At 34.3% G+C, this 121,896-nt stretch overlaps 1 long non-coding RNA gene and 1 pseudogene across 2 annotated transcripts; one reads left to right on the plus strand and one right to left on the minus strand.

Moving 5' to 3' along the window:
* Nucleotides 1-41,153: 41,153 nt before the first annotated feature.
* Nucleotides 41,154-43,204, plus strand: LOC112923660 (large ribosomal subunit protein eL13 pseudogene; annotated as a pseudogene).
* A 13,456-nt stretch (nt 43,205-56,660) lies between these two features.
* Nucleotides 56,661-120,969, minus strand: LOC140596122 (uncharacterized). 2 transcript variants are annotated; one of them, XR_011998133.1, is made up of 5 exons: nt 120,882-120,969; nt 117,357-117,482; nt 70,042-70,124; nt 68,759-68,810; nt 56,661-56,684 (listed from the first exon to the last, which is right to left on the minus strand). It is a non-coding gene; the product is annotated as an uncharacterized lncRNA (long non-coding RNA). The 2 variants fall into 2 exon arrangements; XR_011998132.1 differs by lacking the exon at nt 56,661-56,684 and adding an exon at nt 59,921-60,112.
* Nucleotides 120,970-121,896: the final 927 nt, after the last annotated feature.

The following is a 121,896-nucleotide window of genomic DNA, read 5'->3' on the forward strand; positions in this document are numbered from 1 at the left end:
ACAGAATGTTTTTATTCCTCCCCAAATTTCCCTCATGTCTCTTTATGAGTTTGCATTTTCTTGAACCTTATAAAAAATGGAATTATATAGTCTGTTTCTGGCATCTTTTATTCCACATAAAAATTTCTACAGTAACCAATTTTCCTGCATCAATCAATAGTTGGGTTGTTTAGTTCTTAAATTACTGAGTAATATTTCATTATGAGTGTATTATATTTATTTGATCTTTTCTGCATTACTGGGTAATTAAATTGTCTTCAAGTTTTCTGTCATAAAAGTGATATAGACATTGGCATTCAGATTTCTGTGTGGATATATATTTTCACTTATTTTGACTGAATATACAGCTTAGAATACCTGGGTTGTGTTTTAGGTGAATTTTTAATTTATAAGACTATACCAGTGATGTGTGGGTGGCATGGCTGGTTTATCATCTGACTCATGATTTCAGCTCCAGTCCTGATCTCAGGGTCATGAGATTGAGCCCAGTGTCTGGCTCTGCATTCAGCGTGGTCTGCTTAAAACTCTCTCTCCCTCTGCCCTCCCCCTCATTTTCTCTCTCTCTCAAATAAATAAATTTTTAAAGAATTTTAAAAAGAACGTGCTAAATTGTTCTAAAATAGTTGTATCATTTAAAATACTCAACAGAAATGTATGAGAGTTTGTCTTTCTAAATCCTTCCCAGGGGGGATCCCTGGGTGGCCCAGCAGTTTGGCGCCTGCCTTTGGCCCAGGGCGCCGGCCTGGAGTCCTGGGATCAGGTCCCGCGTCGGGCTCCCCGCGTAGGGCCTGCTTCTCCCTCTGCCTGTGTCCCTGCCACTCTCTCTCTCGATCTCTTTCTCTCTCTCTCTCTGTCTATCATGAATAAATAAATCTTTAAAAAAAATAAATAAAAATAAATCCTTACCAGGGCTTAATACTATGAAACTTTTTAATTTTAATGGTCATCGGCTGGTTGGTATTTGTCATAATTTTCATTTATTTGATAGCTAATGATGTTGAGCATTTTTTGATGTGCTTATTGACTATATATATATATATGTGTATATATATATATGCATGAGTTAAACCATTGATCATGTACTGTGATGGTAGAAGTAAGAGTCTAAAACTCAAGAAGGTGCCAGCTCCCTCTGTACCATTTTCTCCCATGGAATGATGCATCATTTGAATGCTAAGTGGATCAGCACAGATGTGGATGTGGAGGTCATCTCATTGTTGTGAAAACCCTGCCCAAAAGACCCTGTTAGGTATATGGACCCTGGAGTAGAGCAGGGACAGGGGAAGGAGTGGGAAAGCTTTGGGTACTGAGTCAGAGTGGGGAAAAGTGTCTTCAAGGTTTCCTCCCTCCTATCCTCCACAAGGAGGTCTCAGAATGGGCACCTGAAGAAGCTCTCTGCCTAAGATCTCAGATAAAAAGATCTAGGAATGATATCACCATCAAGGCTGGGAACGTAAACATGTGAAAAGCTCGACTAGCCAAGGGGATCTGAGTCCATGTACAGCTTCCTTCAGAGACTGGGAATGCACTGACTGTGCACCAAATCTGGTGTAGAAAGGGCAGCTTTCTTCTGTGAGGCCGGCCAGGTAACTGCCTATGGTCATGCCAAAAAAATCACATATAGGTTTTTGAACAGGAGCTGGACTCCTTTAATATGCTTTACTCACAGCTCAATAGGCTCCTGTTCGGTATCTTTGAGCCATCCACCTCTTTCATGTGTCACTTGGGGCTACTGCAGGTAATTTGTTGGTACTATCACTCTAGCTTCTATCATGCTATTAATTAAAATGTCAATCTCCTTTTATCTAGTACAACAGGTATTCTGTACTGTTTCAATTTAACAGCCTGTGCGGGTCTGGGCATTTCTATTGGCTCCTATTTAGCATGTCCAATTAATACTTGCCAAAAGGTAAACTTAAGCATCTTTTGTTTTATAATACTTGTTAAGGAGTGTGTTCCCTAGTCAGGTATTGTATTGTATTCAAGTGAAGGAGATGCAACCACTTCACATAAAGTCTGTTCAAACAATCTCCCCAATCCCATCAATTGTTACAGCCCGTATCCTCCCAATTTGACTGTAGCCCATATTAGGTTCTCACCAACAGGTTTTGGAGTCACAGTGCTTTGGGGTCTCATGTTGTGGATCCCCAAGCAATTTATTCTCCACTCCCTGGACATTTTATCCATACACATGCAAATGGTCTGGGATCCAGTCAAGAAATCCTGTCCCTTTTCTCAATCCTTATCCTAATTAATTTACTGATCTATTGCCCCCAGCAATTAGAGGTCAAGTTGCTCATTGCTCTCTTTGCCTTCTAGCTTTTTGAAGTCTTTCAATGTAGGGTGTATACGGTGGATTCAGTTAGTGTCTTTCATATTCAGGGACCATCAGGGGATCCCATTGATCCAGGACACCCCTAATCGTGTTACATCAGACTTTTGTTTCAACCCCATCGATGTCCACTGTCCACGTTATTCGTTATTCATTCCATTTCTTAACAACCGTTTAATGATTCCCACCCTGATGGGGAAAAAAAAAAAAAAAAAAACAACTCAGGACTATCCACTTTGGCTTTCCTCATTCTCTTAAAAATCATTTTACCTTTCTTAGCATCTACAGTAAACCAAAGGGGAAAAAGAGACAACAATCATGCTGTGGCTTCTTAAATCATGGCTGGATTTTGCTGTGGTTAAGTTACATAATGTTATGAGTTGCATTATATCTCCCCCAAAACTCATATGTTTAAATCTTAACACCCAATACCTCAGAAGGTGATCTTATTGGAGATAGGGTCTTTATAGAAGTAACCAAGTTAAAATGAGGTCGTTATTGTGGATCTTAATCCAATATGACTGATGACCTTAAAAGGGAGGAAATCTGGATACAGAGACACACATAGAGGGAAGATTATATGAAGACAGAAAGGTAGAAAATGGCCATCTACAAGCCAAGGAGAGAGATCTGGAATAGATCATTCCTTCACAGACCTCAAAAGGAACCAGCCCTACTAAAACTTTGATTTTGGACTTCTAGCCTCTTGAATTGTGAGACAATAAATTTCTTTTGTTCAAAGGCAAGGAGTCTGTGGTAGTTTATTATAATACCCTTGCAAACTAATGCGCATAGAGTCTCCATGCAAAGGGATATCCTTAATCACAGGGTTTTCCATGATCTGAATAAAGATCCTAAGTAGGTGAATATTTTGATCATCATAAAGTCAATCCAGCATATATAACATGTTAGCTATTTCATCTGGAAACTTCCACTTGACTTTTTTTTTAATATTTTATTTATTTATTTGAAAGAGAGAGAGAGAGAGAGAGAGAGAGAGAGAGAGAGAGAGAGCACACGCAAGGTGAAGGGTAGAGGGAGAAGCAGACTCCCAGTTTAGTAGGGAGCCCAACACAGGGCTCCATCCTGGAACACTGGAATCATGCCCTGAACCCAAGGCAGTTGCTGAGCCAATTGAGCCACGCAGGCACCCTCCACTTGACCTTTAAAGAATCTAAGGCAAATTTCCCTTCTCAAGATTAATCTCAAGATTAAAAAACAAAAACAAACAAACAAACGAAACAACTTATATAAGTTATCTACTCTTTCACGCTACTGTCACCTAGGGAACAACGTGCTATATGTTTGGATCATGTATAGACATCTATGATTTTCCAATAGTAATTTGTGTGTTCACATCAACCCGAACATGTATTTCCATTTGGCAGCATTCAAAACCAATGAAACTGCTCTAGAGTTAGTCACTCTTAAAATCCATTTTAATGATGTTCTTCAAGAAGCTGATAACATTTACTTACTCACACAATAAGACAGCTTTATAATAGTATAAAGTTTCCTGGTTTCTCCTAGCCCCACCACCTGGGATATCTTCTTGTGACAAGAGGTCATAGAGATGCCAGGTGATGTTCCCATTTAATTTCCCCCTTTGATGGGAGCTCTGAAGCTTAGTGGCCATAGTTTGGGCTGATGGAAATCTGAGCTCAGCACAGTGCCAGGATTTGCCCTGATAATGTCCTTTAGTTTCTTTTTTTAGCTATTAGAGATAACAATAATCAAGGCAATATATGTTAAGCTTGTATCTTATTTAACGTTTTCTTATGCATCTAATGAGCCAACTCCTCAGGAATTGGGTGTGCATTCCTAAAGTCCATTGGTTACTTTTATCTTCGTTAACTGACATCAGTGGAGTTATCGTCTTATGCCTGACAATGGTGACTTGGTAGCCATCCAGGTATCACGTTCATCATTCCTACCCTCATCTTCCTTTTTCCAAAACAGTGTTTTTATCTTGTTTCAATGAATCAGTGATGCTTTTTATTTTTTTTTCAGTTTTTGTCTTTGCTTTATGTTTGATAATTTACAATACTGTGCCTTCAATACCACTAATCTTTTTCTAAAAGGTCTAATCTATAATTAATCTCATTCAGTGTATTTTTCTTCTCAGACATTAGAGATTTTATCTCATGAATTTCAATTTGGGTCTTTTATAACTTCTCTTTGCTAAACATGCTCAGTTTCATCCAACTTCTTGAAAATTTTGTTCTTATAAAAACTTACATTTATTTTCTAATAATTCTAACAATGTCAATTGTTTCTGAATCTATTTCATTTGATTGAAAGAATAAAATAATGGGTCATATTTTCTTGTTTCATTATGCCTAATGATTTCTTATTGGATGTAAGCCATTGTAGTTTTTCTTTGTTGATTGCTAAATATCTTTGTATTCATATAAATATTCTTGAACTTTGAACTAGTGTTTACACAAGTTACTTGGGAATTCTGAAGGGAAAATATTGGCTCGCCCCACAAATATTCATGCCCTAATCTCCCTAATCTGTGAATATATTATTTTATACAGCAGAAGGGACTTTGCAAGTGTGATTGAGTTAAGGATCTTGTGATGGTGAGGATGTCCTGGCTTATCCTGGTAGCCCGATATCATGATGATCAGTGTCTTTATAAGAAAGAGGGAGGAAGATCAAATTTCAAAGTAGAAGGAGATGTTACTAAGGATGCAAAACCACATATATGTGTACTTGCCAACATTTCAAAACCCTTTGTATAAAGAGATATATTTTATGTGGTATGTGTCTTTTTCTGTCTGCCTTATTTCACTTAGCATTATACCCTCTAGGATTATCCACACTGTTGCAAATGGAAAGACCTCATGTGTGTGTATGTATTCATATATCTCATTTTCTTTATTCATTTATCTATTGATAGACAATTAAATTGTTTCCATATCTTGACCATTGTAAATAATTCTGCAATGAACATGGGTGTGTATATATTTCTGAATTAGTGTTTTCATTTTCTTTGGATAGATACCCAGCAGTAAAATTGTTGGATCACATCAAAATTTTTATTTTTTTAAGGAATCTCCATACTGTTTTCTATAGTATCTGCACTAATTTACATTCCCCCCAACAGGACATGAGGGTTCCCTTTTTCTTCACATCCTCATCAACACTTGCTATTTATTGTCTTTTTAGTAACAGTCATTCCCATAGGTATGAGATAACATTTTGTAGTTTTGATTTGTATTTCCCTGATGATTAGTGATGTTGAGCATCCTTTCATGTGCCTATTGGCCACCTGTATGTCTTTTTAGGAAGAAGGTCTATTCAGATTCTCTGCCCATTTTTAGTTAGACTATTTTTTGTTTTGTTCTGTAATTGAGATGTATGAACTCTCTCTATATTTTGGATATTAACTTTTGGCCAGACGTAAGATTTGCAAATATCTTCTGCTCTTCAGTAGGTTTTTTTTTTTCTCTTGCTGATGGTTTCCTTCACTGTGTAAAAAGTTTTGTTTCATTTAGTCCCATCTGTTTCTTTTTGCTTTTGTTTTCTTACCCTTGGTGTCAGATTCCCTCCTCCCCGACAAAAAAACAAACAAACAAACAAAAAAAAAAACAAAACAAACAAACAAACAAAAAAAAACATTGCTAAGACCAATGTTAAGGATCTTACCATCTACATTTTCTTCTAAGCGTTATACGGTTTCAGGTCTTGCATTCAAGTTCCTTAATCCATTTTGATTTACTTTTTGTCCATGGTCTAAGAGAGTTGTCTAATTCCATTCTCTTGTATGTACCTATGAAGTTCTCCAAATACCATTAGTTGAAGAGACTCTCTTCTCCCCATTGTATATTCTTTCCTCCTTCACCACAAATCAGTACATTATATATGTGTGGATTTATTTCTGAACTTTCTATTCTGTTCCATTTATCTATGTGTCTGTTTTTATGGCAATACCATATGTGGAATCTAAAAAAATTAAACAAACAAAACAAACCTAACTGAAAGGTATAGAGAACAGATTAGTGATTGCCAGAGAAAAGGGGTTTAGGAGGATATCCAAAATGGGTAAAGGGTATTAAGACAAACTTTTGAGTTAAAATAATTAAATCATGGTAATATAATGTACAGCATGGGGAATGTAGTCAATAATATGATATCAGCGTTTTTCTTCTTAAAGATTTATCATTCATTTTAGAGACAGAGAACACATGAGTGGGGGAGGGTCAGAGAGAGAGAGAGAAACAGAAAATCCAGCAGACTCCCCACTAAGCACAAATCCTGTCACAGGGCTCAATCTCACAACCCTGAGATCATGACGCTGAGATTATGACCTGAACCAAAATCAAGAGTCCGATGCTTAACTGATTGAGCCACCCAGGTACCCCAATATTCTATTAACTTTCTAAGGTGACACACGGTAGCTAGACTAATTGTTGTGACCATTCCACAATGCATACAAATGTTGAATCACTATGCTGTACATCTTAAACTAATATAACATTGCATGTCAATTACACATTAACACATTTTTAGAAAGATATAGCAACCAAATTTTTATTTATTTATTTTAAAAATTTTATGTATTTATTTGAGAAAGTGAGCATGAACAGAGGGAAGGGCAGAGGGAGAGGGTCAAGCAGACTCCCCATCAAGTATGGAATTGGACACCAGGCTCAATCCCAGGACCCTGAGATCATGACCTGAGCTGAAGTCAGATGCTTAAATGACTGAGCCACGCAGGCATTCCACAACCAAATTTTTAAAATGCCCACTTCATGAAGGATACAATATGCATTTCAAAAAGAAGGAAATATTTAAAATTTGTCCCAAAATAAGCCCTGCTATGCCTCAAGGTTAACAAAACTCCGAAATTCCAGTAGAGTCAGGATGCAGCCTTGCTAAGGTACTCTCCCTGCAAAAGTGGTTGCCATTCTGAAATTCAAGACTCTTCTGTGTAGTACGGTCCATGGAATCAGGGAAATAAATTCTTCTCCTTCTTCTTCTTCTTCTTCTTCTTCTTCTTCTTCTTCTTCTTCTTCTTCTTCTTCTTCTTCTTCTTCTTCTTTCTCCTTCTCCTTCTCCTTCTCCTTCTCCTTCTCCTTCCTTCTCCTTCTCCTCCTTTCTCCTTCTCTTTCTCCTTCTCCTTCTCCTTCTTCTTCTTTCTAAGGCCAGTTTAGAGCCGGGAAAAACTGACTGAAAGGAACTATGAGTGGACACACTTTACTACCAGTTTTGCGAGGTGCAGCTTTCTGAACTATAGATGTAACACTGCGCCTAATGACTCTAATCATCTTTACTCCAACTCATGATGCTTAGTCCTCCTCTCCTACTCACACTGACCATCTGCCCTGTCTGTATTAGCAGCATCTTCGTGGGATTTGCTAATGTTTCTGGAACTCAATTATTATGAATAACTACATGAGAATATTTTCTGCTTCTTTCTTTTTTCATAAATTGATCATTATTATTTTCAGATGTTTTGCTGCCTTTACTGGAGCAGGGTTCAAAAAAACAGCTGACTCTGAACTTGAGGTAGGAAACCAAAGGACTCATGATGTTACTTTGAGGGAAATTTCTTTCTAGTGTCACTTTTACCATTTACCTATTTATTATGTCTTCCTGTGTCAGCCGTGAACAGGCCCTGCTGTGACTGCCTGCTGTGCAGCTTAGATGACTGGCAGCACCAGCTGCTGCCCCTCTAGACCCACAGTGGCATTCACCCTAAGCCTGCATAGTCCTGGGTTATTCCCAGCCAGTAATTTTGCACAGCTGCAGGACTAGCATTGACTCATTCTGATGGGTCAGGAGACTTGAATAATGGGCAACTTTGGCTCTGGTCTCTGTATTAGCCTAGCTGAAATTTTCAGAATTATGCTGAAATTTGAGACTCTTTCTATCCAATTCTCATACTTTCATCCTTTTCCATTACACATGTCAGACTGCTTTAGAGTCTGAAGGCTATCTTACATACTCCTTCTTTACCCTTTATTCTCCACAGGAGTTTCCTGAAATAGAGCTCCCGCAATCCTACCCCCTCATGGCATCTGTTTCTTAGAGGATCCAAACCAAAGCTCTGCTGCACACACCTGTAACAGTGGTAGTGCTATTAAAATTTATATCACTTGTGTAAAATCCACTCTTCTTTTGAAAGGTCAACCATTTAACATGGCTGCCAAATAAAAATAAAGCTTTAAGCTATTATAATTTAATCATTTAAAACATTTCAGATGTTTTAAAAATAAAAATTACAAAACAGAGAACTTAGTAGGGAAGATAAAATATGTTAGAAAAGAAATAAAGCCAAAACACTAATATAACATTTTATTTATTTTCAACACTTTATCATGTTGTAAATAAGGAAAATGTTATAAAATTGCCATTAATTGGCTGACCCCTGAAATTTGTTATCTACATGGTTTCAAAACTATAGATTGGATAAAAATGGTCGACAATAAGATCAAAATGCCTCCTACACATATTGATTACCTGGGGAATGTGCAGCTACAAACAACACCATGTATTCTAGAGACAAATGCTTCCTACATAAACTGATGAAGGCAATATCATTTCTGCTTTCTTTCTAAGTCCAATTATACTTTCTCTAAGTTTCAAATATTCCACTTTATTAACCATTTTGTGTTCTGTTCTATAGGTAAGCCCTGCTGGAATCAGATTATTCCATAGTTCTATACTAAATAGAGTTGCTTTGTTTTTTTTAATTTCTCCTTTGGAGTTTCCATAAAAATGACATTCCTCTTCTTAATACAATTGCTTTGTAAAATAAGATTAATTTTATTAAGTGTATATTTACTGTTAAAGGAGGTGAGGCTATCACAAAATAAAAATTTATTTTGTAATATTTACTCATTTTCCCTTATAATTCCATTTGCTATACAAAGTGTTATTAGAAAAAAAAACTATGACTATGTATGGAGAATGGTTGAAAACATTAAAAATATTCATTGAAAAAAATAAAAATAAAAATATTCGTTGATAAATTCAGTTTCCCAAATATTCCTCTATTCTATGCTTTTGTCCCTGCATCTATTTGTTTGAAATTTCTTACTTCTCTTATCCTCTCCAATTAATCCTCTGTGGCAGATCTTATTTTCTCGGATCACCACAAACCAATTCTCACATTCCATAGGCTGTTCTCACAATGAGATGTCATGTTTCTCCTGTGGAGAGATGGGTCTATTGCATTCCACTAATATCTGGGCAGGCCTGCGCCTACAGCTATAGTATATTTTATAACTTCCCAAAGTCATATCATGAGATGCAATACCATCCACCTGGCTGTCTTGAAATGCTCACTTTTGAATTCTAGCCACCGTGCTGAAGGTTAGGCAGGAAGAGCTTGCAAAAGCCACCTGAGAGAATCATCTTCATGTTGATTCTTCCAATTCCCAATCAAGCTGCTCCAGCTCAGGCCAAAAGCAGCCAAAATGAAGCTTCCTTGCTGAATACTTCCCAAATGGTAAGTTCAAGGTATTAATTATTGATGATTGTTTTTTTGCTGATAATTGTTAACTTTTGCTTTAAGGTACTGTTTTGAAGCGATCTCTTATGCAGCAATATGAGATGGAGCATCACTGTTTTAATCTGGTTGAGGTTACTGTAACAAAATACCACCAACTGGAATGCCTAATATACATAGAAATTCATTTCGGAGGTGCTTAGATGGCTCAATCAGTTAAGCATTGGACTCTTGATTGCAGCTCAAGTTATGATTTTGGGGTGGTGGGATCCTGTCCTGCGGCGGGGGGGGGGCTCTGTGCTCAATGGAGAGTCTGCTTAAGGGTTCTTTCTCTCCTCCCTCTGTGCCTCACCCTGCTCATGTGTGCTCTCTCTCCCTCTCTCAAATAAATAAATCTTAAAAAAAAAAAAAAAAAGGAATTTATTTCTCACAGATCTGGGGGCAGGATGCCTGTATATCTGGTTATAGTGAAAGTACTCTTCTAAGTTGCAAATTGCCAGCTTTTTGCTGTGTCCTCACATGGTGAAAGGATCAGAGATCTTTCTGTGACCTCCTTTATAAGGGTACTTAACTCATTCATGAGACTGTATCCTCATGACTTAATCACATCCCAAAGACCTCACTTTTTACTATCCTCACATAGGGCATTCAGTTTTCAACAAAATCAGTGGTGATGGGATACAAATGTTCAAGTTATAGGAATCACTCTTCAATATCCATCTCAACTATTTCCTCTTTTGTGAACATTTTGGTCAAATCTTCCAGGGGCCAGCAAGACATTTCTTCTTTGTATATTAAAACGTTACTTTCACATTATTTTTCACAATACTCATTCATTTGCCTAGCTCTCTTACGATACTAGCATGTCTTCCAAAGTGCATATGATGACTCCCATGGTTTTGCCATTCTAGTGCCTATCTTAGTGCAGGACCAAGGGGATTTGTGAGAATGTATATTAAATGAATAAACCTAAGAATATGTAAATGAAGACTGAGATGATTAAAACAATGAATGATTAACTAAATAGTTGTCTGATTTTGAATATATTAATGTATCTGAATGTCAATAGAAATATTTTCATTTGGTTTGCTTAATATTTTTTAATATTTACTTCTGCTTTAATATGTTGCTTTGGCCAATTTTATGCCCTCATATCCTGACTTAATATTAAAGTCTTAGAATTTCTAAAAAAATCTGAATGGCTTTAGTCATTGTCAAATTGTTTTCTAATTAAGAATGAGCATACAGAGGCAATAAGAACTCACCCAGGACTACGGAGTAGAAGTAGTGTAAGTAGTAAACTGGACCAATGATGATTTCTCCTTGCTCTTTGCCAATATAATTCCTTGCGTAAAATTTTATTGCAACACTCATATTTTCTTAGAGAATTTCTGTAATCTGCCTAGATCACAAAGGTAATTGGTGGCAAAATAAAACTATTTATATTTTAAAATTAGTGTTTGAAATCAGAATCTGGTCTAAATGTCAAACCAATATCTCATATATTCCAGTGCATTGTATATGGTTGTGCTTAATAACTTGTTTTAAACTCAAATCAAGAAAGCTCATCAAAACTTCATAATACAATATAATTACAATCTCACTTATTTAGGAAATTATAGTACTATTCTCTTTCTCTAACATTGTTTAACTGGTCATAGAAGCACTAGTAAGTCACACAATTTTTCTTATGAATATGGCGTTTCTTTGGTCTATAAGGCTAAATATGTACATCTCTTCAGAGTAGAAGTAAAAAGAGAAGCCATAAGTTTGTTCCCCAAGTTAAATTTAAAGTTTCACCTACATAAACTCATGCCTCATTTTATGACTATAGTATAAATGTTAGGCACAGTATTAAATAACAAGCCTTCTTGTGTCAGTAATGTGTTTTAAATATCTTTTTTTAAAATTTACTTAGCTAAAAATATCTGATGAATTTCATATATCTACAATTTATTTTCTAAATATATTTCAAAAACTAACTTGAGGTTGGCTTGAGTTGTATGTTCTGAATTTATTTCCCTGCTATGTATTTCACTTTATTGTTTAGCATATGATATTTAGAGAAAAACCTCCAATTTTGTTCTCCTGTATGGCTTTTATGCTCCAAATTACTTTTCATGGCATATAAAATGTCTTGTAACCTTTGCAAGTTTTGCTTGAGCCAAAAATTTATCATTATTCTCCCAGAGAGTATTTTATGCTTACCCTATCAGATTGTTTTAACTGTTGCTCTGTGCACTTTCTATCCTATTAAACATGAATCATGGTCTTCTCTACATAGTGATGACAAAATAATTTTAAACCCATATATTTAAAACATGTTTTGCCTATCATCTTGACCTTAAATGAATTCTAGAATGTTGAAAGCTGCTTTTGTGAAAATATTTGCACAAGCAACCTTGAAACAATATGAGAAACATTTATGAAACAAGAAAAAATAACCGTATTCCTATCACTCCAACAAGAAAAATGATTTTAATTTAGTCTATTCATTTCTAGTCTTTCTCCATATCCATAACTAAGTTTTATATAATGATTAAACTATACTTATTTTGAAGAAGTAAAATAAAATATTTATTGTGAAATTATATTTTATGCAATTGTTGCATAAAATCTTTTCTGTATATTAGTTCAGTAGATTTTAATATAAAAGGAAAATATTTCTTACAAGCCCTGATCTGTGGAATGTCTATGAAAAGCAAAGTGAAATTGAAAACAATATGAAATAACATGAAAATGACAATATACTTTCCTGAGATAACTGTGGTCATGACCATTTTTGGATATAACACAATATTGCATGTTATCACAAAAAAATAGATACATATAATAGCCAAAATCCATCCAGATCTATTTTAAGTTAATTTTTAAAGAATTGAAATTAAATAAAATAAAAATTCAATTTTCAGTCACACTGTTTATATTTCAAGTGCTCATAGTTTAATATGACTAGTGGCTTTCATGTTGGAGAGCCGAGATTATGTAACACTTCCATCGCTGTAAAAAATTCTACTGGATGGAGCTTTTGTTTAATAGAAATCTTGCATAAGCCCCTACCTCTTCTGATGGCAAATTAAGTCAGTAAGTCAATTTCCTTGAATATCAATAGTCTGTACATAGCTCTTTTTAACCTTCTAGTTTCCCAATTGAGCCCACAGAAACATTTGCTTGAGTACATTGATCTCCCCACTATTTTAAGAACCAGTCATGTTTACTTAACCATCATTGTACACACATCACTTGCAGTATTTCCCTATTGCAGAATAACTGTTAACTTAATTCATAATTAGGAAAGTAAATTAACTAAACCAAAAACAACAATTCCTTTGCCATGAGGCAAACCACCAAGAAATTTTGAATTATTGAAAGATAGAAAATTATTTTTTTTCCTATCTCCTGATTTACAAAGGGGAAAATTCTTCCCTTAATTCACATGCCTTAATTCTTTTTACCCCTTTATCCAGTACCTTTCTGGAGAAGAGAGTGATTTATGTATCGGTAAATTCGGGGAGGTAGGCATGACTCTCACCTGCCCTAATTCTTCATGGGAATCAGCCATGGAAGGGAGCAAGAGAACCAATATTTTCCATTTCCTGTTAAAGCCATCAATATTTTAGTTTGTACAAATCTTTTTCTCATTGGTTAGTTTCAGGAATGGAAACAACAGAATTAGCCAATCAATTATTGCCTACTGAATGTTATATTTTCTTGGCCTATCCCTAAGAGTAATATTCCATATAATATCAAAGACTGAGGAACCTTTCAAAAATTACCCTGCTGGCTTTTTATAAAAAAGGTATTTTTATAAAAAAAAATCACAAGCATATTAAACTATCCATGAGGAAATTCAAAGGATCTGGAATAGCTAAGTGCTTCTGAAAAAGTACAAAGCTGGAAATATTGCCTGGTTCTGACACAGCTATAAAAATATAGTTCAGTGGAACAGAAGAGAGACAAAAAATGGTGCATAAATAAATGCATTAAATGATCTTTTGAAAAAGGTACTGAATTTATTCAATGATGAAATGATAGTCTCTTCGATAAATGACACAGGAAAATGATGTCTATCCATATGGAAAAACAAAACCACAAACCTTAGACCCGTGTTTCATAAAACTTCTTCATTTTCATTTTCCCCTCACAGTAATTTTTTTAAAATTTATTCTTTCCTAATCAACCTAAAACTGTGAGAAATAAAGACCCTTTTTCTGACTCTGTAACTAAGTAGAAAGCTCAGAGTTTGCTAATATTATGTGATTTGGATGAATTCTATTCCCAAATAAGAATGCTATTTAGTTGCATTCTAAAGTCTCACCAAAAAGAAATCTGAATTTGATAGAGTCTTAAGCAGAAACTCTATCCAGAAATCTGTGTCTCAGGCCAAAGTCCCTTAGCCTTACAACCTGTTTGCTTAAATTATTTTAACTGTCTGAATCTAGAACACAAACCTTTGATCTCAGGCAATCAAATAAGGTTATTTAATGGAGACTTCTGGGGTTTTAGACTCAAAGCTGCTTGATGCAGCTGCTTGATATATACCTACTGAGAAGAAAATCACTAGCTGGTTATTGAGTGTGGAAAGAGATTGCTATCAAGGAAAGGCATACGATCCTGGGTAAGTAAATAAAAAGTTGACTAGAGACAGAGTAGTTCAGCAGAGTTTATTAATAAATCAGAAATGCCATCACATATTCAAGGGTATTTCAAAGGGAGAATTAATTTCAGGAGCAGTTCACCACATATACAGTAGTCCCCATTATGCACAGGGGATATGTTCCAAGATCCTCAGTGCATACCTGAAGTCACAGAGAGTACCAAACCCTGAATATACTGGTTTTTCCCCTTATACCTATGATAAGTTTCAATTTATAAACAAGACACAGTAAGAGAACAATAACTAATAATAAAATAGAATAATAACAATATAGTGTAATAAAAGTTATGTGAATGTGGTTTCTCTCTCTCTCGAAATATCTTCTTGTACCGTGTTCATCCTTCTTGTGACAATCTGCGATGATAGAATGCCTACGTGATGAGATGAAGTGAGGTGAATGAGGTAGGTATTAGGCTACTAATGACGTTCTGACAATATGAGAGAAGGAGGATCTTTTGCTCCCAGACATCAGCTGAATGTGTGTAACTGAAACCACACACACACACACACACACACACACACACACACACAAATGGAATAAGGGAGGACTACTGTATAATATAGACTGACTCACTGCCTGTGTGGTCAATGAAAGAGCACTTTGATGGTCAGCCTACTCCCTTTGCTGTAAGGTGTGAACCCTATGAATTTCTCTCAGCCAACCCAAACATGCTACTAGGTTGACTGATAGTAATTCATAAAATGAAAGTTGTGAATTCTGATGAACATAATTATAGATGATAATGAGACTAAATATACACAATGGGTAGAGCTGAAAGTCATGAGTGTACTTAAGAATTCATCTCTGGCCCAAGGAACATATTTGTTTTGGGTTTTTGTTGTTGTTGTTGTTGTTTTGATATTTTTTTCAGATTTTATTTTTTATTTATTTGACACAGAGAGAGAGAGAGAGCACGCACAAGCAGGAGTGGCAGGCACGGGGAGAGGGAGAAACAGGCTCCCAGTGGATCAGGGGGCCTGATGCAGGGCTTTATTCCAGAACTCTAGGATCATTACCTGGACCAAAAGCAGACCCTTAATCGAATGAGCCACCCAGATGCCCCCCAAGGAACATAATTGGATATTGATATACCATTGGACTCCATCTAATGACTTTATGGTATGTTCAGGCAAATGGATCTAGATGGTGTGATGATAAAAGATTCACATATAGGGTACTAAGTTAAAGAAGTCTCTAGGGAAGTTTAGAGAAAGAGTGAGGATACTTGTCGATTACATGCCCACCATAAAGACCCATTGCTGGTTTAGATGAGGACTGGAATGCTAATAACATGCTTCATTCAGATCTCTAAAATTAATGAAGTTGATTCATGAAATGACAAATGTGGGCTTGTTCAATGCTTGTATAGAGAGAGCAAACAACAAGCCTTTATCTTTTCACCAGATGAAGCCACTAATGTGCAAAGAACTGTACTCAGTATACACAGAAGGAAAAATACTTGAAGATGGCCTTGGCAAAATTCTTTCAGGTAATGGTTAATAAGTAGGTGACCTAGGAAGTCTTTACCTAAGAATGTTTTAGCAGATCTCTTTAGATGGTTGTCTTTAAATTGCTTATGGTAAATTAACTTGAATTTATTGGATGCAGCTAGCTGGAGAATGGAATTATACACATAGACTTTCTACCCACATGCCTAATGAAGTATAAAAACTAAGGAGGTCCAAATTAAATGATTTCCTCTTAGCTAATGTGATGCACACTTAGTCCTCTTACATTGATTGCTCCAAAATCAAAACATGTGCTAGTACAGAAAAAAAGATGCATTTCTTTTTCCTTCTTTTCTTTTTTTTTTTGAATCTACGTCTTATTGTTTGAGTGTCTTCCAAAGATTAATGTTGCTATATTTACATTTGATTTTTGCTTATAACCTTTCTTAATAACGATTTAAGTTTGGTGTTGGGTTAAATATACGATTGTGTGAGCCTGCTTTTCAATAAATTCTTAGTGATATTATCTTTTGAACTTTTTAAAATATTTATTTACTTGTTTGAGAGAGAGAGAGAGAGAGAGAGCAAGGAGAGGGACAGAAAGAGAGGGAGAGAGAAAATCCTGAGGCAGACTCCTCATTTAGTGCAGAGCCTGATTTGGGGCTCTATTCCAGGACCCTGAGATCATGACTTGAGTGAAAATCAAGACTTGGCCACTTAACGGACTGAGCCACCCAGTTGCCCCCTTTTGAACTTCTTATTTAAAGCACCCAAAACTTACTTAAAAACAAGTATTTCAGATTTTTCTCCCACATTATTCAACATAAAAATGGATTTAAGTCTGTGATCCATTTTGAGTTAGTTATTGTGAAAGATCTATTGTAAAAGATTATTGTGAGATCTATGTGTTTATATTTTCTTTCTTATTTTGCATACCGCTTGTTCAAGAATCATTTGTTGAAAAGAAGATCTTTTCTCCATTAAAATTGCCATTGTGTCTTAGTCAAGTTCAGGTAACTTATCTCATGAACATATTATGTGGACTTAAAAATAAAGAGCAGTTAGGTAAAGTTGATTGATGTTGTCATCCAAATATATTTAATATCTTGTTCTACTTCTTCTATCAATTCCCAGGGGATAGTTGTTGAAATTTCAAATACAATCTTGGATTTGTCTGTTTCTTGATTTAATTTTTCCTATATTTTTGAAGGCCTATCATTATCTGAATGCATTTTCATGATTGCTATACATATGTTTTCGATCAATTGGCCTTTATCACTAAGAAATATACACATCTTTAACTCTGGGACTTTGAATATTTTAATAAAGCCATGGCAGCTATCCTATGTTCATTCTCTGTATGGTACATTTGTTTTTCACCCTTTTGCTTTCAATTTTTATGTGTCTTTATGTTTAAAGAGAGTTATTTTTATAAGCAGTGTGCAATTGATATATTTTTAAAAATCAAGTTTAATGATATTTATCATTCATCTGTTTGCAGCTTGTCCCATCTTTTCTTTTTTGTCTACTATTCTTTCTTTCCTGATTCTTTTTGGATTAATTGGTATTTTGAGTTTTTTAGCTACATAACTCTACGCACTTATTTGCCTTTTCTCTAGATACAATTGCATCTTTAAAGTATCTATTTATGCTAAAAAATATTATGTCACATAAATTAAACCACAATTAATGCATTCCAGCATTAATTACACTTACTCTCTTTTGGCATATTTGCTCTTGTTGGTATATATTTCATTCATATATACATATATATATATAATAGACCTTGTATATATACATTCATATACATAACAGACCCTGCAATATATATTATTATTATTTTAACTGAAAAGAAGCAACATTATTTAACAAAATTAAATATGATTTAAAAATATTTTATGTTTACCTACTTCTTTATTCTTTCTGGTGCTCTTAATTCTTTTCTGTAGATTCAGGCTTCTATTCTTGGTATAAATTTCCATTAATCTGAAGTGCTCCCTTTATTTTTTCTTGTAGTTTGATTTTTCTGACATCAATTTCATTCTGATTTTGTTTATCTAAACATGTTTTTATTTTATATTTTTAAAACATTTTTACTAACTATGGAATTCTAGTTTGCTGTTTTTAAATTTATTTCAGCACTTTAAAGATATGTTTTATCATCTTCTGGCTTTATTTTCTTAGGGGAATCAGCTGACATTTTTCATGTTCCCTACTACAAAATGTACGTCTTTTCTCATGCTACTTTTAACTTTTGTTTTTAAATGTGTGTGTGTGTGTGTGTCTACCAGCTTTATTTTAATTAAAGTCAAACCTAAAAAGAAATGGAACAAATCGGAATTTCTTAGAAGTTAATAGCATAATTTGATCACTATGAGAGAGAGAGAGAGAATGTGTGTGTGTGTGTGTGTGTGTGTGTGTGTTGTGTGAGAGAGAGAGAGTGAGTTGAGAGCACTTGTATTATGGGAGTGGTTGATGAAAAGGAGAAATAACAGTAACCATCTTGAAGATGTAGACTTGACTGATTTATATAGGAATTAATACAACACGTAACTTAGAATATAACTTAGAAATGCAACAGAACTCCATATTCAATCTATTTTAAGAGCTTGATTTGAGTATTTCCACCTTGCATAACTGCATTTTCAGTAGACTTAGCCATTACATTTAAAATTCTTTCTTTAATAGAAATGTTACTGACATAAACTTAATATCAACAAATTGCTGAAATTGTTTCTCATACTGAACGAGTGTTGGAGAAAGCAAATGTGAAAGGTTTTGGTGTCAGTTACAACAGGTAATTTGATGTCAAATTCAGAGTGCAAAACATTTTTACACACTACTCAAGAAATCCCACAAAGAAAATAACAAATGAATGTAAGTTTTATCTTGCCTAACTCCTACTATTTTATTTAGGCTTAATTTTAGAAAACTTATTTTTTCCAAGATTGGAAGCTGTTTTTTTCTAAATATATATGTGAATTTTACAGTTAGAATACAATAAGCTTTCAACACAAGTATTCTAAAACATGATTGATGTTAACTATAATTATTACAGTTCTGTGTGTTAATTAAAAATAAATAGTAAATAGGTCATGTAAAAATAATGTGCATTATCTTTAAAATAAAAATTGCATTTGTTATCTCTTTTGTTCATTTATTTAAAAGTATTCTCATTTAAGAAATGAATTTAGGGGTGCCTGGGTGGCTCAGTGATTGAGGGTCTGTCTTTGGCTCAGGGCCTGATCCCAGGGTCCTGGTATTGAGTCCTGCATGGGGCTCCTTGTGGGGATCCTGCTTCTCCCTCTGCCGATGTCTCTGCCTCTCTCTCTGTCACTCATGAAAAAATAAATAAAATATTTTTAAAAATAAATTAATTTAAAAACTAAGTTATTAATATCTATAATTAACATTAAAGGCAACAGACTTTTACGGTAAGATGTATCATTGTTATTAATTAATTCATCTCTATCCCTAAATATACTCTATCTTGAATCTATAATCTTTTTTTTTTTAAGATTTTATTTATTTATTCATGAGAAACACAGAGAGAGAGAGAGAGAGGCAGAGACATAGGCAGAGAAAGAGAGAAACAGGCTCCATGCAGGGAGCCCAATGTGGGACTAGATCCCGGAATTCCAGGATCACGCCCTGGCCTGAAGGCAGGCGCTCAACCACTGAGCCACTCAGGCATCCCTTGAATCTATAATCTTAACTTTCAAAGTATAATATCTTGCTTTTAAAATACTGAAGATATCTTTACTTCATCTTGTTTTCTCTTAATCCACTTAAATCTAAAATTTCCTCTGTTATATATGTATAATTCCTTGTTGTTTATTTGATGGAGGCTTTGAGTCAACAGAAAATCCTTTTGAGTGTATTATTGAAATTTCTTCCTGATTTGGGAAACTGTAGGTGGAATAGTGACTGTCAGATCAATGATGTACTGTCATTTGTCAGAGCATTTAACAAATAATTATTGCATAACCACTATGAACTGGACTTCGTAGTTGTCATTTAAGAAGTTACCTTTACCACTATATTCATTCTTTCATTCAACAAATTTCAAGAACCCTCTATGTGAGGAACTGTCTTAAGGACTGGGTTTATCAGTACAGGAGTGAACAAGCTAGACAACTTCTGTCTTCATGGAGCAAATTCGAGTAACATAGATAGGTAGATATATAGATAGATTGGATAAATAGATAGATAGATTGATAAACTAGACAGGTAAAAATAGTGAAGATCTATGAATAAAAATTAAGCAGGCCAAGGATTGGAAAGGGACCATATATTTACTTAGATGGGGACATCAGGAAAGGTTTTTCAAAGGAGCTTCAGACATTTGGATATTTGGACTAAAAACTGTAAAGAGAAGCATAGAACTCTTTGAGGAAGAGCATGGAGATAAATAGGCCAAAAAGCATAGAGGTCTGACATGGGTGTGAGTAGACTGCATAGAGGGACTAGAAACTTGTAGAGAAAGTAGAAAGTGGTATCCAACATCATGTAATCTCATTCTTTGTCCTCAACTCAATCTCCAAAATCCCAACAGAATTTTTCTCCTTAAAGCTATAAAACCCCTAGAATTCTGTTCTCAGTGACTGTTTTCTTTATTTAAGTGGGGCTACTTCCAATGTGTTCTCACATGTGTGGAGAGAATTATCAACCATAGAAAGTGAGAGTGTTGGCTAGTAGCTTTGATTTAGCCGAACTAGGCTCTACCTTGTCGAATACCAGCTTTATTCCTGTTCAACCTCATGTACTTTAGCTAGAAGAATGTAAACATTCTATAACTTCTGCTTCATTATCATTTATTTTGCTGTTAATATTCTTGAAGTTTACTAATTATATTGACTTAAGATATTCTATTGCTAATAATCTAATAGAATATCTCCACATATACACAGCCACATAATTATACCTGTATAATTCATGTAGATTTCTAGAACAATGCTATAATCCAGGTGTTGATTTAGGCTAGTCTTTTAAAAGAGATCAGTTTAAGGTTCAAGGTGATCAGAAAGGAAGAATACAGGAGTTTAATTTGGGGGACTGAGAATAGTATTTATATAAGTATGCGGTAATTGAGATTACACAAAAACTAGTACAAATATTATTTATAATGCCAGAAAAGGGCCATTCTTCCCATGGCCTTCCTGATTTAGGACAAACAAAAGTCATCAGCTGGTTTTATCAAGTAAGACAGAATTTTACATGCCCTAGAATTGAAGCAGGGAGCTAGGGACTCAAGGGAGCTCCTGCGGCCCTGTCACTTTTATTTCATTCCTTTCAACACATATTTATTGATCTCCCATTCTGTGCTGAAGAACTTGAGTCAGTCAACATATTCAAGTTTCAGGTTAGCATGTATTAAGTCTTCTTACTAGTTCTCTGTAGTCAGTATTCCTATTAGCTAACCAGGGTTTTTTTTAAATTTTTATTTTATTATTATTATTTTTTAATTTTCTGTGGAGAATGATGGAATATTAGCTAGATATTTGATTCATTTTCCCCAGGGTATCTAAGTTCCAAAGTTTTACATTAACTATTTTAACATGGGATGGTATATTTTTAAGTGTACAGCTAAAGGCTTCATCATTAAATTTAAATGGTTGCAAAAATGTATGACTTTACTATTAATATTGACACAAAAATCCTGTATCTCATTATTTTATATGTGTTAATGAAATCTAAAGATCACAATGATTTCCATAATTATATATATATTTTTCTAAAAATTGTATTTGTTTATTCATGAGAGACACAAAGAGAGAGGCAGAGACATAGGCAGAGGGAGAAGGCTCGATCTCAGGACCCTGTAATCACAACCTTAGCTAAAGACAGATGCTCAGCCATTGAGCCACCTAGGTGCCCCCATAAGTATATCTTTTTTAAAAGTTTGAATAACTGATACCCTCTATAACAGTTGTAGATTTTCTTTTTTTCTTCTGAATTTATAATGTCTTTTTTACTTTCCCCAAATACTAATGCAAAAACATATTTTAGTTGAAATTTAAATATTTCAGTAAATTTAAAAAATTAATTTAAATTCCAGTTAGTTAACATACATTGTGATATTAGTTTCAGGTATTAATATAGTGATTCAAACTTCCATACAACACCAATGCTCATCAAAACAAATGCCCTCCTTAATACCCATCACCTATTTCACCCATTCCTCCCCATTAACTCCCCACCCATATCCCCTTTGGTAACCATCAGTTTGTTCTCTATAGTTAAGAGTGTGTTTCTTGGTTTGCCTGTCTCTCTCCCTTTTTCTTCCTTTTTCTCATTTTTTGTTTAAGTTTTTATTTAAATTCTAAAATAAAATTATAGTGTAATTATGGTAATACTGGTTTCAGGAGCAGAATTTAGTGATTCATCACTTACATACAACACCCAGTGCTCATCACCAGTGCCTTCCTTTATACCCATCACTCATTTAGCCCATCCCCTGTCCAGCTCCCTTCCAGCAAGTCTCAGTTTGTTCTCTATTGTTAAGAGTCTTTTATGGTTTGCCTACTTTTCTTTATTTTCCTTCCCTTATGTTCATCTGTTTTGTTTCTTAAAGTCTGCATGAATGATATATTTGTCTTTTTCTGAGCAACTTATTTAACATAGCATAATTCGTTTTCAAAATTTCAATGACCAGATTGTTTTATGTGTAGCATTCTCTTAGATAGTTACCTTACAAGATAATATTAATATATAGGTGATAACTAATATTATATTACAGAAGTTATAAAGTGTATTAAATTTAAAATGGTAACTAAATCATAATTATAACTTTTAAAATTTCTCTTAGAGTTACCTTTTCTAGATAGCTAAATATAAATATATAGGAAAATAAAATTGGACAATGAATTGACCATATAAAATTGAAAGAAAATATTTTAGCATTTTGTTGTGGGCTGTGAAAAAGCCGTTAATTTATAGCTAATTTAAAATGACCTAGGACTTAAGAAAAATTGTGTTATAAAGGAATAATAGATAGCTATATGGACATGTGATAATTATTATATATGAAAGAGTGATTTCATTCTTGAAAACTAAGTTCTGAGTTACATATTTGACAAAACTTAATAACACATCAATATCTGAAAGTGACCAATTAATGCTAATTAAATGAGGTTGCTTTCTTAAATTTTAAACTATTGTATCTTGAGTTGAATTTGATAACACTTGTACTACCCATATACATAAAAAGATATTCTATTCTTGAAAGTGTAATTTAAATGGCATTATGAAAATTACAAACAAAAATAAAGAGAAATATTGGGTTACTGGTAAATGAAGGAATTGCAAACTTTGAACTAACAGTATTTTAAAATGCATTGTTTATAGAGAAATCACCAAGTTAAGTTAAGCTAAACCTAATAACCACATGGTAAGAATGGATAAATGTTCCTGGAAGTAGCTGATACATGACAGGGAATAACATGCTTATTTCAAAGTTAAAAATGATATATTTGAGATAGTCAATAATGTTAAAGAAACATTCAATATGTTATGATCTATCTACATAGAGGTTTAAAAAGTCCCACTAAAGCCAAAATGGAGCCCAGGCATCTATTTCTTTTCTTTTATTGCAAACATGGAATATTTTTACTGTATTAAAGTTAGTAAATACAAGAGTACCATTTAACATCTTGTAACAATACATGGGCACTCTAATACCATCTGTGGTAAAGGGAAAATTTTTTTTAAAATATAAGATTTTTTTTTTAAGTAAGTTCCTTGCTTAATTTGAGCTTGAACTCACAAGAGTTGAGTGTTGTACCTACTGAGCCAGCCAGGCCCGCCTTAATGTAAGTAAGCATGGCCAGGAAAATAAGTAAAATGATGATATATTCCTTAGTTGTTTTGATAACAAAATAATTGATGTTAAACGGAATTTTAAAAACAATCTTATTAAAACTTTTGAGAATTATCTAATATAAGTCCTCCCATATAAAACCATATAGAGGCCACCTTTTCCCCCAGGTGTTACCAAGATGATTTTCAGCCAATCTGCCACTGTCTTTATTGACAAGCTGGTGTCAAATAAGCATAAACACTTGAGTCGCCAAAGTCCACCACAGATAAAATTTTGTTGTCCTCTAAACTTTATCAATGTACTCAACCGTGAGTCAACTTATTTTTTATTTAATCAGATGTGGGCCAAAATCACTTCTATAGTTCTAGTAAACTGATTTGCCGAGCCTACTGTTTTAAAAAGTATTTTTGAACTTCTTGATTTGATTTCTTCCTTTTCACATTGAAGACCTAGGATAATTGTTTCCAGACTAATGTTAATCCAACTCGTTGGTTACAGAAATCAAATCACGATTTTAAACTGCTTTGAAAATTATGCACTCACACGAACTGTAATGCTAATGTGGTTTTCTGAGAATTATCGAATACAATAAGTGGTGTGATACAATCTTGTGAAGTTTAATTCAGTTGCTCAGTGAAATAGTATAGATCGAGTTATCCATCCTTGACCTGCTGTTTTAATTGCAGTTACTTTTTTAGAGTTGACTCAATTTTAATACATATAATGTGGGACAGTTCTCATTCCTTTTATTGCTGATAAGGATATTGGTGATGATATGCACAGCTTATGTCCATTAGAACTAGAAACCAATAAAACAATGTGGTGAAAGATAAAACACAATTTATGTGTCCTTTTTTTGCTAGCCACTGTTAAAGGAAGAATATTTGTTTTTCCATGGAGCAGGATTAGTTGACTTAGATGCTACCTGAGACTATGGTGGCTGAGGTTGGGCCACAGGCTGTGGCTAACATTGGGCCGCAGATCTGGCCTTTGCTTTTTTTTTTTTTTTTTTTCTTTTCTCTGTGTACTTCACCTCTGTCTCCTTTTTCTTTCTTCATTTATTCTGATGATGCTTTAGTCCTATAGGTGATGCTTTTAGATATATTGGCACTCAGAACTGTGGAACTCACTGACCCTATCAGAGCTCATGATGTAATACATTTAAAAAGTCAGGGAACTAAACTTAATAGTTAGTGTGAGCATTCAACACTTTCACCAGGGCTGGAAATGAGCATAATATCATGTTGTTTCAAGGAAGCAGCTATTTGTTTATAAAGTATTGTGTATTTTTTATGTGGATTTACTTTCAGTCCTTATATGAGTTAATACACATCTAGTCTCCTTAAGAAGGGTGGGTGTGGATAAGATGTGCTAGCCTTGTATGCTACATACCCCTTTGGAGAAATCTCTTTCAAAATAAAGTGGATTTACTTCACATAACTCAACAAAACTTTACCAATGTATCTTTTGTACAAGACTGTCTCACACCATTTCTCTATTTTTCATCTCTCATACTATTAACTGTACTTTCATTCTTAGAACAAACTTTGATGGATTTTACAATTACACAGTGCATTCATTCTAAACCTACTTCTTCCTAGATTCTTTTCCTTTTCTTGGCCAATTCCTGGGAAAGATAATGAATTTTATGTTATTATCTTTACTTCTATACTTTAAATCCAGTTTCAAGCCAATTGCCTTGAAGACAATTCTAGCTTAGTATCAAGGCATTATGTAAAACTCAACATATGCCAGATCATCAATTTTATTTTTAAGTTGTCAAAATGTCCTATCTGAAACTTCAGAACCACTTTGAATAAGAGAACAATCTGGTCACATCCTCTGCTATCCCACTCAGATCAGGAACTTGACTCATGAATCTCTCATGTTACCTGGTCTAGTTCCACAGCAGTCCTGAGAGAGGAGTGTTTCCTTCCAAATTTTCACTCAAGGATGTCATTGCTACCATTTAACCCTGACCTCCATCATTTGATGTGCAATATCATGGTAATCACCTTCTAGAAAGCCCACATGACCCTGGGTCCTCTCTTTTTTCTCAAACACTGTGCAATATTTTATCCAACTTCCTAATGCACTAACTTTTATATTTGAATCTTGCTTATCACCATTTACACTGGAGTTTTTATTTTGAGAAATGAGTAGATCATGCCTAGTGGTCTTATAACAGTAAAAAGGCAAGGTTAAATGGAACTTGTGTGTCTATTATCTTCATTCATATATTCTCAGGGTCTAAGATAGGAAATAAAAAGAAATACTTCTTATGTTTAAGTATGTTTAAGTACATACTGTGTGTTAAGAAATATGCCAGATGTCTGGTGACTATATCCTTTCTTCAAGTTGACATTGACTAGAGAAAATATTTACATGTGTGGGTATCTTATTTGGTGGTACTTCTAAAGGATAAAGTGAAATCCAGAGTTCGCCTAGAGATAAGGTTGTTGGTGATGATTTAACGTTGTCCAATTTTATTTATGCTACTTTAAGTATTGTCCCTAGTGTAATTTGTGATGAGACTCTAGAGAAAAAGTAATGGGTCTCCTTGTTTTCACATGGCTGGATTATATAAATGTATGATGTATATAATATACAATCAAGCTCATACATTAAATTAAAGTAGAAATCATACTATAAGAATAACAATAATTAAAAGCTCAGATGGCTGTAGTAGGCACTGTTCTAAGTTGTTTATGTATTAGCTGATTTAATTTTTACAATAATCTTTTTAAAAGATTTTATTTATTTATTCATGAGAGACACAGAAAGAGAGACAGAGACACAGACAGAGGGAGAAGCAGGCTCCCTGTGAGGAGCCTGATGTGGGACTTGATCCCAGGACCCCGGGATCACATCCTGACTCAAAGGCAGATGCTCAACCACTGAGCCACCCAGGCATCCCTACAATAATCTTCTAAAGTGAATAACATTTCCAACATTTTTGAGATCAGAAAACTGAATTATAGGAAGGTTAAGTAATTTGCCCAGGGTCATACAGCAAGAAGCTGGTAGAACCATGATTTTACCATTAGCCAGCTGGCAGCAAATCCTCTACTCTCAATTTACTTGCTGTACTACCAGAGGGATGGGTGGGAGGAATAAAGGGATAATGCTCATCTAGTCTTTTACCAGAGATAGTGCAGGATTATGGTACATTATACTCATGATGTGCTCTATAGAAACATCAGCCAATTGCCTGAGGATAACCTCCTATGGGATTATGGAGTAACCACAGGAAAAAAATTAGTCATTCAGTTTTCAATTTCAAATGAAGAAATTTCAGACTAATGAGTGTTTCCAGAAGAAAAATAACCAATACAGAGGATGTTCAAACTATACACAAGGAATATTCACTGTTAGGTTTCAAGTATTATCTGCTGTTATTATGTGGTACCTATGAGATTTGCTATGGGTCACCTGGAGACTAAAAAGGAGTGATTGCTTAGCTTTGCAATATGTATAAATGAGATGAGGATTTTGGCTGTATGGATTGAAACATTTTAACACTTTAAGCAATAATTATTTATTCTATTTCTCCATTTGAGCCCTTCAAGAAATATTCAAAATAAGGATAATTTAAGAACCAGAGGGGTAACGTAAATGTATGCCAATAATTAATACCTGGGACACAAACATCTTTTTGTTGTTGTTGTTGCATCTAAGGTCAAGATGACAAATATGAATAATGAGACAATACAATGTTTTGATTTTTTTCTGTGTTGTTTTCTATTCATTAGCTCAAACTTTATTCATTTTACAAATAAATATTCATTAAATATTTTAAGTGTAAAGTATTTTGTTGGAAATTGTTACTAAATTGGATCTTACTATATAGATTAAAATTCATATGTTGAAGTTCTAATCCCCAATATGATGTTTTTGGAGGTTTGGCTTTTGGAAGGTAATCAAATAATGAGAGTGAAGCCATCATGAATGGGATTGGTGAATTTATAAGAAGAGAGACAAGTGAGATGATCACTTCCACTTGGCCATGTAAGGATATAGCAAGAAGGCAACCACCTGCAATCCAGCAAGAGGGCTCTTACCAGACACTCTGGAGTGCTGACAACTTGATCATGGACCAGCCAAGCTCCAGAACTGTGGGAAATAAATGTTTGTTGTTTTAAGTAGAGATTCCTTTACTAACTTATTTTAATTTAGTAATTTCAGAGATGCTTAAAAGAGCTAATAATTGAAGTTGTACTTCAGCATAGGGTTCATTAACTCAAACAAGAAGCGATAAAGGCAAATGTACTTCCTGTATCTGTTTTTTATCACTAAAACAGTTCACTCTGATTCTTAATTTTTGGAGGTAATGCTTAATGCAGTACATTATTTCTGATAAAAGTTCATTGATTTTTATGATGAAATAATAGAAATTAGAAATATCGGATGAGGATCTGCAAGACTGGATAAGACGAAGGTAAATTAAGGAAAGGACACAAAGAGAAAGAAGAATGATTCTAAAAAGAGCAAAACAAGTTTAAAGCATTATAGAAAATTACAAAATGAACAAAGAAACAAAAGTAAATGTGAACAAGGAAGAAAAAGAAAATTGAATAGAAGCAACGACAAAAGAGACAAGGAAATTAGCTTGTGGAATTTTTTTCTTTCAACTCTCAAGATTCAGGTTTTTAAAAAGTAAGCTCTAATTACCTATCTTTAACAGTTTCAGAACCTCCACTCTTCATTTTACCTAGGATTAAACACATACAACACACAGACAGTAGAACAGAATGCTATGTAGCACAGAGGATTCATTAGGATTTATTTATGGGCAGGAATACTTAAGAAACCTCATTCATGTAGCAAAATTAATTTTTAGACAAAATAATGAACATCTAATTTTATTTACTTTTGACCTTGAATACTCCATTAATGTGGGATTTAAATATCATATATTTTAAATTCTCTCTCTTTCTAGAGAATTTCTCTTGAGTATGAATTAATTTTATGGCAAATGAATTACAATTATTTGTTCTTGTCAATCTTTAAATATATAAATTTTTACACTCATCCAAGAATTGCTTCCACTGTAAAATAAGGGTGAAAAATGATATGCACAAAGAAAATTCTAAAACCTGCACAATACTTTATTATTATTTAGCATAAATATGCATTCATTTTTAAAGCGGGATATCTGATATTTCCAAAGGAATAGAAAAGGCAATATTTACAGCTCAACAAGCCAAGAGCAGTTCCTTTTTTGATCAGCAAGTATGAAAAACCTCATAATTTATGATTCATAGGACATTTAGTAGAATTCCCAGAAGTATTCTGCTTCTGTATTGGGGGAAATTCTAATCCCAGATTAACCACTTCTCTGTATTCTAATAACAAAAGTTAAAGAAAATATCCAAAAGAATTTTAAATGGGTCTGCAAATGAAGCTTACTAATATTTTTTTAGAATACAAAAATGTCCAGTGCCCATTAGGGACTAATTGAAATAGCTGGTATCCTAGTAAAAATTTTCAGTTATACAAAAAAAGCAGAAAATTTGACCCACTATTAACCAATTGAAACCAACCCAGAAATAATAGGGGTCATAGAAATAGTGGATAGAAGCATTAAAAGGATTATTACAACTGTATTTCATATGCTTAAGAAACTAAATACATAGTAAGTAGAGAAATGGAAGATATAAAAAGAATCTAAATAGAACTATTTCAAATTAAAACTGTAATGTCTGAATATACATGGGATTGAGTTAATAGCAAATTCGAAATTGCTAAAGAATAGTTGAGTAAATTTGTGAATACGAGCCTGAATCATACGTTAGCAAGAGAAACTTGCAAAATAAACAAACAGAAGGATGGGGGGAAATGAGTAGAGCATTCATGAGCTCTGGGAAAGTTTCAAGTGTCCTAATGTGTTGTAGTTGGAGAATTAAAAAGAGAAGGAAGAAAAGAAGCAATAGAAAGCATACTTGAGGGGCACCTGGGTGGTTCAGTGGTTGAGCATCTGCCTTTGGCTCAGGTTGTCATCTTGGCGTCCTGGGATCCAGTCCCACACCGGGCTCCCTGGAGGGAGCCTGCTTCTCCCTCTCCCTATGTCTCTGCCTCTGTCTCTCTGTGCTTCTCATGAATAATAAATAAAATCTTAAAAAAAAAAGAAATGGCTATTAATGTAAACTTCTGATATTTGAAAAATGTTTCCCTGATAATTCTGAAGTAATTATTTTTCAGATAGTAGTGACAATTATAAGTCCTAGTGCTGAAAGATTTATAAACATACAAATGGATTAGCAAAGCAAGTGACTTTAATTCCATTTATTCACTCCTTCAATTATTACTATTTGGCAATTATATGTCTTTTGCTTATGTGATTATAGTAGTGAAGAATAGGGAAATAAAGTTCTATTTTTATAAAAATTGTATTCCAATGAATGAGATAGAGAATAGAAAGAAAATAAATGATGATGATAGATGATACATAGCAATAAATAGGTGTATGCGATAGAGTGAGTGCAGGTGTGGTTAGGGAAGGGGGAGCTAATATTTCAGGTAGCGCTGTCAAGCAAAAACCTCTTTAAGAACATGAATTATTAAAAAGTCATGGAGCAAGTCACTGAGAAATTCCCTCCTCCTTTTGAGAACATCCATACTATAGGATGGATCTTCACCTAAAATCTTGAGACTATATGTGTTCTTGAATTCAGAATTTTTAAAAACATTTCTTTTTTGGAAATAACAGGTTCAGTGTTGCTATAAGCAGTACTTAAGCTATAGGAGTACCTCATGCTAGTGAATTAAGTGAAATCTCTAAATAGCTTTATGTCAGCTCAGGTCAGATTTTAATGCCGTGTAATTTGGGTCAGGACAGGCTTTTCACCAAAAATCATAGAAAAACTTGTATCTGTATGAGCTTACTGAATATAGCTGGAAACACCAGCCTTTCTATCTTTCTCAGCTAGTTGCTGATGAAGATATAATGTAGCACTGCCACTTTGGGACTGAAAAGAAAAGGATGTGTGTAAGTGATAGAGGAAAATAAAATATACAGTCAATTGATTCTACCTAGAACATAAAATAAGTATGATAGTTAACTGTTAAGGGTCTGAAACAGGAAACACTATGTTTTAAATTGGCTTCAACATTAATCAGTCATGAGACCTTGAACAATTGATCTAAATTATCTATAATTCAGTTTAAGTGCTTGAAATATGGGTATAATAATACCATTAAGAAAGGTTGTCAAAACTTGGAAAAAGATGAGGAACCTGGGTGGCTCAGTGGGTTAAACTGCTGCCTTTGGCTCAGGTCACAATCCCAGGGTCCTGGGAAGGAGTCCCACATCAGGCTCCCTACTCAGTGAGGAGTCTGTTTCTCCCTCTTCTTCTCCCCTGTTGCCCACTTGAGTGCTCTCTTTCTCAAACAAATAAAGAAAATCTTAAAAAAACAAAAACAAACAAACAAAAAAACTTGGAAATAAAACTAAAAGGTAAGTGTCCGGATGCCTGGGTGGCTCAGCAGTTGAGTGTCTTCCTTCATCTCACGGCTGATCCCAGGGTCCCAGGATCGAGTCCCATATCAGGCTCCTGCATGGAGCTTGTTTGTCCTGTCTCTGCCTCTCTCTCTGCCTTTCTCTGTGTCTGTCATGAATAAGTAAACAAAAACTAAAACAAACAAACAAACGATTAAAAATAAATAAATAAAAGGTAAGTGGTTATATAGGACCACAGGCCTATCTAAGGACTAATTATTTAGGAAATGTACTTTGTTCATTCCCTGCTCACTATTATTAAAACTCCCAGAACTAGTGAAATTACATGTCACTTGTAGACTTTTACCTAGTAGATAGGAATGTTGTGCCCAAGATTACGAATCGGAGAAACCACCAAGGAGCTGATACCGATGCATACACATGAAGGTTTATTTACAAGCTCGAACTTGGGTCCAAATGTACCCGACACAGCAGAGCAGGGACTTGGGCCCTGAGGTGGGTTCCAGCTTAGTTTTATGGGCTGGTCTAGGGGACCTCCAGAAGGGGGGGAGGAATTTCTCAAGTTCTGTTTACATTCTGATATGGGGCTTTCAAGGGCTTTGAGCTCTGTTCTCATTCTGATATGGGGCTTCCTGCCACTGGCTTGGACTCTGTTCTCATTCTAATAGGGGCTTTCTAGGGTGTTAAGCTGTAAGCTGGTTTTTATTTTATTTTATTTTATTTTATTTTTCCTGTAACTGAAATAATGTAAATTTCAGCTCTTATTCACAGGGGCCTGGGATGGCTGTACTTGTGCTAGCGCTGAACTTAAAGTAGAATGGCCTTAATTTTCTCATCCTCCACATGTGAATTATTTCTGTCCAGTAAAAAATATAACCTCAAAATTTATGGATCATTATCTTAATAAAATAATAATCACCATAATCAGTTTTATATCTAGTCTATCAATCTTATTCTAATATTTTGTTAAAATGACTATAAATGCCTAGATCTTCAAATGTATCTTGAACTTGCCTTGCCACATTATCCCAGTATAAATTCTAGGATGATTACAGTATGAATGAGTTGATTGAAATATTTTATACATAGAAAACTTATATTTGTATAAGAATTCTATTTTTAACATTTTGAAAATTACAGTATTAGCAGTATTAACATTGTAAGGCTGGTTCAAGAATTAAATGATATAATCTAGGCAAATGACAAGTACTCTGTAACTTTATGTTAGTTTCTTTCATTATCTTTATTGTTTTATTTTCTTTAGAAATGCTCTCATGCATTTGGTGTAGAAAAATGTAATTGCTGCCCAGATGCATCTGTGAAGTATGTTATTGAAGGATATTACCATTCATAAAACCTCTATATCTCAGCACAAATGCTCCAAGTGCTCTATTTAGCCTTTGGGGTGGGGAGAAGTCATAGAAAAGGGTTGAGAAGAAAGGAATTTTCTTCAAAGAAAGGAACTCAGAAACTATGTTTAATTTTGTCCATTTAGAAATCTCATAGCTTCCACCGTGAAGAATGCTGTCAAATTTCATTAATTTCTAGGAAACATTTTTTAATCATTTTTATATCCAGACAACTCAACTCTTAGAACAGGAAGCAGGAAAAAAACATTGATGTTTTACCATAGGCCCTTTCATCCATATAGTAACTCTCTGTGAAAGCGAATATGGGATCCCTGGGTGGTGCAGCGGTTTAGCGCCTGCCTTTGGCCCAGGGCGCGATCCTGGAGACCCGGGATCAAATCCCACCAACGTCGGGCTCCCTGCATGGAGCCTGCTTCTGCCTATGTCTCTGCCTCTCTCTCTCTCTCTCTCTGTGTGACTATCATAAATAAGTAAAAAAAAAATTTAAAAAAAAAGAAAGTTAATATGGTCTCCATTCTAAGGGTGAAGATACTGAGGCTCAAAGAGTTTTAATTATTTTCTCAATATCATAAAACCCATTTGTTAAAAAAAATAAAATAAAATAAAACCCATTTGTTAAAGAACCTGAATGTTAATTATTTGCCAGTCTCCAAAGCATTTTTTCTTTCATTGATATTTTACAACGTTTAAGAATGCAGAGAAACACTCAAAGTCTTTATTTCTTTGGCTGTAATTGCTGCTTTTGAAAATTAGAGAATTATACTTTACTTGTACTGGTATGAAAATTTTCTTGCATCAAGGCAGGAGTTTTCTTTTTTTTTTCTTCTTTGATATAGTATCATTTTTTTTCCCCATCAGATCAGCATTTCACACCTCATGCAGATAAGTGCTAACTACAATGTGCATGATCTATTTCATCTCCATGCACAACGCATTCTTTTTCTTTTTACTGATTTTGACTACTTTTAACTTAAAAATCCAGAAAATGCCTGTAGATTGTTACATGGATAGTTTTGTGGCTTCCCTAGTTATCCTACTAAATATTAGGATTTCAGATTACACATATATATATATTCCATAAATATTCCCACAGGAACTAATATTTGTTCTGAAATTGTTACTCTGGGAATTATGATTGCTATGTACTTGGAATGTTCTCATTAATTGAATGCATAAAACACCATAAACATTCAGGAATGCAAAATAACTAACAATTAAGTTAAAAACATTTTTTTTGAGCTCTTATTGAACTTGTATTCAAGTAAAATAGAAACTCTTAAGGCTTCAAAGCCCATGTCCCATTTACACTGTTATCTCATTTCAGTCACTTTCGGTCATCTTGTGGATGTCTTTTTTAGGGCATCAAAGCAGCTCAAGGGTTGAAAAGTATCTAGCTTTGACAAAGAAGGTAGCCCTCAGAGGGAGACAGATTCCTGTCTTATGGATATTGCTTACCAGCTATCTGACTTTAGTTTTGTCATTGTTTGTTAAATTTTCTTATTTTACAAGTCAAAATTCCTTTTTCCAGAAAACAGATAACAATCCAGTGAGTGGTTGTCAGCATTAAAATAAATTCTGCATATACGACACTTTAAGAACTCTCAAAACTGAATGAAAATTAATTCAATTAATAGCCATTTTATACACATTCAGTAATCTTTTTCTGATTCCTGTCAGTACTCATGGATAATATGAGCTGGGGCTGCTGGTTGTCAGATTAAAGCACATTTTCATTTCCGTCAGGTTTGTACTCAGAGAACACGTTTATGAATTGGGTAATTCAAACCCCAAATGGTAAATCATTTGATTTATAGAATGGCCGTACTTCATACAGCAACATTTCTATCTTTTCTTTTCTAGACAAGAGCACATGCAAGACACCTCCAGAGTACCACTCAATTCTTTTGTTTTCTAAGCCACGGTGTGACTGAAGACCTGAGTCAGTGGCTTTGTTATCATGAGATAATCCTGCAGTTGCATTTGAATTACTGCACACTATTGTAGTTAGTAATTGCCACTATGTAAATACAGATAATGCTTAGCTGCTTTTAAAGATAGCCTTGTATTTAAGCCTACCACAGCTCTGCAAATTAGCAATTCTCCAATGGGGGCCATAATCATAAACTCATAGTTTGCACATGCAATTTTAGAAAGCTTATTTTAAATTATCACTGCTTTGTTTTTGTTGTAGACTGCCAAATGAGTGAATGTTTTGGTTTTAGTCCTATTATTTAATTTTTAATTTCAAATAATGCTAGCATGGGAAATAAAACTTCCATGGGTTTATGATAAACCATAGCACATAATACCTAAAACTCTGAGTTCACAGTTGGACTATTTGGCTCAAATCTCATATTTTCTTCATATTGGCGCTATGACCTTGGACAAACTAACTAAACTTTTAGAGAGCCTCAACCTATAAAATGGGAATAATAAAACTAGCTACTTCATAAGTTAGGTTTTGTGAGTTAAAACATTGTAATTATATTGAACAATGCCTTAAAAGAATAAGTGCGTAATAAATATTATTTTATTAATCAAAAGAGGTTACAGATTTTTTAAAAAATGAGATATACCGTAAAAGCCTAATAACGGAAGCTGATAATCTAGATTCTAGTCTTGACCTTGATTTTGTATAAGATACTCAGGTTTTTTGAACCTCTCTATACTTGTTGACTTTATTTTTTTCCTTTGTAGAGTGTAGTGTATTCTAAATAAATACCCCTAATCTAGTCCAGTTTTACTAATTATCTTTTATTAATATTATCATTTTGAGTATAGTTAACACAAAATGCTACATTAGTTTCAGGTATGCAACAGAATAGAGAACTCAGAAATAAATTCACAATTATATAGTCAATTAACCTATGGCAAAGAAATTAAGAACATACAATGGGAAAAAAGCAGTCTCTTCAATAAATGTTGCTGGAAAAGCTGGACAGCTACATACACAAAATAAAACTGGACCACTTTCTAATACCATACATAAAAATAAACTCAAAATGGATTAAAGACCTAAATGTGAGATCTGACACCATAAAAATCCTAGAAGAGTACACAGAAGTCGTTTCTTTGATATTGGCTGTAGTATTATTTTTCTCGATATGTCTCCTAAGGCAAGGGAAACAAAAGTGAAGATGGACTATTGGTACTACATCAAAATAAATAGCTTTTTTCACAGTGAAAGAAACCATCAACAAAACAAACAGGCAACCTACTGAATGGGAGAAGATATTTGGAAATGATGTATCCAATAAGGAGTTAATATTCAAAAGATATGAGGAACATATCTTACATAATTCAACACCAAAAAACCCCAAATAAATCCAATTAAAAAATAGGCAGAGGACCTGAGTAGACTTTTTTTTCCAATGAAGACATATAAATGATCAACAGACAAGTGAAAAGATGCTCAATATATCACTAATTATCAGGGAAATGCAAATCAAAACCACAATGAGATATCACCTGACACCTCTCACAATGGCTAAAATAAAAAATAAATACAATACAAGAAATAACAAGTATTAACAAGGATCTATAGTCAAGAGAACTCTTGTAAACTGTTGGTGAAAATGCAAATTGATATAGCCACTGTGGAAAACAGTATGGAGGTTCCTCAAAAATTAAAACAAGAATACAATCCAATCCAATAATTCCACTAATGATATTTTCCCAAAGAAAATGAAAATACTAATTCAAAAAGATATACACACCCCATGTTTATTGCCAGATTAGTTATAATAATCAAGATATTAAAACAACCTAAGTGCCCATCAATAGGCAGACGGATAAGGAAGGTGTAGTGTAAATACAGAATGAAATATTACACAGTCATAAAAAGATGAAATTGTGCCATTTGTGACAATTGGAAAGTAATAAGCTGAGAGAAATAACTCAGACTGAGAAAGACCAAAAACATAAGGCTTCACTCATAAGTGGAATTTAATAATATTTATACTCATTGACTTTAAAAGCATGTTAAGGGCAGCCCGGGTGACCTAGCAGTTTAGCGCCGCCTTCAGCCCAGGGCTTAATCCTGGAGACCCGGGATCGTGTCCCACATCGGTCTCCCCGCATGGAGTCTGCTTCTCCCACTGCCTGTGTCTCTGCCTCTCTCTCTCTCTGTCTCTCATAAATAAATAAAATCTTTAAAAAAAAGCATGTTAATATGTACCCTACTTATCTCATGAGTTGGTTAAGATAGAGTAATATAACAAACATGAAACCTGTTAAAATTCTGAAAGTGTTATCTTCTATAATATTAAACAAGTGAAATAACGGAACTATCTTCAATGGTATATTTAAAAAATATATTTGAATGTATTTTCTAGAATAAAAAGTAAAATCATACTCAGAGAAATTTAAATAATAATGTTCTCCAACTTTAGTTGTGCATATAGTATATTCCAGACATTATACTATATACTTAACAATGTATTTTTCTCATTTAATCTATAACGTCAAGATACAATGTTGATGTTATAATATTGATAATGTAGAGTTTTTCTCATTTAATTTATAACATTATTGGTCTGCTATTTACATTTTACCAATGAGGAAACTGGGGCCTAGAAGATTTAAGTAATTACCAAGCTGGTAATGGATGAAATCTGAAATTCCAATTCAGTTGTGTTTTATGCCAGGGCTTAAGCTTTTACCACAGTGATGTGCTGTTTCTCCACTCTAGCTATACACTTCCTGCAGTGTTCTTCATTAAACTAGAGAAATATTCACAGAAACATAACAAAAACTGTATTGTTTTTCACATCATCCCCTGAAATGACAACAGCTGCTTTAAAGACTACTTGACAGTGGGTCAGGATGAGAATCTTTAGTCTTAAGAGGAACAAACACACCAGAAGTGTATCGGAATGGGGAAAACTAGTCTGACAAACATATGACTTGAATTTCTTAGTGGGGAGTTAAACAATAGGAGACAGAAAGCAGATGTAAATACCTGATTGAAAGCTATAGGAGCACAGTCATGTTAGGAAATACTGGTCCAAGACTCGGGAAGTGAAAGGTGCCTGACTCAAATGGGAATAGTAGAAAAAATAAATGAATGGTGTGTGAGAAGACGACTAGTGAGTGTTTGTTATTCAACACAGAATGAGAAGCTCTGTGGATAATGAGTTTACCGAGCACGTTTCAAAGTTCCTGCAGACTTATTTTGTGATTCATCTATTTTAAGCTCTGTGAGAGGCAAAGTAAAGCCTTGGTCCTTTTTACAATTATAATCCACTATTAACATTTTCTTATATTATTGTTAGAATTCATTTTGTTGTAAGTACAGTTCATTACCAATGTTAATACTGCAAAATGTGGAGTATTAACTCCACTCACTGTGCCAGTGATAGAGAGTAAAGGAGGGGACAGTTCATCCTTTTAAACACCTAATATCTGATAACCACTGGGAATATGGTAGTGAAGTGAATTTTCAGGGCACTTTCTTTAAGGAGGTTGTGTTTTAAGAGTAGGAATACTTAAAAATACTTAAATCATAAATAAGTAAATGAAATAGGTTTAAGTGTTGATAAGATGATATAATAGGGAATGATTTGGTGTTTCCATTTGGGCAGAGAAATAAGGAAATAAACTTGGTGAATATTTGTGGGAAAATAAGATAATCAGATGGAATAACATATTGAAAGGCCAAACTGAGAATGAGATTGACTACTACTACAGACCGAATATTGTGCTACCTCCCCCCAAATTCTTAAATTAAATCCTAATCCCCAAAATGATGATATTAGGAAATGGGGCCTGTTGGAGGTGATTTATTCATGAAGATAGAGCACTCTGGAATGGGATTAGTGCCCTCATGAGAAAGACTTTTTAGAGCTCCCATTCTCCTACAGCCATGTGGGGACATGGTAGGAAGACAGCCATCTCTGATCTGGGAAGCAGGCAGGCTTTTTACCAGGCACAGAATCTGCTGATGCTTTGAACTTGGACTTCCCAGCCTTCAAAACTATGGGAAATAAATTGCTGTTTAAGCTATCCATTCTATTGTTTTGTTATAGCAGTCTGAACAGACTAAGCTCATACCCAAAGGACATTGAGGAGACTGTTTGGAATGGATTGTGTTGACAAGATACAAGTTCAAAAAAGGAGGCAGGATAGATCATGTTGACCTTACCTGCTAGAATAAGAAATCTGGATATTATTCTAGTGAATGGCCAAATATTGATATGTGTCCTATGATTTATGCATAAGCATAGCCATGACATTTGGGTGAGTTGTTTGGACTATAGGAAGAAAATGTGTAGGTAAAAAGAAGAGTTAGGAGTTTGGTACAGAAGTCTGGTCAAGAGCTGATGACAACTTGGAGAAAGCTTATGAAGGTGAGCTTAGAGATAAAAATAATAAAAGATTTGGTGTTGGAATGCTTGAGGAGCTTAGAAGAAAACAGAATTTTGGCCTCGGCAGCAGAATGAATGATGAATCTATTTATTAAACAGATAAAGTTTGAAATTGGCATATTTTGGAAGGAAGATATGAATAATTGAGTTTTGGAAGTACTAAGTTTGATGTACTTAATTAGCTATCGCTGGAATGGTGCATGCTGATTGGAGACACTCAGATCCAGGCTAGAAAAAAAAAAGAGAACCAGAGGTCATGATATGATGTGAAAGTGTCATAATAGATATGTGGCCAATTTATTTAACATGCCTGGCTAGTTCAAGAATGGTTTTACAAATACAGTTACTTTGAAACAAGTTTTTCAAGGAATAAAAGTATTTAGTATATTTATAGAGCATTTATTATTTGACAAGCCCTTTACATATACTATTTCTGGTTCAGTAATCTAAATATTATGAGGAAATTGAGACATGATGATAATACATTATTTATCAAAAGCCATTAATAGCAAGAACTAGGGTTGGAACTTGCTTTTGTTTTGAGTTGACACCAATGCCCCTTCCCTCTCTACCATAGAAATCCTGGGTTTCGCCCAACACATAGAAAAATGCCAAGCACAGAGAATACAATAGGACAAATGTACAGAAGGAAATGGAGCACGATTTGACTGAAGAACAGAGCTTTCTGTGGGTTAAATTGTGCTATGTATAGTACTGGAGTGTTTCAGGAGGTTGGGGAGAAGTAAGGGCCAGGTGATACAAGTCCTCACATAAGGTTTGTCAAAGAGTTCAACCTTAGTCCTATACAAACGAAGAGGCCATTCAAGACTCTCAGATGGGGAGTGGAACCAACTAGCTGAGGTTTCATGAAGATCTAGTGTGTTGGTAGAATGGGAGGTAGCAATCCATTTTTCTTTTATTTAAATAACATAACTATATACTATAATAAAAGAGATGGATGATATAAATAGCCAAAATTCACAATTAATTGCTGATACCAAATAACATTAGAAATTCCCCAGTAGTTTACCCTTAAAATTTCTTAGAATGTGGTTTCTTTAGTTTTTAGGTCTATTTATAACAAAACAGGTAAGATTCAAAATATCGTTGTAAGATTTGTTATAAAGGTGCCTGGGTGGCTCAGCATTAAGTGTCTGCCTTTGGCTTAGTTCATGATCCCAGGGTCCTGGGATGGAGTCCTGCATCAGGCTCCCCAGAGGGAGCCTGCTTCTCCCTCTGCCTGTGTCTCTGCCTCTCTCTGTGTGTCTCTCATGAATAAACAAATAAAATCTTTAAAATGATTTATTATATTCTATAAGAATTGTGGTGTTTTATTATCATGTCATTAAAACATATCATAATTAAATAACATCATGAGATTATGTAGTTGACATAAGACAAATTTCCAGAAATCTGATATTTGTAAAGGAATGAAAATACGTTGTCTTTGGCAATCCTCTCCTTACATATCCCACTAATACAGATAACTTCATATAATTTATGTATGCTTAAAATATACAGATATTGTGATATTTTACAATTTTACAAAGCCTCTAAAGAGCACTAATCTCAACCATGCATATACCAACGGTGCGTACCAATAATTTGCTGAACAGCTTACTGCTTTCCAAGTTCTACGCACTGGAAATATAGAAAAAGAAACCATTTCTGTTTACACCAGAGAATGTGGCTTCACACTTGCACGTTCATTTTCAAACTCTGGAAGAAACATCTTTTTTCTTCAACAAAACTGCCTTTAGAAGGAAGCTAGGGAGGTTTAATGATTAAGATGACCGAAGGGGTCTTCCATTTTCTATGTTGCACTTAACTGGTTGAGGGTCTTAAACTGATTGCATTCCTGGTAGAGATAGAAAATAGCAAGAATAAAATAAAAGTATTCTAGTCTTATATATCTATTATTTGAAATATTATTTGTTACCTGACAAATTGAGTTGAATCTCTACTGTCTCAATGAGTACACATAATTCTCACATCCCTACTTGTTTTGCTTGCAAATGCACACGTGTGCACACACACACACATCGCAAAGAAGACAGACCATTTAATACGTTAAGGTACATCAGTGATGTAACTTTTTAATTATTATCCTAATTATTTTCTCATAGATTATAGCAGCTGAGGATCTATAAAAATGGAACAGCCACACATTTGATCAGTGTTGCTGTGCTTCCACTAGGTGTCAGCATTACTCTAGCACTTTGGGATGGTCCAGCGGCAAAATGCCATCCACCTCTGTTCTACTTAACCTGCTTCACAACGGAAATTTACGGGGAAAATTGGTAAAAATAATTACAAAAATGTATGGTTATCTAATGGCAATAGAAACATTATAAATTGGAGAGAGGGTTTTAAAAAATAAAATTTTGCAGACTGATTTACAAAGACAATGTCTTCAAGTAATACTCTAATATTCAGTTCTATTTGTTACAATGTATTGCATAAAATTTCACATATTTTCTGCATATGATCACCCGAAGCTTGAAAAATATCACTATTTTTAAAATGAACCATGTATCCCCATCTTTTCATGAGCAGAAGGGGGTAGCTTTAGGGATTCTCCGTCTTTGTGGTCAGCAAAATACTAAGGAAAGCCCATCAGTACAATCCAAAACATTGTCCCATTGCATTCTGCCCTTTATTGGTTTTACCGTATTCAGAACAATTATAAGCTTCTTTCAAACAAAAGTTATGGGAAGCTGTGGAGACAGCTTGAAAAGGGTTTACTATTTGTCTGTCCTTAGTTACTTACTGGCTTTGAGAAAGACCTGAAATGTCTGAAGTGACATTGTAGTAATGGTGATTTTTTTTTTTTTTCTGGCCAGGATGGAGAGGAGCATGATGCATAACCAAAATAAGTCTGAAATATTCCAGAAAATGCTTCACGATGCTCAAGTTTATTTTGCAGTTGAAAAAGAAATACACCCAAGGGATAAGAGGAAGAGACAGAGATAGGAACAGTATGGGAGGTCAGTATGACAGCGATTTGGAATGGGGTTTACACTAATTTTGGCCAAAAGAGTAATTTTTCTACTTAGATTTTCCCTTTTTTTCTAAAATAGTTTGTTCTAAGTGGTATAGATGTGAAAAAAGGCACTTTTGTAGCTGGAGAGTCAAACATATAGGGATTAAAAACATTTCTTTACAGTAGTAAAAATGCTTATAGGGCTGTCTTTTATATATTGCCTTCTTTTTGTTTCCTTCATGAACCATTTTACTCTTTTCCTAACAAAGTGTTTTTTCCTTTATTTTTAGTTTCTACCTCTTTTCCTTCTCTAATCCTCCCCCACTCCTAGCCCCCCCTTTTTTCTTTCTTGGTTTCTCCACACATGAGAAATTATTTTCATTTAATTTAGATGAATATATTTACTAATTTTGTGGTTTGTGTAATATTTTACTTATTTTTGCACGAGAGGTACACACAGAGAGAGGCAGAGACACAGGCAGAGGGAGAAGCAGGCTCCCCTCAGGGAGCCAGTTGCTGGACTCCATCTCAGGACCCTGGGATCAGACCTGAGCCAAATGCAGAGGACGCTCAACCACTGAGCCACCCAGGTGATCTCATTTTTGTTTTTTAAATAAAGAGTCACTGTCCCTTGGGGCCCACCCATAGGCAGCAGCAGAGGTAGAATGGTGTGATCCTGAACCCAGCTTACAGAAGGACTGGCGGCCACGTGTGGCCACTTGGTTCAACCAGCCCCTTGCACGTGCAGATGCAAGGCCAGGCAAGCCAAGGCAAGCCACATGGCCCTGCATCCCTCGTCCAGACCCATCCAGACCCTTCCAGCTCATCGTAAGGCGCCCTATGGTGAGGTATCACACCGATGTGCCACCTGGCCTGGGCTTCAGCTTGGAAGAGTTACAAGTGGCTGGCATCTACAAGAAGGTGGCATGGATCATTGGGATCTCAGTGGATCCAAGAAGGCAGAACAAGTCTACAGAATCCCTGGAGGATTCTGACATGGAGGGGCTGAAGAAGTACCTATACAGGTTCATCCTCTTCCTCAGGAAGCCCTTGGCCCCTGAAAAGGGAGACAGGTCTGCTGAAGAACTCAAATTGGCTACCCAGCTGGCAGGACAGGTCATGCCCATACAGAATGTCTATAAGAAGGAGAGAGTCAGAATCATTCCAGGGGAGAGCTTCCAGGGATTTGCCAGTCTTTGCATGGCCCATACCAACACTCAGCCTTTTGGAATCCGAGCAGAAAGGGTCATGGAAGCTGTGGAATAGGATATTGAAAAGAAAAAAAAAAGTGCCTTTGGCAACCTGTGAAAATAGATTAATTAATTAATCAATTAATTAAAGAACTATATAAGGAAGAAATACTATTTACATCTATTAGACCAAAGATTGAGCATTCATTAGCTTACTTATTTGTTTTATTATTATTTTTTAATGAATAAATAACTTTCTGGGAGAAACCATGCCTTGACAAACTACCACAGATTTCAGCCTATTTAGGCAAATTCAGTGTTCCAAACAATGATTTAGTTCAAAATACACAAAAATATTCTTGTTATAGGTAAAACTAAAATTTTGCCTTCAAGTACAAAGCATTTAAGTGTTAAGTTGACAATTGTTATCCTGCAACACCTACATTTCTGTTCTGATGTTATTCTTTTAATTATTCCTGCTTGCCCAGGATTCCTGTAGCAGGAATTTACGTATAATGATGCAAAATTTAAAATATGTTTTACAGCATAGATTGAAATGATATAAATCTCAGAACACAATAGACAAATGAATCTTAATTCTTTTATTGATAGTATTTTGTACATGACTTGTGACATGATATTCTACAGCAGTTAAATGCTATACACACACACACACACATATTTCCTCCCTTCTGGTGTCAATCATATGTAATCTATTGGTTTCCCATCACTGTACAGCATTTCTCATGAGATTATTAAAAGGGCATTTCATTTCTCTAGACTTGAAAATTTCTGAAGTGTCCAAATTTCCCTATGGCTACAAGATTTGTACTTGTTAGATGTATTAAATTTTTTTAGAGTTTAAATAGCATTTGTTATGAAACACTCTTAGCAAGACTAACAAGGAAGGTAACTTGGTTTACTAATTCACTTTGAATTCTGACATACTGCTTTCTCTTTCTAGGCATATATGTGCAGGAGATCAATTTTTTCGTTATGGATTTGGGAGTGTTAAGAGGTGGTACAGTGGGGTAGTTGCTTATAGGACAATAACAAGACATAATGACTGGAACAAGGAAAGCATCTTATCTTATAGGTCCAGAAAACCACATATGTGTGTATATTCTACAGTCAGAGTATAGTTGAATCATTTTGAGGAAAAAGATGCATGCAAACAACAAATAAAAAATAACAAAATTAGGCTGACCAATACCAGATATAGTCATGGAAAAAATATAATATTAGTAATGGCATGATATGAAAAAGCTAATGGCCCTGATTCTGTGAAATTCTACAGATTATTCCTATAAATGAGAGATTATCAGTAATGCCATGTAGGAATGAGTAGATAGGTAGATCCTTGAAGAATGTGCCTTATCCATGCTTGTAGACATACAGTAGGCACTCAAACTTGTTTGTATCATAAACCCACACACTTCTGTATCAGACCTTTTCTACTGGAAGTCTATAACTTTAACATACACTCCTGCAGACAGTATAAACTTGCCTTTATCCTTCTTAATGCACTTATTTTTTCTCCTACAAAATATATTTTTTCTTAACTGGGCAATGAATGGCAATTTTACCAATTCTGAATTCGCAAACATGAAGTTTCAGTGATATTCACTCATTCATTCTCTCACTCTACTATACATTCAATAGATATTAAGGACCCTATGTTGAGAAGAGTTCTAAGCCATCAGGGTCTAGACAGAAACAGAGACACCTGGTTCTTGTTCTTCCAATTTCAGTGAGAGGAGGCAGACAATATATGCAGGCTAGTAAATTTAAAAAAAATATGGAAAACACCATATAAATAAGATAGAAACTCTGATAGATTTCCTATAGAGACCAAATCACGAGTAACTCTGTAATACCATACACTCCACATGAGCAGAAATTTTGCTTCACTCTCCCCCCAGAGCCTAAGAGGCTTAATTTTTGGAAGGTAGCGAATATATGAAGAGCAAAGAGATAATTGAAAAGTAATTGTGAATAGTTGATGGTGCATTTGAGTGATTGCATGGAAATGAATACTAAATTTAGGATTTACTATATTCTACATAAATTCTCAAAATAATTAAATCAGATGTCATATTTGGCTAGATTAAAAGATCCAGTAGGGCAACTTCCAGACAGAAATTAAAAATAAACGGACGAAAATTATTTTTCCTCTCCCTATTTGAGATTACCTAATCTTACCTTTTATCAAATGTGACTACACAATCTTTTGGTTTTAGAAAAGGTACAATATCCTCATGGATGTTATCCCTAACCCTAGGTGAGATTAACCTTCCTAAAGTACGTAAAGACCTATTTTGCCAGGATCCCTATCATCATACTTTTAAGTTACCCCCTTATTATTTTTCTTCCCCACAGTTTACAAGCTGTGTAACACCAAAGGCTTTATTATCTTATACATAATAGTGTGCCCAGTGTTTGGTAGAATTACCGGCAGGTGATAGATATTTAATGCGTACTTCTTGGATAAATGACTGAATGATGGTTGCAAAATAGATAACACTGATTAAATCCAGTTCTTCAACTACTCCACATTGACTTCCATGCAACCTGAGTTCGCTAAAGAAAAATATAGAAAGTTGAAGATTTTTCTCAACTTAAGTTAATTAATACTGACACGTGGCATTCTTTTAGTCCTTTCACTCTTCCACTGTTTTAGAACATTCTTTATTGTCCTCCCTCTTCCAGTCCCCAACACTACCTCCCCAGTCTCCACCATTCACTATATGTCTTGGTTCCTGCTTCAGAGAGAAAATTGACTACATTAGAGGCAAATTGCTAGAAACTGCTCTAGTCTGCATCTTTGTCCACACTTTCTGCCATTTTTTATTCATATTCTCTATGCTTTACTAAATTGACTTTTTACGTAAGCACCTAACTCCTCGTTTCTACTCAAGGATAAAGTTCCAATAGTTCTCCTCCTGAATCAGAGATTTTTGTTCTGAATTTGATATTTTTCTAAATTGTATCTTTCCCAAACACTGTTAATATTCCCTTCAAAAAAAAAAAAAAAGAAAAAGAAGAAAAGAAAAACACATCTTCCCTAGAGTTTTCATCTTCCAGATACCACTTAATTTCCCTTTATAGCAAGATTCTCAATATAGAGTTGATGCCAGAGGACTGTGGCTAGAGTTCAGGAGGTTAATCTACATGGATAAGAAAGAAAAGAAATTGATCTTTATTTTAACTGGCTAAAGCATAATGTCCTTCAATTTTTCATTTTTCATCCACCACATAGCATTTGCTCCAAAGAAATACTTTTTATCATGTTAGATTACTGTAATATCACAGGATATCTTTTATCATCATCATCACTTTGAAATTAGAACACTAGCCTCTTCCTATATATGAACTATTTAAAGAGGAAGAACTTGTGCTTTAGAGTCATACTCTGAATATTTTGTTCATGTTCACTTTTTAAATTGCTTTCTTTCTTACCCCTTCAAACCTTTTCCAACCAGGCTTTTGCCCATACTGCTCTATAAAAATAGCTTTGTCAGAATCACTGATAACATGACTTTGGTAAATCCAGTAATCAAATCTGAGTCATCTTGAAAAAGTATTTGTCACATTTTGCTGTCTTATCTTTGAAGCACCGCCTTCTGTTCCAAGGCTACATTCTCCTGTCTTCCTCTTACCTCACTGTTCATTTAATTTTGAGTTTCCTTTGCAGGCTCATCTTCTTACGCAGGACCTGTTAATGTTGGAGTACTATAGTTATCAGTCCTCAAGCTTTTTTTCTTTTTCTTTAGTTGCTCCTCTCCTGTGTGATATCAGCAGGTGCATGAAATGAGATAGACTATGAATGATTCCTGAATGTAGAACTTTTTTGGCCCTCTCACCTGAACAAAAGATTGCTATTTCCAACTACCCCTTCAACATCTATCTCAAATGTCTAATAGATATCTCAACATTGAATATTGAATCTAGATCTCTCTCCTACCCCAACTCCAACCTCTAGAACCTCCTCCCACAGCCTGATTCATCTCAGTTTCAGTGACTCTGTCTTTTTAGTTGCTTGGCCAAAAATCTCAGTCATTCTTCATTCTTTATCATATTTCACAACTGATGAATTAGCAAATCCTGGCAGTTCTACATTGGAAGTATATTCCGTATCTAACCACTTCTGATTTTTTCAACACCTTTCATGCTGGTCCAAGTATACTTCTGTAGCCTAAATTATTCTAAGAGCTCCTAATAATCTCTCTATTTTCCCCCATGCTTCCCTTCAATATGTTCTAAAGGCAGAAGTCTAAGTAACTTTGTAAAGTAGAAAGTCAATTCATTTTAAAAAATATTTTATTTATTATTCATGAGAGACACAGGGAGAGAGAGAGGCAGAGACATAAGCAGAAGGAGAAGGCTCCCTCCAGGGAGCCTGATGTGGGACTCGATTCTAGGACCCCCCCGGTCACAACCTGAGCCGAAAGCAAATGCTCAACCACTGAGACACCCAAGTGTCCCAAAAGTTAATTCATCTCACTGCTCTCCTCTGAACTCTCCAATATTTTATCATGTCACTTGGGATCAAAGCAGAAGGCCAGTACATATGTTGGTTATCTGTTTGCATCTTTGACATCTATTAGCTTCCCCCTGCCTTACTCTACACAAGCCACCTTAAACTTCTCTCCTGAACATGAAGCTATATTCTCCTTCTCAGGGTGTTTGTATTTTCTGTCTCTTCTCCCTAGAATGCCATAATTCTATATCTAAGTGACTTGCGTACTCACCTTCAATATTTAGTAAATGTCATTTCTCAGTAAGGTCTTCCGTTCCCCATTTTTTTATGTTTTGACAACTGCCACCATCCCCATTTCTATTTTTATCTATTTATTTATCTCTGTGAAAATCATTGCCATATAACATATATTTTACTGATTGTGCTTATTGTCTGCCCCTTCCCTTGCTTCCAGAATTTAAGTTCAGTGACTGAAATGACTCTTGTCTATATCCACCCTCCCAGGGCCTAGAATGTCGTTTGGAAAGTAATAGTCATGCAACTTTTTTTTTGTTTGTTTGTTAACGAATGAAAGAATAAGTGAATGAATGAAATGAAATTTTACCAAATATCTCTTCATTTCTCTGTTTTATTTATCTACTTTCAGAGGATATAATGGCAAATTACAATAGCCCAATAAATACATGATGAGTGAATGAAGTAATGCTATATACTGTTTACCTCACAAATTATAGTTTTACTTTTTAAAAGATTACCATATACATTTGGACAGTCTTAGTCTCTATTCAGTGCGGGCATGGACATGTCATATATATCCCTTTATCTATAGTTTAAAACCAATTAAAAGTGTAACTTGTAATCAGAGTGCAGAAATGAAACAATATTTTCTAAGTATTAATCAAAACACGTTTTCACATATTAAATCTTATTTCAAAACCATCCTCTCATAGTTTTTGTGAGTTGTACCTCATTGATATTGTTTGATTACCTGAAGGTACAATTAAAATTATTCATTCACAAAAGTAACCTACAAACCAATATCTCTGATGAACACAGATGCAAAAATCCTCAACAAAATATTAGCAAACCTAATCCATCAATACCTTTTAAAAATCATTTAAAAATAAACAAATTATTCATTCCTCATTGATTTTTATTTTATTAAAGATAAAGATATTATTTAATCCTACTTTGACAAATTTATTAGAATTTATAGAAACTCTATGTAAATAAAAATATCTTAACTAATCAATTAAAAACAGTTCTTTTTTTAAAAAAAGATCTTATTTATTTATTCATGAGAGACACAGAGAGAGAGCGAGGCAGAGACACAGGCAGAGGGAGAAACAGGCTCCATGCAGGGAGCCCAACGTGGGACTCAGTCCTGGGTCTCCAGGATCACGCCCTGGGCTGAAGGTGGCGCTAAACCGCTGAGCAACCAGGGCTGCCTGAATAAAAAAGTTCTTAAAAATCCATATGATAATGATTGATTAGTCTAGGAAACATTATACTCTATCAGTCTATTGATAAATAGTATAAATAAATTAATAACCGTCCAATCTAGCATTTACCTGAGCAGGCTTGAAAACTATAATTTCAGTTTAGATGATTTTAAACTACTTTCAAGGACTATACAAATATTTTTCTTTATCATTTATTGAGTTATTGTTTTTCCTCCTAAAATAACCTCTTTTTGAAAACAGATAATGTTCTGTTTCTCATTACAGCACTGATGAAATGAACATATTAACCACAGACTGATTTTGACCTTTTATATCATTTTATAGTATAATTCTTTAGAAAAATATTAAACAACATCTAGCTAATTTTCTTTCTATTTAATTGGACAGATAGAAAATGTCACCATCTGTTTCCAGTAGTCAACATGAAATTATAATAATTCTATTTGGGATTTTTCTTATTATCAAGTTTGAGCTGAATTAGATAAACTTTTAAATATTTAAAATATCTTAAAATCTTTATTTTTAATAATAAATAACACATTTTTGAAGTTTATTATATGACATTGCCCTATCCAATTGTATGGATTTGGAAAAATCTCAATATCACATATAAACCCAAATCTCAACATCACATATAAACCCAAACCAGCTTCACACATAGATTAGATTTGTACAGGGAGATATGGATTGTGGCATAAAACCTAAATATTATAATGTCCCAATTCCATTAAACCAGATTTTTAGTGATTTCCCTTCTCACATTAAGCTTTCTTTTAAATACAGATGCTCCCAAAATACTAATACAATAAGTCACGGATACTTTATTGCAAATCATATTTCCTCTATTTCAAGAAAAAAAAGTCAAGAAATACACTAATTATGTTAGTATAAGAAGTTGATGAAGGGGGAGATAATAAAGACACTATAAAATGCAGGCACTGGCCTGCAAAATATTGCTGAAACTTTCAACTCTGTCTAGGAAAAGCTTAAAAGTAAGTTTCATTCCCATGTTATTAAGTGGCTACTGGGGAAAAATATCTTTTCCCAAAAAATGAAGAGGAGGAAATTCATTTCACAAGGCCAACATTACCCTGATACCAAAGCCAGATAGGGAGACTACAAGAGAATTGCAGGCCAATATCCCTGATGAATATATATGCAAAAATTCTCAACAATATTCTAGCAAATGAATTAAACAGCACATTGGAGGGATCATATACAATGATCAAGTAGGATTTATCCCTGGGTAAAGATGGGGGAACATACACAAATCAATAACTATGATATACCACACAAAGGACAAAAATAAGATAAAAATCCTATCATAGTGTTGTAGGGTCACAATTGAATGGTCAAGAATGAACTATTGAGACATTTTTCATGCAAAAGGTGCTTTTATTATAGCAAGAGGACAGGGTCTGTGGGCAGAAAGAGCCATACTTTGGCTGTTTGAAGCCAGTGGTTATATGGTTACTGCTCATGGGAGAGGGGGTGAGCAGCAGGTATTAGGACTGTCAAAAAGCTCAATATTAACTATCAGTGAGATGTACAGGCAGTCACTAAGACCCTTTACAAACAAAGCAACTAGATTGTATTTAATCCTTATTGAAAATATACAGGCTACAGGTCAGCCTTCTGCCCTAAAGGTGAACATTTTCCAGCTGCCCCTCATCCATAGGATAAAAATTATATGATAATCTCAATTGATACAAAAAAAGCATTTACAAAATTCAACATCATTTTATGACTAAAAAACCTTTCAGCATTTTTATAACTAAAATGCTATAAGGTAGACTGATTTTTATGATTTCTCTTTATGTAACAGAATATTAGGGAATGTTTCTTTGAAGAAACCTTTGGGTAAGATATCCCAATTGTGAGGGAGTCCAACATAGTCTCACTAATGTAACAACACTGAATCCAGTGCTCTTCTCAGTTGTGTGAACTTCCCATCCTGTAAGGCTTAAAATCTCCTTGGAAAAGATTATACTCACAAAAATTCGTCAACAAAATTAATTAAAACTTGAAAAAAATATACTTTTGAATGATTTTTTTTTTATAAAAGGCAGCCATAAAAAATGACGACAAATATATAAAACATGAGAACAGGAGTATTTAGAAAGAGAGCAAATTCTGTAAGGATCACATATTCTCAGTGAGCTTTGTTAATGAGATAGAATGGGAAGATGGCCTTGAATATATACTGTGAAGTTGAAAATAGCAACAAGTGGGTTGTAGTTAACTGGTAGGAAGATGATACAATGTCTACTTTTAGTCTATAGTAATATACAGAGGAAAAGATGTAAAAGAAGAGCAATAAGTATGAACTGTCACACTGAAGGCAAATTATGATGAACCTGCTTCTCCCTCTGCCTGTCTCTGCATTTCTCTCTGTGTCTCTCTTGAATAAATTAATAAATTTATTTATTTAAATTTATTTTATTTTATTAATAAAAAATAAAAAATATTATTTTAAAGCCAGGGTAATTAACATACAGTGTTACAACAGTTTCAGATGTACAATATAGTGATTCAGCAATTCTACACCACATTACTCAGTGCTCACCAAGATAAGTGTACTCTTAATCCCCTTCACCTATTTCAGTCATCCCCACTCTCCTTCTCTCTGGTAACCCACACTTTGTTTTCTATAGTTAAGAATGTGTTTTGTGGTTGGTATCTCTTATTTTGTTCATTTGTTTCTTAAATCCACAAGTGAATGAAATCATATGGTGTTTGTTCTTCTCTGACTTATTTTGCTTAGTATTGTACTCTCTAGATCTATGTTGTTGCAAATAGCAAGATTTCATTCTTTGTTATGACTGAGTAATATTCCATTGTATATATATATAAGCCACATCTTTATCCATTCACCTATCAATGGACATTTAGGTTACTTCCATAACTGGTTATTGTAAATAATATTGCAATAAACTTTGGATGTGGGGATGCCTGGGTGGCTCAGTGGTTTAGCACCTGCCTTTGGCCCAGGGCGTGACTCTTGAGTCCCAGGATCAAGTCCCACATCAGGCTCCCTGCAGGGAGCCTGCTTCTCCCTCTGCCTGTGTCTCTGCCTCTCTCTTACTCTGTGTCTCTCATGAATAAATAATAGAATCTTAAAAGAAAACATGGGGTGTGTATGTCTTTTTCATTAGTGTTTGTATATTCTTTGTGTAAATACCTAGTAGTGGAATTACTGGATCATATTTATTACTAGATAATACTATATTAGTAAGGTCCATTTTCACTTATTCTGTTCAAGAAACATAAACTAGATATAATGAACACCATCATTCCTCTGGAGATCAGAGATTTGTATCACAAAATAACTAAATATTTTTAAAACCATACAGCTGGCAAGGCTAAGAACTAAACTCAGATATTTTATTTCTCCAGAATTCATGATTTCTCCATGTTATGGAATTCTAAGATTTACTTTTTAAAATTAATCATGTAGGAAGATAACAGCCACCACATTCTAACAGGAATCATGGAATGCTATTAGCATTATTATCCCATGTTGTACATATACCTAAACTATTTTAGGAACTGTCGACATGCCAGGAACTGTTCTAATCTCTTTATGGATGCTATTATTATCTTCATTATAAAGATCATATGCAAATAAATTAAGAAATGCTAAATGGAAGCAGTTTCATCAGGGAAGCATCAATTATAGAATTCAAACACATGCAATTGAAGTCCAAACAAAAACTTCTGTCCTAAAAGAAGGGTGAGAAAATCTATCTTTTGGAGTTTCTTATTTTTAGTTCCTACAAGATTGAGATTAGAAAAAAGATATCTGAGTCTATTTTTTTAATAAAAAGGAGGTATTAGTTATTATTCAAATTCTATTTTATAACAGACCATGTAAGCAACTACAAAACATTTTAGAGGATTTATTGAGGTAGTACAGTGTACTTAAATACATATATTTAAGTATGAGAAAATCCAACTAAAAACAGTCGTCATGACTCATATTAGGAGCAATAAATGTTTACTATATGCAATGCATTGTATACTTATATACTTATATACTTATATATATTTGCTTACACATTTTTTAAAGAAGATCCCTTGAAACATTTTTTTCATATAACCTATGAGAAAATTTTGTCTCAGGGAAGTTCACTAATTTGCTCACGATGACAGAGCTAGCAATTGGCAGATTGTGGATTTGAACACAGGAGTTTTGGGTTGTAATTTCAAAATCAATACTTTTGCAAGTCAGTGATATAAAAGTAGTGCATATGTCACATTGAAATAAAATTATATTTTAATTTTGTACTTACACTTTCATATGTAATTGCTACCATTGTATATATAGTGAAAGACACTAAAGTGTAAAGCCATGTTTAGCATGTTTATAGCAGTGTCTGTTTATGGGCATTTCCATAAACATAAATTTTATGAATTATTAGTAACATCTTAGTTAAAAATGAACAAAAATATTCTTCATGATCAGAAAATAGGACATAATAATGGCGTATAGCGTAAACTTTCCTCTCTTTTTAAATGAAGATCCTTCATTTAAATTTTGGAGTGGAAAATTAATTCTTAACAAAAGATTTAAAACTTTTGTACGCATTTTCATTGCAACTGTGTGTCACTGCTTCCTCTAATTTCCAGTTCCTGCAACAGCCTGAATTCTACTCTATCTTACAGCTTCAGGGTCTGTAAACCAAGTCCTACCACTGCGGTATTGACACATACATTTGTTGCAGTTGTTTAATGTTGGTCTGATTTACAAGTCCGCTCTAGTAGTTGTAGTTTTATAAAGAGTTCATTTAAAGTTTACTTCTGTATAAATACCTTTAATGCACTTTTTATGTGCCTAACATTTTTCTTCCAAGACCGTTTTTCTTAGAAACAGGTTGTACTTTGTGGGTGAAATCAATTTCAGGACATACATACATTTTCCAAGTGCAAATTGTCTTTCATATATTACTGAAACTTTATTTCTCTTAATGACATAGATTTATCCCAACCACAGCACAGAACTTTTTACATTTGATTCAGATTTCTGTAAAGCATCTCAAATATAGGCTTTTAAAAATAAATTCAGAAGGTAATTGTTCTTAGACCCCATTCTGATTCCAGGTAATTAAATAGCAAGAAACAGAGGGCATGGATCACAGGTTTTTCTACTTAAGGAGTAGCAGTTAGCTGGGTGGTTAAAGAAACAGCCTGAGTGTCCATCCTTAGCGTCAATGCTTGCTTCTACACATGAGTGACTCTATATGTTTTTTTTACAAAGTCACTTAAGCTCTCTGCCTCTGGGTCACCCATCTGTAAAAGAAAATACAGTTATTTTCCACTTTCCAAAAAAGCTGTAGAGAGTGCAGTTAATTAGTATAGTCCACCAGATTTAGAAACTTCAAATAAAGTGTAGGTCTGAAAAATATTGTTGCTTTTGCATAATTTCTTTAGGTATCTCGGACACTACAGAAGCAAAATAGTTTTTTCTAAGCGAATTAAATCACCTCATACTTTAAGAGATACATGAAATTTAACAATATTTACTATCTAATAATAAAAATGACTAATACTTGCAAGGAAGGGTTCTAAGTTGGTCCATTTTTTCTTCCTTCCTTCCTTCCTTCCTTCCTTCCTTCCTTCCTTCCTTCCTTCCTTCCTTCCTTCTTTTCTTTCTTTCTCTCTCTATTTCTTTCTTTTCTTTCTTTCTTTCTTTCTTTCTTTCTTTCTTTCTTTCTTCTTTTCTTTTCTTTCTTTCTTTCTTTTTCTTTCTTTCTTTCTTTCTTTCTTTCTTTCTTTCTTTCTTTCTTTCTTTCTTTCTTCTTCTTTCTTTCTTTCTTTCTTTCTTTCTTTCTTTCTTTCTTTCCTTCTTTCTTCTTTCTTCTTCTTTTTCTTCTCTCTTCCTTCCTTCCTTCCTTCCTTCCTTCCTTCGTTCCTTCCTTCCTTCCTTTTCTTCCTTCTTTCTCTTGTTTTGCGATCTATGCTCCTGAAGCACTCAACTTCTATGAGTTTTCTTCACTATTGCCAGTAGCCACCTCTTTGGGTACTGCATATTTGTTACTCTAATTGCTCTAGTAACAGTATAACAGCTCTAGTAATAACCTATGTATCAGAAACTCCAGTTTCTCTTTTTTTGCAGAAACTATCTTTACCCTATTTCATTACTTTTGTCAAGTGGGAGCTGAGATCTTCCTATATGATTCATTTTCTCCACATCCTATAATGTGGTATAATTTGTAGAAACATTATCCAAGGAAATCCAATCTTGATATTGCATTCATTTGCCATCCAGATTTGTCTAAGGGCTGCAAACAAGCTGGGTGAATTAAAATCCTATTTCAGGATTGTTTAGAAGTAGAGCTGAGAGAAATAGCTTCTTCAGTTTTAATAATTAAATAGTGGGATTGCAGTAGTTAAGTTTCCCATAGCCACATGTGCTCCTCTCACCCTTGTTACATTTTCATTTCATTTTTCCTTATGATCATAGATCAAACTATAATAGAAGTGAATAGAACAAATGTATAGAAAGAAACAAGGTCAGGAGATAAAATCCTGATGGTATTCAAGTTTTTGAATATCAGGCAACTGTCTTTCCTGCAATTTATTTAGGTGAACCTCTAAGCCCCAGTCACACAGTCTAGCCTCAAACACACAGATTACATTTTTTTTGGCTTAAGGTATTTACTGCCTCGCTTCCATGGCTTAGGATAAAAAAGTACTGGCCAATAAACTATACTTCTGGGGATCAAACTTGTAAAATAAACTGGACATAAAAACATGTATGAAGGAAAACAGAACTAACTACCCTTTCTATTTTCCTATTTTCTCATCTTTTTTTTTTTTTTTAATACTCGAATAACTGTTTTTGAACAAGTGGCCTGATAACAATTCAGTTCAACTCTGGTCAACCCAGAAATAAGACCTGGGATGTCTATAGTATTCATAATGGGTAAAAGTATCTGAGGAAGAATAAAGAACTATCATGATATATCAGGCAGATTGCTTAATGGCAATTTAGGTAAATTCAGTCATTTAATCAATCCACATGGGTAGGGTAGGATTAGAACACGATGCCAGAATACTTGAACCAAATCTCATGCATAATCCCCCTCTTTTATTCTGAATATTCCATACTCTATTTATGATCCACCTGTTTCAGGATTAGATCTAAATATTATATTTAATCAACCCCCCCCCCCATTCAGACTACGGAATTTGCTCTACTTCTCACAGATTTGATAGGAAAATAATAAACAATCTTGAGGAACCTAATTAATTTTAATAAAAGGATACTTGTTCAAATGGTCACACTTTCTACACATCAGCAAACGCATGCTCCAGTTTAGGGCAGCTTTAGCAGATGCAGTACAAATGTTGCACAACCTGCTTCCTATCATTAAATGACGTTTTAAGTATTTGTCACCAGGAATATATCCAAGAAAAAGAGTTCAGTGGCTGGTGTGATGATAAAGTAGTCAAGGTTCCAGAGTTCTTTTTTCCAGTGATTGCAGCAATCATTGTAGAATATTTCTGACACTTTGACATGATAAAATTTCTCTTCTAGTCACGAGCATGCAAGGAGAATGATGGAAATCAAGTAAACATAGGTTCTCCTGAGGTTAGCTACTTCAGGACATCTGGGACAATCTGAACTCGGTTGTTGATATTTGTTAGATTAGCTGTTGTCAAAGAAAAGAAGGGTTTAAGGACATCAGTACATCCTTGTCCTTAGTCTTTCATTGTGCTATTTCTCCAGTAGTAGTCTTGATAGAAAACCAGTCAAAGATACCTTAACATCTAGTGATTACAGATATAGAATGTACACATCAACCTGGCTGCTGCCTAATTCTTAATTATTATTTATGCAAGCATTTACACAGGTTTTGCTGAATATCACATGTTCTAAGGTAAAATCATCTTTACTTTCTTGGGTAAACTATAGTTGGTTGGAGGCATAAAAGAACTGCAAAGTCAAAATTTCTCCAAGATTCCAGACTAGAATGTGTTTTTGAGATTTTATATATTTATTTGACAGAGAGAGAGGGAAAGTAAGGGGTGAGCAAGGGGAGGGGCAGAGACAGAGGAAGAAACAAACGTCCCTCTGAGCAGGGCACCTGATGCGGGGTTGGATCCCAGAACCCTGGGATCATGGCCTGAGGTGAAGGCAGACCTGTAACTGACTGAGCCACCCAGTGCCCAGCCTAGAATATTTTTACCTAGACTGTATATCCCTAGGCTTCCAATTGGAATTCCTGTTGGGCTTTTTATTGAAAGATCGTGTCAAAAAATGTTTCATAGAAGAAAATCACTTTCCTTACTATTTATCAACACTAATGATCTTTCTTTTCCTGATTAAGTAAATAGCACAAGTAGTGATTCACCCAGATTAAAAAATATATTTTTTATAAAGATAGAAGTTTTATAAGCCATAAAAATTGAAATAAACTAGAAAGAATTCTGCCATTTTCTTCACTATTCTCATAATCTCCTCATCAGCCAGTCCAACAATGCCATTAGCTCTATTTCCAAAATAGCTTCCAAATCTGTCCACACTGTTACTTCACAGTGATCCCCACCAGAGTTCAAGGCAGCATCTTCTCTCCTGACTGCTGTATAATCTCCTACCCAACCTCTATGCTTCTACTTTTGTCTTCCCATAACCATTTACAAAATACATGATCTTTTTACAAGGAAAATTAAATCTTTTGCTCTCCTGTTTAAAATCTTTTAATAGTTTCTCATGACATTTAGAAGAAAATCTAAATTTCTAACCATAGCACACAAGGTGCTATGTGGTCTTCTACCACCATTTTTTTAAACTTTTTTTTTTTTTAAGATTTTATTTATCTATTCATGAGAGACACAGAAAGATAGGTAGAGACACAGGTAGAGGGAGAAGCAGGCTCCGTGCAGGGAACCTGAAGAATGATTCAATCCCAGGACCCCGGGATCATGTCCTGAGCCAAAGACAGATGCCCAGACACTGAGCCACCCAGACATCCCTAACTTCTTTACTTCCCACTAAACTCCAGCTACATTGGCCTTCTTATTTGTCTTCCCAAACTCGCAACCATTTTGTTGCCCTGATGTCTTTTCTTACTGTTGCCATTGCCTAAAATCATCTCTGTTGGCTCCTTTGAAGGCTGCTATTTTAAGGTCGTAGGCCTGTGCCATCTCATCAGAAAAAGTTTCCCTGCTCACTCAGATATTCCTTCTCATGACAACTTTTTTGTTTGTTTATTTCTAGGTGCTTATCAGTAACAGATGAGATACCAATAATTGATTTCCTTATTTGTCTACAGTATAAGATCTGCAAGGCAAATTACAACTGTCAGCTGAGTGCCTATATCAATATCTTGGAACTAGAAGGTAGTCCATAAATGTTGTTGAAAAAATTAATTCCTATCCACATTTATTTGTCAAGTATGTAGTTACTTTACTTTTTCTTCACAGATGGTTTCTTACTTCACTTCCATTATTAGTACCAAACTTGTTCCTCCCAACACCAATTAAAATTGTTAGTGAGGAGGATACTACAAATCAACAATTAAAACACAGATAACCCAATTTAAAAATGAGCAAATGTTTTCAATAGACATTTTCTCCAAAGAAGATATATGAAAGATCAATAAGCACATGAAAAGATGTTCAGCTTCATTACTTATTAGATGAATGCAAATGAAAACCACAATGAGATACCATTTTATATACACTTGGAAAGCTGTAACCAAAAAGACATATAGTAATAAATGTTGGCAAGAATGATGAGAAATTGGAATCCTTGTAAACTGCTGCTGGTAAAGTATGCTATAGCCACAGTGGAAAACTATCCTTCCTCACAATGTTAAACATAGTTAACATGAGACTCAGCAAACCCACTCTTAGGTATAGATCAAAGAGAAATGAAAACATAGGTCAACGCTTGTACATGAATATTCAGAACAGCACTAGTCATAGTCTCCAAAAATAAAACAAAACAAATGACTATGGAATGATGAATGGATAAACAATAAATAAACAAAGAAAAGTCATGCAAAAGAATATTATTGAGCAATAAAAAAGAATGAGGTACTGATGCATGTTATAATATTGGATGAGCTTTGAAACCATTGTGCTAAGTGAAAGAAGCTAGTCATGAAAGACCACATTTTATGATTCCACTTATGTGACAGGTCCAGAATATGCAAAACCATAAAAACAGAAAGTAGACTAGTGGTTTCCAGGGGTGAAGGAAGGGTAAAATGGGCAGTGACTACTAACTGGTATGAAGTTTCTTTTTGTGATGATAATAATCTTTTAAAATTAGATATTAGTGATATTCACACAACTGTGAATATACTAAAATCTGAGTTGTACTTTAAAAGAGTAGATTATATGTCAATAATGCCATAAATAGTAAAGAATTTTTTAAAAGTAAAAGGGTGTAAAATCTATTTTGTTGTTTCGTTTTAAGCATAGCTAAAGCAATTTCATAATTCAAACAAAACTAAAAATTAACTTGTAAGACAAAATAAGCTAAGATCTTGACTTGATTATATGGTGATAGAAAAGTTAAAATAAGGAAAATGTGAAAATTTTGCAAACATTCCATTTATAAAGATTTCGATATTATCGTAACTAACCTGATTTTAAGGTCTATGACATTCCCTTTTTAATCTCATGAATTAACCTTATGGTAGATCCAAAAGTCTGCGACAACTTCATTTGGATCCCTTAGGTCATTGGATCTAGATAAATTTTTCTTCACTCCCCAGAAACACTTATCTTCTGAACACTTTGGCTCTTCTAGGACAATCAAAAACAAAGCAAAACAAGACAATTCTAATTCTTCCAAGGATCCTCCTACAAAGGTCTCTTTCTTATCTAAGAGAATAAAGGCAATTTTGTGATTTATAAACAGTACTGTGTAAGCAAATGAAGATCTCACCATAAAGACAAATTCTAGGGCAACCCCCGTTGCCCAGCAGTTTGGTGCCGCCTTCAGCCCGGAGTGTGATCCTGGAGACCAGGGATTGAGTCCCACGTGGGGCTTCCTGCCTGGAGCCTGCTTCTCTCTTCTCTCTCTGCCTGTGTCTCTGCCTCTCTCTCTCTCTCTCTCTCTCTGTGTCTGTCATAAATAAATAAATAAATAAAATCTTAAAAAAAAAAGACAAATTTTACTCTGTAATTATGATAAATAGTTAACATTATACCACAGTATCTGCCGTATGCTTATTTTGAACTTTGGAATAGTTTTTTTAAGAGTCTACTTGTATTATTTCACTTAATCTTCAAAAGAACTCAGTGAATTAGGCATTGCTGTAATCTCTATTTTAGAAATTGAGTAGCAGGCATGAAAAAGATAAATTATCCATTTGGGGAATATAAAAAAATAGTGAAAGGGAATAAAGGGGAAAGGAGAAAAAAATAAGTGGGAAATATCAGAAAGGGAAACAGAGCATGAAAGACTCCTAACTCTGGGAAACGAACTAGGGGTGGTGGAAGGGGAAGTGGGCGGGGGGTGAGGGTGACTGGGTGGTGGGCACTGAGGTGGGCACTTGACGGGATGAGCACGGGGTGTTATTCTGTACTTTGACAAATTGGACACCAATAAAAAATAAATTTATTAAGAAAACAGAACTCAGTGAATTAGGCATTGCTGTAATCTCTATTTTAGAAATTGAGTCACAGGCACGAAAAAGATAAATTATCCAAGACTACACAACTTCTAATGGCGGAGCAAGAGTGTTAACTCAAGACATCTGACTGCCTTATGCTGTAATCCTTCCCTTGTACATACAAGCAATAATTTTCCATGGAATAAATGTTAACAGTCATTCAGTGAGAATTATACACAAATACACATTGATTAGATGTGGGATATGGTCTTCACTGGTCTGATAGGCCTGGATGTTTCACTTTTGTTGATCAAAATGTGTTTTTTGTTTTACTGACTCCAATGTCTCTACTAGACTAGAAGAACTAAAAACAGACATTAGGTTTAGAGAAATTATTTTTTAAATATTATGCTTTTTTGTAAGTCATTCTTCACATAGAATGACCCAGACTCTTGCCAAAAGGTTACCAAAAGTACATCAGCATGAATGACCAAAAAACACAGAAAGGTGTTTCCATGCACATAACCTTTGTATAACTACTATAAATGATATTGGTGATAAATGAAAAACCTGAGTACGACACTTATGAATTTTTGAGGGAGGGTTTTCAATTGGGGAAAAAAGACCATCATGCTTGATTAATTTTTTAAATGTTTTCTTCAATTTCCATTTCTTGAAGGACACTATTTTTTACACTAATTGAAAGTCCAACTTGCTTGTTTAAAGTATTGCTTTACTTTAGTACTAGTACAAAAAAGTTGTACTTTACTGTTGTACCAGCTCCAATAACTGTAGCTTTTCCATTCTGACACCCTTCCCTTTCTGATATCTAGTAGAGGGTAGAAATCTCTTTTGCCTTTTGTAGTGCCCAACATGGGACTTGAACTCATGACCCTGAGATCAAGACCTGAGCTGAGATCAAGATTTGCATGCTCAATTGACTGAGACATCCAGGCAACCCCCCCCCCCCCCCGGCCCCAATTTTATATGGGAAATGCAACAGCCCTTGTAGAGATTAGAGGATTAGTCATTGTTTCTTGGTATTAAGGATGTATGTAAATTAACTCATAAATCATGCTCTGGAACTGGGATGACTTTAAAAATCACACTATCAGGAGCACCTGGGTGGCTCAGTAGTTGAGCTTCTGCCTTTGGTTCAGGTTGCAATCCTGGTGGTCCTGGGATCAAGTCCTACACGGGCTGCTTCTCCCTCTACCTATGTCTCTGCCGCTCTCTGTGTGTCTCTCATGAGTAAATAAACAAAATCTTTAAAAAATAATCATTCTATCAATATAACCTGATAAGTTAAAGCACAAATTTAATTTCTAATAAACTACCTTTGAGTGTTTCATTAATGGTTGTATTTATCATATTAAATCATAAAATATATATTTATCATATTAAATCATAAAATATATAGTTCCTCTTTTATTTCAGATAAAAAGCTCAATTTATTACTTATGATAAAATTAAAATGGGCTAAAATTGATGACATTTTATATAAACCTTAATTTGTTATTCAATGGATTAGAGAAAAAGATAACTTTATGGTTTTAATCAGTAAATTAGATATCCTTATAAAAATTCCTGAAAAATAAATATAATTTAGGGTGGTTTATGATAGGAATCAGAATTAAAACTAAAAAATAAAGTAATAAAATATTATAGAGTTGATTGAGCCATTTAATGAACTTCCATTTTGTATAATAAATTATTTAACAATAAATTTTTTGTTATTTATCAGAGAAATTTATTTCAAAGACAAATCCAGACTCACCAGAATTCACTTTCTTTTTTCTTCTTTTTTTTTTAAAGTAATGTCTACACCCAATATGGGGCTTGAACTAATGACCCCAAGATCAAGTCACATGATCTGCCAACCGAGCCAGCCAGGCATCCCTACAATTTTCTTTCTTACTATCTTTCTGACTGTTAGAGAAAGGCTCTTATAGTCTGTGCTCAATTATTTTCAAGCATTTGACCCCTTCTCAATTATAAAGGGAAATACTTTTTGTGGAATATTATCACTATGATGAGAGAGTATTTTCTCCTCTTCAGAGTTTCTTGTGTACTGTTCTTTTACTAACACTTTGTGGCAGGTTTTTATCTGCTAAATAAACTCCTCGATGTGGAAAGAAAACATAAGGAATCTGTTGAGAGACACCTTGTCTCAATGTCAGTGTAGTGCACACCATTAATTTGATAGGGAAGGTGTTTTGCCCTATTTTACTCTGATAAGTTTCAGAGTGTCAGTGACATACATCATGGTTTTCCATTAGGGAGATCAAAAGAAGGAAAGGCTACAGATTAGAAGTTTAGAGTTTTATCCCATAGATTGTCAAAAGTGCTTGAAAGTCCTTAAAATGAATGTTTTCGTTTAAGAGAAGCTGAATTAGAATTAACAAAGGAATTTATAAACTTCTTTTATAAGCTGAGAAAGTAGCAGCAAATCAATAATAACAACAATAAGAATGCAGGACAATTTTAATGAAAACATTAATTGTTTTACAATGATTAACACTGTTTCACAAAAATATGTTATGTAATTTTTAATAACAGAATATTATATTACAAAAGTTATAAGTAAGCAAATGCCTTACCTATACCATTACCTGTTTTAAGTATTCATTGCATTAAAAAACAGTTACATATGTATTTAATTTTTTCATATCCTTACTTCAACTTCTGATTTCTCTTGTTTAAATTCTTCTCATCATCACCAAATTGAGTAATCTATATGGACTGCAACTCTTTCTCATTTTCAGCTTAGGCCTCAGCTGATTAGTCTATGTTTCACTAGAGTGCAGTTCTTTCAAAAGTCAATCAATGGACATATAATTGTTGACCACTTTCGTAGATTCCACCCTCTTTATCTCTTTTTCCTACTCATAAATCCTGGAGTTTCCTAGGGTCCTTGCTTTATATCTGGTAATGCTTTACTGCTTGAATTGTCTTTGAAAAAAAAAATCTCTTTACTCTTAGTTTCTATTGCATGAAAAATGACAGAAAAAAAATTAAAGTTACCCCAAAGTACTCAGCAATCGAATAACTCCATTTGACTTTATCAGATGCCTTTATTTTGTTACATATTTCACTGTTGTTAATTTAGAAGACATAAACGGGCAGCCCGGGTAGCTCAGTGGTTAAGCTCCTGCCTTCAGTCCAGGGCGTGATCCTGGAGTCCCGGGATCAAGTCCCACGTGGAGCTCCCTGCATGGAGCCTGCTTCTCCCTCTGCCTGTATCTCTGCCTCTCTCTGTGTGTCTCTCATGAATAAATAAATAAAATCTTAAAAAAAAAAAAAAACTTAAAAAAAAGAAGACATAAACTAAAAAAAATCAAACCCATGTATAATCATCCCACAGTGAAAACCAACGTTAAGAATAATCTGATGTATAATCATCCAGTGTTAATGCAATAATAATGCCTTTCTAGGTGTATTTATCATATTGGATTTTAATTTTTAAACAATTGTTATTGTAATAGTAGAGATGAGATTCTACATGTTGGGGATTCGGTTTCTTGTATTTTTTTTTTTTTTTTTGGTTTCTTGTATTTTTGAATCTTTTGTATCATGTATCATACCTGGAACTCAACGCTAAGTATATATTTGATGAATAAATAAATGAAAAAAGAGTAAGTAGATTTCATCCATTTTTCAGGCTTTCACTAATATATAAATAAAAAATATTATATATATGGCCATGGCAAACTACTCACCTTGTATTCAAAGTGAGAAATCTGAAAATGTATTTCTAATTCCATAATTTCTCTTTTTTTATAATAAATTTATTTTTTATTGGTGTTCAATTTACCAACATACAGAATAACACCCAGTGCTCATCCCGTCAAGTGCCCCCCTCAGTGCCCATCACCCATTCACCCCCACCTCCGCCCTCCTCCCCTTCCACCACCCCTAGTTCGTTTCCCAGAGTTAGGAGTCTTTATGTTTCATTCAGTCTTCTAAGATAATAATTATCCTTCAATGATATTTCTGATACCTGGTATTTACTCTCCATATTTAAACTTTATTTCTTTTTTATCTAGATATGTATAATGGCACAAACAGATGTCATTTCTAGTTTCTTCCATCTTAAATCTCTCCTCTGCAATGCTCTCCTGTTTAAAATACGTAGATTTTAAAGTATATTTTCCCTTACTTTTATGTAACAGAAGCCTATGATACCTATTCACCAAGTGGTTTTTCCTTTTCTCTTGGAAATAACTAAACACTATATTCCCCACACTCTTGCTGAATATTTTTATGTGAAGAATTCTGTTCAATGAGATATTAAAGGAAATGGTGTACTCCAATCCTTAAGCTAGACTCTGAAAGACTGCATATAATCTATTTCTTCTCTCTCTATCTTATTCATAATTCTGGAAGAGAAGAAATGCAAGATCACAGAAAGACCATAATGAGGTACTCAGATCTGCTTGTCATCAATTTCAGAAGGGATGTTTGAAGTAGGAGTGGAGAGCAAATGACTGTTATTTGGACAGTGCCATGAGTGAGTAATAAACTTTAGTAGCCAGCACACAGTACTTAAAATTTCTATTTTCTAACTCTTCTCTTAGAGCTGTCAGGCAAGGAAGCACATTTTTCTGTCTCTGAAATTATTGTAGATGACAGTTTCAGCAAATGTTTTGCCATTGTATAACACGGATCATAAAGTTTCTAGCCTCTGGTATTTGTTTCTTAGGTACCCACTGCCGAAATGCTAAACTAATGCTAAGTGTTTTAGGCTTTAGTAAAAACAGCACCCTTAGCCTGATAGCTGTTTCTGTATTAGCCAGGATACTCCTGGATATGTTGACATAATAGATAAACTCACAATTCTTAATGACAACTCAATAAAATTTATTATTGACTCATGGCACTGCATGTCATTGCAAATGGCATGATTTCATTGATTTCATTCTCTGTTTCTTTCTCTCTCTGTCTCTCTGTCTCTCTCTCTGTCTCTATATGTAGAAAGAGACAGAGAGAGAGAGAAACTCAGCCATATATACATATATCTTCTTCATCCATTCATCACGTTAATGGATACTTAGGATCTTTCCATAATTTGGCTATTGTCGATAATGCTGCTATAAACACTCAGATGTATGTATCCCCTCAAATCAGGATTTATGTTTCCTTTGGGTAAACACCTATCAGTACAATTGTTGGATCATAAGATAGTTCTATTTTTAAGTTTTTGAGGAAACTCCATACTGCTTTCCAGAATGGCTGCGCCAGTTTGCATTCCCACCAACAATGCAAGAGGGTTCCCTTTTCCCCCACATACTCATGAATATCTGTTATTTGCTGTGTTGCTAATTTCAGCCATTTTGATAGGTGTGAGGTGGTATCTCATTGTAGTTTTAAAATTAGATTAATTTGAAATAATTTTAATTTCTAAGTAGCATTCTCCAATAAATAGAATCATGATTCCTAGAGAAAGTGCTAATTCCAGGGCTATGGCAGAAAAAGTCCATACATACATTTAGACTTTCTTTTTATGGCCAAAAGTCAGGATGCACTAAAAAAAAATATAAGAATATCTCAAAAATTCAAGGAAGCTAGCTTGAATGGGTTTACATCTACTAACAGAATAATTTGGGAATGAACTCAAATAATTTGGAAATCAACATTATTGTAATGGATTACGCTCCATCAAATAAAGATTCCTTGAGTCCTCCATACCAAATTAAAAAAAAGAAAAACATAGGAATGAAGGGAAATATCTTCCCTACAACAAAATATTAACAAAGGTAAAAGGAATAATCATCACTATGCAACACCCAAAACAATGAATTATGGAAGAATTGATGTTAAAACTAAAGGGCGAGATTTTGATGCTGAACAAGATATTCACTTTGTCTTAAAGTAGAACTTCATTCCTATTTCTTACTTGTTACACAATTAACAATAGAGTGATCTGAAAGTTACTACTTAAACAAATGATCAAATTTTACATCACTAATATGGGACAAACTGATATCTGCCTCTTGATATGTTGCACTAAAGAAGGAGAACTTAGATAATTACATTGTCCAAAATGCATGTTCTAAACTAAATGATAAAGACTAAAGGACATTAAGCAAATAAATGGCCTATGGTCTTCAAAATATCAAAGTTTTGAAAGACAAAAACTTATAGATGAATTAGCCCAGATTAAAGCAAACAAAAGAGACATGAAAAGAAAATGAAATGTGTGATCTTGGACCAGAAAAATTCTAAGAGGAAACTCTTGGGGAGATTTGGCAAAATATGAGTAAAGTTGTAGGTTGGATAATAGCATTGCAGCAATGTCAAAATTCCTGTTTTTATCATAGGATATATATTGACATATTTAAACAAAAAGTGTCCTGATGTTTGCAAGTTATTATCAAGTGGTTCTGAAAATAATCGTAAAATATACATATGTATCTATATGTACACATATGTGCATGGGCACATAATATGGGAGAAGAGAAAGAGCGATAGATTGAGAATAATTCACAGCAAAGTATTTACAAGTAAATCTTGAAGAGTATTCAGGAATTCTTTGTACTATGCTTGCTACTACTTTTCTCTAACTTAAAACTTATTTAAAATTATTTTGAAAGTTAAAAACTTCAGGGCACCTGGATGGCTCAGTAGTTGAGCATCTGACTTTGGCACGGGTCCTGGTCCCAGTGTCCTGGGTTTGAGTCCCACATCAGGCTCCCCACAGGGATCCTGCTTTTCCCTCTGCCTATGTCTCTGCCTCTGTCTGTGTCTCAAAAAAAAAAAAAAAAAAAATAAAAAAAATAAATAAAATCTTTTTTTTTTTTTTAATTTTTATTTATTTATGATAGTCACACAGAGAGAGAGAGAGAGAGGCAGAGACACAGGCAGAGGGAGAAGCAGGCTCCATGCACCGGGAGCCCGACGTGGGATTCGATCCCGGGTCTCCAGGATCGCGCCCTGGGCCAAAGGCAGGCGCCAAACCGCTGCGCCACCCAGGGATCCCAATAAAATCTTTTAAAGAAGTTAAAAACCTCATTAATTATTTCTCTCTTTAGTTCCAAGGTGTTATAATTTTGAGACTCAATTAGTGCAGTTTGATAATGACAGAAGAAATGCAAGGAATTTATGAGTTCAACAACAATAATAAAAACAACAACTACAAAAGAGGAATAACACTTTAAGCGAACAATTGGTAGAATAATTTAAGATAAATACTATTGATTGTTAAGCCACATTTATTACTGAAATGTTTTACTCATTTCTGGTGTCTATGAAGAATGAAAAGGAATTAAAAAATAGCAATAAGGTTTCATATAGTACAGAAGTGGAATTCAGTGAGATGGAGGATGTGTCTCTCAGGATTCCCAAAACCCTTTTATTGTTGTGCAGCTTGCCTAGAGGAAATTGCATCACACTAAAATTCATTAGGATGTCATTAATGAGGTCTGTGCACATTTCAGCCCAAATGAACTTTGACATCCGTCTACAGGCCCCAAAACTGGTTCTCTGATACTTTCATTAGAGGGGAACACTGTCTCCATGGATATGAAAATGTAACAAGCTAATTGCAAATATTAAGACTGTAGGGAAGAAAGAAATATAAAGACTGTTACAATTAAATAACAATTTCTAATATTATTTCAAAACCTCCCAGACTTCTGGTGTAAAAATAGATTTGATTAATTTAACAGTCTCTAAAACTAACTATAATTCAAACACAAATACCCATGTTTTGAATGTGCACTAGCAATTCCTAGGAATTGGAAATTAGTGTTATCATAGTCTTACTAATTATAAAAATATTAATTTCTCTGTCATAGTTACATACATTTGTCAATCATCTAATCTGCACATTTAAGTGGTAGTCTCTTCAGACTTGTAAACAATAATATTTAGATACTAAGTATAGATGTATTGATTGCAAGTGCTTTTAAATAATGAAAAGATTTATAATTAATGTCAAGTAGTGTATAAAATATTGACTAAAATATGAATAAAGTTCAGTTACAAAATGAATGCTTTTTTTTTCTCACTGAAATGTTACATGCTACCTTTTTTCCATATGTGATTCAAATTATATCACCACATCTGGCATTAAAAAGGTTCTATTTTTTCTAAGTTTTGACAATATATGACAATCCATGACAGCTTCTTATCTATCTATAAAAAACTCAACTTACAAGGCTGTCAATTGTTTTTCTCTTTGTGCTTGAAAACTGCATTAAGGGTAACCTGCAGAAGGAAAAGAAAAAAAAAAAAAACATAACACACCACATTTTTTTGTTTTAAATTTACTTTATAAACAACATTTGTATCTGTTATAGATCTGATTTCATTCTATTCTAGGTGAAAATACCTAACAGTCCTTAAAATATTTTTTTCCTAAAATATTCTCTGCATTCTGGCATCTGTTAGAAATAGAGGAAGTAAGAAAATTAATCAGTGAATATAATATTAAAACTCAAGGAAAGTGTAAAAAAATGATTATCAATTTTAGTAAAAATGGTATTACATATCAACAACTCTCTTTTGTATATATGTTTTCATTTTCATGATTCAGAAATTAGTGTTCATAGAGTCATCATTGCCACATAAAGTAATAAACTGTGGTGAAAAATTGACAATCATCATGCTAATTAAATCAATTAAATTGGATACCTCAATATTATATCCTCATTCATATTAAATAGTGGCTGAATTATTCAATTGGTTGTCAACATTAGTCAAGTCATTGAAGAAAGCTTGATTCTGACAATCTAGCTCAAAGTATCCCATCTGTGATGTGGACATACACTATTTTATTCCATGAAAACACCCTCTTCTATTTTCTGATACAGTGTTAGATACAGAACCTGATCAGCATGTGCTTGAGCATTGCAAAGTTAAGCTCACAATATTTTTTGTCATATGAATGATGGATAATGCCTAACACCAGCTGTCTTTTCAGCTGTGACTTGCCATCTAGCCTGTCAAATAGCTCAATCAAAAAATCAGTATGATATGCTACTCCTTTTACTGAGGGAAATGCCTCAAGTCATAAAGTTTCACAATACCCTTTGGTGATTTACATAAAACTGTTTTCATTCCACATTTCCTCTTCTCTTACTGATATTAGATAATGGGAGATTTATATAAGGCTAATTTTGATCATAATTAGATGCTTTTCACATTTTTCTTTTACCTATTTATTAGTAGACCCATTATACTATCTTGCAGAAGGCACTAAATTATCAAAGAGCCCTAATGACTATTGAGTTTAGATTTTTTGACTGATCTGTTTAGCTTTTGTATTCAAGTCTAAGAGATATGCAAAACAAATCAAAGCACTTTGTTTTCTTATTAATTCCAACTCCTGAGACAACTCTGTAAATATAAATGTAGAAGTCTCAAAATGGGGGTAATGAGATCCTCAACTCTCTGTGTAGTTAAGATGACCATTCTATTTACTGTGTAAATAACTTACTTTTCCAGGAACTTCATAAACAGGAATGATCTTCCTCTGGCACTTATTTTTTTACTTCATCTTTTTTAGGCAGTCCATTGGTACTGTGAGAAAAAATTAATGAGTGCCATACTTTATTGATGTACATGCTAAATGTTATGAACTATGAAGTATAGTTTTACTTCTGTTCCATTAACATAAACAGAGACATCATGGGACATCTGGGTGACACAGTTGGTTGACTGTCCAACTTCTGATCTCAGGGTGGTAAGATTGAGCCCTCCCTCAGTCTGGCTCTATGCTCAGCATGGAATCTGCTTGGGATTCTCTCTCCCTCTGTCCTCCTGCTGGTGCTCTCTCTCTCTCTCACTCTCTAAATGGGTAAATACGTCTTAAAAAAAATAGGGACATTGATAAGTAGAATTGGACTAAAAGTCAGCATTCTTGAAAGTGTTACCTCATAAGTTATACATGTGATCAATTGGTCACATTTTAAGAAATATTACTGATTCAGTTCACTCTTGAAATTTTTCAATTTTTTCTTATGATACACGATCATAACGGAAATTTGATAACTTGAAATTTGAAAACCACTTGCACTTAGGCTCTCTTATAAAAATATTAGAGATCTCAGTTGAAGTATCAGGTCAGATCTCTTTATTCACGTAACTCAATAAAATTCAATAAAATTCAAAATGTTCACTTTTGTTTTAGTTTAAGTTTTTCACATGAGTCCAACGCTCTCTTAATGCTTTTTTTCAGACCATATTTTATTTTATATTTTTAAAGACTATTCTTGTTTTAGAGCAGTTTTAGGTTTTCATCAAAATTGAGAGGAAGGTACAGAGATTTCCCAAATATCCCGTATCTTATACATGCATGACCTACCCCATTATCAGCTAGAATGGTAAGTGTTTTTTTGTGATGAATGAACCTACACCGACATACTAAGTCACCTAAAGTCCATAGTTTACCTTAGAGTTCACTTTCGATGTTGTACATTCTAAGGGTTTGGACAAATGCAAAATGGCATTCTGATATTATACAGAGTATTTTCACTGCCTTAAAAATCCAATGTGCTCTGTCTATTCATCACTCCTTATCATTTCAGCCCTGGTAGTCAGTGACCTTTTTGTTGTCTGCATAGTTTTGCCTTTTCCAGATAAAACATAGTTGAAATTATGTAGTATGTAGTTTTTTTCAAATTGGCTTTTTTTTTTTTCACTCAGTCATGTACATTAAAGATTTCTATATGTGTTTTCATGGCTTGATAGCTCATCTCTTTTCAGTACTGAGTAATATTCTATGGTCTGGAGGTACCACAGTTTATCCATCCAACTGCTGAAGAACAATGAGGATGCTTCCAACTTTGGACAATCGTGAACAAAACTACTGCAAAGATCCATGTGCAAGGTTTTGGGTGGTCATCTCACCTCCTTTGGCTTAAAACCAAGAAGTGTGATTATCAGATCATATGGCAAGAGTATATTTAGTTTTTTTTTTCTTTTTAAGATTTTATTTATTTATTTATGAGAGACACAGAGAGAGAGGCAGAGACACAGGCAGAGGGAGAAGCAGGCTCCATGCAGGGAGCCTGACATGGGATTTGATCCCGGGTCTCCAGGACCATGCCCTGGGCTGAAGGCAACGCTAAACCACTGAGCTACCTGGGCTGCCCTATATTTAGGTTTATAAGAAACTGCCAAACTATGACTGTAATATTTTGCATTTCCACCAGCAATGAATTCTTGTTGCTCCACATCCTGGCCAGAATTCAAAGCTGTCAGTTTCTAGATTCTGGCCAATCTAATAAGTGTATAGTGATACCTCATTGTTGTTTTGTTTGTTTTATTTTGCATTTCCTTAATAACATACAATATGAAGTGTCTTTTCGTGTTTATTTGCCTCCTATATTTCTTCTTTGGTGAGGTGTCTGTGAAGGTCTTTGGTCCATTTTTTAATCAGGTTGTTTGATTTTTATTATTGATACTTAAGAGTTCTTTGTATATTTTGCAAACAGCCTCTATCTGATGTGTCTTTTGCAAATATTTTCTCCCAGCCTGTGGCGTGCCTTTCGTTCTCTTGATACTGTCTTTGGCAGAGCAAAAGTTTTTAATTTTAATAAAGTCTGCTTATCAATTATTTCTTTCATGTGTTGTATCTTTGATGTTTTATCTAAAAAGATATCATCAATTTCTTAACTTTTTAATGTTCCTATCAATGTAAGTAGAATGAAGGTTAAAATATATCCCTTTCTTAATATGTGCAGTCATTAAATCATGCACTGACTTTCCTCATTCAATCAACATTCAACATGCTGTTTAAAGTACTAGATATTGATAAATCTTGCTATTATCTATGTGGATAGAATAGGAAATAGAAAAATTCACACGTCAAAGTTTCTTTGGTTTAGGCTTCAGATTTTGAAGTGAATTAAGGGGCTCTCTCAAATTTGTTCTAAAATACCATACCGGTTAAGATCTAATCGTCTAGAGCAATTAAATATTTTTGCATTTTTAAAGAAAGATTTTACTTATTTATTTGAGTGTGAGAGACAGCATGAGCAGGGGGATATGCAGAGGGAGAAGCAGACTCCCCACTGAGCAGGGAGCTGAACATAGGGCTCCCTAGATCTCAGGACCCTGGGATCCTACCCTGAGGTGAAGGCAGCCACTTAGCCAATTGAGCCACCCAGGCCCACCTTTTTTGCACTTTGTTTAATGCATAAAACCAATGATTTAGTGGAATGGCCTAAACAAAGTGTCTTTTTTTTTTTTTTCCTTTTTAGTTGTTCTCATTTCATTCTTACTGAATGACAGACATTTTAGTGGCTTGAAGGAGAAAATCTAATTCCCTCAGTCTTCCGTATTTCCACTAGCAAATTTGCTCTTCTACAGTTAGGAAAATATTGACCAGATTTATTATAATTATCCTGGAAAAAATTACACTTTTTAAGAGTCCTAAAGAAAAGTAGCAAAGGTAGTCGGGAATTAAATATTGGTCTTAGTCAATTTGTAGAGTTTTTAGAATAGACTGGAATGAGCCAGAAATGATTGCTCTCTAAATATATGTAGAGAGAATTCCACATGCTATGTGGCATTTTCTACCTCAGATCATTTGTTTTTCGACATCTGATAAAAGTGTACCAGAGAGAAAGGAAATTTTTGATGAACAGTTCTCCTACATTAGTCCATCTGGTCCTCTTAGTTTCTATCTTTCGGTTACATCAAATCACCGTAAAGCTGTATGCTTGAATAGTATTATATGGTTTCCAAAGTATAGGACTTAACCAAACTCTTTTATTGTATATAGCCATCATTTTAATAAGTAATGAGTACACACAATTTCTCAGTTTCTTTTTCCTTTACCTCCCCAGTACAAGAATATAAATAACACTTTGAGCTGTTCTTCTGCTTTCCCAGGGTAATTGACTAGTTAAGTGATTCCCATTGAGGCGGCTGAGCTGATGCTGCCCTACATTTATCTTAAGGCACTACTAAAGCTTCATTTTATTCCCAAGGGACATCCAATTTTGGGACACCAATATGAATGTTTGTTTTATACTAAAGATTCTGTAGGGAGGTAAGGAGATACATTCGTTCATTTGCCAATACTTACTGAAACTCCTTCAGGTGTTAGGAGATAAGTGAACAAAACAGGCTATATGCTTTCATGGAGAAGACAGACATTTTTATGGGGGAAGAAAGAGTGACAATAAACAAACAAACAAACAAATATTATATTGCAAAAAGTGATAATAAGTATGAAAAAGTAAAGTGAGAGAGAGCACAGAAGGTGGTGAAATTCCATATAGGACTATCAACGTGGTTTACAGTGTGGTTAAGAGCAATATAAACCATTGCAGAGGTGGGAGATGAGATCAGAAAGCAAGTTAGGGATAAAGGAGAGACAGAACAGGGACTGGACACTGGTCCCCACAATCCTGACTGTGAAAGCCAGCATTCCTTGATAGCTGAAACACTACACCTCCTGAGTTGCACGCTCTGCAAGAATGGAAGCAGGATGCTTACCAAAGGAGGGACTGATGAAGATTGTCATGAGCATGCTGTGAAGGCCCATGCACCCGTTGTGCCTTTCCACAATGTCAGCTTTATTCAATCATAAAACGAAGTTGTAAAGCAGGTTCAGGATTCCAAACTCAATGACAATTCACCATGTGATTAAACTTGGTTTCTTATACAGCACACGAAGCAGGACAGAAGACAAGACACCCAACAAACAGGATTACAGGAAGGTGCAGGAAGTCAGTCTGTGGTCCCACAGTTGAGATAAGGCCTTGGTCTGAAGTCCTGGTCAGCTCTCAGCACATACTGTTTCTTATGTTCAAGCAGTGAAGGATCTCAGTTCTGTTCCAGGATCAATCTGGCAGGGCTTTTAGTGATAGTTGCCTTTTTTAGGTGGTCTGACATAAATAAGTCAGGTCTGAGGAGTCTGACAGTTTGCTTCCAAAATCCTTCCCTTTTTAAAGGGATACTTGTCCACAGTGCCTGTGAACCCAACTTTCTGTGTCATCTACATGCTTAGATATCACTCCTCTCCTGCCTTAGCCTCTTTAAAAGTTTTCCCTGTATTTTGTTCACAGAGTCAGCCTGAAGGATAATTTCCTTTGTTGCTGCCTTTCTGTGCTGGAGCATAAACGCCAATAAAATTCTTGCCTAGAATATATCCTTGGCCCCAGTGTATTTCCATTGCTTGGAAGGCCCAGGAATCCAAGTTGGTAACAAAGTCATTTACAGAAGTCTGCCCCCCTTACCTGTGGTTTTACTTTCCAAAGTTTCAGTGCCCTGCTGTCATCCTTCACCCAGAAGCAGATGATCCTCCTTCTGACAATTGCCAGAAGGTCATTAGTAGCCTAACGCTGTGCTCCATCCTGTCACAAGGCATACCTCATCCACTTCATTTCATCCCATCACGGAGCATTTTATCTTCTCAAGTCACCCCAAGATGAAGAGTGATATAGTACAGTAAGATATTTTGAGAGTGAGAAACCACATTCATATAACTTTTATTGCAATATACTGTTATAATTGTTCTATTTATTATTTGTTATTATTGTTAATCCCTGTGATTTATAGGAAACATATATTTGGTCATTCAGATGACCAAATATATATTTCTCATATGTATTTGGTCTTTTGTCTACCATTTCTGGCTCACAGCTCTCAAAATCTATGGAATTTCCTAAGTGTCGAGCAATAAAGGTGTTTTCATTACGTCAATGGAGGTTACTCTGACCACTGGGGAGGGGTTGGAGGTTGAAGCAGACAATGGCCAATGACTTTGTTAATCATGACTGTACAATGAAGTCTCTGTAAAAACACAAAAGGACAGGATTTAGAATTTCCAGGTTGGTGAACACATCAACCCTGGGGAGATTGGAAGAGTGGTATGCCTGGAGAGGGCCTCCCCCCAATCTCCTCAATGGAAACTCCATGCCCTTTCCCTCAGTTTGTCCTATGTGTAGCTCTTCATCTGGCTATTGATTTGCCTCTTTTATCATATCTCTTAAAAAACTAGTAAGCGAATATAGTGTTTCCCTGAGTTCTGTGAGTTCCGTGAGCCACTCTAGCAAATTAAAACAACCTAAGGATGAGGCCTTCTAAACCTATAATCTCTAGCTGCTTGGTAGAAGTAAATAGCCTGGGACTGGCCTTTGAAGTAGAAATAGAGGGGTAATCTTTTAGATCTGAATCCTTAACCTGTGGAATCTCATGCTCTCTCCAAATAGATAGTATCAGAATGGAGTTCAATTCTCAGGCACTGTGCTCGTGTCCAAGAATTACTTGTTGTTTATGGGGGACCCCTATGTTGGAATTGGGTCCAGGAACCTTAAAAGAATCACTTACTGTGGCTAATTTACAAGTTAAACTTTATCATAAGTATGCAAATACAGGAAAAAATATATATTATATATATATATTTACATATATAATATGGCTCAGTACTAGCCAAACTACTAGTTTTTAGGCACCTACTGGGGATCTCAGAACTTACTCCCAACAGATAAGGGAGGTTATTGTATTAGCTTTTAGGATTTTAAGTATCTCAAATATCATTCAGTGTAAGAGGGATAACTATTTGAAATTTTAGTTTTTTAGTTTGAGGAGTGAAGATCCAAAAAAAAAAAAAAAAAAAAACAATAATAAAATTCCCTATAAGAGAGCTCTCATTTTTTCATTACATATATATACATATATGTGTATATATATATATATACATATATATATATTATTCTCAATGTTCTCCATTTTTTCTCTAGATCTTATTTCATTGAACAAATCCTCCCTACAAATCCTCTCTACTGTCCAAAACATTCTGTGCTGTTTTTAGCTAATATTTCCCATAAGCACAATGAAAGATTAAAACTAAGATCATAGAAATTATATGGTTCTTCAAGATTAGCTTTTGATTGTTTCCCTAAATCTCCTTTGTATTTCGAAATATTACATCATGTCATTTACTTTCCAAAACTGAGATATAAAACAAAACAAACAAATCAGTTAAAACTGGTATGTTTCTGTGAGGAGAGAGCATTTTTTTGGTGCACAGAATAAGATTTTTTTCTGTATTCTTATGCTCCTCCTCTCTGCCCCATTTTCTTAGAAAACGTAACTTTCTGGTAATGTAATGTCTTTACAGGGCTTATGTGTTTTTGTTCTTAGCCATTTGATAACTTTGGGGGAAGCAAATGAAATGATTACTAGCTTGCAGTTCTTAACATTTTAGTTTGGTGACTGACAAAAATATTAAATGGTCAAAGTTTTAATTAAGCTTTACTGATTCCATTGATCTTAATCTACATCAAACACAGATAGAATTGACCCGTGAAAGCACTCCGCCACTTCTATGTCGTATTTTCTAGGTCTAAATTACATAGTAGAAGTGAATGGATGTATATTTTGTTTACCTTCTAAAATATCATCACCTGTCAAAATATTTGTTTAATAATAAAATGCTAGAATAACATTCTTTGAAATTTTGAAAGACAGGGTTTCATGAATAAATAGCAGCTAGTGTATTTACCTTGTCTGGAAGAGAAGTAACAGAAGCGCTTTGTGTCAATCAATATGAAAATGTAATTTAATCCAATGAGACAAAAATCAATTTTCCCTTTTCAAAGTTTCAAAGTAGTTAAATATCACCTGTTCTGCTTAATTAGTTTTTGATATTTGTACAAACTCACCTTTAAACTTCATAACAATACAGCTTTTGTTTGAGCTTCAGATTTCTTTTCTCTCTCCTAATTGCATTCTGTTTTAGCTGGTTATAGAGAGGAAGAGAAAACCCTTTTTTTTGCAGAGAAAGCATGTTGTTTTCATGGTGGTGCATAGGCCTTTCAGGCTCCAATGATCAGAACAGCCTACTGCTGCAATCTCAACTGTTGTAGTTAGTAAATGAAGCTTTGCTTGAAAATCACAATTTACCACAAACCCACCATGCATTTTCAAAAAGGTTAAGAGGATATTTGGAAGTTGGATTGTTGCTAGTGTTTATGAAAGCAGAGGGGAAAGAGGAACTTCTACAACCAGCGATTGCCATATTTGAGTAATTTAAGAAACAAGATTTGAAATGGCCAGACCAAAAGCTTTATATATAATTAATTAAGTAGAGAAAGGAGACATAGGTTTGAGTGGGTATACCCAAATGTGTACCACATTGTATGATCTGGTACTTCTAGGTCACAATCAACTCCAACTTAGGAAGAATAACGCTAAGGCCCACTGTTATTGCCAAAGTTAGTTTGTATGACTCAGTAGAGAAATAGATGTGTGGATATGGGGAAGTACAACTCAAATTCCTCTTGAAGGAAGAATGTATTATCTAAGCTTCTCACAACCTTCAGCTATCAGAACTTTCAGGATGGTCTCAACTGCAGAGGGCAAGCTTGTTTAAGGTCATGTTCTTTCTGGAGTGACCAGAGTAATGATTGATAGAAGTTGAGGGGACACAGGAGTGAGAGGAAGAAGGATGTGCGAGCTTCATAATTCTCCATTCAATTCAGGACAGCTTAGATAGACCATTGAACTCTAGAGTTTCTCAGAAGTTGGCTGAGGTCATTGGACCTGCCCTATCTGGCTTTGCTTGTTTTCTTTTTTCTTTTCTCCATAGGTGTTGACCGCAAGGGTTTTGTTTCTGAGAAACATCCTGACACTAAACTCTGATTCACATTTGGCTTCCCTCAGAATATGACCTATCACAGCACTGTTGCCATAGATCACAGAAGATCACGGATTCTTAAGATATATATGCATCACTTATAGTTATTTTTTGGTGTTGTCAGTCAAAAGTTTTATATTTGGTCACAGAACATAGTAAAACAAAGTGACAATAATAGGTAGATTCCATGAAGATGTATTGCCATCTCTCTGGGACTATACTTTTTTTTTGCCTTTAAATTAATAAAAACCTATCTTAGAGAGACGTGGTTAGGGTTACAGAATTAAATAAAACTATATGGACACTAATTAAATAAGTATATACTTTTAGAGAGAGAAAGATAACAAAAGCACAGTTGCTAAGAAAATGGAATTTTGTGTTCGTCTGATTCTGTTTAAGAAACACCTGGCCCCTTGATGATAATGGGTCCTTGACAATTTGTTAACCTCAATTACCTCTTCCACAAAATTAGGATAATACGAAACCAAAAATATCAATGATTTGTGGAAATGAGTAAAACTGAATAATGTATATGAACTTATCATATGATATTTGGGTCATAGTATGTACTTAATACATAGTAGGTATTTTTTTAAATAAAAAAGAAAGGAATGTGATGTATAAGCCTTTTTAATATATTAACCCTACATGCTTAAAATGTGGGGTTTGTGACATATAAAAACCATGTTGATCAACAATTAGATAGCAGAAGTCTAAGGAATATGAAAGAGCATTTCTTTTCCATGACAAAAAATACATGTGTTGGAGAGAGGAATTCACCCCATTCTACAGGCTGATGTTTGTTGCTCCTGTCCCTTCCAAATTACCATCAAAGTGACTTCATCAAAAATACTAAATTTGGGAGAGAAATCTGTAGATAGACCAGAAACCAGCAAGGGTGCTCTGCTAGTTATTCTCCATTTGGCCTGTGCGCTCATTCTCTGACTTTATTTGCCTTGCTCTGCATGTAAGAGATTATATCCCAAGGACAGCATGAAAAGGATTTCCTGACCAGTTCAGGCAGTGGGGAGTTACTTACAGGTTATAGAAGACACAGAGGAGAGAGATTTTTATTAATTTTTTTCTCTCTTCCCATTTCTTTATAGCACCTCCAGCAATAGCTGTGTCATTCCCACACTGCACCCCTTCCTCCACAGTGTCCGTTCTCAATGATCTCCAGTGATCCGAGGTCTTCCCTGGGTCCATTCACCCATTTGCTGCTGCTGCTGCTTATTGATCACCTTACAATCTGCTGCTTGCTTCTTTAAGCCCCCCTCTACCTATAAGAGGGATCCCTCTTGTAATCCTTTTGTTTGCACTATCTGGGGTGAATTCTGGTTCAGATCAAACCATTTCCTGTTTATTTATATATGAATATTTGTTGCCATTTTGGGGTTGTACTATAGCACTTCAGATATGGTAATTAAACTAACATTGTTTTTCCTTTCATTCTTTGAGCCTACAATGACATTTATACATAACATTCAATAAATGACTGTATCCTAATAGATATATTCTCTCTTATTACATGTTGGTGTAATATCTTTTTCATATAAGAATAGTATAAAAAGATACACTATGAGTTTTTAGCTCTCTACTATATGTCTGTAGTCTTTGATTCTCTCAAACAGAATCTCATCTCTAAGAAAATTATATTTAGGTTTAATTTAAGTTAAAACATTTCATACAACAAATTGATTTCCAAAAATAATAATCAAATATTCCATCAATTCAAAGCTAAAAAATAACAGAATTTATCCCTTCTTTCAAAGTGTTCTTTTATTTGACTGAGAAATCTTGAGTGATAGTAGTTTTAATATTTTGGATATAAATGGAATTGGCTAGTTACCATAATACATATTTTTTCATTAAAGAATTCTAATCTGCTTCAATTTCTCAAATCTAAACAAATTGTAAAATTGGGCCTCCACACTTTTAAAATGATAAAAGAATGATTAATGACTTGTTTATCATTCTTACAGAAAATGTTTATAACATTATTACTAAGTAAAGATTCAAGAAAAAAAATTACTATGGTGACTCATGCTGGAAAGCAAAGATTCTAGATGCTAAAAATATACAATTTATTACAGCATTTAAAATTAAAACTACACCAAAGAAAACGATTTTCAGAGTCTCACATTCTTAGTGGGTTCAATATTGTTTTCCAGCTTGAGTTCACTATTGGAAGGCCTTAAAATCCAACTCAGTGAAAGACAGTCACAAAATTAGATATTTACTGACTAGAAATAATGTAGTACCTCATTCATAATAAATAAAATACTAAGAGTATTTATTTATCACATTTTCTGTTTAAATAATATTTTAAACAATGAGAAAATTTAAAAACATGAATGAGTACAACTTCTAGACAGTTTTCATAGTAGAGGTCACACATAATAACAAAATAATGTCACAAATCCATAGCTCTGACTGTAAAATGATGCCAAATTGTTCTTGTAAATAAATTTATTTATACAAAGAATACAAAATAATTGATTATTGATTAAATAATTGATATTGATTAAAATATCTTATATTACATTTCCTAGGTAGTTTATCTGTATAAATTCATGAATTCTATGAAAGCCTCATGAGTCTCTGTAACTAATTATGACTGATCATGAAAGATTGCTTGGTCTTTCGGTTTCATAAGATTAGAGGTATCAATTTGAGTTTGTCTCTAATTGAGAACAGGAGAGGACATCTTTACCTTGAGGGAGCAAGAGATCAGAGCACTGAGCTGAGGATGAGTGTTGACAGGTATCTTGGGATAGCAGAGGCCATGGAAGAGGTGAAATGGCAAAAATAGAAGCAATTGAATCCAGAGATTACCCCAGTCAGAAACCAAGTTTGCTTTCTGAGGTCATCGTAAACTGTCTCTGGGGATTCCCAGTTATACATTGGGGAATTCTCCAAGGAGGTTAATGTTGAAGCTCAGATATCATTTGATCTTAAGTTTACCCACACAATGATGAGAAATTTGGATATTTTCAATATTGATATATTTCATTAAATCTCATTATTATCTTGTTGCCTAGAATACAAAAATTACAATGTGGGCTTTTGTATTTTTTTGATAAAGTCAAAAATTTTCTTCAAGTACGGTAGAGAAATTTTGTGAATGTCAGTCTTGATGGAACTTTGTAAGACATGTAGAGACACAAGATGGGGAGACACAAGATTTTTTTTTTAAAAATAGTTTTTTTTAAAAAAATGAAATGGGCTCCTATTTCATTAGTAACTTCCTATGACGTATATTAGGTATTTCACATAAAGTACTGAGTTAATAATAGATATTTCCTTCTTGTAATAGAAGCACTCCTCTCACTTTTAACTGTATGATATTCACTTCATCATTTGCAAATAAAAATAACTACAGTAAATGTTATAGGTAACACACAAAATAAAGGGTAAGTAGCTATGACCTATATGACTTAGAGAAAATTATGAATTTAGGAAATTATGCAATTTTAGAATTTCTTTTACAGATCATTTGAAATATGCATAATAAAGCTTCTGCTACTTTATACATAACTTCTCAGTCTCTTTTAAATTTCAATATGGTCTTTGTACCAGAAAAAAAAAACAAAAGATAGTTTTCTTTACCTTCTCCCTCCAATCAATGAAAACTGTGGTTTCCTTTCTTCTCATGCTTATCTAAACATTATAGAAATCATCTTTACCTAATAAATATTAGTAAAGTTCTATTCAATGATAATCCCAGTTAAAAATAGTCATCCTTACGTACTGCCTAGAGTAATGGCAACAAAATACGTTACTGCATACATCTCCTATTGGAAACTAAATAGAAACGTATTAGCACTAATGACAGTAGATGATTTGGGGATTAAAATTCAGGGACTGAAAAGTAGAATCAGAGATTTTATTGACTGTGGTGGCTTTATAATGTCTCACTTTCATTATGTTGAGTAGCATTTCCCAAATTTCCTCTCTGAATGTTTCCACTTAAGACTGGCCACATAAGAGGCCTCTGTGCAAGATCTGGAGGGCTGAGATGGAGCAGCAGTTAATGTTATAGTATACACATGTGGTCACCAATCTACAGACTCATCTCCTTATCATGAGGCTACAGATAGGGCTGCAGTTGGTCTACCATTCTTGGATTATTCTTCAGCTTTTTCAGGATTGGGCCACTTAGCTCCCTGGAGAAGGTACCAGGTTCTTCTGCAGGATACTTATACCAATAGCATCAGAAGTGGCAAAAACTGGCATGCATTTCAGTGCATCCTGACGGGGTCCTGCTTGACTTACTTATCCTGCGTTATACGTATGCATCCTCTCCCCTAACTTGCCTTGTAGACTCCAGGCTCCAGTACCGTACATGGACACAGTAACCTTACAGAGAATGCCTGAATAGCTCCCACAGTTGTGTAAGATCAAAGCCCTTAACAAATCCCATATTATATCCATAAATACCTTCTAATGGTTTAGCTCCTCTTATAGAACCCTGATATACTAGCTCTTAATATAAGCCCCTAAAATGTTTATATGCCCTAAAGGTGCAGTGATAAAACATTTGTTATCTCTGAAAAATTTCAATTATTTGAAATGGTTTAATTTCAATTAAATATACTAAAATACATTTACTCGACAATGCTTTAGAATATATAGTTGAGTTAATGTTAAAATCCACTATAAATCTGTGTCATTTGTAAAACTGCATGGAAATAGCTTTCCCTTTAGGTTACCTTGCTTCTGGGCCTATTCACAATATCCAATTTTAACATGAAATGTGTAATTTGTTTTTGCATTATGTAGAGATAAGCTATAAAATTTATTTTCTTTATTTAAAGGGCCTTTTAAAGTCCTTTGAATTACAAATACATTTTCTTCATTGAGAGCTTTGAGAACATAATTAGACTCAGCTAAAGCACAGAAGACACATAGATTTGTTTTAAAGAATACGTATTGTACAAATTAGCACAATAGGCATAGTCACTCATAGGAATAACATTGGTAAAGTTTTATTTTGATTTCCTTATAAAGTATTAAATCTACAGAAATTTCATGCAGTTGTCAAAGGAAACCTAAAGCAAATCAGATAGCTCTTTTTCACATGGTTTAAAGATTGTAGATTATCTATAACAGTAGGTGGATCTGAAAATCCATCAGCCTGGTAGGAACACTTAAGAGAACAAAATAGTTAAAGAAACAATTATCATAAACTAAAAGGTTCATTTATCTTTTTACTCTAGTTGAAACTTCAGGTTTTAAATGATAATTACAAATGTGGGAGGAAAATGTTCTTGTTATAGGTTATGATAAATTGGAATTTCAGAGAAGTGAAATAATTTTGCTTGTATTTGGAATATGTGTTAAAATCATAGACTAGCAACACAATTGTACTACAAAATCAGAAGAAAAATTGGGACTAAATTCAGTAATATTAATATAAATACAGCATCTGTAACCTGAATGTCTTTCCTTGGTATGTTTGGACAGACCTAGCTTCAATTTTCCTTCAATGTGGTTACCTTTGAAATCTACCCATTTACCTGGCTCTCAGACAACTTGTTATATTATCCATCCCTTATGAAAAGGTATAAAGAATATTCCATTAGTCACCTTCTTTCATTTATCCATTATTTCAACTCTCTTCTTTCCCTTGCTAAGACGAGGGCACAGACACAGTTTTATGTGATGAATTAAAAAAGATCAAAATCACACCAAATCAATACATTACTAATCATACTTTTGTTAACAAGTTCTTGTCCTTAGTGAATTGTCAGTAAAAGACTTTTCAATTTGTGAAAGGCTTTTTCAGACACTGAAGGTGTCCTGCTTAGAGCCTCTGAAGTTCTGATCCATAAACACAAAACCATCTGCATACTGGAATTTTGTGGAAAGAACATGCATATGACTAATAGCTTTGAAAAGTAAATTAAACAAAATGACATAAAGGGAAGGAATGGGATTATTGCAAAAGGAATATTTTGACATAAAATATAAACTTACATACTTATTTAAATGAAATACATAAGAAGAAAAGCCTGTTAAATGTTTAAACATCATAGAAAAGCAATCTATTTTAAGTAACTCATCCATCTTTAGTTTGGGGCAATATTTACTGTCTGAATATGATAAGAAGGCCTAACACACTGCCAATGCCTACCTCAACATTAAATCATTCCATTTTATATTATTTTTCATCACCAGGTGACGACTTTGTCATGGTACAGCAACTCAGAGAGTTATCTCCTGGCACTTAGAACAAAATGTATTATTAGTGCTTAACTAATTTTATTATATCCTCAACCTTGTTTTGTTATGGACTGTAATTTGTTTCTTTCCCACTCTGTGTCCAGTGAGTGACTAAATTACTCTGAGAAATGTATATTATCTCAAGAAGTATTTCAAAATTTAATCAAATATTATTGAATGGAAAGACAAATGTTAGTAGGATTTAATGTAGCCAGAGTTTTGGCAGATTTGTTTTAAGTACACACATGTAACAGCAAGAGTGACATTTCCATATAGATGTAGATTTGCTTCAGTGAATCATAACAACCACCTCTTTAATCCCTGCATGCTGTTTTAAGATTAATTACAATAAATACAACCACTAAAAGATCTTATCCACAGATGCATCTGAAAGCATGTCCTCATTTAATGTAGTGCTATTCATTTTTCTGTTTTATGTATCTTCTTTAAACTGTTTGAAAAAAGATATGAACCTCCAGGTGATCCCCATTTCTGTCTTAAGAGACAGGACATAATTGCTTTTCACGTTTCCCTTCTATCACCTCTTATTTTAGCATTTAATCCTTCACTCATTAAAATAACTGCTTGAAGATGGCATTTCTTGTTGGAAAGTTGTAGATATGCTAAGTGGAGTGTGACAAATGAATTCTATAATTTGAAAACCTACTAGCTATCAGGTAGTAAGCAATGACTCTTGCCAGTTTTATTGACTATTAAAGAGACATGATATAGCACATGCTGTTATAGATACTCTATTTCCAAGTTAAAGCTTGTTATGCTAAATTCTATATTGGGCCCTTTGATACTGTCATTCTGAAGCCAAGTCTTACGTAGGTGGATAAAAGTCCTACTCTGAGAATTTTAGAAATGCCAATCTTTGTAGAATTTTTTTAAACTAGAGAACTTAAACATAAATACGTGGTAAAGCTTATTTTCACAAGTTGGTAAGATTTTATTTTTATTTATTCTGTAAGCAATGATGTACTCTCCCTCCAATTTATCTGATGATTTTCACCTTAAAGCAGTTCTCATATTGCAATACAGTCCTTTACATGGAAATATGTGGAGCCTTATATCAGGTCTTAACAAATGCCGTAACTGGAGGGTATGTAGTATATGATAGAAAGGTCTGGGGGTTGGACTATAAGACTTTTTTGTTTACTAATTTTATATCCATTCCTCTGAAAGTCTCATGTTTCTCACAAGTATGTTGTACAGTTATGGTGAAGGTCACCTTACATAAAATACATCACATACATTTCTGTTGTTGTTGTTGTTATTGTTTTAGAGAGAAGAGATAGAAAGAGTAGAGGGAAGGGCAGAGGGAGAAGGGGAGAGAGAATCTTAAGCAGCCTCCATGCCCAAGCCAGGAATTCAAGGTGAGGCTCGATTTTACGACCCTGAAATAATGGCTTGAGCCCGAATCAAGAGTCAGAGGCTTAACCCACTGACCCACCCAGGCATCCTGAAATACATCATGTATTTTGAATGGTGGGTGACAAATAATAGGCCCTTAATAAATATAAATCACTCTTCACAAGTACTTATATATCCAGATCTCAACCATGCTTATAAATGTTTCATGAAAGAAATAAGTATATATTTTTAATTCAAATCTCTCCCTCTTATAATCATTCCAGATCTGTGCTTGCTCACAACATTTACACAAAATTATAAGCTGGCTGATTTAAATAGAATAAAACCTAAAATTATTTTTAAAGAACTATTGGTAAATGATTCCTTTATAGAAGACACTACTACCATTAGTGTGAAATTTAATTATGTTCATACTTTCTCAAGATTACAAACACAAACTATTTTTCCCTTTTCCAATTAAAATATGACACTTATTTTCGGGTTATTATCTTTTTATTGCAATTAAGGTGAATTGCAGCTCCAATTACATGACATTCTTTTTTGAGGCATAAATAGTCAATATTTTGAAAATCATATTTGCAATTTCTGGATAAAATTATAGTCACTTAATAAAGTCAAGTGGATTCAACTATATTTATATTTAAAATAAAAGTCTGTCAACGGCATTAATGTATGCTAATTTTATAAAGTTTACGGTAATGATCTATTGGTACAACAATCATTTCATTAGACACTTTTGCCATGTAGGCTCTTCTAAGAAAATGAATTATTTAAAAGTTTATTGTCAGCAAATGGAATTTTCTCTAAAACCCATGAAACTCCTATGAGCACAATCAGTAAATGTGGTAAAAAGGGAATGTGGGAGTAAGAGAGAAAATGTGATGGGAATATAAAAGTAAAAAGACTATTTTTATCACTTTAAATAACTAGTGTTGAAAAAGAAGTAACATTTCCATAAAAGTATTTCCTTTTAAAAAAATTTTGTAGCATGGTAAGAATTAGGCAGAATTATATTATTTCAAAGTGATCTAAGTTTAATCTATCTTTATTAAAAAAAAAAGATTCAAACATTGTAAATTCATTAATAACCTATGGGAAAAGGCTTTTTTTTTTACATTAAAAGAAAGGCCAACTATATAATGACATTAACATTTTTTACAGATTTTTTTTTTTGTTTTCCACTTCATAGCATATACACAATCATTTCAAAAATATATATATATGAAGCTATTGTTCTTTTCAATAAATTTTGTTTATTCTAGGCCTCAAAAATTAAACTCCATTGTTTAAAATAATTTGTTAAATATACACTAACTATGTTAAATAGCAATTTTAGAATCTACAAATATTTTAGTTATATTTTAAAAGTATAATTTTATCAAACTACTTGGTTCCTTGAAAAGAAATATACTTCCAGTAAGACTTTCTTTGTTTAGTGAAATAGGTGAAGCTCATCATGACTTAATTGTAATTAATATGCTTATTTTGATGTCATTTTGACAATTGCTTCCAGCTGAATTCCAAAGACACTTAATTTTTCCTTTAAGACATGCAATCAATTCTTTTAAATCAATTCAAATAAAATAATGCAAAATAAGAGCCTGTTTATGAAATATAATATGTATAAAATACTCTTCAGCCACTCTGAAAAAGTTCCAACCCTTGGCTTGGAAGTTGCCTTTAAATTTCCGTAATAATATCTGTTGAAGCACTACCAAATTTCTAAGGTCTTTACATGTGTCAGATGTCAAATACATCCAAACTGCTTTCTAGAAATATAAAAGTTGATGATAAGCTGTAACAAAAATATTCCATGGAGTCAGAGAATTAATTGTGAAGATATAACATGTTTCAAATAAGTCATCTCAGAAAGAATATATAACCATATATTTACTATCATCCCATATTATTTCAGCTTTATTGGTACATATAACTTAAATCTTTTATTTTGTTCAGAAACTTGCTACACTAAATTTAAGTACTGAGATTAAAATAAAAGTAAAATAAATAAGTTTATAAACACAACACTAGGAATTGACTCCAAAAGAAGCATCCCTAACACTTTTTTAAAGATTTTATTCATTTATTTGAGAGAGAGAGAATGAGAACACCAGCAAGGAGAGGGTTTTGAGCTGGTGAGAAGACCATGAGAGGGTGAGAGGGACAGAGGGAGAAGCAAGGCTCTCTGCTGAGCAGGGTGCCCACTGAGGGATTCCATCCCAGGACTCTGGGATCATGACCTGAGACAAAGACAGACACTTAACTGATTGAGCCACCCAGGGGCCCCCTTAACTTTTAATTTTAAAGGGTCATCTATGTGGGAATGACATCCCTTATCTACTTTCCATATTATAATATTTTTACATTTTTGTTAAATTTTTACAAACAGCATTTTTATTCTTATTTTTCCTCTAATTTGCTCAATTTACATTAATATTACTAGGAATCAAGATTTACAATTATATTTACATTTAAAACCCATATTGATAATAGTGACAATGATATTTTATACTTACTGAGCCAGTACTATGGTCTGGGCACCATGCACCATTTATAACTTTGCATGCATTTGTATTTTAATCCCCACTGCTCTTATGGTGTAGATTCTGCTATTACTTCAAATTTATAGATTAAGTAACAACTGTGGGGATTTTAATAACTCAACCAGGTCAGATATTTACTAATCCTAACCATTTGACACCTACGTCCAAGTTCTTAAAGTCATTTTGGTATATTTTATTAAATAAGTTTATTATTCTCTGCTATTCAGCAAGATTGTATGACTTTAATTTTTAAACTTTATAAACTATTTTAAGTATACAAAAGTATACATGGAATAAATAATGAACACTCATATACCTATCAATAAGACTAAATCCTTACGGTAAATATAAAATTCACTGCTTCTACTACCCATGATATCACCCCTTTCCTCCTCATTCAAGAAGTATTTATTTATATGTACATATTCCTAAAAAAAATACATACAATTTTGTTTTGAGTATTAAAACAACAGATCTCATAAGGGAAAGACGGACTCTCAAGGAGAGACAATATCTCGAAGATATGGTCTATCAATATATGTTAGATATTTAAGAAATGTCTTACCCTATTGCCTCTCTTTATTCCTAAAGGGAAAATATTTTTCAGTTCTTTATATGACTTTTAATTATAAATTTGTAAAATATCTGTGATATTTTCTCTAGAAATTTCAGAGAAGGAAGGAAATATATATGTGTTCAAATTGTCATCCTGACCAGATTTTTCAATTATGGGAAGAAATAAATGTCATCATTTTTTTCTTTACTTCCAGCCTAGAGTTAAGTGTTGGTGTTGTCACTCTGCAATTGAATGAAATCTATCTAATATCTAATTAGAAGGTCTTATATTTAGAATCTCAGGGCAGTGGTCCTTCTTGACACACTGCTATTCCAGCATGGCAGGTGGCAAGTGCTTCCTTTTGGCAGCGTCTGCTTACATATTGGTGTTATCCAGGTCTTTTTTGAGCATGCTGTGGCAACTGTCTGTTACTACTTCTGTCTCCTAGAGCTAGCATTCTTCTCACAGTGCTATCACGCAGAGATTAATGCAAGAATGTAATTAGTCTACTCTATTTTATCAGTAGGAAATGAAAATAAAAAAGTGAGCCTCCATGAAAGCAAATTCACTTTTTTTTTTTTTTTTTTGCTAAGTAAGTTGATCTCTTGAAACATTTTCCATTTGTGTTTCTATAAACTGTTCCCTAGATGGCAAGGTTCTCCTTGAGAATGAGTTTGCACATGACTTGTGCTGATGCTGTCATTGGTAATGTCATTGCTGATGCAGGTAGCATTGCCCCATCTGTTATTAATCACAAATTCAAAAAGCAATATAAAAATTACTTCAAAATATTTCTAAATGACTGAAGGGAGAAAAGATAAACTCAAAACTCTAATAGATCATGCAGAAACTTGCTGGGAATTTCAGAGGCTGATTTACTCTCTAAACCAAACTATGAAAAAAAAAATTATGTATCTTAGGGACTATCAGCTGGATTGATGGAAAACAGAAAAATTTCCATGTGGTTCAACCATTCTGAGTACCTTAAATCATTCTAATTGGTCAAGAACTATACTGAGACCTGTGTCTTTCTGGTTTTGTGGTGTGATTTTGGTTTTTCCGTGGTATTAGCATCTCTCAGCAGGTCTGGCATTTCTATGCCCAGGATAACCACAGGGACGGGCTAGGCCTATAGCCTGCTATTGTGTCAAGTGTCAAAAATCCATAGATAGCAAAATTAAGACCACAAGATAGATAAAATAGTATGTAGTAAGAGTATTCAGTATATTGTGTGTGTATTGATATTTCATAAATTGGAAGCTCAAGCCAACGGTGGAATGAGGCTCAGAGGTGCATTGTTTTAGGACAGCTTACACGGTGAAAAGGCAGAGGCCATTTTTCATTACGGTAATTAGTTATAGCACAAGAATTTTCCAAGCCATGCTGCTATGGGAAAAAAGTGGTCACATCATGCCAATTTGGGCTTAAGTTTTATTCATGATTTTCAGAGAAAAAACAACTACCTAGGTTCAGTTTCACGTATGTTCATGAAACAAGATAGATTTAGTTTTGCTTACATGATTTATAGGGTTTTATCCACTTAGGAAATTTACAAGTTTGGTCTTCATTTTGTGTTTAATTTTAGCAATGCAGTATGCTTGTCTCACTTATTTTTAAAGATTTTATTTATTTATTCATGAGAGACACACAGAGAGAGGCAGAGAGGAGACATAGGCAGAGGGAGAAGCAGGCTCCCTGAGGGAAGCCTGATGTGGGACTCGATCCCAGGACCCCAGGATCATGACCTGAGCCAAAGGCAGACGCTCAACCACTGAGCCACCCAGACGTCCTGATTGTCTCACTTTTCTGATTTATGTTTTACTTTTCTTTGGTAACAGAACCTTACTGTGAAACTTAGCTTTCTTTCTTTGATTCTGGAAGCTTTCCTGGCTTCTTGATTTCCTTTCCCTTATGACTTATTGTCCCAAACTACTTTAATTTTAGGTGGGGTCATAATCATAAATGTATTTTTCAGGCCACCACAACTAGTTGTATTGCTACCTGTCTTATTTTTAGTATTGCCTCCCAAACATGTTATTTTCTACTATATTAAGCCTATTGGGTATAAGTCAAACACACACACACACACACACACACACATGAACACACACACACACAAAATCAAAGAAGTACAAAATCAAAAGGTGACAAAATGGAATTAAGGTTTTTACAGCTTCAAGGCCTGACTAGGAACTGGTACAGTTCCTAAAAATCTCAATTCTTGCTATTTCTGAATGAGAATCCCAGAATGCTTCTTAGGCAAGTAATGGGTTAGATCTCTTTTTGGTTATACTCATATTTAAGAATTTTAATTCCAGAGCCCATACCCACAGTCCTAATATTCCCTTCAAAGTTTGTCCAATATGTGACACAACATTTTCCCATTATTTATTTTCATATTTTTACATAGCCTACCTGGATGAGAATATATTTATGGTAAATCTGTTGCATATATCAACTTCAAAGTGTTAATTTCTTTTTCTTTTTAACGAATAATTCACACTTTGTTTTAATGAATAAGGCAAATGGTTTGTAGATAGAATCTAATCTCCAACATTTATAAACGTATCCTATATATATTCTACTTGGTCTCAACTATTAACAGAAGAAAAAGGGATAGGCATAAAATGCAATGATTTTGAAATTTTATTTTACATTGAGAGATGAGAAAAAAAAGTTTGTAAGCTGTCATTTATTCACTTATGCATGCTTTTGAAATATTTATTTAGGATCTATTATTTGTAAATCAGAAGTAAAATAAATCCAGAGGCCCAGCTTTCCAATTTTTAATCTAGCACTCTGATCAGAAAAGATCAGCTACTGTATTTACAGCCATTATTGGTTCTGATCTATTGGGAAAGGATTGTATTATGAATAGTTTTGGTTGCTAATAAGTATTCATCGTTCTGCAGCTTCATCTTTCTAAATTTGGCCCAAACTTGGTTTATAATTTCTACACACATCACTGTAAATATCATATAACCTGGAAATTTTAAAAATAAAAAAAAAAACATATTTGATTTTTTCTCAAAATTATCAACCATTATCAGTTTTTTGTTTCATCTGTTGGGCACATTTAATTAACAGAAATATTTATTATAAATATATTTTAACTGTTAATAATTCAAAAACAGAAAAAGTTCTTAAAGTTTCCATTTAAAGGTAAACTTAGCTTTGGCAGGTGATTTTAAACTCTGTCTAACCAATTAACCTTAGATACTGATAATTCAGTATAACATGAGGTATATATCTATGATTTATATATATTATTTTTCTATATTTTTAATGTGAAAAAGCAACAATAGTATTTACAATGAAACATATGTGAATGAATAGGCTTGATATATTTTAATGGAAAATGATTGGACTATTAGAAATGATTAGATTGTAGCTAATTACCTTAAAAAAATTTTTTTTGAGAGAAAGAGAGAAATAAAGAGGGATAAAGAATGTGAAAGCAGGGGAGGGGCAGAGGGAGTTAGAGAGAGAAAATCCTCAAGCTGACCTCAGACTCTCCCTGCTGGGTGCCGAGCCCCGGAGCTCAATCCTAGAACCCTTAGATCATGACCTGAGCCCGAATCCAGAGTCAGAAACTCAACTGATTGATTCACCCAGGCACGTCTAATTAATTTTCTATCTAACCTCAACAAGTATTTTTAGGAAGTGTCCTCTTTTAATCGTATCAGTATATATGTATTGTATATTGTGACAGCAACGTTCTAAAAACATCTCATCGAAAAAGTTTTCAGGAAAATATTTTAGATTAAAATTCTCTATTAGTCTATTCAATGAAAGATAATAGAATATTTCTGTGTTATAGCATTTCTAAATTAACCTAAGTAAGCAAATTTTATTGTTCTATTCTTAGGTCTTTGTATGACATGAGGAAAATATAATATCACCTTTATTTTCTCTAAATTGTTGTTAAAGTGTTTCTCATGTACACCAGAAACTCTAAATCTCTTTTGTTATAAAATCTGTTTTATAGTAGCACTAGGGAGGCTACTTTCATTTACACCTTAATTGAAAAACAATAGCGAAAAAACGTTAGCAAGATGATAAAAAGAAGCCTATTTATTTCACCTAAACTTAGGTGTCACTTGTTCATTCCTGCAAGATAGGAAAATAACAAGACTATCCAATTAATTACTCACGTAGATTGAAATTTTGCAGCCATCTCCTGGCAAAAATGAGAAATCTATTAATCAATGAAAATGAAATGAATCATAAGCTCCCCTGCCCCCATGCACAATTTTTAATTTTTGTCTGCTGTGGACTGGGATGTTTGTATAGATTTGAAGATGAATATGCTCATTTATTTAGTCAGATTTCATTCATTAAGTTGTTCCTTGTGTCTATGCTGTTATGATATCAAACTACTTGAAATAAAATCTTATTCAATGCTTAAGACAAGAGGCTTATTATCCCTAAAGGATGGCCTGAGTGTTGGAAGCCAATATGTGATGTGTTTATAATTCCTTTCTTTTCAGTATAATTGAGAAACTACTATTTATAATGCAGAGGGATTGTACTACTGCACATTATTAATCATGTTGAAAAATTTCTGGTGAAATTATAGTGATGTTTCCCATCAAATAAACTTTGTATGTGTGGGTAAAATAGTCTAGCTGTTTTGCTAAATAAAACTACCTATTAATTTCCTTCCAGTAGGAAAATATAATATTTGTAGGGCCACACTTATTGTAGATTGTCTTCTAAACTCCTGAATACTTTTTTTTTCTTTATCTTTGGGATAACCTGATCAAGTGTCTTTTATTCAGATCTGTAGAGAATTTTGTGCCTTAGTGTTACCATAACTTCAATATTGTGTTTAAAATAACTATATCTATATAATTCTAAATTCATTATGGAAATCATTGTGATTTAGGATGGAGAAAAACAGGAAAATACCAGATCCTTCAATAGTATTGAGGTAATATTATTGACCTAAGCAAACTGTATCAAAAGCCAAGTTGAGAAGATCATGGATAAATATTAGTTTTCATGAGATAAAAATTAACTAGGAGTATTAAATTGCTACTCTGTGATTTTATAAAATCTGTTAACATTGAGTAAATCCACAAGTATATTTTGGAGGTTTCCATCATATAAATCAGAAACTTTCCCTTGAGTCAGGCCTCTTAACAAAATGTGAAATTTAACAATAAAAAATGAAAAATATGTAAAGCCAGTTACTAGCCATTTCACTATATATCCTGGATAAATTGTTTTTATTGTGATAAACACAAAGGGCAAGGTGTTCAGCTCTACTTGATACTATCAACAACTGAAGAAGGTCTCTGAGCAAGTCATCATCTCTTACGTCCTCCACTACTTCACCTCCATTATGTGCCCAGGCAGATCTCAGTGGGATTCCTCTTATCATCATTCTTCTGATCACTTCATGTCCACCAACTCTCTTTGATATTCCCATCTTATTCTTATGGTTAAAAAAATTTTTCTTCTGTTCCAGCACTGGTAAGACTGCAACGCTAGGATGAATCTTCAGAAATTCAGAGTAAGCCCCTTTATACCTAGAATATTGCTTTATCCTTAGAGCTGTTTCTTATAATTGAAATGATATCCTCTGTTTCAAATTGCACAAGTGTTTCTAAAAGTTTTAGTTACTCTTTGGTGTTTTGTCTGTGGAGTATATAAATATTTCTGTCTATGATACCACAATATAACTCTTGTCTACCCCTCCATCCATCCATGTGTTCATCCATCTATTCACCGATCCATTGATCTACTATTTTAAAAATATTTATTGGATATCTACCGAGTGGAAGGCAATGTTCATGGTACAGGGACTACATAATTACACAAAGCAGATAAAGTTCTTGCCATCATAGTCTCACATTCAAGTGGCATAAGTAATAAACAAATTATGCAAGAAACAAGTGTTGGTGAGGATCTGAAGAGAAAGGAACCCTATTGCTGTTAATGGGAATGCAACTGGTGCAGCCACTGTGGAAAACAATATGGAAGTTCCTCAAAAATTTAAAAAGAGAACTACCCTACTCTCCAGCAATTGAACTACTAGGTATTTACCTAAAGAATATAAAAACTCTAATACAAAGGGATGCATATGCCCCTATGTTTATAGCAGCATTATTTACATTAGCTACATTAAGAAGGCAGCCCAAGTGCCCATCAAGAGTAGAATGGATAAAGAAGATTATTCAGTCATAAAAAAGAAAGAAATCCTGCCATTTGCAATGACATGGATAGAGCTAGAAAGTATAATACTAAATGAAATCAGCTTGCCAGAGAAAAACAAATATCATATGATTTCACTCAAATGCTGAATTTAAGAAGCAAAACAAATGAGCATATGGAAAAAAAGAATGGAAAAGGCAAAAAAAAAACCCCAAAACAACAACAACAACAACAACAACAACAACAACAAAAAACAGAATCTTAACTATAGAGAACAAACTGGTGTTTACCAGAGGGGAGGTGGGTGGGAAGATGGGTGAAATGGGTTATGGGATTAAGGAGTACACTTGTGATGACAGAGGGCAATATTTGGAATTTTTGGATCACTATATTGTACACCTGAAACTAATATAACTTTGTATGTCAGCTATCCTGGAATTAAAATTTACAAAAAAATTAAAAACCCAAATAAATTATATGTGCCATATAGTTACGTGATGCCTGTTGATAAGGCTAAGGGAGCTTAGGTGTGCCTGACTATTTCATAGAAGGTAACTAGCAAGAATCTCTATGACAAGGTGACATTGGAGCAAGTTAATTAAAAAAAAAAAATACAGATGTGAACATCTGTGGTGGCATCAGGAGGGTTTCCAGGAGTCAAAGAGGGAGGGCAGAGGCCTTGAAATAGGAACCTTCTTGGTGTTTTCCATGCCCAGAAAATAATCAAATATTACTGGAAGAGAATAAGCCACGGGAAAAAAAAATTGACAGTGAAGTCAGAGTGGTTGGACTGTGTGTTTACCTCTGTGTATATGTGTTTGAAAATTTTGAGAAGGGAGAATGTTTTTGGATAGTAAGATGAGTTGAATGTAGGGTAAAAGAGAAGGGAATCAAAGATAGCTTCAATTATTGTGAGTATATTTGTGTGTGTGTGTTTATGTGTATGAATGTGTGTGCCACAGTAACTAGTTAAAGCAGTACCCGCCAACTGAAGTAAAAGATTGTGATAGAATAGTTTTACAGAAAGGATATCTTCTGTCCTGGATTTATTAAGTTTGAGATAACTTCTAAAGGCAGAGTTCATGTTTGCAGGTTGACACACAGATTTGAGTTTAAAGGTAGAGTCTAGTTTGAAGATACAGAGTTTGAAATCTTAACATGTTAATGGTATTTGCAGACATAAACTCAAAAACAGTGTTGAGTACAAATTAAAAAAAAAAAGAATGGGCCCTCTAAGATGTAGAAGCCTACATCTTTGAAGTTGGTTAAGAATCTACAGAAAAAACTGAGTAGAAATCACACATTCTACAAGAAGAGAACCAAAATGAATAGTGTTTCAGAATTCACATGAAAATTTCTCAAGAAGGAGGATATGATGAACTTTTCAAACACTCCTCATAGTTCCAGTAAGATAAAAGCTAAAGGTTTTGCATTGGATTTGGCATATAGAAGCCACTTGTGACCTTGACAAGAAGTTTCCTTAAACTAGCAGGCAGGATGGCCTGACTAGAATAAATCTGAGTAATAATTGGAGGTGAAGAAATGGGAATAATGACTGTGATGATATTTATTTAAGTGTTCGGGTTTCAAGGAGAAATGAAAATGAGGTAGTTGCTTAGGGAGAAAGCAAAATCAAGAAGATAATTTTTTTAATCTTTTGAAGATGTTATAATGTCCTTTACTATTTATACCTATAGCATCAGAATTATAATCAAGAGGAAGAATATAGTTCCTAGTTCCTCATCTAGAAATATTCTCTCTAACCTAGACAGAGGTGATGTCCTGGGACCCCATATCACTGGCACTTGAAGGCTCTGATGCACCACATTTTCCAAGTGGTATATAGCAGTCCATAAGTTCACAGTGGAAAGAAACATCATGACTTCATGGCAGATGGCAAAGATGCTTCTAGACTTGATTTTACAAGATTGTTGAAGGCTCTCTGACACAGACTCCAGATCACAACAGTGGGAACAGTTCTTTGGTGTGCAAGAAGGGATGAAATTTAATTTACAAAGGAGGTTGTCATATAAGAGTTTACCCATCTTAACAATACTTAAAGAAATTTATGTGGAAGCAAATTCATTTACGTGTAAAAGGAATGTGTGAAATGTCTTTTTTAAATTGCTCCTATTTCCACTGATAAATAGGTAGCATATTTATCCATAGAGTTTAAGGGTAGGAGAAGAATTTCTGGAAGCTTGAAGAGATGAGAAAATTTGTGAAAAAGGCATCTTGGAAAGTGACAGAGCAGAGTAGAAAAACATGGTAGACAAATTGGAAAATACTCAGAAATTAGATATTTTTGGTCCCGAATATAAAGTGAGTGCAATCAGTGTGGGTTTCTGAGATTTTCAAATATATACACCCCCATCTAGAATTAGGTAAAATTAGGTAATACTTTGGAGTTAGCCAGAGTAGGAATTAAGGTAGGCAAAAGAATGGCAAAATTGATACTCATGACTTGTAATTGACCATTGTATAGGCTCAACTGAATGGAATTTTATACACTTTTATATTAAAAATGAATATGACATTATTTTTACTGGAGAAAATAGAATCTTTTTCCCTATGTTTAAATCCATAATAGCTGAGAAAAAGAGAAGAGAGAGAGAGAGAGAGGCAGAGGGATTCCTCTTTCCTTTGTTACCATTCTTATGTTGTAATATTTTCAGATCTAATTGAAGCAAAATCATTTTCCCCCTAAATGCATCTAAGACTAATTTGCCTAATTTCATTGATGCAATTGAAGGTTAATCCCATTGCTTTTCTTTTTACATTAGAGTAAAATTCTCTGGTCTCTTTAGTTTAAAATAAATTCATTTTATTGATTAAAATATCTACCTATTTGTAATGATTAATTTTGTCAACTTTGCTAGGCCAAGATACTCAGGTCTTTGGTCAAACACCAAGCACAACACTGTATGGTAACTATGTTGGAATTTAAAATACAAAACAAAATGACAACCAAATGTCTAGATGTTTCCATTAAGGTATTTTTTAGATAAGATTAACATTTGAATCAATAGACTTTGATTAAATCAATCAAAGGATATTGGTCAATATCCTTCCAATGTTGGTGAAGCGGCCAGGCCGGTCTTAGTTGACTAGCACAGTAATGATCTGTCACTGACATTCTCTAAGTTCTAGGTAATCACACACTGTCTTTCCTGGAAAGCTTTGTAGGCTTTTCAAACTGTCTTCTTCTGGGGACCCCTCACCTGTGTTTCACTTATGAGAACTTGTATTTCCACCAGATGGCCACTTAAAATTCTTCCCCTAACTCTCTTGATATGGTCCATGCCTCCTCATACAGGCAACTGAGAAAGATGTAAAAATAACTGCCCTCCAGCTTTTTTTCTTACTCCTGAGAGACAATTCTAATCATTCCTTCCTTGCTCCAACACACTCTAGAAGCTGTCCTTAGGAAGATGCCTCTCCAGATTCTGTCCTCAATTAAGTCCTCCTGGAACTAACCCTCTAGCTCTGTAAGCAGACATCAGCAGACAAACATCAAATTCTGTTTGCTCTTTTCATAAAGCTGTTTTGACTACACTAATTGTGAGACTGAAAATAATTCTCTCCCTTTCTCCATTGTGAGAGAAGAGGATCTATTACAGGGTTGTGAGAGTCACCAAGGAAATTCTACTATCTAATCTATTGAAGTTTTAATTTAAATCATTTTTTTTTTTACATGCACCACCTGAATGGGCCACCAAGAGTTACAAAACATAATTGTTAAGCCTAAGTGAAGCAAATGTTTTCTTTTTATAATTTGTTTTCTTTTGTGTACCTTTAGAATTATAAATTCTAAATCTAATGCAATAATATATAATTCTAAATATAAATATGCATCTGATTCTTTATTTTCCAAGTAAAAATACTAATTATAAGATATTGTTGTGTTGTTTTGTTTTGTTTCTCTCTACTTTTATTTTTTTTTCCATTCAAGAGAATATTGTCATTCATTGATTACACATAATAATGGATGATACACAAGCTTTAATCCCATCTATAATTTTATCTGATACCATAATTCATTTTTTAAAAGATTTATGTATTTATTTATTTATGATAGACATAGAGAGAGAGAGAGGCAGAGACACAGGAGGAGGGAGATGCAGGCTCCATGCCAGGAGCCTGATGTGGGACTCGATCCCGGGACTCCAGGATCGTGCCCTGGGCCAAAGGCAGGCGTTAAACCGCTAAGCCACCCAGGGATCCCCTGATACCATAATTCAATTTATATATATTGCATAGGATGTGCCAACAATCATAATAACCAAATAAGCTCCAGGCTGACCCTTTTAATGGTGAACTCCAGCAACACATTAGCTGTCAGTTCAACCACACCAAGGTATGTGGAGACAATGGCTTCTGTGCCCAAGCAGGTTGCAAATAAATTTCGAATGGAACCTGGCATCACCCTGAAGGAATTCTAACTTCACATTGTTGGGGTAGTTTACTAAGATGGCTTCAGAGTAGACTAACTTTACACAGCACATTTAAGAAAAGACCCATTTATTCAGCGTCATGATCAGACTATTACATTTGGCAATCAAGAGCATGGGTGCAAAAAAAAAAAAAATCTACATTAAAACCCTTTGTTGGGATGCTTTACACTTTCCACAGAACATAAACTAAAATAACTTGTTATACAATTTGTCACAAACACAGTCCTTGAGTTTTTTGCCCATACACATGAGTATTGTCTAGGACATGTCTTCTTTGTAGCAGCTAGGCCCTGCCACCACTGTGCTTGGTTGAGTTCACAGCTCTGTTGTAACCTGTAGCTTCCCTGTCACTTCTCTGGCTCTCCTCTCCTGCTAAGCTTTGTTTCCTGGCAGTAATTAAAACCTTCTGCCACTGCCATAGCTGCTGCTGCTGCTGCCAGAACGGCCATAGCCACTTTGGTTTTGTGGTTTGGCAAAGTATTTTCCTCCACCACCATAGGGGCCAGAGCTTCTGCCTCCAAAATTTCCTCTTTTCATGGGTCCAAAATTTGAGGATTGATTGTTGTAATTGCCAACATCATTACAGCTTCCGCCACCTCCAAAGTTGCTTCCTAGCACATCATTACCAAATCATTATAGCCATCCCCACTGCCACCATATCTACCACCACTCCGGCTGCCACCGAAGCCACCTCTACCACTGAAGTTCCCTCCATGACCAAAGTTGTCATTCCCACCAAAACCACCTCCACGACCACCACCAAAGTTTCCAGAACCACTTCGGCCTCTTTGGCTGGATGAAGCACTAGCCATGTCTTGCTTCGATAGGGCTTTCCTTACTTCACAGTTGTGGCCATTCACAGCATGGGATTTTTGAGTGACAATCTCGCCTACAGAGTCATTGTCATCAAATGTCACAAAAGCAAAACCTCTCTTTTTGCCACTGCCTCCGTCAGTTATGATCTCAATCACTTCAGTTTTCCCATACTGTTCAAAATAATCTTTTAGATGATGTTCTTCAGTGTCTTTTTAATGCCACCAACAAAAATCTTTTTCACAGTTAAGTGGCACCAGGTCTTTGAGAATCTTCTTGTGAGACAGCCCTCTTTGGTTCCACAACTCTTCCATCCACCTTGTGCGGCCTTGGATTCGTGGCTGCATCCACCTCCTCCACAGTGGAGGTGACAAACCCAAAGCCTCTGGAGGGCTTGGTGTTGGGGTCTCTCATTACCACACAGTCTGTAAGCGTCCCCCATTGCTCAAAATGGCTCCTCAGACTCTCATCAGTTGTTTAGAAGCTCCAACCTCTGATGAAGAGCTTCGCAGCTGCTCAGGCTCTTTGGGAGACTCTGACTTAGACATGATGGCTGTGGGAGGGGAGATTTTAATGTTGCTTACTCGGCGGTGCCCAGGGGCAGAAAGGAGTAATATAACAAATGTATCTTATCTCTACTTTTAAATTTGATCATTTCTGGTATAGGACTCCTCTCCTTTACCCCTGTAGGATTTAATTCTGTATTTTCATTAACCACTTGGAACACAAGTACATAAATACATAATGAACAAGCACACAATTTAACAAATGTGTGAGGATCCTGGCAGTTTATGCTGAAGGCCTGAAGCAGGGATGAACCCAGAAGTGACTTCGTAGCCTATTCACCCTGGGAGAATGAAATTGGGACTTGCGTATGAGAAAGTTTGCATGCAAATTGAATTTTTACCCATTAACAGGAAATATAAATTGAATTTCTGTTAGAACCTGAGATGTGTGTTTCTCTTTTTGAGTGTTAGAATATATTTTTTCCATTTTTTGGAAGCTTTCCTAAGAATTTTGAAAAGACTTGTAAGAAGGGATTTTGGTACCTACATTCACTGAAACCTATTTTTCTTATTTCTGTGCTGAGAATTTTATAGAAAATAATTCTCAGTTGGAAAAAAAATCACTAAAATATGTATTGTGAACATGATCATTTTTAAAAATCAGTTAGTGCCTCTCATAGCCTGTGCTTTTATGAGAATGTAGCCAGATGACTTATCTTGTGAGTTTCCCCAGAAACTAGCCTGTTTGTCAAAAAGTAGCAGGAGGGCAGGAATTAAATTTTTATTAGTGCTATTGTACAAGTTTATATGAGAAACATATACAAAATACATGTGTATTGATTTATTTTGCTTAAATTTAAAGCAAAATGTAAAAATGTTAAGGGAGATGCAGAATTTTAGTTTAGTGTTATAGCTCTCTTATTTGAATTTTTAATTGTATATTACAGAACTAGACACTTAAAATTAAAGAAATGATGGCATTTTATTCTACTGATACTATTTAGATAAAATGGAGTTTTGATGGAAGAAATATTAATATCTGAGATATGTTTTGATGGTTAAAAGCTTTAGCTAAGCTTATGACTAATTTCAGGCTATTTAAAGGGTTCTATAATTCAAGTATGTATTTGTGATAATGATTTAGTATGCACATTTAGTATTATCAATTATACATATATTATTAAAACTGCAAAACAGATCAAATGATGCAACTTGGAGGAATTAAAGACAACAATATATTTTTAGTTAAACTGTTAAACACATGATTTTTTTTTTTCTGGATAATTTCTTCTGACACCATTATTTTACTTGATGCCTATCTCTATTTCCATTTTCTGTGCTGTTTTCTTTGATCCAACAAATTTATGGAACACTCCTGCTTCAAATGGGATAAGTTAAGTCTATAGGGTAACCTTACAGAGTCAGAGAACTGAGAAGTTGAGTTCTAGAGAAAATATAAGGATAAGCAAAACTGTGTGAGAGATGAAACTCTCCAGTGGTGCTCAAATAAAGCAGGTGTACAATCAGCTGAACCTTGAATAAACTCTAAGGGGTTTATGTTCAGTGTTATTGAAATTAAACCTTAGATTATTGATTCTTACTGAAGCATTCAATATTTTATACATTTTTATTGAGAGTTTTCTCTGTGCTAGACACTGCATTATGCATTTGTAGGATTCAAAAACTAAAGCGTACATTGTTTCATAAAATTTTGTTAGTGATTAATCTAGTGGAGAATCCACAGTGGGGTACTACCTAGGACACATCACATGTATGATACATGATGGGGTTAGAGACACTATGAGTTAATAGTGATTGCATTGTAGTAATTACTGGATTACTGAGTTATAGATAATTTCTGAATCCAAAAGACATTTTATACTCATGTGTTTTTTTTCTTTTTTTGTTTTTTTTTTTTGTTTTTTAGTGATTAGCGGAAAATGTCCCTTCTTTGGGATTTTTGAAGTTGGGTACCAAGGTTAGTTGTTTTTATGTGTTCCCCATAGTGGCTAAAACTCTAAACAGATACTGGTCACCTGATTTTCCATAACATACAGAAAGTTCATGTGTAGAAAGAAAGGAAAATGAAATGGAGCTACAGAAAAATATAGAGATCACAAATAGATAGAAAACCCCTAAACCCAACAAATTCTGTAGCCCTAATTATAATTATCAAATTCCCAGTAAGTTTGCTCAACCAGACACTTTTTGCTCACCTCTCTTTTGCATTTCATGAAGTACCCTCATGTCCCAACCATAAATCTCCCTTACTCCTACTTCCTTCCCCCCCTTTTTTGTTTTGCATTAAGATTGATTTCAGTCATTTGCGATCAAAGTAGTACTTATCAATAGAGGACATAATATTTTTTTATACTAAAAAGAAATATTTTCTAAAAACAGAATGCCATAGTCTTATCCAGAGGAATCCTATCACTCAATTCCAATTTCTGCTCAGTTTTTGTATACATGTGCCATTTTTCTCAAAATAAAGATTCAAATAAATACATTGTAACTGAAAAGATAGTGGAATGCATCCAAATAATTTAAACAAAATAGCCTCCTAAAAGAAAAAGCTTGATTCTTGCATGCTTCATTTATTTTTGTGATAGAAAAAAGTATAAGTGACAAAGACAAAAATCTTGAGAATTATCCTTTAAATGTGTCGTAGGTTTTTAATTTCTCTTAGGGTGACTTGTGTATTTATTAATAATATAGTTATAATACTACTATGTATAATTATTTTGAGTCATTTTATTTTTACATTGTTATAATAGACTCCAAATCCCATTTGCTTCATGCTTTCAATTTTGATGGGAATATTAATATTTTACTTATTGTTTTGCTTTGCTTTTTTTCAGATTTATTTATTTATTTGATAGAGAGCAAAAGAGACTTCACATGAGCAGGGGGAGTTGTAGGGGGAGAGGGAGACAAGCAGACTCTGCATCAAGCCGGAGGTGGGGGAGTGCACACAGGGCTTAATCTTACAACCGGGAGGTCATGATCTGAGCCAAAATTATGAGTCAGAGTCTTAACTGACTGAGCCACCCAGGTGCCTTTTTTTTTCTTTTAATAAGAAAAAATCAAATTGTCCAGCCTAGAATCTTATGCCATCTCACAGGATGCAATCACTTTCTCTGTCTCTTTCTCAAGAATAACCCAGTTCTCTTTTTGTGTGATGATAAATCATCTTCTGAGGATCTCATTGTCAGTTTCAAATGGCTTAACAAAATATTTCTTCCCAGTATATGCAATGCTCTCATCAAGAGAAATTCTAATGAATAAAAAATATCCTTGCCCTATTAAAATATTTATCAGGGGATCCCTGGGTGGCGCAGCGGTTTGGCGCCTGCCTTTGGCCCAGGGCGCGATCCTGGAGACCCGGGATCGAATCCCACGTCGGGCTCCCGGTGCATGGAGCCTGCTTCTCCCTCTGCCTGTGTCTCTGCCTCTCTCTATCTCTCTGTGACTATCATAAATAAATAAAAATTAAAAAAAATATTTAAAAAAATAAAATATTTATCAGATGATAATATGCAAGAACCACTTTGAGTCTTGTGGGGTATTGCAGTCAATACTACTCAGGGTTACTGGTTACATGCTTTAGAATTCAACTCTAGCTGAAAGAAACAAAAAGTAGAATTATTTTAAAGGTATGAGAATGTGGATGGGTCACTAATAGGCTGGAGAAATCAGTTTTAAGTAGGGCTTCCTCTAGCACAAACTGTGGAAGTTAATAAATTAAGGAGTCAGTTAATGCATTTCACCCACTCCTGTGTATCAGCACTGCCAATGGGTGTAGCTGTCCTTGCTAAATACCTCTGAGTACTACACTTTACTCACTCTTTCCAAATGAGTCACTCATTCAGGAACCTAAGTTGTTGGCAGGAGAGGCTAGACTAACTATCAATGTCTTGTCTGGCAAAAAAAAAGGGGGGGGGGGATAATATCCAAAGGGAATAATAGAAAATTCCCAGAACTTGTGAGAATATTAAAATGCCCTATGGGCAAGAAGTGACAAATTTTGGGCCCATATTTACTCCACAAATTAAAGACATGGATAGCTAGTGATAATAGAGAATAAAATATGAAGCAGGAAGAATCTTACGGTATTTTTGCTCAAGTATTTTTAATTAAGTTTGTTTAAAACCCATCTGATTTGTTCCAATTAAAGAGCACATTAAATCAATTTGAGATGCACTTTTATTCACAAAATGTACAGCAATTATAAATAGCAGTATTAGTATTCAGGAGTACGAAAGAAAATAGTTACATTGCACTGTTCAGGAATGCATAAACTATGAAACTACCTATTTTGATAATAGGAAAATATATAAAATGTACATATCTTTTGACGGAGCACTTCGTTTTCAAGGCCTTATAATTAAATGAGTAGAGATTGCAGTATGCTTACTAATAAATGTGATCTCCTGATTGTCTTTTCTAATGCTTTCCTACCATGGTCACTCCTGACACTCTCCTGCAATCTTAAGTTATTCAAAACCAGCCTGCCAGCAATTCATATTTCCTCATGCTCCAGAATTTGAACACAATGCATGATTCCCACTGCGGCCTCCCCAGTAGAAGTCCATCATTTTTAGCCTTGAGCATTGAAGCAACCTCCTAACTAATCTCATTGCTTCTCTGTTTGTCCAGGTATTACTCTATCCTTAACTAGAAAGCCAAAATAACACGTTATTTAGATCATGCTACTAGTTTGTATTTTTAAGAAATCCCCCAATGCATTATTATTTCTTTCCCAATAAAAGGTAATTGCTAACTATGACCCCTAACATTCAGCATGACCTGACCCTCTGCTACCTCCTGATGTCACCCTCAAATGGTTTTTCACGTCTACTTCAATGTAGCACTTTGGCTTCATCCCCTTGGTATGCTGCCACTTTGGGACTTTGTACTTGCTGTTCTCTCTTTCTGGAATACTCTGCCAGATATTCTTGTGACTGGTTTCTGATTCATGTCTTCATCAAAATACTTTCTCAGAGAAACTTTTCCTGATCACTCTATTATTTCACACAGCAAACCCTGATAATCCGTATCTGCCTTTCTCAGTATTTAGCACAATACAAAACACTACATCTATACTATTCTGTTATTTGTGTTGGTTTTCACCAAGATTGCAAGTTCTATAAGGGTAAAGATTTTTGTTTGTTTTTATCACTATTATATCCTAATAACAAAGCATAGGAATAGAAAATTGGAAAAAAATCTCTAAAAGATAGATAACTGATTAAATTGGTTTTGATATATAAATCATGAAGTCACTAACATTCTTTTGGAAAGTGGTTTACTAAATAATTTTGTGTTACATTGGTTACACATTCTTTATAAAATGTTATTAAAGCATAAATAATTTCATATATTAAACTGTTAGCAGTGATTATTTTTTGGAGATTGATTGATAAAGATTTTATTTTTTTATTCATGAGAGACATAGAGAGATAGGCAGAGACATAGGCAGAGGAAGAAGCAGGCTCCATGGAGGGAGCGCAACGTGGGACTCCAGCCTGGACTCTGGAATCATGCCTTGAGCTAAAGGCAGACACTCAACCACTGAGCCACCCAGGTGTCCCTGGAGTCATATTTAAAGGCATTTTTTGTACTTTCCATATACTAAAAAATGTACTACAATGAACCTTAATCTTAACTGAATCTAAAAAACAAACAAACATGATTTTCAAAGAAAGTTAATTTAAGGTTAATATTTGATGAGAAAATGACCAAGATTTCTACAAAATGGAATGATACCAATTCTCTCAATTTGTTAGCCTAGTTGAATTCCAAGAATGGTCAATAAGAAGACATCCACATCCGACTAATATTCGATAAAGGAGGAAAGACTATCCACTTATCTACTGGAAGAAAGACAGTCTCTTCAATGAATGGTGCTGGGAAAATTGGACATCCACATGCAGAAGAATGAAACTAGACCAGTCTCTTTCACCATACACAAAAATACACTCAAAATGGATAAAAGATCTAAATGTGAGACAAGATTCCATCAAAATCCTAGAGGAGAACACAGGCAACACCCTTTTTGAACTTGGCCACAGTATCTTCTTGCAAGATACATCCATGAAAGCAAAAGAAACAAAATAAAAAATGAACTATTGGGACTTCATCAAGATAAGAAGCTTTTGCACAGCAAAGGATACAGTCAACAAAACTCAAAGACAACCTACAGAATCGGAGAAGATATTTGCAAATGACGTATCAGATAAAGGGCTAGTTTCCAAAATCTACAAAGAACTTATTAAACTCAACAGCAAAGAAACAAACAATCCAATCATGAAATGGGCAAAAGACATGAAGAGAAATCTCACAGAGGAAGACATAGTCATGGCCAACAAGCACATGAGAAAATGCTCCGCATCACTGGCCGTCAGGGAAATACAAATCAAAACCACAATGAGATCCCACCTCACCCCAGTGAGAATGGGGGAAATTAACAAGGCAGGAAACCACAAATGTTGGAGAGGATGCGGAGAAAAGGCAACCCTCTTGCACTGTTGGTGGGAATGTGAACTGGTGCAGCCACTCTGGAAAACTGTGTGGAGGTTCCTCAAAGAATTAAAAATAAACCTGCCCTACGACCCAGCAATTGCACTGTTGGGGATTTACCCCAAAGATACAGATGCAGTGAAACACTGGGACACCTGTACCCCGATGTTTCTAGCAGCAATGTCCACAATAGCCAAACTGTGGAAGGAGCCTCGGTGTTCATTGAAAGATGAATGGATAAGGAAGATGTGGTCTATGTATACAATGGAATATTACTCAGCCATTAGAAATGACAAATACCCACCATTTGCTTCAACGTGGATGGAACTGGAGGGTATTATGCTGAGTGAAATGAGTCAGTCGGAGAAGGACAAACATTATATGGTCTCATTCATTTGGGGAATATAAATAATAGTGAAAGGGAATAGAAGGGAAGGGAGAAGAAATGTGTGGGAAATATCAGAAAGGGAGACAGAACATAAAGACTCCTAACTCTGGGAAACCAACTAGGGGTGGGGGAAGGGGAGGCGGGTGGGGGGATGGGGTGACTGGGTGAAGGGCACTGAGGGGGGCACTTGACAGGATGAGCACTGAGTGTTATTCTGTATGTTGGCAAATTGAACACCAATAAAAAATAAGTTTACTATTAAAAAATAAAGAAGACATCCACATCCAGATATATTTAAGGGACCAAAGATAAAGAAAGGATCTTTAGTTTTACATTTCCCTGATAACTAGTGATGTTGAGCATCTTTTCATATGTCTGTTGGCCATTTGTCTTTCTTTTTTTGGAAAAAAAAAATGTCTACTCAAATTGCTGCCCACTTTTTAATTGGATCATTTGGGTCTTTTAGTTTTGAATTGTATAAGTTATTTATATATTTCTAATATTAACCCCTTATTGGATATATCATTTACAAATATTTTCTCCCATTCAGTAGATTGACTTTTTTTTATGATGGTTTCTTTTACTTATAAAAAAGCTTTTTATTTAGATGGAATCCCAATAGTTTATTTTTGCTTTTGTTTCCCTTGTCTGAGGAGACATATTTAAGAAAATATTGCTATTATTGATGTCAGAGAAATTATTATCTGTATTTTCTTTTAGGATTTTTATGACTTCAGATCTCACACTTAGGTCTTTAATCCATTTCGAGTTTATTTTTGTGTGTGGTGTTAGGAATTGGTCCAGTTTCATTCTTTTCCATGTAGCTGTCCAATTTTCCCAGTGCCATTTATTGAAGCAACTGTTTTCTCCATTGTATATTCTTGTCTCTATGGTGTAGCTTAATTGACCATATGAGCATGGATTTCTATCCAGGCTCTGTGTTCTGTTCCATTGATCTATGTCTATTTTTTTGTGCCACCACTATCCTGTTTTGATTAATAAGGCTTTGTAGTATATCTTGAAATCTGGAATTATGATACCTCCAGCTTTTTTTTATCTCTCAAAATTGCTTTGGCTTTGGGGTCTTTTGAGGTTCTTTACAAATGTTGGGGTTATTTCTTCTATTTCTGTGAAGATTGTGTTTATATTTTGATAGGGGTTGCATTGAATATGAAAATTGCAATCTCTGGATCTAATTTTAATTTTGATACAGATTAACAAACTGTTAGCAAAAAAAGATGTTCATGGGGAATTTGGGGGAAATTTTATACCCTGACTAGCTTTTCTGATGTTAGTAAGGAATTATTGTGGAATTAAGGAGTGTTATTAAAGAATTACTGTGATTTTTAAAAAGATTTTATTTATTTATTCATGGGAGACACAGAGAAAGAGGTAGGGACACAGGGGGAGAAGAAGGCTCCATGCAGGGAGCCCATTGTGGACTCTATCCTGGGGCAACAGGATCACGCCCTGGACCAAAGGCAGATGCTCAACTGCTGAGCCACCCTGGTGTCCCTATTGTGAAATTTTTTGATGGCAAAGGTATTTTTAAAATATTTCTGAAGATTATTTAGCTTTTGACATGGATATAAAATATTTATGTGAAAATATTTGAGATTAACTGAAAAATAATCCGAAGATGAAAGGGACATGGATGAGGATAGCGGATGGGAAGTGGATAGAGATGACACAAGATGGCTAAATCAATAAATATCAAATCCAAGTGATAAGTGCATGTAGATGTTGCTTTTTTATACATTTTAAACTTTTTCTAATAAAATGGTTTCTTAAAAAATATTTTCTAGACAGGAGGGTCTTTAGAGCATCCTGGAAAAAAGGAAAAAAAAGAAAAAGAAAAAAGGGGGTAATAGATAACTTAGAGAAAAATGAAAGTAGACTGTTAAAACCTTAACAGTAACAATGGAAGCATAAACAACAAAATAATATATTCAATAACTGAATACTGATTGCACAGTTAATTAAAAAAGGGAAAATATTTCCAGATGTACAGTAGCTTACTACTTTTGTTCCAGCAAAGTATCTCTGTAGGAAATTGAAAACTGAATTTAAGAGAAGAGAAAATTCATCCATGAAATCTGAGAAAAAAATCATGATCAAAGGAAACAGAAAGTGTTTGAAAAATCTAAACAATTAAAAAAATCTAAACAATTTAAAGGACTACTACCTAATACTAATAATTGTAGCATGAATAAATCAATATAAAATAAACATATTAGAGAACAAAGTATGAATATTAAGAAATTAATTAGACAAAATAATCTAAAGTTCATTATATTGCTTCGGACTGAGAACACCTATCAAATAGCATTCACATTTTAAGTTTAATATGAGTGTTAAATTTTTAATTTACTAATGAATATAAGTAAGTGTGAAATTCCCAAAGAAAAAGGAATAAGGAGAAAGAAAATAGTGTAAGAAAAAACAGAGGATGCAATACAAACCAATTCAAGAAAGTGGTTAAAGAAAGAATAAGAGAGAAAATCATAAAATAATGGAAATTAATCCATATTAATCATTTCAATATATGAGAAATATGTGATAAATGTAAATGATCTAAATTATCCAGTTCTAGAAAAATATTATCAGAGTTGAGTTTTTAAAATTCAGATTTGAGACTTGTTCAAAATAAGATAGTATAATCAGCGACAGGCTAATTGTTACACTGAGAATAATCAGGAAAATAATTTAAAATATAAAAACCATTCATTTTTAAGGCATAAGGTATTTGCAAAAGGAATATGAGGAAGAGAAGGCATACATTTTCAATGATTGTAGAAACTCTTGGAGTTTAGCTGGTGGCTTTTAGTTTTTTTTTTTTTTTTTTTTTTCATGGAGGTTTGTCTGAATCTTACCTTGGCCAAGAATTTAAAACGTTGATTTAGGTCCAGGCAGAGGACTACTGCCAATAGGAAAAATAACCTAACAGAACTTTTGGTGGTCTCATGGAACTGCAGGGACAAATATGGATTCTTGAGAGTATTTGGACCCCAAATCCTGAACAACTAATGGGTCAAAGAAGATATCAAAAGAGAAATTCAAAATATATATTGAGACAAATAGTAAAACACATCAAAACTAATGGGAAACAGCAAAAGCAGTTCTGAGTATCTATAACAGTAAATGTCTATGGAACAAAACAATACAAAACCCCAAAGATCTCCAATAGACAACCTTCCTTTATATATCAAAGAACTGAAAAATGAGAGCAGACTAAAACCAAAGGTAAAGCAGAAACCAATGAAATAGAGACTAAAAAGATAATAGAGCAACAAAAACTAGGAGGTGGTTTTTGAAAAGATAAACAAAATTGACAAGTCTTTAGCTAGACTAAGAAAAAAAGAGAAAATTCAAATAAAATCAGAAACGAAAGAGGAAACTTTTCAACTTATACTACAGAAATCTCTTTAGAAGAAGAGAAGGAGAGGTGATTATGAACCATCATACACCAACAAATTAAATAACCTAGAAGAAAGGGACAAATTTTAGAAACATACAACCTACCAACACTGGACCATGAAGAAATAGAAAATGTGTATAGATCAAAAACAAATCAAGAGAATAAAGCAATACTAAAAAGTTTCCCAACAAAGAAAATCCAGGACCAGATGGTGAATTCTACTAAATTTTCTATTTTCTAATAAAAAAAAAAAGACTCTATTTATTTATTCATGAGAGACACAGAAAGAGACAGAGACAAAGGCAGAGGGAGAAGCAAGCTCCATGTAGGAAGCCCGATGTGGGACTCGATCCTGAGACTCTGGGATCACTCCTTGGAGCCAGAGGCAGATGCTCAACTGCTGAGCCACCCAGGTGTCCCTCTACTAAATCTTTTAGGAAGGAGTTAATGCTAATTCTCCTCAAACTCTTCCAAAGAATTGAGTAGGAAGGAACATTTCCAAACTTAATTTACAAAGCCAGCATTATTCTGACACCAAAGCCAGGCAAAGATATTACAAGAAAAGAAAACTGCAGGCCAATATCCCTGATGAGTATAGATGCAAAATCCCTCAGTCTGGTATGGGATTCTGGTGCTTCTAGAACCTTTGTTCTTTTCCAAATCCTAACCTTTGTTCTTAGTGGTCCCCAGGAGACCATGGCTTACCAAGTGCAGTCAGTGCCCCGAAGAGGGAAATTCCTGCAAGCTCATTAGACCTCCAGGGGACGACTAATTGCCTGCCCGGTCAGCTCCTAGATAGGAGCTAATTGGAAGCCTTTCTGGCAGCAGTTGTGAGATGTCGGATACACAGCCTACTTCCTTTCAGGGAGAAACCAGGAGCTGGGTGTTTTTCCTACTGGCCCTGTGCTGAGCCAGGGGGGATAGCCACTTGTGCATTCATATAAAATCACCTTTTTGTGCAGTGTATCCTGTGGGACCCAAAAATAAAGAGCTCCATCAGCTCCCAGAAGCTATTGATGTTGAGAGCTCTCCCCTGGGCGACAGTCTCCTTCTAACGAGAAGCTGGCGACTCTTTTATTATTGGAGTGAGCTGGAAGGAGAAGATGGCAGACAAAGTAACTATAAACCCATTCAGGCTCCTAGAGGATCCCAGTCAGCTCCCAGATGCAGACTTATTAGGAGCCTGACTCTCAGACAGCCTCTGGGAGAGCATAGAGTCAAACCCCATCCAAGGCAGACACTGGGAGCCTTGACATTTTGCTTGCTTCTTCTTCCCTGGTGCTGCTGGAGGATTCTGTTTAACACTGTCTCTGTTTACCATTATCTGCAGGAGACTTGCAAACACAAAGCCTGATCCGCTCCCAGAGCCAGGTGAACTGGTAACCAGTCCCTTGACTGGCAGCCATGAAAGGTAGGGTGCTAACTGTGCAGTCCAAATGCTTTGCTCTGTCAGAAGAACTTGGGGGTTGAGGGTTCCCTCTCAATTATAAGGCTCTGTACCCAAGGATGGGGTTTAAGGTAGAAATGTGTCTCAGCTTTTCCAACCCATTTGAATGTGAGCACTTTTTCAGTCACGCCTTGTGTAGGAAACACTCAACTAGTTTTTGGATTTCTCTCAGATGGAATTGATTCATGTGTAGCTGTTTACTCAGGGTGTCTGTGAGAAGAGGGGAAGTCAGGAGCTTCCTACTCCACCTTCCCGCTGATGTCTTCCTCATCATTTCTTTTTAAAAATGAGTTACAGGGGTGCCTGCGTGGCTCAGTGGGTTAGGCCTCTAACTCTTGATTTCAGCTCAGGTCATGATAACAGGATTGTGGGATCAATCCCTGTGTTGGGCTCTGTGCTCAGAGCAGGGTCTGCTTGTTCCCCTCCCTCTATACATAGGTTTTAATCGTTTTATCTTTGAAATATGTTATAAATTCAAAATACCTCATATGACATACTTTAAAGTTCAAAATGTATCAATAAAGCAAAAAACCCAAGTTTCATGATGTGGCACTAAAAAATAATATTTAAAGTTTTCTTTGTGATCTCAAAAGCATCTTGCTTTCTCCTTCAAATTCCCCTGCATTTTGGATTATTTACCTCTAAGTAATATATTCTGTTGGGTTTCAGAAACCACTTTTCAATTGCTTTTCTTTGTTTTTCAAGATTTATTTATTTGTTTGAGAGAGAGAGAGAATGAGAGGGGATGGGAGGCAGAGGAAGAAAGAAATCCAAGCCGACTGCATTGAACACAGAGCCAAATGCCAGGCTCCATCTCACTAGCCTGAGATCACCACCTGAGCCAAAATCAAGAGCTGTCCCCTTAACCGTCTGTATCACCCAGGTGCCTCTGTTTGTGATTTGACACTGAATATTTGTATTACATACTTGTCATAGCTTGGGGATTTTGTTTTCAATTATTTTCTTTGACAGTTTTGCAAAACAATTTTGCAACAAAAATCCACGTACATCACAATTGGTACACGCAGGAAAATATCTCAGTATGTGTTTAACACCCAGGAGTACAATACTGTGCCATAAATGCAGGCATGTTCAGTTGTGCTGAAAAATGAAAATCGTTTTCCAAAGTTATTGCATAGATTTAAACATTCAACAGAAGTCTCTGAATTTTCCATTGCTCCACAACCTTTCCTGCTTTTGATATTGTCAAATCAATTGTGTGTGGTTTCTACCTAGTATCTGAATTTTCATTTCCAATAGTTTTCATGAGATTGAGGATGTTTTCATATATTTTTTGATGATATGCTTTTCCTTTTTTGTCAAAATCACCTCAAGATTTTTGTTTATGTTTTATATTGAACTGTTTATTCCTTTAAGTGATTTGCAGATATTTTTCAAAGTTTTGGTATTTAAATCTTGTATTGATTATGTATGTTGTTAATATATTGACCAGACTTTTTACTTGTCAAATCTCATTCTTAGTTTCTTAATTTTGCAGTTGCCTAATTTATCAGTTTTTTTCTTTGCCTAATTGCTTTTGGACCTTTAAAGCTTTTCATTTGCTGAACTAATAAATCTTGTCTTCTATATTTTATTCATAAGTTTTCAAATTTTGCCTTCTAAATATATCATTGTAATTCAATAAGAATTGATTATTATGTTATAATGAGTGTCCCATTTTTCCCCACATGTAATAAATGGATCCAACACCATAACTTAATAATCCACTATTGCCCTGATAATCTGCAGTGCCGGCTGTATATGTACAAATTTTTCATATAAGTAAGTACTGATCTGATTCTGTGGATAGGTAAGTTGTCCATTCCTGCACCATTGTAATAGTATTTGTTTTACTATAATGTTATAAGTAGCTGTGATATAAACTGGACAATCCTCTCATTTGGTTGTTCTGCTGGAGTATCTTGTATATGTTTGGTTTCTTTCTATTTTATATTAATTTTTGAATTATGCTTTAAGTTCCTTGAGAAGTTTGATTGCGATTAAAATTTGGAGAAAATAACATTCGTAATTATTTTAATAATTTCCCATCCCACCATATCTACAGAAACATGCATAAACTCAAATTGGAGCCTATTAGGGTTCAATACTTAACACTCAGCTTCCATTACACATAAGCACTTTCATTTTGCTTATACATATTTTCATTTTTTGTCTTCTACCTAAAAAAATCTTTGGTTGAATTACAGGTGGTCATTACATTTTCCTCAAAAGACCTGGGGTCAAGCCCAGTTGTGCCCTCTAGAACCCTTGTCAAATTGCCTAACTAACCTGTTTCATAGCATCAAATTCTATTTAATGAAGATAAAACTTATGACACATGATTGTTTTTGAGTAACAAGATTATTGGTAAGTATATGAAATGGCATTACAAAAAATGGGCAATTTTACTTGCTGTTTGTTTTCCAACATCAAGGTACTTCAGAACATGTATACATATCTATATGCATTTTGAATTTGTGTTGAAATAATTTGAAACAAGAAAATAGCTATTTCCTTCCTTCTATATTAAAAGCAAGCATTATCTCATAGCATATGACTTAGTCATTTGCTAAATTAATGATGACACAATCAAAATAACGCAATGTGCTGGAAGGTTTTCCACACAATGGAACTTTCAAAGTGCAATGTGACCTACCACAGACAGTTAATGATAGCCCAAGCATTTATTAAAAACATCAATTTATTTGTTGCAGGTTGGTATTAGATATTCAACTAATATATGTAATTATCAAGTATTTAATTATTTTTAAAGTGTATAATTATTAAGAGAATTATAAAAATATGCATTTATTTTTTAAAAAATATATACAGTAGAATATACAATGCACATTTGAAGATACAGTTGAATATGAGGATTAAACAGTATTTTTCAAGTAAACCTAGTTTTTTTTTTTTCTTTTCTTTTTTTTATTTTTTATTTATTCATGATAGACAGGGAGAGAGAGAGAGAGGAAGAGACACAGGCAGAGGGAGAAGCAGGCTCCATGCAGGGAGCCTGATGTGGGACTTGATCCCGGGACTCCAGAATAGTCCCTTGGGCCAAAGGCAGGCGCTAAACCACTGAGCTACCCAGGGATTCCCCTAGTTTTTTTTCTTAATCAAATTTTAGCCAGCAGAACAACATCCTAAGACATGGATATAGCCTTCCTGAATTCCCTTCAAACATAGAATTTGTGAAGCTAGGAAAAGCAATATAAATGGATATTATCTGCTCTACTAATCTAAATAGAATATCTTTTAAAAATTAGCCAGACTTTATAAAGTTGAAGTAGGTAGTGTAGAATGAAGATGTGATTCTGAACAGCCTGTGTATGTGATGAATATGTTGTTTTACTGATGTAAAACTTTGACACTTTATGTAAAATACTAGTATATACCATAAAACAGAGGTCAGCATTTAAGGGAAAGTAATTTTAGAGAGAAAATTCCAGATCTCAGCCTTCTGTACTAAGTTTTAACCCTCAAAATATATTGTCACCCTGCAGAATGTAAATAAACTTTATTTTAGTGCTAGGGGAATAGTTTCATGAGCCATGTGTTTCTTACTATATCAGATAGAATATTTATTTTCAATTCTGTATCAAATCTATATTTTTCATGTCAACATTCTTTTTAATATTATTCTTTACTGGAGTAACTGGATTAGTAGATCATTTAGTTTTGTCAATTCAATAAGCATCAACACAGGGAATATGAAATACTAAGAAATAACAGAAGTTGATTTTCATAAACAAAAAATGAATGCTTAGAAATTTGATGAAAGTACTGTGATATAATTATGAAGTGGTTGGGGGGGGGAAAAAGCTGCCAGTATAGTGCATTAAGTAAAATACACATAATTTAGTTAAAAGAACTATTTCATAATTACTTAAAAACTTTTTTTAAAGAATTGTGACATTTAAGCATTTTTTTTTAAATTTAAGTTGTTGCTGAATGTATCAGGTAGTCAGTATTTGTCTCTGTTCTCAAAACTGAGATGGTTTGCAGCCATGCTTTTTTTTTATGGAAACTCAAGATACCTCTTTAGACTGACAGCCAAGGAATATTAGTTCTTCTCTATTATTCTCTTGCATAATATAGTCTGCCTGAGAAAACAAGAAAAAAAAATCCTAGAAACTTATTTTTCTTCTTTTGAAACCAAGAGAAAGAGAGAATGCATGTACCTGTGCATGAAGGTGAGGGGCATAGGGAGAGAGAGAAAAATCTTAAGCAGTCTCCAGACCCAGCATGGAGCCCCACGGGAGGCTCGATTATCATTTTGAGATCAAGCCAAAATCAAGAGCTGGTTGCCTAACCTACTGAACTACCAGACACTCCTCCTAGAAACTTTTGAGAAGAGTCAAAGGTATGAAGGAAATAATTTCTGGTCTATGTTTTTTTCAGAAAAACATATATATATATATTTATATATGTATATATAAGCATATATATAAACATATGTATATATATAAACATATATATCTATATACTTAGATTCTGATAGCTATCAAACAACTATATCTTAAGACTACTTTAAACTACAATAATCTATAGCACATTTAAATTGCTTGCCACACATTTAATTTGTTCAATATGCATTCAATAAATATTTCTCATAAACTTTCTACTATGTTGCTGACAATTATTCTTGGTAAAAGACACAATGTTAAAGAAAATAAACTAATTCCTACTCTACAGAGCTTATATTCTAGTGGAGATAAAAAAAAGGATAAAAATACAAAGAATTGCATACTTGATGGGTCAAATGGTGATGTGTGCTCAGAAAAAAATAAAGGTGGGTAAGGACCCAGACTTGTGGCCAATAGAGATGGAGTGATTAGGAATGTCCTCTTTGAAATGGTGATATTTAAGTAGAGACCTGGAAAAAAAAAAAAAAAAAGCTTTTAAGTACTCTTGCAAATATCTCCTACAATTAAGAGAAAAACAATGCTTATTTTTATGGCATTTTTTCCATAGTTCCTGGTATCTGGTATAAGGTAGTTGGTGCACTGTGAATTTATAGTAATTTTATGGTAATTACACATTTCTATAATTTATTGAGTGTTCTTTATGTGCGGACTGCACTAAAATGTAAATGATGTAATGTCATAACAGTGAAAGTCATTGCAATGAAGAAAGAAGCAAAAGCCAAAGAAGCATAGCCAAAGAAGCAAACTACTAACATATTTGCCAGGAGGTTAAGGATTTCAACATGTCATGGATTTCTGGACAATTCCACATTGGTATTATCTTTTTGTATCAAATCTCATTGCAAATGAGCAATACATTTTAAATTAAACATTGGTACCCTAATATCTTTCATCTCTTTTGAGATTATATATATATATATATATATATCATAACCTCTTCATTTGTAACAAAAATACTTATTTTTAAATAGCTACAAGCTTTAAAATTAGTAACAATAACAATAGAAAGAACATCTATAACCCAGATAACATTTTTTTTAAATTTGTAGGTATATACTATATTTTCCTAAACTATTTGAAAGTTAATCTCAAATGTCACGGTCTTTTCCTCTAAATAATTCAACATTTATTTCCTAAGTACACTCCTTTTATAGCTATGATAAAATGATCTAACTTAGCACATTAAATCTTTACCCAGTAATATTATTTAATATATAACTCATTATTTCTTCAATTATCTCAAATTCATCCTTTTTTTTTTTTTTTTGAAGTATCATTGATATAATATCCTGTTAGTTTCAGGGATGCATCATAGTCATTCCATATTTTTATTTATTTATTTATTTATTTTAATTTTTATTTATTTATGATAGTCACACACAGAGAGAGAGAGAGAGAGGCAGAGACATAGGCAGAGGGAGAAGCAGGCTCCATGCACCGGGAGCCCGACATGGGATTCGATCCCGGGTTTCCAGGATCGCGCCCTGGGCCAAAGGCAGGCGCCAAACCGCTGCGCCACCCAGGGATCCCGATTCCATATTTTTATACATTATGAAATGACTCCCATGATCATTCTAGTTGACCTCTGTCACCATACAAAGTTGTCACAATATTATTGACTAATTCCCTATGTTTTTGTGGATACATTACATCTCCATGACTTACTTATTGTAGAGCTGAAGCTTTTGCCTGATCCTGCCCCTATTTGAGAATAAAATATTAATTATTGATCATGTTTCTTGAGTCTTTCCTTCATTTGGAGGATTTATTTACTCATTGCCTTATGTTGTAACTTTTGAAGAATGTAGCCCAGATGTCTTACTTATTGTTATCTTATGTTTTCTTATGATTAGAGGAAGCAATTGTGTTTGGGAGGATATTACAGAACCAATATGTTCTTCTTAGGACTTTGTATCAGGGGATACAAGATAACAATTTATTGCATTTTTGTTTGTGTTGCAATAGATCACTTATGGCAATGACTACCAAGTTTCTTCAATGAAGCATTGCACTTTCCTTCCATACTTAGTTGTGACTTTATGGGGAGACATTCAGAATTATCTACTATCCTGTTTCACTGTCCATTGAAACTGTTTGCCTGAAAAATTATGATGGTAGAAAAGTGGTATCTTTGTGATTCTATTATTCCTTATTGGTTGATATTCACCTGCAATGAATTGCCATTGTTCACTATTTATATGATTATGTAGACCACTAGAAGATACACAAGCCTGGATTTTGTGTCTTCCTGATAAGTGATTTCTCTTAATTCATCCAGTGTCACTCCATTCCACCAGTGGAGATGACAGCAGAGTTTAAATATGTCTGCTTTTGTCTGGATCTTTCTTTCTGAACATAAGCAAAGGAAGATTCTGCCCAGGTACATCCTAGCCCAGTAATGATATTGACTGTACTTATTAACATAAAGCTATGTTTTATCCATCTTTTTAATACTGTCTTAAGCATACTTTTATTTCCATTTATTAATGTATTCATTAAAATGGTTTGAATGTCTGTCATTTTTACACACTAGGTACTATGTTTATTACTTCAAAAATAGATTAAGATAAATTCTGAAACTTTAAAATAACACAATTCTTTCATAAAAATGCATAATATACCAAATCAGAAGACAAAACAAAATGACTACTCAGCACAGTGCAGTTTAATTCTCTTATATAGCAAACATAATGACCCCTTACTGATCTACTTCAGTCCTTAAGAAATTTGTGTAACTCTAGGTATCATTATGGCTCAAGTAAATCCCAGAATAGCTGTGATGTAAGAATGGCAGGAAAAGTGACTCATGGGGTAAACTTAGAGTGAATAAAAGCCAGAGGAGTGTGAGCCTATGTATTTGTCAGGGGACATTATGTTTGTTATTTCATTAAGGGTAAACTCCCCAAAGAACACCACCAATTGCTCTAAGCCATCATACATACACACACACATGCATTTGTATGGACAAACAAACTCACACATAGATGCTATTGTTATGTGAAAGATCCATACGTATTGAAAGTGTGTCATTGAAAAATATGTGTGTGTGTATCTACAATTTTGCAGTCACAATTCTATTTTAAGCATTAAATGTGAAGATAATAGGCCTTTCATACATACATGCTCAGCTCTGTGTATGTATGTGTGTGGCCATGAAAAGTGAGGCTGGGAAGTGATCAGGAACTTACCTGGTTTGTGACCACTTTTTGACTATGGTTTGGTCAAGTTACTTAAATTCTATGTGTTTCAGTTTCTGCATCTGGAATACATGCCACCCTATACAGTTGCTATATGCATGAGCATGGCGTACACTGCCTGGACCATAATAAGCCTGACCTGAGCATGGGCTGTTATCCTGTGAATATCAAATACTCTAGCATAGACATATCTCTTCTTTTTCTAAGTAGGTTTAAACTATGTAAATCTTGTGGTATAAGGTATACCAAAATGAAAATAATATGACAATGCCAGAGAATTGTAAAACAAGATACTTCAAATATTGATAGTCAATCACTCTGCTTCCAGCTGAAAATGCACTTCAAATACCTCAGGTCATATTACTTACATTTATTTAAATGTGCATTGAAAACACCTTAATAAAAATATCACTGATTTTTAAATTATGAGGATGAATAATACCCTCCTTCCATTTTTACTGCTTCATTATTAGTTCTCTGACGTATCTTAAGTTTCCTTGAAGATCTATGAAGCCAAAGCAATTCACCTGCTTTGATCCTTTCACCAGAATGAAAAAATCAGGTACATGTAATAAAAAATCAAGAAACTGAGTTCTTGATTCTCAGACTAAACCTTAAATTTTTGTTTGACCGTGATTTCCCCAAACTTACCAAAATGGCGGGGGTGGGGGACCTGCATAAGAAGTGTTCATTTTTTTTTCTTTCTTTCTTTCTTTCTTTCTTTCTTTCTTTCTTTCTTTCTTTCTTTCTTTCTTCTTTATCTTTCTTTCTTTCTTTCTTTCTTTCTTTCTTTCTTTCTTTCTTTCCTTTCTTTCTTTCTTTCTTTCTCTTTCTTTCTTTCTTTCTTTCTTCTTTCTTTCTTTCTTTCTCTTTCTTTCTTTCTTTTTTTCTTTCTTTCTTTCTTTCTTTCTTTCTTTCTTTCTTCTTTCTTTCTTTCTTTCTTATTTCTTTCTCTTTCTTTCTTTCTTTCTTTCTTTCTTTCTTTCTTTCTTTCTTTCTTCTTTCCTTTCTTTCCTTTTTTTTTTTTCAGGCTCTTTTTTGAACTTTGTTAAGGAAGCTCTATAGTCCACACCAATCCTGACAACAAATCCCTGAAAGAAGGATGAGAAATAGGCTTGGCCTAAGCTCCCAAAATAAAGGGTTGCTTGTGCCAACACACATCAGCGAACAACTGCAATCTTAAGACAGGCTCTGGGGAAGGGCAGGCCTGAATGATCTGGAAATTCTCCAGGAATGATTCAAAGAATGCAAGAGAGGGCATAGCCAACTGCCCTAATAAAAGCATAGTATGCAATTAAGGGAAATGAAGCAGGCACTGAATTAGAGACTGAGATTGTTTGTGATGAGTTTATAATCCATAAAAATGATTTAAAGGAAACATTTTAGTAAATATTCAAATCAAAATTAAAAGAACAAACACAATCAAGAGAAACAGAAATCCATGGTCAGCTTGAAACTGTGAAATTAAGTTCTGTCCTTTCCTTTTCCTTTTCCACTTCCATGGAAATTTTAATTTTACAAAAAACAAACAAAAAAACAAACAAAAAAAACAAAAAAAAAAAACCCCAACTTGGTTAGACACATAAAATGAGATTATATTGTACTCAATTTTCTTTAAAAAAAGATTAAATCTCAGTCCAATGGGTATGCCTTTCAATAAACCATT

The sequence above is a fragment of the Vulpes vulpes genome, chromosome 2 (genome assembly GCF_048418805.1).
Source record: "Vulpes vulpes isolate BD-2025 chromosome 2, VulVul3, whole genome shotgun sequence".
Taxonomy (NCBI): domain Eukaryota; kingdom Metazoa; phylum Chordata; class Mammalia; order Carnivora; family Canidae; genus Vulpes; species Vulpes vulpes.